The following is a 142,586-nucleotide window of genomic DNA, read 5'->3' as shown; positions in this document are numbered from 1 at the left end:
AAGGAAGCAATGCTCACTCCCGACGGAGGAATTGGCAGCCAGTTCTCTTGGCGGAACACAATGCTTCTCATCCATGGTGAGCAATCTGCAGGTCATAGAACAATAGAACCATAGAGTTGGAAGGGGCCATACAGGCCATCTAGTCCAACCCCCTGCTCAACGCAGGATCAGCCCTAAGCATCCTAAAGCATCCAAGAAAAGTGTGTATCCAACCTTTGCTTGAAGACTGCCAGTGAGGGGGAGCTCACCACCTCCTTAGGCAGCCTATTCCACTGCTGAACTACTCTGACTGTGAATTTTTCTTTCCTGATATCTAGCCTATATCGTTGTACTTGAAGTTTAAACCCATTACTGCGTGTCCTTTCCTCTGCAGCCAACAGAAACAGCATCCTGCCCTCCTCCAAGTGACAACCTTTCAAATACTTAAAGAGGGCTATCAACCTCCTTTTCTCCAGGCTGAACATTCCCAAGTCCCTCAACCTATCTTCATAGGGCTTGGTCCCTTGGCCCCAGATCATCTTCGTTGCTCTCCTCTGTACCCTTTCAATTTTATCTACGTCCTTCTTGAAGTGAGGCCTCCAGAACTGCACACAGTACTCCAGGTGTGGTCTGACCAGTGCCGTATACAATGGGACTATGACATCCTGTGATTTTGACATCCTGCTCACGTTTAGTTTACAATCCACAAGTACCCCAAGGTCTCGTTCACACACAGTGCTACCTAGAAGCGTATCCCCCATCCAGTAGGCATGCTTTTCATGGTCCAAACCTTTCCCTTCCCCGGCACCCTGCTGTCCACCCACTGGGCTGGCTGTTATGCACCCTCACATGGCCACATACAGAAGAGTGGAGACAGGGGGGCAACCCAGAGTGCTTTAAGGATTGGCAGGACCCTTAGTATCAGAACCAGTTGAAGGATTTGCGAGGCTCTGGCAGAGTACAATTGCGGCAGGACTGGGGGCAGAAGGTTGCTCTGAGAGCCCTTAAAGAAGGGAAAAGGGGAAGCAGAGAGGCTACGGCCCTGATCCATGCAGGGAAGGCCCCTGGAAGTGCAGGACCCATAGTATGTGCTGCACATGCTACATCAGGGATAGTCAAACTGCGGCCCTCCAGATGTCCATGGACTACAATTCCCAGGAGCCCCTGCCAGCGAACGCTGGCAGGGGGTCCTGGGAATTGTAGTCCATGGACATCTGGAGGGCCGCAGTTTGACTACCCCTGTGCTACATGGACATATCAGCCCTGGTGCCAACCTAGAGGTGGGGTCTGGAGATCTCACCCAATTGCAGCATTCCTCGAAAGCATGATAGGGCTTGGCCACCATGATCCGTGCTCTGCTCACCCCAGTGCCGATTACAGGATTGTGTTCTGCCCGGAATAGCCTGTTTAAACCCTTTCTGGAAACTTCAACAAGGCCACACAGAGTAGCCATGGCCTCAGGCCTGCCACCTTCAACCTGGAAGTTCCTGGAGACATTGGGGGACGTACCTGGGGAGAGCAGCCTTTGGACAAGGGCAGGAGATCTCCACTCTAGGATTTAATTTTTCCTAGGCTCCGTGGCACAGCTCTGAAGCGGCCGTTTCCTCCAGAGGAACTGCTCGCCGTAGTCTTTGGGTTGCTAATTGGATCTGCTTGAATAAATGTCAGTTTACCTTTATTGCAATTTACTTCTTGGGATTAGGTTTGTGTCCTGGCGCACGTTGAAGGCCAACAATGTTTCCTTTAAGGCACTAGGGGCAAAGCCGTTGCACCCAGGAACACAACGGCCGCGAGCACACACACCTGCACTGTGACCGTCCTGGATGCTGGCCCCACTCCCCACCCCCACTCGATCTTGAGATCCAGGGAGATGAAGGGGTTAAAGAGTAGCAGACTAATCTCGAGGATTGGGCTTGATTCCTGATTCCATCGCCATATACAGCCAGCTGGGTCGCCAACCTCCAGGTGGGGGCCTGGAAACCTTCACAAAGATGAAAGAGAGAGAGAGAGAAAGAAAGAAAGAAAGAAAGAAAGAAAGAAAGAAAGAAAGAAAGAAAGAAAGAAAGAAAGAAAGAAAGAAAGAAAGAAAGAAAGAAAGAAAGAGACAGAAAAAAGAGACAAAGAAAGAGGGAAGTGGGAAGTGGGAAGGCAGGCTGGAGTTCTCCTGGAGAAAAGAGCTGCTTGGGAGGGGCACTGGCCCTCCTACCCCCACCCCATACAACAGTGTCTACACAGGTCACCCCTGTTGTCACCTTCCCATCCACCCCCACATGCCAGGTTTCGCAGGCCATGGAGAGGTCGGCTGCCACCTTCCTGCCCCCCACCTCATCCAAATGCCAAGCCAGAAAGGCTGCAGGGGAGGGGGACTGACTCCTTCCTGCCCCCTTCCTCAACATCTCCCAAAGGCCAATTTAGATGGACAAGGCCAGGGGTTGGGGGGCTGCCTCTCTCCCACCCACCCCACCTCACCTCTCTGAAAGGCCAAACAGCTCTGGGAAGATCATAGGCTGACTTCTTGCCACCTGCCCCACATCTCCCAAAGGCTGGTTCAGGCAGGGGGGGAATGTGGGGGGAATGTGGGGGGAATGCCCCCTCCCCCTAATCTACCAAAGGACAGGCTGGACAAGTAAGGGTCTGGGCGGGGGGGGGGTCTGCCCCCTTCCCATCCCCATCCCCATCCCCCCACATCTCCCAAGGTCAGGCTGGGTCAGGAAGGCTGCTGGATTCCATCAGACCCCCTGAAGAGTTGGAGGGTGGGGGAAAGCAAAGAATGGCCCAGTAGCCAGCTGCAGGGCCTTGGGGAGGTGTTGTGAGGCCAGGTCCTGTTAGGGAGGTCTCCTTGGAGTAAGAGCCTTGCCAGGAGCTCTCAGCTTCACCTGAGCCTCAGCTGGGCTTTGCCCAGCCTTATGTTCAACAGACAGGAGGGATTGGAGCTGCAGACAAACCAGGTGAAGTTGTTACAAGATCCCAAAGTCCTTACAGGAGCTCCTCATTCTTCTGCCTAGTCTCCAGCTGTAGCTCCCTGTCTGGTCAGCCCACCTGGCTCACCTGAGCCAATTAAGCAATGCTGAGCTCCAGTTTTAAGGACACCACACCAGATTAGCAAGACAGCTGCTGCCGGCTGAAGGCTGTGAGTCATTGCAGAGTAAGAACAAATAGGCTGCTGACAATTCTATAATAATTTGGGACTAGGAGGCTTGGTTTGTGGACATAATTCTGGGACCTGCTTCTTTGCTGATGCCTTTGGACTGCCTGAAAGAACCGTTGCCTCCCTGGACTGAGTTAAGACCTTCATTGCACTTTCTCTGTTTCTTGGCATTCTGTTTTTGAAATACTGACTATCTCGGCCTCCTTGGCAGCTCATCTGCACTTCCTTCCATCAGAAACCTGTGACTAACACCGGAGGCAGCTGGCCTCCCTCCCTTGCTTGGGGGAGACGGCGGGTGGGCAGAGACTGAGAATAGAGCTACTTACCAGCAGCAGGGCTTTTCAGAAAGGCCAGAACCTCTTCCACCCAGCAAACGGCAGGAAGGGGAAGAAGAGGATAGATAAGCCCCACGATTGGCCCTCATTGGAAGAGTGTTCTCTCCCTATTGGTGGCACACCCCCAGGAAGGGCCAATCAGGGCATGGATTGTCTGCATGCAATTTGAACTAATTGGTCCTCATTGTCAGATTGCAATTTGAACTAATTAGCCTTCATTGGCAGAGTGTTCTCTCCTTATTGGCTGCACACTTCCAAGGAGATCCAATCAGGTAGGTATTGAGTTGTCTCCATGCGATTTGAACTGATTAACCCTCATTGGCAGAGTGCAATTTGAACAGGTTGGCCCTCATTGGCAGAGTAGTATCTCCCTGTTGGCAGCACACCCTCAGGGAGAGCCAATCAGCTAGGGAGTGCATTGGTGACTTTTGTGGGTAAGCAGCTTCTTCTGATATAATGAGACAGAGTTTCTACAGCCAGACATATAGGCAGGGAGAATGTGTTTGTGGGGATGAATAATTGCCAGGAAGGTTTAGCTGGAATCCAGATGCAGAATTAACTGTGCAATTATAGCTGAGAGAAGACTGAGGCCATTATCAGAGCCTTGCAAATCACCAAGAATTAATGGAAAGTTTGAGTTCTTGGGGACTACCAAACTCAAAAAACCCACCTCTATGCATCCCTTGCCTTGAAAAGCCCACGGAGGGGCTTTCTCCACGACAAGGAGCCTTCTCAGCAAAGCGTCTGGGAACGGGACCCCCCCACTGCACCCCACCCCACCCCACCCCACCCCCTGTTCACGGAGAAGTTGCATCAGATCCAATCCAGCTGCTTCAGGTCTTTGGGGCATGCATCAGAGACTCTTACAAAATGAATGGAGTTTTCTTGAACAGGTAGCAAGCAATAATCTTGTCATGACAGGGAGTAAATAAAGAGCCCTTGTTTTCTAGGGAGAGCAGTGCTTTTATTGCCTTTTGCTAAATGGTTTATTAGTATTGTTCGGGTAAGGGGTGGCAATCTGCTAATGCCTGGGGGGTCCTTTGAGGAGGGGGCTCCTGGCGACAATAAGTGGAGACAACCACTCAGGGATTCTCTGCTGGGGAATGGTTTGGAAAACAATGTTTGTGCAAATTGTGGAGTGTGCACAGGGGGTCCTTGGATGGAGACGCTTGAAAGAAGAATATTAAAATGTACCCTTTGATTTCAAAGGGAGATGCTGACTGTGACACATTTGATAAGGTTAAATGGGGGAGGTTTTATAGCTGTTGGCTGTGCAGTTTTACTAGAGATCGTGGCTCAGGGGCAGAGCATCTGCTGGGCAGGCAGAAGGTCCCCGGTGATGGGGTGAGGATAACAGCAGGTTGCTGAAAATATCGGGGTCAACAGGACAAAAACTTCTGGATCCCTTGGGCTCCTTGGGAAGGAGAATGAACTCTGCACAGTGTAAACCAGGGGGGGGGGGGGTTGAGTGAGTGCTGGCCCAGTGCTGGGATGGCCCTGGGGGTGACACTGAACGAGTGGAATTAAACTACAAGTACAATGATATAGGCTAGATATCAGGGGGAAAATTTCCCAGTCAGAGTAGTTCAGCAGTGGAATAGGCTGCCTAAGGAGGTGGTGAGCTCCCCCTCACTGGTAGTCTTCAAGCAAAGGTTGGATACACACTTTTCTTGGATGCTTTAGGATGCTTTGGGCTGATCCTGCATTGAGCAGGGGGTGGGACTAGATGGCCTGTATGGCCCCTTCCCACTCTAGGATTCTATGTTCTTTGACTGGGGCACACCTTTGAATTTATGTTTATTCTCACAGAGTGAAGCAAGGAAATACGACAAGACCCAAAATATCTACACTGCCATTGCAGAGATGCAAATGGTTAAATATATTATATATATGACCATCGAGTGATTCTGTGATTCTGTGAATTATTGTATATGTGCAGGCACCTGAGCCAGCCCTAAAGCCCTCTGTAAGCCTCTATTCTTTACGTGGGAGAAGGGGACACTGTGGGCATTTCCACACATTGGTAAAAATAGTGTTACGTTTAGCATATTTAATGCTAAATATAATCGTGCCTCCCGGCCCCTTCTCACCCTTCCTGCTTTCTTGCTCATTGATGCATTGCGCTTTTTGAACACTGCCCCTTAAGGAATCACTGCCTAAGGTCAGCATTTAACTACATTTAAAGGGTGTGGAAATGCCCCGTGACTTTTGCTCTTCACCACAGCCAAAATAAAAAAAAAACTCACCAAGAGGTTTTCCAGTCGGGCGTGTTTGGGGGCAATCTCACGCTAGGCACGAATGGGCCCCATCTTGGCCACAGGGCTGTCCAGGTTCCATCCCAGGCAGCATCTCCAGTTAAGCCAACTGGCAGGAGGGGGTGGGAAAGGCCTCCGCCTGAGGCCCTGGAGAGCTGCTGCCAGCGCAGTTAGCAAACTGGAAGCCCCTCGGCCCTCTCAAGGTCCCCTTTGGACCCCTTAGGAGGCTCTCCTTGGCCATGGAGGACTGGATCTTGGCAGCTCTCCTGCCAGCCACATGCTTCCTAGGCCCGTGTCTCTCATGGCTGGTGAAGAGGGCGGTGGGAAGATTCGGGTCCCTCTGCAGGAGATCGTCAACCTGCCCCTGGTTTCAGAGAGTCTCCCCGAAAATTTAAAGGAGGCCGTGGTGAGGCCACTTCTGGGAAAACCAGGCTGGAAGCAGCCAACCCAGCCGACTCCTGCCCAGTCTTCCGTGTATTGTTTCTGCGTAAGGGAGTTGAGCGTGAAGTTGCAGGACAACTTTGGAGTGTCCCGGGTGAAACGTTGGGTCCTGACCCAGTCCAGTCCAGGTTCTCACCTGGCCATGGGGAGGAGACAGCTCTGGTCACACTCAAAGTTGACCTCTGGAGACAGCTGGATCTAGGCAGATCTGTGCTGTGGTTTCCATTAGACTTAACAACACAGCTATTCGCTGACGTGGGGATCCAAGGCACAGGCTAAAGTGGCTGCGAACTTTTCTCCAAGGTCAGGACAGAAGATCACACTATGGGGGGAGAACCTGCCAGCGGCAAGACCTGGTACGTTGGACTGGGCGGGCCATTGGCCCGATCCAAGATTGCTTCTTCATGTTCATATAAGAGGCAGCGGCCTCTGATTGGAGGGCCGGGTTCAGTTCCCCGCTCCTCCTCCACATGCAACCAGGAGGGTGACCTTGGGACAGTGACAGTTCTTTCAGAGCCCTTTCAGCTTCACCTCCCACGCAGAGTGTCTGTTGTGGGGAGAGGAAGGGTAGGCGATCCTAAGTGACTTTGAGACTCCTCAAGGTTGGGAAAAGCAGGCTACAAAAAAAACCCAAACAGCTCTTCCTCTGTTCTTTTACTGGTCTGATTTTGTACAAGGCAACTTCATGTGTTTGTAGCTTCCTGCGACGATGTGGGAAGTTATTCTGTCTTCAAGCGTCCGCCTGCATTTTCTTCATCTGCAAACTGAAAAGGTGCAGGGCGATCTTAAAGCAATCCCACAGCACCTTTGGCCGTCCTCCTGCTCTCCCTTCCAGCGGGTGGCTGTTGTTGGGAGCCAGGGCCTTTCAGCATTAACGCAGCAGACTGAAAGGCTCAGCTTGCCCCACCTCCCAACAAAGGCCCCAGGGATGCTCTCAACACCTTCCCTCCCTGCTTGCAGCCGGGTGCGCAATTCAAGCAGGTAGCCTGGTTGGTCTGAAGCAGCAGGACAAAGTTCTGAGCTCGCTGCACAAAGTCCCTCTGTGCTCCTCATATCCAGAATTTAACTTAGTTGGTCTTGGAGTATCCCCTGAACTCAGACTCAGTTCTTCCAAAGGGGGCAAAGGGGCAAGATCTCAGCCAAGGGTGGACAGCAACTGGATGACTATTGGCCCCTTGTGCTCTTAATGGAGCCACTGACATTTCTATTGGGGCCAAAAGTTTCCCCCGCAATTCAGTCTCCGGCGAATACAAACCCATCAAAATGGTGGATTCCCCCCCCCCCCCCGTTCATATCTGGGACCCGTTAACCGTGTTCATTGTGCTGCAAGTTAATTTATTCTCGCAGTCTACCTATACGTTTGGACTGATTGCTTCCCTTCCCTGGCCTTGCATCGGAGGAAAGGGCCTGCGCACAAGAGCTCATGCCCTGAATGAAACTTGAAGGTGCCTGACTGGACTCTAAATTTGCTCTGCTGCTTCAGACCAGCACGGCTCCCCACTTGAATTCGTTCTTGCAACTCTTTGTTATCCTCCGTATGCCAATCCACGAGGCTTACCAAAGGCATTCCTCCAACCCTATCTGTATTTATCGCTTGAGCCTCTTGATTCTATTGCTGCCCTATTCCTGGCAAGGAACCCCACCCTCCTCTCATTGATATGTAATGTTTAAGGCAGGGGTAGTCAAACTGCGGGCATTCGCTGGCAGGAGCTCATGGGAATTATAGTCCATGGACATCTGGAGGGCCGCAGTTTGACTACCCCTGGTTTAGGGAAATTGGTTCCAGTAGAGATGTAGAAGTATCCCTCTGCACATGCTCAGGCTCTCAGTTCTTGCTTGTACCCAGAATTGCACTTTGTTAGTCTTGTAAAGGCTCTTACGTCTTTGGATGCTCGTTTGCTGCTCTCCACGGTTCTTACCGACCACTTCAGTGCCATCTCGGCTATCACTGGCCGGTTACTTCTGCATCTTGACCCTAACCGGCCCTTCCTGGCAATGACCCCTCCCTCACCTGCATGGGGTGGAGGAGGACCCCCGGCGTCACTGCATCTGGAGATGGGTGCCTGCTAAAACAGTCCCGCAGGGCCTGCAAAAAGGAGCTCTTCCGCCAGGCATTTGGTTGAGACCAGGCATCACCAACAGCGACTGAAGGGCCCCTGCTCCCCTCATCCCTCCCAGAAATCCATCCATGCCTTCTGCTCCTGGATCTGTTTGCACTCTTGGTTATCTATATGGTATGGATTGTTTCTTGTATTGTTTCCTGCATTTTATGTAAGCCTCCCTGAGCCCACCCTCCCAGACTCCATGAGGGCCCCCAGCAACACCTTTCCCGGTGCCTGCCCAGTTTTCGGAGGAAGTGGGTGGGGCTAAGTGGGCTTGTTGCCCATCATGGCCCCTGATTGGCCGCTGGGAATGTGATTGGCCGTGTAGGTTTTTTAAAGCTGTATGGGGGGGGGGCATCGTAACACAGCACATTGGTTGGTGTCTGACATCTGGGAGGGCTGCTATTCCTCCCCCCCCCCGCATCAAATCACAGCCTACCTATGGTGATCTCTTGTGGGATTTCCAAGGCAAGACATGCTCAGAGGTGGCTTTTCCTTTGCCTGCCTCCAGGAGGCAACTCCCAGCTCAGATGCAAAAATATTCCTTCCCCAAAGCAAAGGGGTAAAACTTCCTTTAACTCTCCAGGCCGTTCGCAGGGAAGTTTTCAGATCCTTTAAATAATATCATCCTTTCATCTGTCGGAGATGCTAACTCGGCTGCCGACAACATAAAACCCTGTTCTGATGATGCTTCCAGAAATAACAGTGCGCTGGGCCTGGGATTTTGAATATTACTTCTGCGTGTCTATTCTTATTTTCAGCTTTCTCATTATTTTAGGATAATGTAAAACGGAGCCAAGTCGATGAAGGGCTCCAATTGTCATGGAAATGAGCACAGGGACCCCCCTCCCTCCACCGCCTCTTGCCTGGGCATCCTTGTGGGAACGGAGAGCTCACGCAAGGGGTGGCTACAGGGTGGGGGCCCTGGGGGGACAGTGGCCAGGAGCCCCCGTCTGCCCACCACCATCCCCCCTCCACGTCCTCTTTCCCACCCCGACATCTACACATCAGTCAGCTCTGGATTGGGAAGGACCTGGGGATTTGGGGGGGAGGGGGACTGCTCAGTGGGGCACAGTGCCCAGCAATCTCCCCTCCAAAGCAGTCCTTTTCTCCCCGGAACTGATCCCTGCTGCCTGGAGGTCAGGGGTCATTCCTATGACCCAACACACCTAAAGAGGTGAATATTTTATTTATATGACACCCCTCCCTAGTTGTTGGCTCAAGGCAGTGGACAACAAACTTAAAAACAGCTATTTACAATAAAAGGCTTTGGCAGCGGAGTCCCTTTCCCCAGTGACAGGATTCAGTCACGGAAAGCTTTGGCTTTGGGAAGGAGAGGGGCCTGCTGCAGACTTGGTGCCATTCAGGGAGACAATGTAGACGGGTGAATAATCACTCCTTGTTAACACAGCGACATGCTGGGTGTTTTTGAGGGGTTTCTTTGGTGGAGAAGAGAAGCAAACTTGAAATGTGCAGACTTTTGACAGGCAGCTCCTTTGGGGGCCTGCCTCCTGTGCCAGCTGGGTGCTGAAGGGGCTCCCTCATTTCCGCCTCACTCCTCAGGCTACTCCTTGCAAAACGGCTTGCTGGAGGCCCTGCAGGTCCCATTGCCGTGATTGACAGGCAGGGCTGCCAGGTCTGGGTTGGAAAAGTGCTGCAGACGTGGGGTTAGGAGCCTGAGGAGGCAAGGCTGACCCCCCTGGGTGGAGAAATACCTGGAGGCTTGGGAGGGACCTGAGCAGCAGGTACAAGCGATAGAGGACAACTTCCAAGGCAGCCATTTCTCCCCCAGAACTGCTGTCTGGAGATCAGTTGTAAAAGTGGGAGATCTCCAGGTGCCACCTGCAAGTTGGCAACCCAATGGGGGTGTGTGGGGGTAGGGACCTCAGTGGGAGAGCCCATGTCCCAAGCAGACAAACCTCTCACCCTTCCTCTCCCCACAGCAGACACCTTATGAGGTAGGTGGGCTGAGAGAGCTCGGAGAGGACTGTGGGTGGCCCAAGGTCACCCAGCTGGCTGCATTTGGAGGAGGAGCAGGGAATCAAACCCAGTTCTCCAGATTAGAGGCTGCCACTCTCAACCTGGATCTTGTCAGTGGCAAAGGGGGACATGGCAGCTCTCATGGCCGGCTAGTTCCTCTGGAGGGCCAGCCACAGGGCACAGAGGCCGAGGCCTTCCCTTGATGCTGCCTTCTGGCTCGGAGTTTCTGGGGCTGACTGCCTCTGAATGTGGAGGCTTCCTCCTGTCACCCTGGCCGGTAGCCCTGATAGAGTGCATCTGTCTAATTCCCTTTTCAAGCTGTTTATGCTGTGGCCATCACTACACCTTCTGGCAGCGGACTCCAGATTTCAGTCCCTCTCTGTGTAAAGAAGCATTTCCTTTTGCTGTCCTGAATCTGTGGCCCAACCGCTGCACTGAAGTCTCATCTGCTGGGGGAAATAGGATTTTGCTCTGTTTGCCAAAAATCCCCCCCCCCCAGTACCTTTTCATTCTCATGAGCAGGGGTAGTCAACCTGTGGTCCTCCAGATGTTCATGGACTGCGATTCCCATGAGCCCCTGCCAGCAAATGCTGGCAGGGGCTCATGGGAATCGTAGTCCATGAACATCTGGAGGACCACAGGTTGACTACCCCTGCTCATGAGGACTAGTGCCTTTAGAGCTTGGGCTCTTTCCAGTTTTATGGTGAGGACCTCTGGCTGGGCTAGGCCTGCTTGGCTCCCATGCTATGTCCCACATCAGCTTGCTTCATGCTCAATTGAAATAAAGTTGCGACTGCTTTGCTACGATTAGCGCATTAAGAAGGTCTGACAAATCTTTGAAAAGGCTTTTTTTTAGGCTGTCAGGATGTTTGGAGAAATGACATGTTATCTCGCGTGCACCTTTTTGCAATGGACTATGATTGAAAATCCTGAACACGAGAAAAGAGAGAATTCTCTGCGCAGACCTAAGGCCTCCATCAAACTCACACACTTCTCTAAGGCTTGGGTGTTTGTGCTTCTCGTTTCTCTCAGAGACTCTGGAGAAGAGGCTGGATATAAATCCAAAAATAAATAAATAAGAGGCAACTTTGCCCAGAGTTTCATGAAAGATGCCCTCCCCAACATAAGGGAGTAGCCCTACCTGAAAGACAGGTGAGAGACACTGTCTCTTTTCGTGCCACCCAGGTCAAACCTCCCATGCATGAGTCGGCCAGGGAACAGAAGTCCCCCCTGAGCTGAAACCCCCTGGAGCTGTTGGACTGTCTCAACCAGGGTTTCTGGAGCGCTTTGGAAGGGTTTTCCAAATGGGTGGGTGTTCCTTAATTTGTATATATATATATATATATACAAATAAGTATCTTTCCAGCTGATGCTTACAGACCGCCAGTGAGAGAGGGGGAAGGGCCCATGCAGGCCATCTAGGCCCACCCCCTGCTCAATGCAGGGTCAGCCTCAAGCACCCAGGAGAAGGATCTGTCCAGCCACTGCTTGAAGACGGCCAGTGAGGGGGAGCTCCCCACCTCCTTAGGCAGCCCCTTCCACTGCTGAACTAGACCCATAGAATCCTAGAGTGGGAAGGGGCCACAAAGGCCATCTAGTCCCACCCCTTGCTCAGTGCAGGATCAGCCTCAAGCATCCAGGAGAAGGATCTGTCCAGTCGCTGCTTGAAGACGGCCAGTGAGGGGGAGCTCCCCACCTCCTCAGGCAGCCCCTTCCCCTGCTGAACTAGACTCCTAGAATCCTAGAGTGGGAAGGGGCCATGCAGGCCATCTAGTCCCACCCCCCGCTCAGTGCAGGATCAGCCTCAAGCATCCAGGAGACGGATCTGTCCAGCTGCTGCTTGAAGACGGCCAGTGAGGGGGAGCTCCCCACCTCCTTAGGTAGCCCCTTCCACGGCTGAACTAGACTCCTAGAATCCTAGAGAGGGAAGGGGCCATGGAGGCCATCTAGTCCCACCCCTTGCTCAATGCAGGGTCAGCCTCAAGCACCCAGGAGAAGGATCTGTCCAGCCGCTGCTTGAAGACGGCCAGTGAGGGGGAGCTCCCCACCTCCTCAGGCAGCCCCTTCCCCTGCTGAACTAGACTCCTAGAATCCTAGAGTGGGAAGGGGCCATGCAGGCCATCTAGTCCCACCCCCCGCTCAGTGCAGGATCAGCCTCAAGCATCCAGGAGACGGATCTGTCCAGCTGCTGCTTGAAGACCGCCAGTGAGGGGGAGCTCCCCACCTCCTCAGGCAGCCCATTCCACTGCTGAACTAGACTCCTAGAATCCTAAGTGGGAAGCGGCCATGGAGGCCATCTAGTCGCACCCCCTGCTCAGTGCAGGATCAGCCTCCAGCATCCAGGAGAAGGATCTGTCCAGTCGCTGCTTGAAGACGGCCAGTGAGGGGGAGCTCCCCACCTCCTTAGGCAGCCTGTTCCACTGCTGAACTAGACTCCTAGAATCCTAGAGTGGGAAGGGGCCATGCAGGCCATCTAGTCCCACCCCCTGCTCAGTGCAGGATCTGGCTCAAGCATCCATTGAAAGCTCTTGGAAAGTTTTTCTAGTAGCAGCAGAAATGTTTAGGAAGCCTGAAGTCCAACCGGCCAGACTAAAGGCAAATGTGCGGAGTTCGATTGGAAAGAAGGAAACGAGGAAAATCACTTTTTCTCAGGATGTCCGCCTATCTGGGGATCTTTAAGCTTTGCGGAACTTGAGGTAAAGCAATTCTGTAGAGGTCGCTGCTGATTGCTGGCTTCTATTTACTGGAGCGGACTCCAGAAAGAAAAGAAGAGATAAATAATGTTGAGATGGGACAACTGCTGATTATTCGTGACATGAACAAGGGGGCGGCTCTCCTGGCCCCAGGGCCTGCCAGCCTCCCTCTTTATTAATCAGAGATAAGTCCAAATTATCGGGCCTTCTGCGACAGTGTCCCAATCGATTCTTAATTGTCCCATTTGAAGATTATTTATCTCTCTCCCTCCAGATCACTAACCCCTTCCTCCCCCCTCCCTTTCTGCGCTCATCCATAAAATTGGAAATGAGGCTAATTTATCTTTAAGGGGGTCCTGTGCCTAAGAGGAGATGCTATCATTCAGGGTTATGGGCTGCCAGGAAGCCCGGGTCTGTGGCGTCAAGGTCTTTGTCCCTTTTCGTTTCAAGGGGACCCATTAAAGGTAAATTGAGGAGCTGAGAGAGAGGAAGGGGGGGGCAGCTCTTCCTGTTTGCATGGCCAATTCAACAAACACCTGTATGCAAAATGAAGATGCTGAGGGAGGAGCAGGAGGGTGGCCCCTTGGCTCAATCCCACCCTGCACATGTGCACCCATGGGGTCCCTACCTCCCTGCTGGGAGCCAAGAGTTTTGAGGTCCCCAAATCCCAGTTACTTAAACATTTAGGGTCTTATGTCACACCAGGGAAACAGAGGATGTGAAACATGATCAGGCAGGAATCTAAGAGGAAGCCACCCTGTGCCCAGGAAATGGCTGCTCATCATATTGCCTCTCAGACATTTCATTCATTCATTCATTCATTCATTCATTCATTCATTTTCTATACCGACCTTCTTGGTACCCTCTCTTGGGCCAGTGAGCAACAAGCATTCATTGTGTACAGTAAGGCAGTTTGGCAATAATATTTATAAACATGAAAATGACAAGTACAATTATTAAGAAGGATCAGAACTGTCCTCATCAGTAATACTTTCCAGAGGTGAAATTGAGTGACGGGTGTCAGAAGGCAGGAGGAACGGGAAAGGAGGGGTGGGAGAGAGGCCTGGTGGATTTTGGACACGCATCCAAGCCTTTGCCTTTTCTGTAGTGAAATTCCATGGCCGAATGGAAGATCTCAGGCGCTGGATGCAGGAGGCCCCAGGTTCAATCCCCAGCCCTTCCAGTTTGAAAGGTTCAGGTATAGGAATGGGCATGAACTACATTTTTGTGGTTCAGTTCAGTTAATGGTTTGTGACTGAACCATGAACCTAAACTGAACTGTTTTGTAAACTGAACTGGTTCTGAAGGAAAAGGCGCAGGAAGCAGGAGTTCCCAAAGAGCGGAGGGCAGGGACCACCGACAGGGAGCAGACAGCAGGGTTGAAATGCCCCGGACCCTACTGCTCAGTTATTTGGAAAACCCGGCTCTTGCTCCCTGCTACTTTGTGAGGGGTTTAAGTGGGGAACCATTTCAGGCGAACAGCTGAGTGCCGCTCAGTTGTTTTACATGAAGAGCAGAAAGCTGGGTTCAACCTTGTCAAAAGGGAGTCCCTTTTCAAGTTCATGGTGGATCTTCAGTTTGCTAAGATCACTTTGCAAACCACGGACCAGCCAAAATCTGCCCATCCCTAATCAGGTAATGCATTTTCAAGAGCCCTGACCTGGAGCCCCCAACCGAGCCTGCAGGGTTGGTCCCTGTTTGTAGTTGGAAGGGAAACCTGCAAGGAAATCCAGGGTCCACCTGCAGAGGCAGGACATGGCAGAAGGTCCACCTGCAGAGGCAGGACACGGCAGAAGGTCCACCTGCAGAGGCAGGACCTCTGAATGTCCCTTGACCTGAAAACCATGTGGAGTTACAAGAAGTCGGTTGTAACTCAATGGTCATATATATATAATATATTTAACCATTTGCATCTCTGCAATGGCAATGTAGATATTTTCATCACCTTCATTTAGGTCTTGTCCTATTTCCTTGCTTCAATCTGTGAGAATAAACATAAATTCAAAGGTGTGCCCCAGTCAAAGAACATGTATGCCTAGACCAGAGATGGCCAAACTTTGGCTTTCCAGATGTCCATGGACTACAATTCCCATGAGCCCCTTCCAGCAGCATGGTAATTGTAGTCCATAGACATCTGGAGAGCCACAGTTTGGCCACTCCTGGTCTAGAATCTCTTGACATCTCATTGCCCAAGCACAACAAATCTCTCTGGACCTTTTCTTTGGTGTTTGTGTCACTTTTTCAGAGATGAAGAACAAGGGGGGTGGGAGGAAGGTGGGTGAGTGGCAGCCCAAGCCCTGAGCCTGGCAGAGACCCCCACCTTGGTCCCCAGGGAATCCAAGGCGGAGCTTCAACTCTTCAGGTGTTCAGGCACCAAAGGATCAGGGACAGGGAGACCAAGAGGGCAGCAGGTGCTTTGGGTGCAGTGATGGTGCAGGACTGAGAAAGCAGTGGGTCCTGCATCCCCCTCTCCCCTCCCATCCCATCCAAGGCAAATGTCACAGCAATGACCCACATGGTCCTCCACCCCCCCAAACAACCCAAGAGCCATTTTCTCCTGGGCCTTCCATGGGTAGACCATGTCCATTTCAAAAGCTATTTTCTGGAGGGGGGGGACACCCACTGCCTGAATATGTACACCTGCATGAATATATTCATAGGGTTTGTTTGTATCCTGATTTCCACTGTAATCCGCTTTATTAATTGAGAGTTAAGAGCTGAATAAAGCAAATAGGCAGTTCAGCTCCGTTTGTTTTGGCAGAAGCTAAAAAGGAAACCATAACGTGACTAACATGCCTGAAGTTTATATCTTTGTGGTGGGGATGATGCAGTCTCAACTAAGGCATGTTATTTCTGGGTCGGTTGTTGGAGAGATCCAGGCCTTTTATTTGGAGGGGAAAGTTCTCTTTCACGGGTAGGGAAAAGCGGCATATAAGAACCAACTCTTCTTCTTCTTCTTCAGAATCATAGATCTGGAAGGGACCTCCTGGGTCATCTAGTGCAACCCCCTGCACTATGCAGGACACTCCCAACCATCTCGCTCACCCACTGTCACCTGCCACCCCCTTGAACCTCCACAGAATCAGCCTCTCCGTCAGATGGCTCTCCAGCCTCTGTTTAAACATTTACAAAGATGGAGAACCCACCACCTCCCGAGGAAGCCTGTTCCACTGAGTAACCACTCTGACTGTCAGGAACTTCTTCTGGATGTTTCGATGGAATTTCTGTTGAATTAATTTCATCCAATTCATTCTGGTCTGTCCCTCTGGGGCAAGAGAGAACAACTCTGCTCCATCCTCCATATGGCAGCCTTTTAAGTACTTGAAGAAGGTTATCAGATCCCCTCTCAGTTGTCTCCTCTCCAGGCTAAACAGACCAAGCTCCCCCAACCTTTCCTCCTACATCTTGTTCTCCAAACCCCTCACCATCTTTGTTGCCCTCCTAGGGACACATTCCAGTTTGTCTACATCCCTCTTCAGTTGTGGTGCCTGGGACTGAACACAGTACACAGTGAATCTGTTAAACATTTATTGCGTGATATCATCATATATGGTCATCAATCTACCCACCCCTCCCAAAATGGCTAATGATGGGCCTGGAGGGGGTGGGAAGGGGAGACTCACAGGTCGGCATGTTCTGCATAATCACACCACTTTTGGGGGTTCTCACAGCCTGAAAAATGTTTCAGGGGTTTCTCAATGGAAAAAAGTTGAGAAAGGTTGGGGTAAGGCCTTCTCTGCCCCGTGGCTGGCCCTGCAGAGGAACTGGCTGGCCCCTGGGTGAGACGGGAGGCTGGACTGGAGGGACCCTCCCTGGCCTGACCCTGCAGGGCTCTTCTGAGGGTCTTCTCAGGGGGAGGCCTCGACCTCCCTACCCTGTGGCTGGCCCTGCAGAGGAACTGGCTGGCTCCTGGGTGAGACGGGAGGCTGGACTGGATGGGCCCTTCCTGGCCTGACCCAGCAGGGCTCTTCTGAGGGACTTCTCAGGGGAAGGCCTCGGCCTCTCTGCCCTGTGGCTGGCCCTGCAGAGGAACTGGCTGGCCCCTGGGTGAGACGGGAGGCTGGACTGGAGGGACCCTCCCTGGCCTGACCCTGCAGGGCTCTTCTGAGGGTCTTCTCAGGGGAAGGCCTCGGCCCCTCTGCCCTGTGGCTGGCCCTGCAGAGGAACTGGCTGGCCCCTGGGTGAGACGGGAGGCTGGACTGGAGGGACCCTCCCTGGCCTGACCCAGCAGGGCTCTTCTGAGGGTCTTCTCAGGGGAAGGCCTCGGCCTCTCTGCCCTGTGGCTGGCCCTGCAGAGGAACTGGCTGGCCCCTGGGTGAGGCGGGAGGCTGGGCTGGAGGGACCTTCCCTGGCCTGACCCAGCAGGGCTCTTCTGAGGGTCTTCTCAGGGGAAGGCCTCGGCCTCTCTGCCCTGTGGCTGGCCCTGCAGAGGAACTGGCTGGCCCCTGGGTGAGACGGGAGGCTGGACTGGAGGGACCCTCCCTCCCTGGCCTGACCCAGCAGGGCTCTTCTGAGGGTCTTCTCAGGGGAAGGCCTCGGCCTCTCTGCCCTGTGGCTGGCCCTGCAGAGGAGCTGGCTGGCCCCTGTGAGACGGGAGGCTGGATTAGCTGGACCCTCCCTGGTCTGACCCAGCAGGGCTCTTCTGAGGATTTTCTCAGGGGAAGGCCTCGGCCTCTCTGCCCTGTGGCTGGCCCTGCAGAGGAACTGGCTGGCCCCTGGGTGAGAAGGGAGGCTGGGCTGGAGGGACCCTCCCTGGCCTGACCCAGCAGGGCTCTTCTGAGGGTCTTCTCAGGGGAAGGCCTCGGCCTCCCTGCCCTGTGGCTGGCCCTGCGGAGGAACTGGCTGGCCCCTGGGTGAGACGGGAGGCTGGACTGGAGGGACCCTCCCTGGCCTGACCCAGCAGGGCTCTTCTGAGGGTCTTCTCAGGGGAAGGCCTCGGCCTCTCTGCCCTGTGGCTGGCCCTGCAGAGGAACTGGCTGGCCCCTGGGTGAGACGGGAGGCTGGACTAGAGGGACCCTTCCTGGCCTGACCCAGCAGGGCTCTTCTGAGGGTCTTCTCAGGGGAAGGCCTCGGCCTCTCTGCCCTGTGGCTGGCCCTGCAGAGGAACTGGCTGGCCCCTGGGTGAGAAGGGAGGCTGGGCTGGAGGCACCCTCCCTGGTCTGGCCCAGCAGGGCTCTTCTGAGGGTCTTCTCAGGGGAAGGCCTCGGCCTCTCTGCCCTGTGGCTGGCCCTGCAGAGGAACTGGCTGGCCCCTGGGGGAGATGGGAGGCTGGACTGGAGGGACCCTCCCTGGCCTGACCCAGCAGGGCTCTTCTGAGGGTCTTCTCAGGGGAAGGCCTCGGCCTCTCTGCCCTGTGGCTGGCCCTGCAGAGGAACTGGCTGGCCCCTGGGTGAGACGGGAGGCTGGACTGGAGGGACCCTCCCTGGGCTGACCCAGCAGGGCTCTTCTGAGGGTCTTCTCAGGGGAAGGCCTCGGCCTCTCTGCCCTGTGGCTGGCCCTGCAGAGGAACTGGCTGGCCCCTGGGTGAGACGGGAGGCTGGACTGGAGGGACCTCCCTGGCCTGACCCAGCAGGGCTCTTCTGGTGTTTAATGTTTACAATTGAACCCTACTTAAAAAAATCTATTGATTTACCTATTGATTTATCTACCTTCCTTTTAAAATTCTTTACACACAAATAATATATCCAACAGAAAACACAATCTTTTGCTATCAATGCTGTATTTTAACTCTTTTTTTTTAGACGAGCAGCAGATAAATAGGCAACCCCATGGCGTCTTGCAGACTGACAAGATCTTGTTGCAGCAGAAGCTTTTGTGGATTAAACTGAAACTTGTCAGTCCACCAAAGCTCCTGCCAACACCAGCCCCTGCCAGTCTTCAAAATGCCACCCGACGCTTGCTTGTGCTCGCTGCCACCAACTGCCAGCCCCCCCTGACACTGTCAAACAGGGACTTGCACAGGTGTTGGCTGTCCAACCTGTTCAAAATGCTCCCCGAGTGGGGCCTGATTCTGTCAAGGACTAACCACCACTCCACAGCAGCTGTCAGTTCCCATCCGATGCACACCGCTAAATGTTGGGACCTTGTCCAGATCCCGACCGTTTCTGCATGGCAGCTGTCAATCTATCACCTGCCCCACAGTCTTCGGAAAGCAAATGCTAAGATGGAATACCAAGCATGGGCTGGGGAACAGCTGGGAAACGTTTGCCACCTGAATGAAGAGGAAAGGTTTCCTTTAACAAATTCATTTCTGTTCTTTGAAAGTGAGATTCAAGTCCAGTAGACCCTTAGGGACCTACGTGAGCTTGGGGGAGAAGCTTCTGGGAGTCAATGGCCTTTTCCAAACTGCATTCTGTTTTATTAACCAGTTGCTAATGGATATTTTTGGTCGTTTCACACAGAGACGTTTTAGTAACTGGCTGCTAGTTGCATTTATTTACTCGTTCCTACAAACTCACTTGTGGCAGGTTAGCAACGCGTGGTAGAGCCTCTTTTGCATGAAACGGCTGCCTTCTGTTTTCTACCCTTGGTGGGACTTCTGAATTGCTGAGCTGTGGTGCTGGAAAGATCCACAGCACTTCCTGCAAAATAAATGAATAATTATATTTGTAAGGTTCTTAATAAGAGCCTCTTGTGACACAGAGTGGTAAGGCAGCAGACATGCAGTCTGAAGCTCTGCCCAGGAGGCTGGGAGTTCGATCCCAGCAGCTGGCTCAAGGTTGACTCAGCCTTCCATCCTTCCGAGGTCGGTAAAATGAGGACCCAGCTTGCAAACAAGAAAGAATATCTGGTTTCGAATAGTAATGTGAAAATCTTCACAGACATGTCTGAATTTGGGAGTGCTGAATCCCGAAATCTATACTCTGCAATTCTTGTTGGCTTCTGAGATCCAAAGGGCTACCCTCTGAGAGACTTCTGCTGTAATTTCATTGGTATGTTTAGACCCTGGATGTTTCCCCATGCTTGTTCTCACTGTCTGACTTACTATCCAAGGACAGGCATGAAAACTTCAGTAAATATTTTAATACCAACATTCATTTGAATCCTGTTCCTCAGTGTGTTCTAGAGGCCGAATCATTAAGATGTTGTGATTTTGGGGGGCTTAACGGTCAAATTAAGTCCTCCTCATTCTGCGGTACTAGCAAAGTGTGAACCATGCGCATCCTCCAAAGTCTGCCGTTAGAAACGTTAGACGTGAGCTATCTACTTGCTCAGACATCACGTTCATCTTAATTAATTTGCAAAGGACCCGAGGTCTCTTATAAGCAGCTTTGATCTCTCAGTGGTGAGCTTCCGAAAGATTTATTAACATCCGAGAGCTGAGCCGGCAAGTTCTAAACAATCAACTTGCAAAGGAGGCGCCTCACAAAATGTTTGGCTTTGCTCCACCATCCATGGGTCTCGGTTGGTTAATTGTTCAGGGCACAGAGACACTGTTGAGAAGGTGACCAGCAAAGTCAGGCAGCTGGAGATCTAAGTGGGAGGGAGGGAGGGAAACCACTGCTCCAAGCAGGTATCACCTGCAGCCACGGAACTGGCAGCAGGTATTTTACCAAAGGGTTTTTTTTAACCCAATGGCAGAAGTTCCTGAGGGTTTGGAAGCAATGAAAGGATGAGATTTGTCAGGGGGGAAGTGTGTGTGTGTCTTATGCACCATCAAGGAAAAAACATCTACACCAATATAGGATGGGGGAGACGTCTTGGCAGTAGCATGTGCGAAAAGGATTTTGAGATGTTGCAAATGAGTATCGTGTCCAGATCACGAGAGGTGATGGTACCACTTTACTCTGCTCTGGTTCGGCCTCACTTGGAGTCCTGTGTTCAGTTTTGGGCACCCCAGTTGAAGAAGGGTGTAGACAAACTGGAGCGTGTCCAGAGGAGGGCAACAAAGATGGTGAGGGGTTTGGAGACCGACATATGAAGAAAGGTTGGGGGAGCTTGCTCTGTTTAGACTGGAGAGGAGGCGACTGAGAGGGGATCCGATAACCATCTTCAAGTATTTAAAAGGGTGCCATATGGAGGATGGAGCAGAATTGTTCTCTCTTGCCCCAGAGGGGCAGACCAGAACAAATGGGATGAAATTAATTAAAAAGAAATTCCATCTAAATATCCGGAAGAAGTTCCTGCCAGTCAGAGCGGTTTCTCAGCAGAACAGGCTTTGTTGGGAGGTGGTGGGCTCTCCATCTTTGGAGATTTATAAACAGAGACTGGAGAGCCATCTAACAGAGAGGCGGATTCTGTGAAGGCTCAAGGGGGTGGCAGGTGACGGGGGATGAGCGATTGGGATGTGAGTGTCCTACATAGTGCAGGGGGTTGGACTAGATGACCCAAGAGGTCCCTTCCGATGCTATGATTCTAAGCTGCTTTCGACTTATGGCAGCCCTATGAATTAGCATCCCCCAAACCATCCTTTAGTTGAAAGCCTTGCTCAGGTCTTGCAAGCTGAGAGCAATGCCCTCCTTGGCGGAGTCCACCCATCTCCTGTTGGGTCTTTCCTCATTTCGTCCTGCCTTCGTCTTCTCCTAGAATCATGGGCTTCATCATGTGCCCAAAGTGCATCTTCTCATAATGCGACCAAAGTACCTTCTAGGGAGAGTTCACACTTTACTTGAACACAGATCCCCCTTTTTTGTGGGGGGGGGGGTTGGCTGTCCACGGTAACCATAAAACTCTCCTCCGATACCAGGTTTCAAATATCAACAGTGCCCCATGTTAACAATACTAATAACCATGTCAACAGTATTATTAACCATCAATATATTAACAATAAGACTGCAGATAAATACAACAAAGAGAGAAAAAAAACAATTCTTACTAGGCTTACCAACCTCCAGGTGTTGGCTGGAGATTTTCTGGGATTACAATCAATGATTCTGTGACAGGTAATCTCCAGAGAACAGAGATCAGTCCGTCTGGAGAAAATGACTGCCTTGCTGGGGGTGGACATCATGCCCTGTTGACGCCCCTCCCTTCCTGAAACCACTCCCTGCTTCCCCAAGCTCCCCCTCCACAATCTCCAGCTAATTCCTGCCCCAGTGTTGGCAACCCTAACGCCTGCAGCAGCAGATAAGCACCGCCAAGACCCTTCGCTCAGAGGGGCCGGAGACGCCATTCCCTCCCTCTCTGGAACTGGACAGCAGACAGCAGTTCTCCTCTCTGGCTTCCCGTCTCCATCTTGCCTCCCCCCCCCCTTCCTTCCCATTCTCCTCCCTAGCTTGGCTCTGGGGCCTGGCTTCTCCCTGGCCTGGATGCCAGAGGAGGTCTTCCAGCTGTTCCTTCCTAATCAGCCCTGATTTGCTTCTGCAAGCTCCTCTGCTTGGGTGCCTCTTAAAGACCTATTTTCCGTGGCACTTGAGCTGAGGAAAGGCACGGGGGAGGACAGTGGCCCGCCCACAAGCCTCTCGGGCCAGCCGCCTGCCTTCCCGCTAAACTAGGCCAAGCCCTTGCATTCCAGGGGGGGCTCATTTCGGTGGCTCTTTCCCGTTTGAAGCGGCCAGGATTGCTTCTGGCGTCCCCCTTCCCATTCTCCGGTGCCTTCCCCAAGATCAGGAGGGCGCTGAGCACGGAGGCCAAAAATAGTCCCCAAGCCGGCTCAGGGTAGCTGGTGTGGGCTTCAAAGGCGGCCAGCCTTTCAAAGACTCTCGCCCTCGCCTGGCGCTCCAACGCCTCCCCTCCATTCAGACCGACAATCAGTGGCGGAAGCGCAGGGAGAGGCGAGGCCGGGCGGGAAGATCAAAAGCTGCCCAGACGGAAATTCAGCCTTTTGCAACGCGGCAATTTTTTTCAGGCCTTAAAACAGAAGCCCGAATCCTTATGTGTGTTCTCCCCAAAATAACATGTGCGTCAGCTGATTTTTGCCTGCGGTGATATCAGAAGGGTCTCTTGCCCAGCGACGCTCCTCTCTTGAGGCGGGCACAATGGCGGCCTTTGCGTTCTTCTTCTGGGGGTCTCAGGAGTCGCTTCCCGTGTGCGGAACTAGAGGTGCGTGCACATCACAGAGGGCGCTTTCGGCAGGTCAGCCGCTCAGGCGCCGTCTGTCAGCCGGAATTCTTTTGCCGTTTCTATGGCAATGGACATTAACAAGACATTAAAAATTCTCTCAGGTTCCCGAGGTGACTTTTGCTGGATTAAGGCCACAGCCTCCTGAGCAGTTAAAATTGCTCCCAGCGTTCTCTGGAGTCAGGGGACGGGGGGTTTCGACAAAGGCTGTGGCCGAATCCACAGCAAGCCCTCTTGCCCATGTCAGGGGACTGTGCCGGGTGCTTGTTCACGGCTGGGTGGGACGGGCAGACAGGTAGGCAGGGACGTAGATGATAGGACGTAGATCAGGGGTAGTCAAACTGCGGCCCTCCAGATGTCCATGGACTACAATTCCCAGGAGCCCCTGCCAGCGAATGCTGGCAGGGGCTTCTGGGAATTGTAGTCCATGGACATCTGGAGGGCCGCAGTTTGACTACCCCTGACGTAGATGATAGATGATAGATACTTAGGCAGGCAGGCAGACTGATTGACTGATCCCAGGATGGGCCAAACTCATCAGATCCTGGAAGCTAAGGAAGGTCGGCCAAGGTTAGCCAAGGTTAACATTGGGACGGGAGATCACCAAGGAAGTTGAGGCTCACCACACAAAGGTGGAGTTGGCCAACCAGCTCTGGATGCCCCTTGACTTGAAACCCTACGGGGTGTCCACAAGTCTGCTATGACACCCCCGCCCAGTAAAATCGTAGTGCCCAAGACCAACGGGCCTTAAGGTAGGAGATTGCTATGAGGACTATGTCCAGTATCGTCTCTTTTGAATCCTTGCCCTCTCCCTTAGGACATCTGATGTCGATTAGCGAAAAGAGTCACCCTGTCATTCCTCCAGGGCTGCTTGGGGCCTGTTTGGCTCTCTTAGTTCCCTCCTTCTTTACCTTCTCAACTCAGCGGTCCTCCGGGCCACGGCATGTGATTGGCTGAGTGATCCGTGTGGCTTTGTTCACAGCCATCCAGGACTTCCTCACGTAAGGCATCGCACGGGGATCCGATTAGCGCAGTTCCGTGGCGTGCTAAGATCCGCCGGGTCAGAGAGGGAGGGTGAACGAGAAAGACGGGCTCAAGACCGGCACGAAAGCAGCACAGCCGTGTCTGTCCTGAGCCCAGGAAGCAGAAGACACTCTGGACGCTCGTGGAAATGAACACAAAATGAGGCCATTATTCCCCCACTCTGAGGAGTCATGCTACAAATCTAATGCATAAATTAAATTATTTATGGTGGCTGTTTACGCTAGGGAACCGCCGGGATCTGTGACACGGTCAAGGAAAGACACCTCAAAGACTTGGAAAGGACAGCTCGGAAACAAAGAGGATCAATTTACATATGATTAGCTCGACATAAAACAAATGAGCGGCAACAGAAAATGCTCGCTTCAGAGCGGAGCTGTTGTCGGTCTACAGCAGAAGACGTGTATTTGAGTCCGGGAGCAACTGAGGGACCCACAAGATTTTGGGAGCCGGAGCCTGCAAGGGTCGAGACTCCCTTCATCAGATACAAGCAGGAAAGGGAATTCTGTTATCCTGGAACCACAGGAAGGTGCATAAGTATGGCCATTCGTACATCTGCCTCCAGCTGTGGGACTCCTGAGCCCTGAGCCTTCTTGGTGTCTGCAGGGAGCAGCCTGGTGTTGCATTGACTATAGAAGAATGAGACCACTCTTTTAAAGGATTAACACTTAGGAGCATAAGAGCCCTGATGGATCTAGCCCAGCCTCCTGACTTACACTGTGGCCAGCCAGTTCCCCTGGAGGGCCAGCCACAGGGCAGAGAGGCCAAGACCATCCCCTGATGTTGCCTCCTAGCTTGGAATTCTTCCTACAAGGTGCCCCATGAATTTTGTCCTTGAACTCTTGGCTTTACATTTCCAAGGGTTGGTGGGGCGAGGACATTTTGTAGTCAAACCGGAGCACTGGCCCCCATAGTGCGCAGTATGTGTGCATAGCCACAAGCACACGCTGGATGCAGCCCTGAGTCCAGCAGTGGGGAGCTCCCCTGTGCTCTGTCCAGGGTCCTGATTCCCAGCCTGACATTCGGGTTCCTGAGGAGAGACGGACAAATCTGCCCTTTTCATTGTCTTCTTTTAGAAAACTTGTGTTGTGAGGCTCTTGGTTCCCCTAATTTTTCTTTATACTACTAGGAAACCATGTAGACAAAAACCAAAAAGAGGGGAGTGTACAACATAAAGTCTATTGTAAGCTAGAAAATCATGCAGCTGATGACAGAACATCTTTGGGAAAATGTGTTAAGTTTAATCAGCAAAATAAATGGAAGAAACAGAAAATGGCAGGAAGAAAAATACTTATTGATTTATTTAGCCCACTTGGTGAAGTGGTTAAGAGCAGCGGCTTCTGATCTGGCGAGTCGGGTTTGATTCCCCGCTCCTCCACACGCAGCCAGCTGGGTGACCTTGGGCTCATCGCAGCCCTGATAGTGCTGTTCTTGCATAGCAGTTCTGTCAGAGCTCTCTCAGTCCCATCTACCTCTCAGGGTGTCTGTTCTGGGGAGAAGAAGGGTAGATGACTGTAAGCCACTTTGATATGCCTTCGGGTAGAGAAAAGCAGGGTTTAAAAAACAATCCTTATTTCATTCACCCATTTATTTTATTCATTTGGTTCCCCACTTTCCTCCATACAGGGGATCCAAGAAAGCTGAGTTTCCTATTGTTCCATTTTGTCCTCACAACAACCCTGTCAGGTGGGCCTGGCTGAGAGAATGAGGCTAGCCCATGGCTACCCAGTGAACTTCCAAGACTCTAGGCAGGAGTTGAGCCTGGGGTTTCCAGATGCCAGTCCTGCATTCTTAGCCAGTATTCCCCCCTTCACCTTCCCTTTCCTCTCCCCACAACACACACCCTGTGAGGGTGGTGGGACGGAGAGAGCCCTGAGATTACTGCTTGGTCAGAACAGCGCTATCAGGGCTGTGGCAACCCCAAGGTCACCCAGCTGGCTGCACATGGGGGAAGAGGGGGAACCAAACCCAGCTCAGATCAGAAGCCGCTGCTCTTAAACTCTACACGAGATCCACTTGCTTCCCCGGTCTTTATTTTCCTAATCTTTCCTCACAAGACTGCATTTCATAGGCTTCTCCTAGAACTGTTTGCCTTGTCTGGTTGATGCATATTTATTGAGGCCTATTGATGTTCCAGGTGTTTTTACATTGTCACATAAACAACAGTTCTTTGACTGGAGGAGAACAGTTAGATTGGAGTCTGGTAGACGGACACGGCTACCCTTTGAAGCTTCCCTGACCGGAGGAGCGCAAACCTTGACATTCTGCACAGGGCGAAGCCACAGGAAAAGGGGAAGAGGGTGGAAGGGAAATGAACCGGATGTCTGAGGTCTGACTCCATGCTGTCGAGTTGAGCTTAGCAGCCGTGAGGTTAGAAGACTGGTCATTTTATAGATTAAAGATTAGTTAAATGACAGGACGCAAACAGTAGGAATAAATGGGCAATTCTCCCAATGAAAGGAAGCAAGCAGTGGAGTCCACAAGGATGGGTATTCAAGAAGAAGAGTTGGTTTTTATTTCCCCACTTTTCCCCACTTGAAGGAGCCTCAAAGCGGCTTCTCCTCACCTTCTCTCCTCCTCCCACAACAGACACCTGGGAGGGAGGTGGGACTGAGAGAACTTGGGCAGAACTGCTCTGTGAGAACAGCTCTGTCAGGGGCTGCCTATGGGGTAGGAGTGTGGGGAAATCAAACCAGCTCTCCAGATTAGAAGCTGCCGTCGCTCTTTAACCACGACACCACGCTGGCCGGTGCTATTTAATTTGTTCCCAAATGATTTGAACTGGCGGTGAACAGCTTAGTGGCCCGTTCTGCAGATGGAGCCATTCAGGAGGGCGAAGAATAAATTGGATGAATAGACGGCCGCATGGTAAATGGAGTTCCACATGGATAAGTGTAACTGCTGGACACTGGACCATAACCTTCTACCGTCAGATATATGGCGATGAAGTCGAAGTGGCTGAGGCAGAAAGGGAATGCAGGGGTAGTCAAACTGCGGCCCTCCAGATGTCCATGGACTACAATTCCCATGAGCCCCTGCCAGCAGGGGCTCATGGGAATTGTAGTCCATGGACATCTGGAGGGCCGCAGTTTGACTACCCCTGCTGTAGTGGGTAGCTCAGGAGTTAGACAAATTCCTGGAGTTCAGGTTTATCAGAGGCTCCTAACCAGGGGAACCTCCACATTCAGAGGCACTCATCCTCTGAAGCCCAGAGTCAGAAAGCACCTCAGGGGAAGGCCTCAGCCTCTATGCCTTGTTGTTGACCCTTCAGAGGAACTGGTTAGGTGCTGAGTGAGAGAGGTTCCTGGACTGGATGGGCCCTCCCTGGTCTGACCCAGCAGGGCTCTTCTGATGTCCTTATGAGGCCTCGCTCTCTCTGCCCTGTTGTTGTCTCTCCAGAGGAACTGGTTGGCCCATGTATTCTGGACAATCGGAGATCTCCCTTCCCCCCACCCTCCATCCCTTCTGAAGGTCATGTCACTGGAAGTGTCGGGAGACATGTGGCCTTTCCCTCCAAAGTTGCTGAGACTGTGGCGGACAGATGCTCGCTCGGGGGCTGCCAGGGGGGATGAGCCAGTCTCTGCATGTGATGATGGATCGGTCAATTATGCATCTAAACAAATAGATTTCATATTGCCGTCGGCGTCCTCTCGCTCTCCCTGCTCCGGCAGGTGAGAATGTCAGCCGCTCGGAGACCCGTCGCTAATGCTGGAGGGAGGGGAGCGTGCCAAGGAGGTGCCTGGCGCCCGTGGCTAATGAGAGGGCAGCCACACGTGGAGAGACGGGGGTGGGGGGGGTCTGCGTTGGCTCATCAGGGAGACAGGCTGGTGACTGGCGGGGGAGCAAGAGCCGACTCATGAGGACGGGACAAGGAGGCAGGCGGGAGAAAGACGGGCTGCAGAGGTGGCTTTAGAGGCCTGGGTAAAGAGTGCGCCTTCTGCGGTCCTGATCCTCCTTGCACAGACCCTGAGCGAGACTCTTCATTTCCCCAGGCTGACCTTCATGGAGAAACCATCATCGTGAAGCAGCTCTGCTGGGAGACGAGCTTCTGGCAGGGGCCATCTTGGGCTTCAGATGGGGCAGGCCTGTCTGGGCGGCGGGTTGGCCCAGGACTCCCTGGGAGAGAGGCCCAGAGACCTGTGTGCAAAAGGGAGTCCGGTCGATTCCAACTTCTAGTGCCCCCCTGAATGTATGGCCTCCCAAAGGTCCTCTTTTTCATGTGAGATTCTCTCCTCGTAGGGTTTTGGAGCCCCGTACTAGCTAGAGTTAGATGAAGTGGCCCTGAATAAATGACAGGAAGCAAAGAGTAGGCTTCAGTGGGCCAGTCCCACCATGGAGGGAAGTCAGCCGCGGGGGGGTCCCTCAAAGATCGGTAAATTTTTAAGCAGAGGGCTGAGAGAGCCCTCTGACGGAGAGGCTGATTCTGTGAAGGCTCAAGGGGGTGGCAGGTGACAGTGGGTGTGAGCGAGATGGTTGTGAGTGTCCTGCACAGTTGCAGGGGGTTGGACTAGATGACCAGGAGATCCCTTCCAACTCTGTTATTCTAGGATGCCAATGGATGAAATTAATGTAAAAGAAATTCCATCTCAACATCCGGAAGAAGTTCCTGGCAGTCAGAGCGGTTTCTCAGTGGAACAGGCTTCCTCGGGAGGTGGTGGGCTTTCCATCTTTGCAGGTTTTTAAACTGAGGCTGGATAGCCATCTGACAGAGAGCGATAGGGATGATGAGTGTCCTGCACAGTGCAGGGGGTTGGACTAGATGACCCAGGAGGTCCCTTCCAACTCTGTTGTTCTAGGATTCTGTTGGGGTATTGGGGTCCTCTTTGCTTTGCTCATCACTGATCTGGAACTCGGCATGAGCCGTGTTGGAGGAGCCTGCGGTTGGCATCCCATTACGTGGGTTGGTGAAGACTAAGGCTGACCGTGAAGAGCTCCACGTGGACCTCCACCAACTGGGTGAGGGGGCAACATGATGGCAAAGGAAGTCCAGTGTTGGGAGGGTCGGGTGATGCTCAATGGGGCAAAACTACCCAAACTCCTGAGATGGAGGGGGGGGGATCTTGGGGTATGTAGTGGATAGCTCAAGGAAAGGGTCACCTCAGAGTGCTGCAGCTAGGGTGCAAAAGGCAAATTCTGTCTGGGGATCTTTCGAAAAAGGGACTGCAGATACATAACCAATATCCTAATGCCCTGCATAGATCTATGGTGTGAACTTACTTGGAACTGTGTGTACAGTTCTGGCCCCATGTCTCCAAAAGGACATCTGAAAAGCACAAAAAAAGTACAAACTCATGCCAAACATAGCTTAGGAAGGAGAGGTCATTGATGTTGTCATCCGTGTTTGACTCTTGGTGATCCCTTGGCACAGATGTCGCCGTGTCCCCTGATCCCACACCACCTCCCTCATCGGTTGCAACATTCTGGCTGGTGTCCACCTGATTGTGTCTCACCACCGTGTCCTTGGTTGGCCTGGTTTCCTTTTTCCACTGACCACCCTAGCACAATTGCTTTCTCCACGGCCAAAGGACGTGAGCCGGACTTTTGTGATTTCGCCTACGAGTGATGGACCGGGCTTTATGTGCCGTAGCGGTTCCTTGTTTGTGGCCTCTGCAGTGCATGCCTTCTCCAGCAGCAGAGATCCCTGAATGCCAAGCAGAAGATAAAAGGCCTCCCTTCGCCTCCATCCGCTCCGAATACTCCCTGAGCCACAGGCCACGGACTGCGGCATCCCTTGTTCTGGCAGCTCTGCCGGAGGAGTCTAATCGCGAGGAGCCAGGAGCCCTCTTGAGTTCTGACACCTCCTGAAATATAGACCCCCGAGGATCCCGATAAAAGGAGGCAGGGGCCCATACATCAGTCCCTCTGCGCACTGCTCTCCCTCCGTGTTATCTCTGCCAGCAAAGCGATTTCGAGTGGGAGAAGGGAAGTTTCTCAGGGTCGCGGGGCCACTCCGGTTCCAGCTTTGATGAAGTGGCTATGCCAAGCATTTCCGGAGGAATTAATTCCACTCAGAGGGATTCGGCTCCCCCTCCCGCCTCAGTTTGCAAGGCGAGTTAAGTCCAATTGACAGATCATGGCTGACAAATGGCCTCAAGTGGTGGGTTCTGGGGGGGGGGAGGGGGGCCTTTGGGTCCAATAGAAAAACAAAACCAGACTTTGTTCAACGCCTTTATTAATAGTGTAAATGGGGAAGCAAACAGACCATTAATAGAAGGAAAGCTGGGTGTTTTGTACCCTGATTTTACTACCCAAAGGAGTCTCAAAGCGGCTGACAATCTCCTGACCTTCCTCTCCCCACAGCACACACCCTACAAGGTAGGTGGGGCTGAGAGAGCTCTGAGAGAACTGGGACTGGCCCAAGGTCACCCAGCTGGCTGCATGTGGAGGAGGAGTGACAGCCGCTCTTAACCACGACACAAATCATAGAATCATAGAATCATAGAAGAGTTGGAAGGGGGCCAATACAGGCCATCTAGTCCAACCCCCTGCTCAACGCAGGGATCAGCCCTAAGCATCCTAAAGCATCCAAGAAAAGTGTGCATCCAACCTTTGCTTGAAGACTGCCAGTGAGGGGGGAGCTCACAACCTCCTTAGGCAGCCTATTCCACTGCTGAACTACTCTGACTGCGAAAAACTTTTTCCTGATATCTAGCCTATATCATTGTACTTGTAGTTTAAAGATGGCAATCAGGCCAGTGGATGATAGGCGAGTGGATCAGGGCTCTGGATGTCCTGGGAGGAGCAGCCAGGAGGAGCTGGCTGGGCGAGTGACCTCCTCTGGAAGAGAGAAGGAGGGACTTGGGGGAGGAGAATCCCTGCTGGTGAGGGAAGGACAGGAGGGGGAACCATGAAGCCGGGCATCTGCTTGGAAGGCTTGGAACCAAGGGCATCTAGTCTCCCCCACCCAGGGAGGAAGGACAAAACAAAACGAGCATTTTTATTAGTCGCTCCAAAACCAAGGTCCTGATGTGCTATGCACTGAATAACGATTGCATTGCGCTCCCCTGTGCTTCAAGCAAGTTTTATGCACAGTCGGCTGTCCCTAGTTCTGGCACCTAGAGGGAAAATGCCACGCTTAACAAGTCTCAAAGCTGTGAATCATGCCCCGTGGTCTGCAAGAATCAGCATCCAAAGGCCCTGATTTTGGCAGGAGCTGAAGGCCAGCGGTGGAGAAGGGCAGGGGAGCTGAGTTACAGTCTAGCGGCATCTTGGAGACAATTTCTTTCTTTTCTTTCTTTCTTTCTTTCTTTCTTTCTTTCTTTCTTTCTTTCTTTCTTTCTTTCTTTCTTTCTTCTTTCTTTCTCTCTTTCTTTCCTTTCTCTCTCTCTTTCTTCTCCTTTCTCTCTCTCTTCTTCTCTCTCCTCTCTCTCTCCCCTCCCTCTCCCCTCCCTCCCTCCCTCCCTCCCTCCCTCCCTCCCCTCCCTCCCTCCCTCCCTTCCTTCCCTTCCTTCCTTCCTTCCTTCTTCCTTCCTTCTTCCTTCCTCTCCTTCCTTCCTGACATGTTTAGCCTGTCTTTTCCAGATTCAGATACCTTATTTGGCACATGATTAGATCTACATATAGCAACAAATAATACAATTCCAGGCAAAGGCATATGTATAACAATAATAGTGCCTTATGTTGTGCAGCCAATCTGCATCGTTGGTAAATTGGTCCTTAAGGTAATCGACAGGATTTTTGCAAAGAGTCCAAAGGTTCCTTCCCACTCAACATTCATTCATTCATTCATTTGATTTCTATACCGCCGCTTGCCGTAGCCTCGCGGCAATTTACACATAAAAATCTAAAACAATAAAACCCCAATAAAATCCCCCATTAAAATAACCATCAGGATGGCGACCATACTCTCTCGTAATCCCTCCTTCTTCGGGTGGGGCACTCCTCTTCACCTGAAGAGTTTCTCATCAGCACACCTATACTTCAGTTGTCCTACAAGATAATGTTGTCCTATAAGTTGCCCTATAAGATAAGATGGTAGATCTGGAATTTGGGGTTTGGCCTGTCTTCTTTAAGACAAGAAAGATAGCTCAAAAACTATTAAGTGTCATGGGAGACGTGGGTTTCCATACGTTCATCAATGAAGCTGAAAAGCGTCTTCCCCATCACCTCCGCCTCAGGCAAAAGTCCTTCCCGTTACCTCCTGCCTGTTTTTTTTCCCCACTGGCATGCTGGGGATTGAACCGGGGACCTCTTGCATGCCGCGCAGAGGCTCTTCCCCTGAGCCAGAGCCTTCAAGTCCCACCCAGAGCGGGAGAGCTCTCCCTTCTGGTGAACGCAGAAAAGGCCCAACTCTCTTTCCCTGCTGTTCTTGCAAGCAGGTCATTGCCGGCCTGTTCCTCTGATAAGCATATCCAATTTCCCCCAATGAGCCTTTATTGGCACCCTGTCTTTTTATCTGCCTTCGAACAAAGTCAATATCTGTCGCCTCTGAGCCGGGAGATTTCGGTGTGTGTTTTCTATGGTGACAGGGCTCCTTTAAGAGGGGACCGTTCTCCCCCGCGCCGTGAGCGAGATTCCCGTGCTGCGCCCTGCACTCAGAACTGTCTCCCCACAAAAGTGCACTAATTGAGCGTGAAATAGGATGCTCCGAAGAGCTATTTTGGCAGGTTGGGACCCATCCCAGCTCCACCCCGGCTGAACTGGATGGAATGATCTTTCTGCCGTTTTTGCCTGACCCATATGGGGCCTTCTCCACGGTGATGGGGGGGGGGAGTCCTTGGGCAGGGAGCAGGGAGGTCTCCTTGGGGGCATCTACACCAGTGGTTCTCAATCTTCCTAATGCCACAGCCCTTTAATACGGTCCCTGCTGTTGTGGTGACCCCCAGCCATAAAATTAGGCCAGGGTTCTTTTGCAGAAATTAAACCGAAACCAACCATGGCGTGAAGATCCATGGTTCAGGATTGTATATAAATTGGGCTTTCCCCCGGGGTTTCTCAGTTCAGCTCTGCCTCTTTGAGAGCCAGTTTGGTGTAGTGGTTAGGAGTGTGGACTTCTAATCTGGCATGCCGGGTTCGATTCTGCGCTCCCCCACATGCAGCCAGCTGGGTGACCTTGGGCTCACCACAGCACTGATAAAGCTGTTCTGACCGGGCAGTGATATCAGCGCTCTCTCAGCCTCACCCGCCCCACAGGGTGTCTGTTGTGGGGAGAGGAAAGGGAAGGCGACTGTAGGCCGCTTGGAGCCTCCTTCGGGTAGGGAAAAGCGGCATATAAGAACCAACTCTTCTTCTTCTTCTTCTTGTCCCACCATGCTGATATATAAGCTGCTTTGGGTCCCAGTTGAGGAGAAAAGCAGGATATAAACAGAGTAGAGGAATGAAGGAGGTTGGCTTTTGTGCAGCGGGCAGGGCGGCTGGGCACCGATTCTGTGCATAGCTGTGCCAGGGACAAGGGATCGTTCCCTATTTATGGACCCTTCTGCACCCTGGTTTTTTGAAGTCTTCGACATGGTGTCATCTGACATGCAGGGAAAAGAAATGGGAAAACCTGCTCCTGGCCAGGCATCTGACATGATCCTGACCCCCTTCCCCCTCCCCAAAAGGAAGATCTCTAGCTGGAAAACAGTCAGAGGAGCTCGAGGCTGCAGTCGAAAGACGCAGGCCCCACAGAGCTCAGCCGGCTGGGAAAGAGGTGCTGCAGAAGGCCATTGACGAGAGGGACCCCTTCTGCAACATGGCAGAGGAGAAGCTAACAAAGAAAACCGAGAAGCCCATTGAAGGAACATGGAAGAACAAGGGAGCCGGAGGGGGCGGAATTCACGGACCTCTTCATGGAAATTCTCCCCTTTATTGAAACATCCAGTGACTGCCTGGACCAGTCTTTTCGTTAAGTCCCTGGAAAACTTATAATTAGGCCCCACTGTACATCTGCTTGGGGGGATGAAAGGGGGAATGCTCCCTCTTTTTCTACACTGTTGATCCAGTGTAGCTTTCTCGTTGCTTTTTGTCTGTCCTGGCGCATGGTGTTCCAGGGTTGTAGCCAGCTGACCCATGAACGGAATAGGCAATGTAATAATGCAGTGTAATGTTTGTGCTGAACCTGCTACACTTCAGAATCTGTCAGTCTTACAACTATTACTCTAACCAAGTTCTGTAACCCACTTTTCACCCCCCGAGGGAGTCTCCAAGCGGCTGACCATCACCTTCCCTCTCTCTCTCCACAACTGGCACCCTATGAGGTGGGTAGGACCGAGAGAGCTCTGAGAGAACTGTCACAGACACAAGGTCACCAGCTGGCAGAATCAAACCCAGTTCTCCGGATTAGAGTTGACCCCTCTTAACAGCTCGACCATGCTGGCTTGAGGCACATGGAATTAATTATGCAACTCGTCTCTGATAAACCAGACGTAAGGAGCAGTGAAACTCGTTGCCAAATCAATCTCCGGAACAATAAAAAGAATTCCAGAAAAGAATCCAACTGGGGAGAGCTGCTCTCGCTTGCTTGGAGCATGGCTGCAGCGTGGCAGAGATGTATGCAGCCTGACGGCTCTGTGGGACCGTGGCTGAAGGTTCCAGCAGGGCTGTGTTCTTTGAAGTCCCTTCAGTCCCAGCCAGCTCAGACCTGCATGCACCGGTCCCCCCCTCCCCCCCCCCAGCCTGCCCTTGGCCTGCCCTTCCTCCTTTCTCCCACCCTGAATGGCTGTGAGTGGAAGATGTCATGTGACTTCAGCTCACAGTGGTCATAGCTGGGCAAAGTCTCCTGCATCAGGTGAGAACAGGATGAGGAAGAAGGGGTGTATTAGAGGGGGGCCTGCGTGGCCAATTGCTTAGGGCAGGGATTCCCCACCAGGGGTCCGCGGGAGCTCTGCAGGGGGATCGTGGCCTTTCCCCTCCGGCCACAAGCTAGGGAAGGGTGCACTTCCGTTGCTCCCCCTCTCCCGAGCAGGAGTGCGATCTCTCATGGTTTTTGCTCCTGGGAGGGGGCAGAACCTGCACACCTGGTCCTGCCTTTACCGCCTCTTGCCACCCCCTCCTCAGTCCTCCTCCAGCCTGCTGGTTGATGTCATTGGTGACAATTCGGGGGGGGGTGCATGGCAGAGAGGCGTGGCCAGCTGACATCTCTTCCGGGGCGCCTTGAAAGCTGAGAAATTATTTCAGGTGCTCCTCTGTGGCCAAAAGGTTGAAAAAGGCGGGGTTGGAGTTTCAGTGTTGGATTTGGGCGACTTGGGTTTGAATCCTGACTTCTCCCATGGACGTTTACTGGGTTTTCCTGGGCCCAACTCTTCCAAGCCTGTTTGCTTGTTTATTTTTAGACTTCTATACCACCGCTAAATATTGCCGCCCTCAAAGACTCACAATGAAATAATACAAACAATATAACCCCTATAAAGATCCCCTGGCACATTAAAAGACGGCCGTTCCTTAGAGGTAACTCCCTACCCCCTGTCCAGCTTACGGTCAGGAGCTCTTCCATTAGGAGCGAGGACGGGAGGACAGGAGGGGAGAACAAGGTGGCTCTGGAGGGTGGACCATGGCATTACACCCCCTCCCCCGAGACCCCTTCCCAAATCTCCCCCTCTCAAAGCCTGCTGTCTAAAACGCCAGGAGTTTTCAGCTCTGAGCTTGGCAACCTTACCATCTCTCCAGAGGCCTCCTCTGGGCAACTTGCAGCTATGATCATAGAATAAATGAAAAGCTATCAATTAAAGCACACACACACACACACGCAGAAGAGAGGGGCAGTGTTGGGTGTGGCTAAAACTTCTCCCCTCCCCTGGCATTGGACAGCTGAGTGACCCCTTGGGGGGGGGATGCTCTGAGAACAGCCAGGCCCCTCTGCTGCCCCCAACAGCCCCTCCAAGGTCTGGGAGGGGGAAAGGGTTTTCTCTCTGTTGCAGAGCGGGTGGGTGGACTTGGGGAAGGTCTGCATCTTTCCATCCCTGCAGCCTGGGGTCTTCAGCTTGTGCAAATATACACAAGGGTAAACACTGCCAGGAGAGATGACAGGGCGAGATTAACAGAGCAGATTTCTTCAGGGTTTTGCCACCAAGCGTAAAATTTCTCTAGGTTTCCATCAGGAGTTTTCCCCGTGCAACAGCTAATCGCCTGGGATTAATCGCCTCCTCCTAGGCCCTTCTCCGTAAAGTCGGCACTAAAGCTGCCCCGTCTGGAAGAACTCAGGAGAAGGGGCGAAGAGGGAGGGGCTGTGCACGGTTAGCCCTCCCGCCTCCCCATTCCCCTCCTCTCTGGCTTCCCAGCCAAACCCTCCAAGAATTGCTACCATGTGTCTCCGTCACCTCCCGGAGATTGGCCCCAGATGGGAAGAAAAGAGCCCCCTTCCCATCCATTTGCCATGTGCGTTTGATCTAAATTTATAGCAGGCCTCTTGAAAATATATGTGACAAGCTGAGAGATAGACTTCAAACATCACACCCACCGGCTACTTCGCATGTTCTTTAAATATATGGCCCAGCTCATTAGGCTGTAAATAGAGAGAGAGAGGGAGAGGGAGAGAGCGCATGCAGAAATAAATGTTTCCCGTGTGTTCTGACCAGCCCTGGCTGGAATGGGCAAGTGGCCGCCGGCAGAAGGTTTTAGGCAGTTGTGGCCAGTGGGTAGATGGGAGGCCAGCAGCAGGGAAGGGACCGAGAATAGCTGGGCTCGGTCTAGGCCTTGGGCAAATCCAGGGTGTCGTCTGCACAGGGCTTTTACCCACTCCCAGCTCAAATAAATTCCTCCCGTCATCATTGAATTCGATTTCCATCTTGATGTGGGGTACTTTACATTTCCCCTCTGCAACATGCATGATTGAGCCTGAGCGACCCTACCTTTCCCCCGCAATATCCAGGATCGGATTTAACCCGCGATATTTGAAAAACCACTATCAGTGAGTGTACGGATTTTTGCTTTTTGCAAAAAAAACAAACAAAAAAAAACAACCTCCCTTCTCTGTGCCTTGTAGCAAAGCAGCCTTCCCTGATTGGCCAATGCATCAGTTCAAAGACTTCCTGTTTCCCCGGATGCAAAGCTTCCCTTAAAGTGACTAATCCCTCATCCAAATCATTTATAAGTATGTTGAACAACACAGGCCCCAGGACAGATCCTTGGGGTACTCCACTTGTCACTCTTCTCCAAGAGGATGCCGAACCATTAACAAGTACCCTTTGGGTACAATCTGTCAACCAGATCTTGAACTTTCCCCCAGGGGTCAGACTAGATTGCCTGTATGGACCCTCCCAACGCAAGGACTCTGAGACCCACAGGTTAATCACAGCTTTTGCCATGTATTGTAATCCCTGCTTGGTTGGCATTTTGATCCCCTTGTTTATGTGTCATCCTATCAATGCCGTGACAGCCGCCGCCATAGGGTTGCCAGTCTCCAGGTGGGGCCTGGGGATCCCCTGGAATGATAGCGCATCTCCAGACTGCAGAGATCTGTTCCCCTGGAGAAAAGGGCTGCTTTGGAGGGTTGGCGTTTTGGCCTTGTACCCCACTGAAGTCCCCGTCCTCTCCAGACACCACCCCGACCCTCCAGCTTGGATCTGGCAGCCCTGCCCCTTATCCCCCAATGGCGGCCAGGGGGAACCTGACACCCGTATGCTACCATCGTGTGGATTTTATTCTCAGCAAGCTTTAAGAACAAAGGAACATAAGAGAAGCCCTGTTGGATCAGGCCAATGGCCCCTCCACTCCAGCACTTGGTGTCCCACAGGGGCCCGAACCCAGGGGCCCTCAGGAGGTCCACCAGTGGGGCCAGAACTCTAGAAGCCCTCCCTTTCTCGTCCCCCAAGCACCCAGGAGACAGAGCATGACCACCCTGGGCTGGGTGTTCCATCTCTACCTTGTGGCTCAGAGCCCGGCTGGACTCCTGCTCCAGATGTTCACCCCCCTCCCTCTTGAGGCTGTCTGTTTTTTGTAGCCGCCGCCACCTCCTCCTTCAGCCCCCCCCCAGCCCCCATCCACCACTTGTTCTCAGATAAAGCCAAAAAGGTTTTAGCATCATCAAAGAGCTCGGGCTGGACCTGGTGTAACCTTGGCGATAGGCTTTTGCTATCATGAGATCTGTAATATATCAAACACTCTGAAATATATTCTTTTCCTTGAAGCCCTGCGCCTCCCCTCCGAGATGGATGATGGGGGAAACTCTTTTCCCAGGTGACTTTTATCTGGCTGAGAGAGACACGGAAAAGGGTTTCCATCTTCTGCGCTTTAGCAAGAAGGCTCTTCCCAGTCCCTTATCCTCTCCACCCGAAGGCGACCCAAGCAGATTTGCCAACTCCGGGTCAGGATATTCCTGGAGGTTAGGGGGACTGAGCCCTTGGTCAGGGAAGAGTTTTGTGGATTTGGCATCAGGTAAAATATTTCTAATGATTTGTATGCCTTTTTAGAATTATCACTCGAGAAAAGCCGTATTGACAGAAACGATAGTCGTGCTTTTTTGTGAACTCTTCAAGCAATAAATTGAAGGGAAAGACTTTGGACAACAACGCATATTGTTTATTATATGTCAAGCTGCTATTTGCATAGGCTTTTCGTTTGGTGCCCTCAAATCCAGCCTGGACGCTCCCGAGGCGCTCAAGTGACTGAACGGGGGCTGTCATTTTTGGCTCCTCTTATGAGTAGGCAAAAGTCTCTGGAAAATACAATCCTGCTTGGAAGGCTTGAAGGGAGGAGAAAAATAAGAAGAGGAAGACCCAACAGGAGATGGAGGGGCTCAGAAAGAAGCCATGGCCCTCATTTGCAAAGCGGACAAATCAAGGACAGGTAGGTTGCTAATACAGAAGAAGAAGAAGAGGAAGAGGAAGAGGAAGAGGAGGAGGAGCAGGAGTTGGTTCTTATATGCCACTTTTCTCTACCCTAAGGAGTCTCAAAGCGGCTTACAGTCGCCTTCTCTTTCCTCTCAACAGACACCCTGTGAGGTGGGTGAGGCTGAGAGATCCCTGATATCACTGCTCAGTCAGAACAGTTTTATCAGTGCCGTGGTGAGCCCAAGGTCACCCAGCTGGCTGCATGTGGGGGAGCGCAGAATCAAACCCAGCATGCCAAATTAGAAGTCTGCACTCCTAACCACAACACCAAACTGGAAGAGCCTTGGTTGGGCATAGGGACAAACCCATCCTCCCAAGGAGCCCTTTTCTCCAGGGGAACCGGTCTCTGCAGTCTGGAGATGAGTTGGGACCTGTGAAGTCGGCACCCAGCTCCTGGAGTCATGCAGCCCAGAAGCATTGAGGGTGGACCCTGGGAAGGACAAGGCTGCAGAGTCTCCCCCCACAGCATCCATTTCTCCAGAGGAACTGTAGTCATAGAATCATAGAATCATAGAGTTGGAAGGGGCCGTACAGGCCATCTAGTCCAACCCCCTGCTCGACGCAGGATTAGCCCTAAGCATCCTAAAGCATCCAAGAAAAGTGTGTATCCAACCTTTGCTTGAAGACTTCCAGTGAGGGGGAGCTCACCACTTCCTTAGGCAGCCTATTCCACTGCTGAACTACTCTGACTGTGAAAAACTTTTTCCTGATATCTAGCCTATATCATTGTACTTGAAGTTTAAACCCATTACTGCGTGTCCTCTCCTCTGCAGCCAACAGAAACAGCATCCTGCCCTCCTCCAAGTGACAACCTTTCAAATACTTAAAGAGGGCTATCATGTCCCCTCTCAACCTCCTTTTCTCCAGGCTGAACATTCCCAAGTCCCTCAACCTATCTTCATAGGGCTTGGTCCCTTGGCCCCAGATCATCCTCGTCGTTCTCCTCTGTACCCTTTCAATTTTATCTACGTCCTTCTTGAAGTGAGGCCTCCAGAACTGCACACAGTACTCCGTGTGGTCTGACCAGTGCCGTATACAATGGGACTATGACATCTTGTGATTTTGATGTGATGCCTCTGTTGATACAGCCCAAAATGGCATTTGCCTTTTTTACCGCTGCATCACACTGCCTGCTCATGTTTAGTTTACAATCCACAAGTACCCCAAGGTCTCGTTCACACACAGTGTTACCTAGAAGCGTATCCCCCATCCAGTAGGCATGCTTTTCATTTTTCTGACCCAGATGCAGAACTTTACACTTATCTTTATTAAATTGCATCTTGTTCTCATTTGCCCATTTTTCCATTGTGTTCAGATCTCGTTGAACTCTGTCTCTATCTTCCGGAGTATTTGCCAGTCCTCCCAATTTGGTGTCATCTGCAAACTTGATGAGTAGTCCCTCCACCCCTTCATCTAGATCATTAATAAATATGTTAAAAAGTACCGGGCCGAGCACCGAGCCCTGAGGTACCCCGCTACTCACCTCTCTCCAGTCTGATGAAACACCATTGACAACAACTCTTTGAGTGCGGTTCTCTAACCAATTCCCTATCCACCTGACTATCTGAAAATCCAGATTGCAGTCCTTCAATTTATCCAACAGAACATCATGGGGAACCTTGTCAAAAGCTTTACTAAAATCCAAGTAAATGACATCAACTGAATTTCCCCGATCCAGCAAACCTGTTACTTGGTCAAAAAAGGAAACCAGGTTGGTCTGGCAGGACCTGTTGGAGACAAATCCATGCTGACTTCCTTGGATCACCAAATTGTCCTCCAGATGTTTGCAGATCGCTCCCTTTAATATCTGCTCCATTATCTTCCCCACAACAGAGGTCAGACTCACTGGTCTGAAGTTTCCCGGGTCATCCTTCCTCCCTTTTTTGAAGATCGGAATAACACTTGCTCTCTTCCAGTCCTCCGGGACATCTCCAGTCCTTAAAGAGGTCCCGAAGATGATGGACAAGGGCTGTGCAAGTTCCCTGGAAAGTTCTTTGAGTACTCTCGGGTGCATTTCATCTGGACCAGGGGATTTGAACTCATCCAGTGCAGCTAAATGCCTCTCGACAACCTCTCTATCCATGTTAACCTGCCACCCAGACACTGTCCTTTGGCTATGGCCATCTCTAGATGTGCCTAAACACTTTGACCTGTGGGAAAAAACAGATGTAAAATAGGCACTAAGCCTTTCTGCTTTCTCTGCATCTTCCGTTAGAGTTTGTCCATCCGCACCCAACAGTGGGCCTATTGCCTCCTTTACTTTACGTTTGCTCCTCACATAACTGAAAAATCTTTTCTTGTTACAATGGGCTTCCCTGGCCAATCTTAGCTCACTCTCAGCTTTGGCCTTTCTGATGATTGATCTACAGTGCCTAGTAACCTCTAGGTACTCTTCTTTAGAGCTCTGTCCTTCCCTCCATTTCCTGAACATTTCCCTTTTCTTTCTTAGTTCCTCTTGAAGTTCTCTGTTCATCCAAATAGGCTTCTTAGAGCTCCTGCAGTGTTTTCATCTTTCTGGGATAGTCATTGATTGAGCATGCAACAGCTCCTGTTTGAGTAGCGCCCACCCTTCACATGCTCCCTTCCCTTCCAGCATTCTCGTCCATGGTATGACACTCATCATGTCTCTGAGTTTATTAAAGTTTGCCCTACGAAAATCCAACATCCGCGTCTGACTACAAGCTTCCTTGGCTCCCCATCTCAAAAGGAATTCTATGAGGACATGGTCACTTCCCCCTAGGGTCCCCACCTCCTTGACCTCATCCACCAACTCTTGCCTGTTGGTCAGTATTAAGTCCAGTATGGCTGAACCTCTTGTGGGTTCATCTACCATTTGATAAATGAAATTGTCAGCCAGGCAGGTCAGAAAGTTGCATGACTGAGGACGCTTCGCAGAGTTTGTTTCCCAGCACACATCTGGGAAATTGAAGTCACCTATGATGACAAGGTCCTGCCGCTTGGATATTTTATCAAGCTGCTCACAAAGTGCAGCATCCACATCCTCTCGTTGGTCAGGCGGTCGGTAGCAGACACCAACCACCGCACTGTTTGTTTTCCCCTCGCTAATTTTCACCCAGATGCTTTCCACTGTAGATATGCTCTCCTCCACTAGAATTTCCTGACAGGTAAGCCCTTTCCTCACATACAGTGCCACTCCTCCACCTCTTCGATCTATTCTGTTTTTTCTGAACAGTTCATATCCATCCACCATTACATTCCAGTCATGAGAATCATTCCACCAAGTTTCTGTGATGCCTACTAGATCATACCTTTCCATCAGCATGAGAAGTTCCAGCTCTTCCTTTTTATTGCCCATGCTTCGGGCGTTAGTATAAAGACATCTGAATCCTTTTACTTTTGGTTCCCTATGAGCTGGCCTTGCCGGTTGGGCTGCCTCCGATCGTTTTCCTTCCATACACTCCCTATGTTGATCGTCTCCTTCCCCTAGTGGCTTTAGTTTAAAGCTCTCCTGATGAATCTCCCCAGGTTCCTGCCAAACACATTCTTCCCCAGTTTCGATAAGTGCAGTCCATCAGGTGCTAGTAGGCCTTCCTCAAGAAAGCCTATCCCATGGTCCCAGAAACCAAATCTCTCCTGCCGGCACCAACTACGCAGCCAGTGATTCACCTCCATTATCTTCCTCTCCCGACGTATTCCTCTTCCCTTGACAGGCAAGATTGAAGAGAATACCACTTGTGCCCCCATTTGCTTGAGCTTCCTCCCCAGATCTTGATAGTCTTTTTTAATAGGAGCGATGGTATTCAGGGACATGTCATTTGTTCCCACATGGACCATCACAAATGGGTAGCGATCCGTAGATTTGAGGAGTTTGGGCAGCCGTTCTGAAACATCTTTAATTTTCGCCCCTGGCAAGCAACACACCTCTCGGGTTAGGGGGTCGGGCCCAGCCACATGGCGATCCATTCCTCTTAGCAGGGAGTCTCCAATTACCAGTACTCTCCTTTTTTTTTTCTTCTCAACTCCATTTCCTTCTGTCCCCGTGGCCTCTTCCCTTTGTCTTGGACTTTGTTTTGGGACCTCTTCCCTTGTTGACCCTTGCACCTCCTCTGCAAGGGCCTGAAATCTATTCTGGAGCTCCAAAGGCCCCGAGAACTGTCTCGCCCTTCGCCGTTCAGTCTTTTTCCGAACTGCCTGCAGAGGCTCCCTATCGTGGTCAATCTCTTTATCCTCTTCAGGACTGGTTGTATTCCAAATTGCAGAACTCTGGACCAGTGGTCCCCAACCTGCGGGCCGCGGCCCGGCGCCGGGCCGCAAAGGCCATGGCGCCGGGCCGCGGCTCCCTCTCCCCGCCCCCCCGCAGTAAAAATCTTCCCAGGCCGCAAGCTTGCGGCCCGGGAAGCTTCTTACTGCGGGAGGGCGGGGAGAGGGAATCAGGGCCGGGACGCGCCCGCGCAGCCCGATCCGCGGGTGCGGGCCGATCCACGGGTGCGGCCCGCGGGCGCGGCCGGGTGCGGCTCGCGGGTGCAGCCCGATTCGCGGGTGCGGCCTGCGGGCGCGGCCGGGCGCGGCCCGATCCGCGGGCACGGCCGGGCGCGGCTCGTGGGCGTGGCCCGCGCGGTCCCTGCGGGCGCGGCCCGATGCCCTGCCGGTCCCCAGCCAAATAAAGGTTGGGGACCACTGCTCTGGACTATGAACTCCTCCCCTTTCTTACTTTGGGTCAGAGTAATAATTCTGTTTTCTAATCCCCTAATCTTTTCCTCCAAAAGTCTTACCAGCTTACACTTGGGGCAGCTGTAATCCATCTTGTCTTCTGGGAGGAAGGCAATCATGTCACACTCACTGCAGATGATGGGATGAGTGTCCTGGAGGTCCATTGTAATGTCTAGGCAGTGGAAGTACTAGGGAAATATAATCTACTGATATAATCTACTGATTCTAATTGCTCGGCCAAGAACTGGGGAGGAGCTGTGATTCCTGGAGATCCCCAGGTCCCACCTGGAGGCTGGCATCCCTTGTCCCAGGCATAATGCATCATATAAAAATAAACGTCCCAATGGATTGGTGGGGGATGTAAAATAGAACCGATCTCTACATATATTTCTCTCCTGTGCTTTTACTCAGCTGCTGAACTGAGCGGACAACGGGACCATTTTACCCGCTTAGCCCACAAGGAACCAAACTCTCCGAATCTGTCGAGCCTCTTTTCTGAGTAGCACTTCCGTCGTTGCCTCGTTCATCTCTGTATGGCCCCAAAGGCCCGGTCTATGGGATGGGATTATGCTAAAGGGATTAAGAAGTCATTAACCTGCTTTTTAAAAAGGTGCCTGTGATTTTACATTCTGCACGACGTGCTTTTCCCAGCGTACAACACGTGACAAGGACCCTTGATCACAAGAATGCACTTCACGGTGACTTCTGGTTTAAGGGGGAACGTGGCCAAAGAAAGGACGGAGAAGATTAGAGGAGGGCTGGACCGAAGGGAGTGAGTGGCCGGTTGAAAGGAAGTGGCCCTTTGTGAGGAATGCAGACAACAGGAAGCAGCCAGGGCTGGAGGGGAGCGAACTTTGAACTCCCCCGAGCAAATGAGCCCGATGCAATTGAGTCCTTCTCGGCAAGGGCTCCGGTCTCGATTGAAAGGACCCCAATGAAAGGCTGCGATCAGAAAGGGAGCCCAGCGAAGAGGCCGGGCAGCGGAGGACAGCGGCAAAGCCAGGAAACAAACGAGGAAGAAGGAGCAGATGAAAGGAGGAGAGGAAGAAACGGGCCCGGCTGCAAAGGAGCGACCCAGCTGCCCTCTCTCCCTTGGAATACCCGTCTCCTAATGACGAGTGATGGGACGACTCTGCCTTCAAACGGGGGAGCCTCAAGGAGAGGCGGCAGGCACCCCGGCAGAGGCAGGTGAATCATAGAATCACAGAATCCCAGAGTTGGAAGGGGCCACACAGGCCATCTAGTCCAACCCCCTGCTCAACGCAGGATCAGCCCTGAGCATCCTAAAGCATCCAAGAAAAGTGTGTATCCAACCTTTGCTTGAAGACTGCCAGTGAGGGGGAGCAGACATCACCCCATTGACCACTGGCCTTTCCGTTGAGATCACTCTGCAAAGGCCAGCTTGTGCCACTGTCACCCTCTGCCCGTCTTACTTCCTATTTCTGGGGCACCACCCACCATCGGCTTCCTTAAAACAGGGGCTCCCAACCCACCAGCATGTCCCCACCATGTCCCCAGAGAGTAGGTCTTTTCAGATTGACTGCAATAAATGTCCCTTCGAGGACAGCCCTCCCCATGGGAGGTGTGCTGTGGCTGTAGGGGGCCAGCCCTGGGTAGCCCCATTTGTGGGTGGAGCCAGGGGAGGGCAGGGATTGGGAAGGCAGGATCAAATGCCAGAGACTCCACCAGAGACCCCCTTTCTCAATCGCAATAGCAGGAGCTCTGAGAACCCCACCTGGAGGCTGGCAACCCTTCGTGCGCACCGTTCACCCCCACCACACCATGCCGGAATAATTTGGTAAACCTCTATCAGGGACCACTATAATTGTCTCTTTTCTCCCCCACTTGAGAGCGTTTTCTCCCAGGGCAGCGGCTCCGGCCCCCTCCTCCTCTGGGTTGCCCTCCTCTCCCCTTTGACCAGCTCTGCCGTGTCCCTTTCGACATGCAGGGACCAGAACGGCACACAAACGAAGCTGCACCACAGCTCTACATGGAGCATTCCAATACTGGCGGTTTTATTCTCAGTGCCTTTCTTAATCATCCCTAACACGGAGTTTGCCTTTTTGACCTCTTTTTCACCACCTGCTGCTCTAAGTAGATTCCTGCTGTGTGATGTTTGCATTCCTTAACACATCATATTAATGACAACACTTTGCTTCGCCTCTCGTCACATCCCGATTTCTGCCACCCCACCCCCATTGTGTGTCGGTTGCCCTGACTTGTTCTGCTTAGTGGGTCTCCGACCAAATTCAAAGCTCTCTCGACTGCACGGTGCTGCCCCCTGTCTCTGCGCAGTCTATCTGAGCGGAACAAACTCTCCCTAGCAAACACTGGCATAGTGGAGTCGTTATCCTGGACCTGCCTTCCCAGCTGGGTGCAGTGGTTAGGAGCAGAGGCTTCCAGTCTGGTGAATTGGGTTTGATTCCCCACTCCTCCTCCACGTGCAGCCCGTGCGTGACCTTGGTGCGGTGGTTAGGAGGAGCACGAGCTTCTTACCTGGTGAGCCGGGTTTGATTCTCTACTTCTCCTCCCCATGCAGCTAGTTGGGTGTCTTGGGCTCCCCACAGCACTGAGAAAGCTCTTCTGACCGAGCAGTGATATCAGGGCTCTCTCAGCCTCACCCACCCCACAGGGTGTCTGTTGTGGGGAGAGGAAAGGGAAGGCGAATGTCAGCTGCTTTGAGCCTCCTTAGGGTAGAGAAAAGCGGCATATAAGAACCAACTCTTCTTCTTCTTCAGTAATCTCAGGGCTCTCTCAGCCTCACCTCCCTCACAGGGTATCTGTTGTGGGGAGAGGAAAGGGAAGGCGAATGTCAGCTGCTTTGAGCCTCCTTAGGGTAGAGAAAAGCGGCATATAAGAACCAACTCTTCTTCTTCTTCAGTAATCTCAGGGCTCTCTCAGCCTCACCTCCCTCACAGGGTGTCTGTTGTGGGGAGAGGAAAGGGAAGGCCACTTTGAGCCTCCTTCGGGTAGAGAACCAACTCTTCTTCTTCTTCTTCTTCTTCTTCTTCTTCTTCTTCTTCTTCTTCTTCTTCTTCTTCTTCTTCAGTGATATCAGGGCTCTCTCAGCCTCACCCACCTCACAGGGTGTCTGTTGCTAGGAGAGGAAAAGGAAGGCGAATGGAAGCCACTTTGAGACTCCTTTGGGTAGAGAAAAGCGGGGTATGAAAACCAACTCTTTATCTTCTTCTTCACTTCTTCTGAATGTGGCAAAAGTGGGCGTCCTGGGTGGGGGGGGGGCTGTGAAAGGAGCCAGACATGTCCACAGGAGGGGCATTAGGTGCCCCCACCTTCCCCCAGTTGCACAACCAAAGCTGTGCTGTACACACAGAGGGACCTTGTGTTAAGGTTAATAGCTCATCAGCAATGAACTAATTTCATGTTTAAAAAATCATAATCCTTCAATATTTATAAGGCACTTAAATTAGACTTTAAGAGTGGAACGGAATGGCCCATGATGAAAGAACGCCGCAGTAGCTCCCAAGACCAGGAGCCAAGAGCTTCCAGGGCAGAAGGAGGAGGAAAGAGAGAGAGAGCATGCGAGAGCAGTCCCACCTCCTTGGGTGCCATAACCCCTGGCTTCATCCCCAAAGAAACAGGCCCAGGAGAGGTGGGATCCTGGGAAGCACAAAACTCAGGGCCAGTGACAAGGCCTTGGGCTCTCCAGGGGGCATGGCAGCCAGATGCCAGCAAGGGCCCCGAAGGATGAGCAAACAGAGAAATAAAAAGTAACACCACTAGTTTTTCCACAGTGCACATAACTATCTGATTAAAAATGACATGCCAAGATACCTTTAAAAACTCAAATCCAGGCGTACAAGATGAGGCTGCACATCCAGTCCAAAGAATCACAAGATGGTTACACATTTATAAGCCCCAACGGCCCCTCAGTGTTCAAAATTACATTAACGCACACACACAAACTATAACTGCCTTGACATAAAGTATCTTTTTAAGGCCAAGCAGGTTATTTATGGGTCAAGAAAGCGAAGCCCCCAATAACGGTTGTAAATCAATTCTGCACAGACCGAGGAGGCCCCATTTGTCAGGCATGGTAACGAAGGACCCTATTCTGTCCTGGCCCACAGCTACACTCCCAGGGAGTGCTCACGTGCAAACCCAAGATCATGCCTAGGTCCTTGGGTCGTTTGGTACATGCGCAATCATTCTTGTGGTCCTTGGAACTGGACGTGCCACTTCATCTTGTTAATGTCGACTAGGGTGTGAGTGTTTGAGGGTATCTTGGCATGCCGTTTTCAATCGGGTAGTTATGCGCACTGAGTAATAAATAATTGTGATATAGTTTATTTTTCCATTTCCTCATTCTTTAGGTGCCTGGCTTGATTTTCAGACTGGGTCTCTCTCTCTCTCTCTCTCTCTCTTCCCCCCTCCTTGGGTTTTCTCTCACCATGTGCCACAGTCAGGCCTGGTAGAGAAAGGTCTCTAAAAGTGCCACAGGGGTCCTGAATTTGCCAGGGGCTGCCAGCTTCCCTTCACCCCTGGAGGATGCATGACCAATGTTACTGTTAGTTTGGCCCCTAAGGATTGGCAACTTCAGAACTGAAAATTTCTGGATTTTTTTTGTGGGGGGGAGTGAAGCATGGGGAAGAAGAAGATGAAGAGCTGGTTTCTTGTACCCTTCTTTTTATCACCCAAAGGAGTCCTAAACTGGTTTACAATTGCCTACCATTCCACTTTCTACAACAGTCACCCTGTAAGGTCGGTGAGGCTGAGAGAGCCCTGAGAGAACTGCGACTGGCCCAAGGTCACCCAGCTGGCTGCATGGGAAGGAAGAGTGGGGAATTGAACCTGGTTCACCAGCTTAGAGGGAACTGCTCTTAAGCACAAGACCAAGCTGGCTCTCACTAGACTGGAGTTTATATAGAGGAGGGACCTTGGTGGGGTCAAGGGAACCTCCATGGTCCAAGGCAGCAAACCTCTGGAGACCAGGGCCAGGAGGCAACCTCAGAGCTCTTCTAACCTCAGATCTCCTCTGACCTTTCTGTGCGACTGGATGGCCACAGTGAGAACCAAGAGCCAGGGCAAGATGGAGCCCAGGTCTCGTGAAACAGGCCTCCTCTGATGTTCTTGCTGCCATGGAATTAATTACTGCCGTGGAATTAATGAGCATAGAACAGATCAAAGGAAGTCCTTCTTCACTCACAGAGTCATTAACACATGGAGTTCATGGCTGCAGGAAGTGGTGGCTGCTACAGGCATAGACAGCTTCAAGAGGGGAGTGGAGAAACATCTGGAGTAGAGGTCCATCAGCGCAGGGGTAGTCAAACTGCAGCCCTCCAGATGTCCATGGACATCTGGAGGGTCTCAGTTTGACTACCCCTGCATCAGTGGCTCTTAGCTGTGAGGGAGAGATGGAATTCTTGGACTGGGGCAGGGATGCTCTGTCTTCTGGGTGCTTGGGGGGCCACAGTGGGAGGACTTCTGGAGTTCTGGCCCCGCTGATGCCTCCTGATGCCTCCTGATGCCTCCTGGGTTTTGTGTGACACAGATGGTTGGACCAGATTTGCCATTGGCCAGATCCAGCATGGCTTCCCTCATGTTCTTAAGAGCTCAGCATGGTTTTCCACTTGTGGGGGTGCTTCCACGCTTGGCTGGAGACGGGTGGGGCTAGCAGCAGGTCTCTTTTAATTACTTCTGTTCACAACTGGGGAAGCATCTGCCATTAATCACTTATGTTTTTGTGAACTGTAGGTGAACCCACAGGACTGATAACTCTGTTATTCTAGCAAGATATTATGCTGCATATTGGTGGGGTATCTGCATGATGCTGTTGACTAATTTCCTGCTAATTTGTCCTTATAGCTGCACATGACAGCTCACACCTAGACTAAAACTGTTGGTCTTAAAGGTGCCTGATTGAACTCACATTTGGTTCTGCTACTTTAGCCCAACACGGCTCCCCACCTGAATGTGCTCTTAAGAGTCATAGAATCCTAGAATCATAGAGTGGGAAGGGACCTCCAGGGTCATCTAGTCCAATCCACTGCACTGTGCAGGACATTCACAACCCTCTCACTCACCCACTGTCACCTGCCACCCCCTTGAACCTTCACAGAATCAGCCTCTCAATTTTAAAATTTCCAAAGATGGAGAGACCCCCCCCCCACCTCCCGGGGAAGCCTGTTCCACTGAGAAAACGCTCTCACTGTCAGGAACTTCTTCTGAAAGTTTAGACAGAATTTAGAATCATAGAATCGTAGAGTTGGAAGGGACCTCCTGGGTCATCTAGCCCAACCCCCTGCACTATGCAGTTAAGGTCCATGAGTGGCTATTAACCACAAGGTGGGGAAGGACCCCTCTGTCTGGGGCAGAACGAAGGCCGGGTTTCCCAAGGTGGGCATTCTAGAAAGGAGGTCCCAGCTAGATGTGGCAGTGAGAGAGAAAAGTTAGAGCTGAGGAGGGAGTACAGAGCTTGAGGTGGCTGCAGGAAGCACCACTGGGAGATCCCCCCCCCAGGACCTTGCAGTTGGTCAGTGGTGAGGCAAAGGCGTAATGTGTTGGGCTAGGACCGAAGAGACCAAGGCTATTTGAACACATGTCCCAGGGTAAGGGAACAATAGCTGGTCCTAAAGGTCCCCATGAATTCCCTCTTCCCTTGCAAAAAGCAGAGGATTAAAAGACCAGATTTGAGAAAATGCCATAAAGAGAAGGTAGTTTCTGTTTTGCTTTTTGGCAATCCTTGTCACGCTTGTCGGATGGGCACATTTCAGTGTGCAAATTGACCCTTGCAAACCACCAACCCAGCATGGATTCCTGGAGGGTCAGTGGCCAGACTGCAACTCTTCACTATGGAGAGGCAGCCTGTGTGATGGATATACCTGCGGAGTTATCACCTGGCCCAGGTTGCCTGAGGGCAGAGGAGAGGAGAAGTGAAGGGCATCCTTCCTGCTATCTCCATCGGACAAAACGGAAGGAGCTCCTCAGCAGCAAGGGATTTCCTCTCCTGCCTGACATTTCTCTAGCCTAGGGCATCTCTGTGCCGCCTCTGCAGGCCACTGCTCGAGATGAGATCCACCAGGCAGCTGGCTTTACAAACGCTTCTCCCTTCCAGCTAAACGGAGACAGTCCTGGAGCCCCCCGGAACACCAGCAGCTCCCCTCCTTCCCCACAAAGCTCACTCAGTGCTTGTTGAAAGACCCCCCTTGGATTCCTGACATGGCCACCGAAATGCTCTGAGCTTGCGGAGCGGAGAAGGAGTCCCGCGTGGGGCTGGATGGAGCTGCCGTCTGACCTGGGATGAAGGAACATCTGCAGGATGCCTGATTGACACCTGCCAAAAACTGAAGCGGGGACCAAACCAGTAGAACTACGGTGTCCAGCTCGGCCTGTATCACTAGAGATGCTGGGTGCTAAGCCCGGGGGTTTGGCAAGAGACAGACTCAGTTTCTTCAGAAATAATCAGCTCTTTATTCAACCCCAACTAGAACTGCAAACAGCAAACATCGGAACTCATAGACATTTGAGCTGGCCTGCCAAGGGACCTGATTGGCGCTTAAATATGAGTACAATGAATGAATTAATTAACAGAGCCGTCTGATTGGTGCCTATAATGGGGTCCTAATGCAAGCCGGTCGTTGGTCACGCTAGGATCCTTCATCTGCACACTGCCTGCTTACACAGCCCTGGGGACCGAACCCGGGACCTTCCGCCCGTCCAGCAGATGTTCCGTCACTGAGCCAGAGTTTTGACAAGGCTTGAGGTCCAACAACGACCAGAAAACGTGGATCGAGAGCAACCTTTGGGTCCCTGGGGGCTCAATGCTGAAATAGCATGGCGGGCCCAGACACACAACGGCTGCCCCAGCTCGCCCTCCGCCACACAGTGGAAATCCTTGTGCTGCACTGACAGCTGCGGCCAAAGCAGCATTTAAAAACCCAGTCCAGTCACCAAGGGCCAGCTAGAAGCTCTGCTGGCAAAAGCCCCACCAGGCCTCACCCAGGAGCACATGCGAGGGGCCAGGAAGGGTGGGGACAGGCACTATCCGGGGCCTAGGTAAAGGTAAAGGTCTCCCCTCCTGTGCAAGCACTGGGTCATGTCTGACCCTTGGGGTGACGCCCTCTAGCGTTTTCATGGCAGACTCAATACGGGGTGGTTTGCCAGTGCCTTCCCCAGTCATTACCGTTTACCCCCCAGCAAGCTGGGTACTCATTTTACCGACCTCGGAAGGATGGAAGGCTGAGTCAACCTTGAGCCGGCTGCTGGGATTGAACTCCCAGCCTCATGGGCTTTCAGAAGGCTGCCTTACCACTCTGCGCCACAAGAGGCCCTTATCCGGGGCCTACAGCAATCCAAATTCCGCAAAGAGGGAGCGGGAGGCTGTGAGCTGCAGCTCCCTAAACAGTTTTGTGGTGGTCCGGGGACATCTGGAGAGCCACAGTTTGGCCAGCCCTGCCCTAGATGAAGGCAGGCTGATCTTGCCCTCAGCCTCCATGGGCTGGAGCCCAGACCCCAAAATCTTGCCAGTTCTGATCTGTAGCAGAGCTGCTTATTTTGACACAGCACTTGGACTGCTCTCCCTTTCACCTCCGACGGCCGTCCCTCTTATAACTGCAAAATTTAGTACAAATTTCAGAACAGGGGGAAGGCTGAAAACGATAGAATTGTCAGCAAATTTCCCCGCAAGCAAGGTTTTTGATGTGAATTGGGAACACTCAGGTGAAATGTCTATAAAGATGTCAAGGGAAGTTAAAAGTTTCATTACGTTCAGTGAAAATTCTCATGGGGCATTTCTTTGCACATTTCTAGTTGCCGGGGAAGAACCTCTCCTCGCTGAAGAAATGACTTGTGTGAGTATTTGAATTCCCATTTCTGAGAGATTTGCATTCATTTCTCAGCCTAAAATAAAAAACCCGGGTTGTTGTCGCTATTTAAAACCAACAGTCTGTGTCAAGGCATAAATCTGAAATGACATTTCTAGTTAAGAAGCGCTGGGCAGTTTCCTTTGGATGGTATTTCCATTGTCTACGCCAGGAAAATGAGTCTGGAATTTCCCCTTGGAAAGAAACGCCGTCCTTTTTGGCAAATTGCTTCTGAAAGCAGAGCCTGGGGTTTCGGCCTGGATCCTACCCGGATTGTCCCCATCCCCAAAGCACGGCTCCCCAGAGCTCAGACTCAGCCAAGGTGTATGTGTGTGACTGTCGCCTCTCATGCAGAGCACAATATGGACACGGAGACCCCTGGATCTGACTGGGTCCCACTGAAACCCAAGGACGGCTCCCCCAAACCAGGGCTGGTTCGGGTGAACCTTAGGCAAGGAGACCTGTGCAGTTCCTGTGTGCCAGAGGAGCCCCTGCAGTAGCATGACGTCCATCCCCAAAGAGAAAGAAGACCACAAATGGCTGGGTCTCTCTGCACACATCCAAGGTAGTAAATCCATGGGAGCAGGAAAACACAGAGACGGCTCCAACAACCAACAACTTTACTGGAACCAGAAATACTGAACAACAACCACCACCAGCAGGGAGGGCCTTATATACATGCTTGAGATTCCCACCAAGACACGTGACTGGCCCTTAACGGAGGCCCATGATAGGTCCAGAATTCCACTTGCTGATTGGCTGTGAACTGGGATCCAGCATATCCCTAACGTGGTGCAGTGGTTGGGAGCGCCGACTTTGAATCTAGCAAGCCGGGTTTGATTTTGTGCTCCTCCATATGCAGCCGGCTGGGTGACCTTGGGCCAGTCACAGTCCTGATAGTACTGCACTGAGCAGGAATATCAGGGCTCATCTCCCTCACAGGCTGTCTGTTGTGGGGAGAGGAAAGGGAAGGCGATTGAAAGATTATTTGAGCCTCCTCTGGGTAGAGAAAAGCGGCATCTAAGAACCAACTCCTTCTTCTAACAAGATTCCAGTCCTTGCTATGAGCTTGGTTTTCTGAATGTCCATGGGCACAACACAAGTGGACATGCAGCTTGAAATAAAACCTGATGTGTTCAGAATCAGGCTGAGATCTGACAGAATCCATCTAGACAGACCTACCATCGAGACATGGCATTTAAAAAAAACGTTTGTGGACTATTTTAGTATTATTATTGTTCTCTTTATGATGGTTTTTGAAAGGTTATGACTTAGAGGAGGGCAGGGCAAGTTCCTGTTGACAGCAGAGGAGAGGACCCACAGTAAGGGGTTTAAAGTACATGGAGAACAGTACTGGCTGGATAGAAGGGGGAGGATTTTCACAGAGAGTAGCAGTGGAAGGGGCTTCCTCAGGAAGTGGGGACCCCCCCCCCAGGACTTCAAGCAGCGGCTGGACAGATCCTTCTCCTGGATGCTTGAGGCTGATCCTGCACTGAGCAGGGGGTGGGACTAGATGGCCTGCATGGCCCCTTCCCACTCTAGGATTCTATGAGTCTAGTTCAGCAGTGGAAGGGGCTGCCTCAGGAGGTGGGGGGCTCCCCCTCACTGGCCGTCTTCAAGCAGCGGCTGGACAGATCCTTCTCCTGGATGCTTGAGGCTGACCCTGCACTGAGCATGGGGGTGGGACTAGATGGCCTTTATGGCCCCTTCCCACTCTAGGATTCTAGGAGTCTAGTTCAGCAGGGGAATGGGCTGCCTAAGGAGGTGGGGAGCTCCCCCTCACTGGCGGTCTTCAAGCAGCGGCTGGACAGATACTTCTCCTGGATGCTTGAGGCTGACCCTGCACTGAGCATGGGGGTGGGACTAGATGGCCTTTATGGCCCCTTCCCACTCTAGGATTCTAGGAGTCTAGTTCAGCAGTGGAATGGGCTGCCTAAGGAGGTGGGGAGCTCCCCCTCACTGGCCGTCTTCAAGCAGTGGCTGGACAGATCCTTCTCCTGGATGCTGGAGGCTGATCCTGCCCTGAGCAGGGGGTGGGACTAGATGGCCTGCATGGCCCCTTCCCACTCTAGGATTCTAGGAGTCCAGTTCAGCAGTGGAAGGGGCTGCCTAAGGAGGTGGGGAGCTCCCCCTCACTGGCCGTCTTCAAGCAGCGGCTGGACAGATCCTTCTCCTGGATGCTGGAGGCTGATCCTGCCCTCAACAGGGGGTGGGTCTAGATGTCCTGGAAGGTCCCTTCCCACTTTAGGATTCCATGATTCTGTTCCAGAGATCTTCTTCCCCTCGGCCTGTATCTACAATCCTGCACAAGCTCATATCTGTGTGCATCGATCTCATCTTCAGTTCTGCTTTGAGCTGTAAAGGACAAGTGGGATAGAAATGGACATTTGGACCTACGAAGCCTGCCTTCTCTGGAATGAGATCCATGGTTCATCAGGGGGAGTATTGCCTACTCAGATGGGCAGGAGTTCTCCAAGGTCCCAGGCAGGTCTCTCCCATCCCCTCCTGCGTGGCCCTTTCAACTGGAGATGCTGCCGGGGATTGAACGTGGAACTGGCTGCAGACTCCAGCAGAGGCTCTGCCCCTGAGACAAGCCCCCTCCCCCACAGGCACATAAAACTTTCCAGACTTCAGTCAAATATCTGGGAATTGCTTAGACCTTCGCACTTATTTAACCTAAATTATCAATTCTTGTCGACAAGCCCCAGGAAATTCAGGATACCTTTGTTATATCCTCCAGGTTAGAGTTTCTGAGCACTGCGCTCATGACCCCACACTGCGAATCCCCACTCCTGATTTGGTGCATTCATGGTAATAAGCTTGCTATTTTCTTCACATGGTCAGATGTCCCCAAATTCTAAAGGAGCTAATTATAGCTAGGCAGGCAAAACTTATTTATCTGCCAAACAAATTAACTCCAGGTAATTGCAGGTCACAGAGTTCACCTGAGATCCAGCCCAAGAACGGCTGGATGTACAGGGGGGGGGGGGAGGCTGTTTAAATTTCTTTCCCTTTTTGCTAATTATCCTAGTTCTAGCTAATTTACACATTTCAGGTCCATGTGGTTAAAATAATTTGCAAGCCAGGAACTTCCAATTATATCAGGGAAGGTTCAATTTACTCATTTTTCAATAAATTATCCCCAGCTAATGTAGATATTGTGGGCACGTGCAGTTCTTGGGCCTCCGGTCTGTGAGCAGACGGCTGGGGGTGGGGGTGGGGTGCTGCCAGCTCTGAGCTGGGCAATTCGGGGGGGGGCATAGTTTGGCGAGGAAAGGGGCCTGGGTGGGGTACGATGCTACAATTCCTACCCTCCAAAGTAGTCCTTCTGTCCAGGCAGGGGAACTGATCTCTGTCATCCAGAAATTAGTCATTAGTCATCTGGGAGAGCTCCAGGCCCCACCTGGAAATTGGTGACCCTAAGCTTAGCTTAAGAGTTTGTCAGCCTTTGGCTTTCAATGGGATTTTTTTGCACAAGGCAGTACGGATTGGATTGCAGCCTTAGACATGATTTTAGGTTTGACAACTCCAAGCTGGCAAATTCCAGGAGGTTTGTAGGCAGGGCGAGGGATTCTCAGGTCTGGCCCCAAATCCTGCCACTCCTGGCTCTGCCCCCACAGTCCCAACCCAGAGCTGGCCACCCTAGACAGGAAGGTGCAGTGCCACAGAGGCAAATCTAAAGGGGTCATTATCTCCAGGGGACCTGATCTGGGTAGACCAGAGACAACTTTTAATTCCAGGGGGCCTCCAGGCTCTCCACTTCCTTCACAGCTCCCCTGCTAGGTAGGCTGGGCTGAGACAGAGATGTGTAGTGTAGCAGTTAGAAGGGGGTGAGCCAGTACTGTGTCAGGGTTAGATTCGAGAGGCCCAGGGTTGAATCCCCCCACGGCAGTGAAGCTCACTGGGGATCGTAGGCCATTTGCTCTCAGGCAGCCTAACCTACCTCCTAGGGTTGTTGTGAGGGTACGGGGAACAGCATAGTCCACCTCCTGGGAGGGATCAGGGGATAAAACTGCAGTAGATACATTAAGGGGGAGCAAAACACCACAGGATAGGGTTGCCAGTTCTGGGTTGGGAAATACCTGGAAACTTTGGTGGTAGAGCCAGGAGCGGGCAGGATTTGGGGCAGGGAGAGACCTAGGTGTTGTAGAATGCTATGGAGTTGTCCCCCCCCCCTCCCGAAGCAGCCATTTACTCCAGGGCAAGGGATCTCTTTAGTCTGGAGAGGAGCTATAAGCCCAGGGGATCCCCAGGCCCCACCTGGAGGCTGGCATCCCTGCCACAGGAAGCTCCACATCTGAGTGGGCCTTTGGACCCCCCTCCCCCATTCCACTAGAGCAGGGGTAGTCAACCTGTGGTCCTCCAGATGTCCATGGACTACAATTCCCATGAGCCCCTGCCAGCGTTTGCTGGCAGGGGCTCATGGGAATTGTAGTCCATGGACATCTGGAGGACCACAGGTTGACCACCCCTGCACTAGAGCACACCGACTGACGTTCCCGTTCGTCTTTCTGTTCCTGTGCCTGGCTGACTGACCTCAGCCATGCTGTGCTGGAGGGAGGGTGGGCTGTGGACGGAGATGCTCCTGCATAGAAAGTCCTGGAAGTTCTCCCGGTTAACATCCCACTGACCCCAGGAGCAGAACTCTTTTCCCCAGCCCCGGTGTCTTCTTGACTCCCTCAAAGCGTTCATTCTTTGGGCATTGCGTCTAGAAACTCTTAAAATCTCAGGATGCTGATGCTGCCGGGTGGGGTGGGGGGTCCTCCTTGCCCTTCTCTTGCAGGAGTCCTCTCTGTCTTCCCATTCCATTTTCTTGTGTTCTTGAGACCCCCTCCGGCCACAGGGCTTGTCGCGCTCCCTCCCCCCTCCCTCTCCCCAGTACATCCACCTGAGAACAATTTCTCCGATGTGCAGATGGGGTTTGTGAGGCGATAAATCAAAACGGGGGTCATTAATGTAACAAATTTGTCCTTATCAAAGCAGTTGTAAATCACCTGCCTGCGTGGCTGCTGGTGTGCGGAGAGGCTATAAAGATGGGCCGGGCCGGGCTGGGCGGGAGGAGGAATCCGCTGGAGCCAGGCAGGCAGGAGAGCTGGGGGAGGATCCCAAGGAGAGCTGGGCTGGCCTCACAGCAGTTTCATGGGAACTTCATGGAACCCAGGCTGACAAAAGAGCAAGGGTAACGCCCCACAGAGAACACCCTACAGCAAACCCTTGAGGAGCAGAAGGGAAAAGACATGCGAAGCCCAGCTTGGAGCGGGGCCTGCAAGACGGAGCTCTTCCCTTGGCATTTCGTTGAGGCCGGGCTACAAGGAACATCTTGCAGACCCCCCCCCCCAATTGGACTGGGCCTGGGAATCAAGAGGACATTGATAGACAACTATTCTGTCATATTTTTAAGCCCGTTTGCTCCTTGTTTTAGAATAACAGAATAACAGAGTTGGAAGGGGTGTCCTGGGTCATCCAGTCCAACCACCTGCACTATGCAGGACACTCACATCCCTCTCGCTCCTCCACTGTCACCTGCCACTCCCTTGAACCTCCACAGAATCAGCTTCTCTGTCAGATAGCTATCCAGCCTCTGTTTAGAAATCTCCAAAGAGGGAGAACCCGCCACCTCCCAAGGAAGCCTGTTGGGAAAGGCCTCAGTGGCAAAACCTCTGCTTGGCATGCAGAAGGTCCCAGGCTCAATCCCTGGCATTACCTCCAGTTAAAAAGGATCAGGCAGCAGGTGACATGAGAGACCTCAACAAGAGACCCCGGAGAGCTGCTGCCAGCCAGAGAACAAGGCTCATAGGCCAGGACTTTGATTCAGTTTAAGGCAGTTTCCGGGCTGTTCGACCTTCCAGGACACGTTAGTCCTCTGTCGCCTCCCACAAACTGCACTTCTAACAGCAACTTTGCATGGTTTCCGCTTTCCATTTTTCTCAGGGCCTGCTCCTTTTCTGCACCGTAATCCCCGCCGAGACCCAAGGAATGGTGCTTTTTCCCACCCACAACCGCTGGCGCAGAACGATCTTGGAAGGGAAGCCTGACACCCAAAACCCGATGGGGCAGTTCGGAGAGCACAGATGGAGCGATGTTGTTGCATTCCTCGAGAGACATTCGATCTCCTCGGCCCAAAAGCAGGCGAGGGGAGCTTGTGCTCTTGTTTCTGGTGCTCTTTGCCAGAAAAAACGAACCATAATTCAATTAGCAAAGTCTGTTCATCATGACATCAGCTTCCAGCCTGCGCCGTGACCTCGAGGATCCTCTGGCTGGCTGGATACACAAGAGAACGGCTTTAAGAAGAGCCAGAGAGGATTAATTTTCTTTTTAGAAACAATTTATCCTGCAGGATCCAAGGGAAGGCTTTGGAAATCACACACCGAGACTGTAGGACTGCGGTTTTGGACTCACACTGGGCAGGGATTGTTGGGAATTGGGACAGGGACTGGGTCAGGTTGTTCTTCCTGTTCAGGATAGTTTTCGTGTTCAGTTCTGCACAAGGCTTCATTCCTGATGTTATTCTACAGAGCCCTGGAATGTGCCAGAACTGAAGGAATTCGGATCCCTCATGAAGTCTGAGATCTTCTGCAGAGGGCTCCTCCGGAGGTCCTTCCTTCACAGAAGGTCTACTGGTCACATCCAGATTAAATTAGGGTTATGCAATCCTGTGGGACTCCTCGTGAAAGCAGACTGGCAGCATCAGTCCATCAAAAGTGCAGCAGCCCGCCTATTGAATTGTAATTGCCAACCTCCAGGTGGTGGCTGGAGACCTCCAGGGATTACAACTGATCAGTTCCCCTGGAGAAAATGGGTGTTTTGGAGGGGGGACTCTATGGCATTAGACACCAACCATTGCATCATGCAGTGTGGGCCTGTATCAACAGAGACATCATATCAAAAAGGCAAGCTGTCCTAGACCCGCTTTGGATCCCACCTGGAGCCCTGGGTGTAGGTCTGGAGGCCTCACTTGAAAAAGGACGTGGACAAAATGGAGAGGGGGCAGAAGAGAGCAACAAGGATGATCTGGGGCCAAGGGACCAAGCCCTATGATAGGTTGAGTGACTTGGGGATGTTCAGCCTGGAGAAGAGGAGGCTGAGAGGAGACAGGAGGGCTCTCTTGAAGTATTTGGAAAGCTGTCTCTTGGAGGAGGACAGGTCAAGGTTCCTGTTGGCAGCAGAGGAGAGGACCCACAATCATGGGTTTAAACTACGTGGAGAACGATATTGGCTAGACATCAGGTAAAAAATGTTTCACAAGTCCAAGTAGTTCAGCAGTGGAAGGGGCTGCCTGAGGAGGTGGGGAGCTCCCCCTCACTGGCCGTCTTCAAGCAGTGGCTGGACAGATCCTTCTCCTGGATGCTGGAGGCTGATCCTGCATTGAGCAGGGGGTGGGACTAGATGGCCTGCATGGCCCCTTCCCACTCTAGGATTCTAGGAGTCTAGTTCAGCAGTGGAAGGGGCTGCCTAAGGAGGTGGGGAGCTCCCCCTCACTGGTGGTCTTCAAGCAGGGGCTGGACAGATCCTTCTCCTGGATGCTGGAGGCTGATCCTGCACTGAGCAGGGGGTGGGACTAGATGTCCTGCATGGCCCCTTCCCACTCTAGGATTCTAGGAGTCTAGTTCAGCAATGGAAGGGGCTGCCTAAGGAGGTGGGGAGCTCCCCCTCACTGGCCGTCTTCAAGCAGCGGCTGGACAGATCCTTCTCCTGGATGCTGGAGGCTGATCCTGCCCTGAGCAGGGGGTGGGACTGGATGGCCTTCATGGCCCCTTCCCACTCTAGGATTCTAGGAGTCTAGTTCAGCAGTGGAAGGGGCTGCCTAAGGAGGTGGGGAGCTCCCCCTCACTGGCAGTCCTGAAACAGCGGCTGGACAGATCCTTATCCTGGATGCTTGGGGTGGGACTAGATGACCTGTGTGGGAATAAAAGATGACCAAAATCTCACATGATTTCTTGCTAGATCTTGGCAGCCATTTTAAGATTGCTCAGGCAATCCAAAATGGGAGTTAGGCTCTCACAAGATGAGATCTCAGCACTTCCAAACTGTTTTGAGTTTTATCCCGCCCATGAACACGAGAAGAAGAGTAGGTTTTTGTGCCCCACTTTTCTCTACCTGAAGGAGGCTCAAAGCAGCTTCCAATCATCTCCCTTTTCCTCTCCCCACAACAGACACCCTGTGAGGGAGATGAGGCTGAGAGAGCCCTGAGATTACTGAAGAAGAAGAAGAAGAAGAGTTGGTTCTTAGATGCCGCTTTTCTCTACCTGAAGGAGTCTCAAAGTGGCTTCCAATCGCCTTCCCTTTCCTCTCCCCACAACAGACACCCTGTGAGGGAGGGGAGGCTGAGAGAGCCCTGAGATTACTGAAGAAGAAGAAGAGTTGGTTCTTATATGCTGCTTTCCTCTACTCGAAGGAGGCTCAAAGCGGCTTCCAGTCGCCTTCCCTTTCCTCTCCCCACAACAGACACCCTGTGAGGTGGGTGAGGCTGAGGGAGCCCTGAGGTTACTGAAGAAGAAGAAGAGTTGGTTCTTATCTGCCGCTTTTCTCTACCCGAAGGAGGCTCAAAGTGGCTTACAATCACCCTCCCTTCCTCTCTCCACAGCAGGCACCTTTTGAGGAAGATGTTATTAATGGAAAGGGTCTCCAGAACTCATAAGCAATTTGATGGCATTTGATTGATTGATTGATTGATTGATTGATTGATTGATTGATTGGGCACCCCGCTTCTCATAGTCTCAGGGCGGCTTACAGAATAAGTTAAAACCAATCTCTGTCTTTTTTTTCTTTTCTTTTTTTGGTACATCTGTCATTTTGATGATTGGTGACGGCACCTGTCCCCTCTTAGATGTGGCTTTGGGTGGAAAGGTGTCGGGGTCCTACGGAATCGGCCCTTTGAGCTGCCCAGCCTGGCTTTTGGGGAGTCTGCAACATAACTGGAACAAGACGTATCCCGCCTGTCGCTTCTGAGCCTTTCCGCGCGGGTGTTATTTTAACATTTCAGTCTCTTGATACTTGAACTGAGAAAGCTGGATAAAGACATATGGAATACTTATAATTTAAGAGACTGAGTTAAGCTCCTGAGAAAGACAGATTAAGACAAGAGAGCGCTATATAATTGAGCTTGGTAAGTGAAGACAGCCAAACACACTCTCTCTCACAAACACACACACACACACACACACATTAATTCTGCATGTGTTCTGCTTCTATGGAGGAGGAATACTAAATAGTATATATATATCTAAATATATGGATTGGGTATACTGATCAGGGGTGTGTGGAACGGTACAGGGTGGCCTGATATTTTCAGATTTGGGAAGCTAAGCAGGGTCAGTCCCTGGATGGGAGACCACCCTGGAAGCCCCTGCAGATGTCAAACCAGCTCTGCTCAATGATCGCCTGCCTAGAAAACCCCTGTAGGGTTTCCATAAATCCGCTGTGCCTTCATGCCACTTACATGCCCATACTGATTATTATGCAAAGGGGAAGGAATTACAAGCTGTTAACAGGCTGATTAGAACATATTTAGGCTCCGAGATGCAAATATGAGAAGTTTTTTTTTTTTAAAGCTAGGCAAAGTTTTATGCCTTTTAAAAGAAGGCATACAGAATAATTTTTTAAAAGGATAATGAATTATTAATTTAAACCAGAAATGGTAAAGACTTTAGAATTACCAAAAGATTTGATAATAATTGGGCTATTTTGGAAGCTCAAGCAGAATTCTGCATAATAAAGGAACAAATTATGAAAAAAAAGAGATTAAATCAGAAAAGCGTTTCAAATTGTTGGGGAAGGGCTTTGATGAATGAGAAGGGTCAGGAGATGAGATGTATGATGTTATGTTGACAAGAGATCCAGGAAAAATAACATCTACAGGAGAACTTTATTTTTTTTGGGGGGGGGGATTAAAACAGTGAAGAGTTCTTTGTGTGTGTGGGATCTGACAAGTAAGGGTCTCTCTATTAAGACAGAAACATTATGTTGTTTTAAAATAACAGCGACCATAAGAACAGGTGATGTTTTGATTAAATTTGGGGACCGGAACTGAAATCAGCTGATAAGAGACACGCATTTAGTCCTGGCACTCTATAAAACTCAGGATCGACAGCGAAATTTCTGTTTTTCCCCAACTTAACCCCAGTTATGGTTAAAAAGAGAGTTTGATTTTTTGGCAGGCAGATTCAACAGACAGAAAAATTACCATCCACTTGGGAATTCCCTCTCAAACTGATTAGGGGTTTTCAAAAAGAACATGCACTGAAGATGAAACGGATTTCTAAACAGTGGCTTGGAACGAAGCCGGCCAAACTCCAGGAGCAGGAGGTGGTGCTAGAAACTGGCCAGTTTTCAGAGTAATCTGGTCTTTCCTCCCATTTGTGCTCAGCCCTGCATCGCATTCATGTGTGCTCTGCATGAAGGTGTGCCACTCATCTGGGTCTGGCTCACTGCCTTTACTTTGCAAGACTTTTGGGAGGCCCTCCGTTCAGAGAGAAGAGCAGGAGTCCCGTATCTGAAGAACTGAAAGCTCCTCCCCCTGCCCCAAAAGGTTGCCGGTCTTTAAGATGCTCCTGGCCTCTGGCTCTTTTCTGCGGCTACAGACAGACTGACAAGGTGACCCTTCTTAATGTACCCGCCTTCCCTCCCGGTTGGCTGCTTGGATTGAGGGCAGCACAGGAGACAGACAAGTCAGTGCCACCCCGTGCCTTTGGACTGGGCCCTCCAAGTCTTCAGCAGCCTGACTGCAAAACACCCTCCCTGTTTTTTTCGTATTGAATTTATTTCTCTCATCGGTGATCCACCAGATCTCATCCTCCGATTGCTGCACAGGCCAATAACTCTTTCGATCTCCATTGAAGCATACCTCGTAATCTTCCTGCCCGTCAGGAGGGTGGGCAGAAGCCCGGCTCCCTCCTCCGGCCCCATTTCTGTCAACCCCGGGGCTCGCTGGGGGCTGGAATGGCACAGAAACCTCGCAAAGGGCTCAATTAAGCTGGCAAAGGCTTCCCAAGTCTTCCTACTCACCTTGACAGCATCACGGGAGGGTGCCGATTTCCATGTCTGCGAGTTGACACTTTGAGGCTTGGGGCTTGCCAGATCTGACTCCTCCCTGGCAGGAGTACGAGGCCGGCCGGCCCCCACGCAGCCCATAAAGCGGGGCTCTTGACTTGAGCTGAGGCTCGAAAGATGGCGCTTGTGTCTGCCGAGTGTCCGAGGGAGACGAGAATTAATAACCATCTTGGGGCTACAACAATTACCCCCCAACACAATTAGGTTTGCAATATTGCTTTGTGAAGGCAAACGTACAGCCGGCTTGCGCACTCGGGGCGGACTCTGCCAGGAAATTCTCCTCTGCAAGGCACGGCAGGCGGGAGAATTTCCACAGGGCCAGACTCCGGGTGCGTTCCCTTGCCTGAAAACCTTCCAGCTACTGTGAAATGTTTTTCATTTTATCCAGATAAAATCCTCAGATTTGGAGCCAATTTGAAGACAAGACGCCAACTCTTGTTTCCCTTCAAAGTGTCACATGGATTTTTTTTTTTCCAAAACAGAACATTTATTTGAAGGTTTCTTTTTTTTTTAATCACTTAATGTTTTGGATGTGTTTAAGACGAATTCTTTAACTCCTGGCTTCCACTAAAAGATAGTTTAAAAAGAAAACTATTTTTGACTCAAATCATAACCGACAAGCTCTCCTGAAGGCCATATTCGGTTGGAGGTTTTAATCAGCCAAATGCAGGCAAATTGCGAGGCCGGGTGCTGGGAGAACCTTCACCTTGGGGTGTCTACAGCCTCCAGCGCCTCCAGACAGCCGAGAGTCCCTGCAGGAGGGAGCCACAGCGATGGCAATATGAAAGGGGCATAGATGGAAGAGCCTGATATGCCGTAGCAGCAATTAAATGCAACAGCTGCAGATTAATTCAGGTGGGTTGCCAGGTTGCTGAGAAGCAGCAGAACAAAGTCTGAGTCCAGGGGCACCCTGAAGACCGAGGAGATTTTATTCTGGGTTTCAGCTTTCATGTGCATGCCCACTTCAAGTATATTCAGCTGGGTAGCCATGTTGGTCAGAAGCAGCAGAATAAAGTCTGACTCCAGGGGCACCACTCCGGCTCCGCAGGCACTGCAAAACTGCACCATGGCTCCAGGCACAGGGTTGAGGCCACAGCAAGCACCTAAGGTCACCTGGGCCTCCCTCTTTCCCTCTCCAGAACAAAATCCCAGCACTGGACTCATGGGGAAAAAGTGGGGAAGCAACGCATGACCAAGCATTTATTGTTGCATTGCACTGACTGTTTTTTGAACTGAATTTCAATATGTTGTAAACTGGCTCCCACCTGATCACAAGAGGGGTGTAAACAAATAAATGATAAATAGGACCAACCAATTTTTATTCTGGGTCTCGGCTTTCGTGTGCACACTTCTTAGTTTTATTCACGGTATAAGCCCTGGTTTCGTGCACTTTTCTTACTGTGTGCGTGCACATGAAAGCTTGTCTGTCCCTCATCACATATTTCTGGTAAGGCCTAGGAGGTTATTTATGGGTCAAAAAAGCGAAGCCCCCAATAACGGTTGTAAATCAATTCTCCACAAACCGAGGAGGCCCCATTTGTCAGGCATGGTAAGGAAGGACCATATTCTGGAGGAGGAGCTAGTCTCATGGCTTGTGCCACTCAGCACTTAACACCCACTCAGGGCAGATGTCCCGCCTCTGGGTGCCTTCTCCTCCAACCAGGGAGGGAGGGGGAGGCCGTCTGCAGAGTTCTTCCACCGCAGCCCCCCAATCTAGCACCCACTGTGTTCCTGAAGGCAACGGGCTTGGCCCCTAGTGCCCAAAATAAAACCTTGCTGTTCTTAAATGTGCCCCTGGACTCATTCATCTAAAGCAGGGGTAGTCAAACTGCGGCCCTCCAGATGTCCATGGACAACAATTCCCAGGAGCCCCTGCCAGCATTCGCTGGCAGGGGCTCCTGGGAATTGTAGTCCATGGACATCTGGAGGGCCGCAGTTTGACTACCCCTGATCTAAAGAGTAAGCAAAGCAAGGAAAAAAAGAAAGGGGTGGGGGTGGGGGACTTACACCACTGTCTCTGAACAAACCAAAACATTCTTAACTCCTCTTCCTTCTTTCCACTACGCCAAAAAAAACCCCTTCTCTGTAATTCCGGATTCTCTTCTTAGTCTCTCTCTCTCTCTCTTCAGTGCCTTCTTCTCTCCTGGGGGCCTTTTCCTTGGTCTTCCCGGCTACAGGCCTGCAGACTGAGACCGCCTTCGAGCAAACGTCTTCTTGTACGATGCCTAGAGGTTACGACGTGCTTAATGGTATTGCCATTTGGATTATTGCTATTTTATTGTTTATTCAAATTGCAAACATACAGCACAAAGGAGCGCCATAGTGGCTAAATGCCTGTAACACCTGGGAGCATGTCAAGTGAAGACTCAGGTCCGTCCTTCGCCTTACCTTTCTTCCTCACGGACCTACTTTTTGAGAAAATATATACCAATTTGGCTTCACCTCTCACCTCCCGTGCATCCAGGGCAGGACTCCCGCTGGAACGTAAATTGGATTTTTAGACAAATGGATTCCAATCCATTGTTAGGAGGAATTGGAGCCCTCTGATTCCGTTTCCCCTTTAAGTGCAATTTTCTCTCTCCGGAGGTGTCCAAAGTAGACCTCTGGGAGGGCAGAAAATTGGAATGGATATTGTCTCCCCAACACACGCTCACACACAGAGGTCACCCTTCCCCATTAGAGAATTAAAGCCAGCCGCCAGCTCTCTGCGGAAGACAACGACTGCCTTATCTGGGTGCCAGGCCTGCTAGGAAGGAGGTCCGCCTCATAGGGAGGACATTCCTGGGGGAGGCGTCTCTTGTCAATGAACTTGCAGGGTGATTAGAGGGGAACCTTTATTAGCAGCCCCCTACCCCCCTATCTCTGCTAGCTCTTGCCCTCCAGCACTGGATTAAGACATGCTGAGGCCCAAAGCAGTCAAGTTGCAGAGCCTTATATCAAGACCAGAATTGGGAACTCATTTAGGGAGGGGAAGGGGTCATAGAATCATAGAATCATAGAATCATAGAGTTGGAAGGGACCATAAAGGCCATCTAGTCCAACCCCCTGCTCAACGCAGGATTAGCTCTAAGCATCCTAAAGCATCCAAGAAAAGTGTGTATCCAACCTTTGCTTGAAGACTGCCAGTGAGGGGGAGCTCACCACCTCCTTAGGCAGCCTATTCCACTGCTGAACTACTCTGACTGTGAAATTTTTTTTCCTGATACCTAGCCTCTAGAAGCCCCTCATGATCAGAGGTCCCAGACTGTAGCTTTGCTTGTGCAAACCCTCTTGCAGGAGTGGTTAATCTGGCGAGCCAGGTTTGATTCCCCTCTCCTCCTCTGCATGTACCCAGCTGGGTGACTTTGGGCCCGTCTCTGTCCTGTCAGAGCTGTTCTCACAGAGCAGTTCTGGCAGAGCTCTCTCAGCCTCACCTCCCTCACAGGCCAGTATTGTGTACTCAGACTAGCAGCCGCTCTCCAGGGTCTCAAGCGGAGGTCTGTCCCATCCCCTCCTGCCTGGTCCTTTCTGACTAGAGACGGCAGGAACTGAACCAGGGACCTTCTGCATCGTAAACAGAGGTTTTCCGACTGTGCCACAGTCCCTCCGCTAGTCCTGCTGAGTTCAACGGGATGCAGGGGAAATGCCTCAGCCCTGCATTTTCAGTTCCAGCTTCCCAGGGCCATCAGAAGGGGAAATAACACCAAACACCCAGGCACTAAAGTTTGTCCTTCAGCCGCACAAGAGGCACGGATCAAGAAGGTCAAGTTTTAGTAAAATGCGGGCAGCAAACTCACGCAGATTGTCAACGTTATCTTCCTTCTTAATTATGCACGTGTGCCTGGAGGCCCTGGGGACCCTGCGCACGTTTTGAGAAGCCCAACTGATCGCTGATGGAGGAAGCTCCTTGCAGGGACGGCCCAAGGAGAAACAGCCCTTTCCCCACCTCTGTTGAGGGGAGGGGAGGGGAGGAAGAAGAAAGCGGGTGCAGAGGAATGGGGGGGGGGGATTCATTCGTGGCCTGGTAACACGAGAGGGAAGATCTAGGTCCAGATCCTGGCCTGGCCTTGGGCCACTTTCTTAATTTGATTCGTTTTATTCTGAGGCTTCTATACCGTTTCCTTGTGACTGGTTGCCTATGGGCATTTTTCAACAGTAGGCTTGGAACAATTTGTATCAAACCAAGACATAAATTATCAATGGATGTAGTCTTAAAACATTGCAATTATACAGATGATTAAAAGTAATTGCTTAAAACTACTAGCCCTGCAGGGGGCGAGGGGGGAGGGAGGGATTCCCTTTCTGGCAGGTCCAGGCAAATGCGGATTCTCACTTTGGGGTTGGAAGGGCATTTCTTTCAGGCCAGACTGGCCTGGGAATGCTAGGGTTTTTTTTGGGGGGGGGCTGGCATCATCTGCGCATGGAATTGGGGCCACTGTGGGTGGGCAAGTAGTTGTGAGTTTCCTACATTGGGCAGGGGGTTGGACTAGATGACCCTGGGGATCCCTTCCACCTCGAGATTCTCTGATTCTCTCTGATTCTATGAAAGACCCGTGAACACTGATTCCAGTCCCAGCAGCTGTCATTCCACTCTGAGGCAGTCAGAAGCGGAACCGTGGACACGCCCACCCGAGGCCCCTCCCATTCCCAACCCTTCCAGGCCCATCATTGGCTATTGGAGGAGGGGGCGTGTCAACATGACCATATATGGTCATATAACCCGAGAAATGTTTAACATTTTTAAAAGCAAACATATTAAAAAATACTTTATTCCCTTCCATTTGGGAAACCTTTCCAGGGCCGTCCAGAGACCTCAAGGTTTTAAAAACCCTGGTGGAGAACGCCTGGCCTAGGCTTTGCAGGGTCAAAGTTCCCTTTATCAGGGAAATCTGGGCAGCTCCCTTTGGAGGGCCCTCTCTATGGAACCGGATCCCTCCTGAGGAACTCTGCCCTTCTCTGTCTCCTCCCCAAAGCCCCAGGGTCTTCTCCAGCCAGAGTTGGCAGTCCTGGCCCCAGGGCATCTTCAAAACTCCCTTCCTCTCCTTTTCCAGGATGCCCACCCACCCACCTTGGCCTGGACAGCTGCCTGCCCTGTGAATGAAAGCAAATTCAGCATGGAGTTCAGAAGTGGCCGGGGGGGGGGGGGGGAAGGAGCCTGGATCCAGCCAAGCAAGCTGTTGAAGGCTCCAGAAATCAGAGGAAGCAAAACAAGCAGAGATTTTCGCCCCAACATCCAGAAGGGAAAGGCGGGGTGGGGTGGGGGGGAAGCAAGAGGCCATTAATACCTGGAGAGGAGGTGGGGGGAGAAGACCAAGACTAAAAGGCTGAAGAGCAATAAAAAATCCATTACGTGTTCACATCCCCCCCTCCCCACAAGCGGGGGCCTTAAGTGCTTTCTTTACCCCTGTTGCACGCACGCACACACAGAGCGAGCCTGCCCACCCCCTGCCGCCACAAGGCCACGAGGGCCCGCTCCAGCGCATCTTGCAAATGTGCACAAGCAACAGGCCGACTTCATTAAGGCCTTCGATTAACGCCAGGATGGGCCCCCTCGGCGGGCCGCAATTGTCACTGGGGGGGCAAAGGCAGATTTAGCGGGAGGCCGTTAGCATAATCCGAATGGAGGACGCCCCCTCGGGGAGAGGAGAGGCGGCTTTTAAGAGACCCAAAGTGCTGGCGGGATGAATATTTATGGCCCACTTCCTTGTGGAGAAAGGGACTAGGATGAAATATTCAGCTGGAGGCAGCGGGGGGGGGGGGGGAGTGGCAGGAGGAAGGAGTCTCTTGTTTCTCCGCTGGCTGTCTCTCCACCATGTGCAAAAGGGATGTGGTTCTGGGGAAGAGCCTCTCCAGTGATGGATCAGGTCATAGGTGATGTGAAGGCCCTCTGCCGAGAGGCTGGACAACAGCTGCCAGTTTGAGTCAGTAAAACGGGGCTTGATGGACCAAGGGTGTGAATCCTGTGTGTTCTCCACAGAAAGGACCAAGAAGTCCCCTCAACAGCAGAGCAGAGCAGAGCTAGTCCCAACTCAACTGGCCTTCAAGGTAGCTCTAGGAATCAGGCTCTGGGTCTTTCAATATCAGTCTTGTCTGCTCAGGCTGGCAGCTGCTCTCCAGGGTCACAGGTTGGGGACTTCCACATCCCCTCCTGCCTGGAGATGCTGCCGTGGATGGAACCTCAGGGGACCTTCTGCAGGCCAAGTAGAGGCTCCACCACTGAGCCCAGCCCACCCCAACCTGCACATGAAACTACCTTCTGTGGAATCAGAACCTCGGTCCAGCCAGGTCAGTCTTGTCCGCAGCTGCTCTACGGGATCTCAGAGATCTTTCCTATCATCGACCCACTGCTCTCCTGGAGATCAGGGATGAACCTGGAACCTGGGGAGATGTCAGATGGCCAGGGAGTCCTTTCTCCCTGTGGAGGCAAGGTGATGGGAGGGGTCCCAGAGAAGGGGGTAATATCATTGCCCTGGGAGGGTGCTTACTTTGACGGGAGCGCTCATTGAGACGATCCCGTTGGGCACAAACAGAGGCTCAGTATCCCGGATGCCCATGGTGCTTGTCACCACGACCACCGCATGTCTGCGTAGTCACCTTCTGCCCTTTGCTGCCCCTCTTCCTCTGTCAGGAAAGGGAACGATAAAAGCTGCACCAGGTATCAGAAACGGAAAGGGCAGGCTGTCCAGGTGGCATCCAGGGAGGTCTGTTTGGTCCCTGGCTGGATGTTGGAGGTGATTTCACTGGAGGTGAAGAGGAGAGGTTCTCGGGATCAGACCCTGAACAGAGGCAGTCTGACTGCAGGAGGAACGGGGCAGGAGGGCATCCGGTACCCCCAGAGCACCCCTGCCAATGCGATAGTGACAGGTGAAGCCAGGAGAGGAGAGCTGGCACAGGCAAGACTGTGAGGAGCGGAGGGAGGAGAGTGGAGCTCTGAGAGAGATGAGAAAAAGGAGAGAAAGGAGGGGGACCGGCAGCAAGCATGCAAATTAGGACCCGGGCGCATTGTTCTTGAAACCTCATTCTGCAATTGTGGCAGGAAGCTGAAAGAAGAGAGCTAGCCTCGACTTTGGTTCCCGGTCTGTTGTTGGCGGCTGCCACCCCCCCCCCCCCCCCCCGCTGCTGGAGCCATTGTCAGTCCTCCTTTGAAGTGCCAAGGGGGGCTTGTCAAGACAGCTCCGTACCTGCCTGCAGGAGGCTGGAGATATTTGCATGGCTAATGAATGCTTAGACCAGAAAAGTCCCTTCCCCAGCCCTCCTTCACGGGGCTTTTGTCTGTTCCCGCTCTCCTGCAAAGGTCGGTCCCGCATTTGGGCTGTGTTGTGCACTGAGCAGCAGGGGTGATTGCTTCACGGCTTCACGTATGTAATCTGGAAGTGGAATTTAGAGAAACACAAAACGGGACCACCCCCTGGAGCAAAAGGATTGCTGTTCACTCCATTCCTGCTGCAGCCTTCACCTGCATGGGCCTTCCCCTGAGAAGACCCTCAGAAGAGCCCTGCTGGGTCACACCTATGAGGATCCATGTGCTAGATGGGCCCCTGGTCTGACCCAGCTGGGCTCTTCTGATGCTCTTGTGAAGCCTTGGTCTCTCTTCCATGTTGCTGGCCCTGCAGAGGAACTGGCTGGCCCCTGGGTGAGACGGGAGGCTGGACTGGAGGGACCCTCCCTGGCCTGACCCAGCAGGGCTCTTCTTAGGGTCCTCTCAGGGGCTCGCCTTTTATGTTCTGTTGCTGGACCTCTGGAGGACCTGGCTGGCCATGGTGTGAGGCAGGAGGCTGGACTGGATGGACCCTCCCTGGTCTGTTCCAGCAGGGCTCTTCCAATGTTCTTATGAAGGCCATGGCCTCTGGGTCCTGTTGTTAGCTCTCTAGAGGAACTGGTTGGCCGCTGCGTGAGACTGGATGCTGGACTACTTGCAGTATGGGCCTAATCCAGCAGTGCTCTTCTGATGTTCTTCAGAAGCCCTGTTGTTGGCCCTCCAGAGGGACTCTTTGGCCACAGTGTGTGTCAGTGTGGTGAACTGCGTGGCTTTTCCTTAGTTTAACCCAGCAGGGCTCTTTTCCTGGCCTTATATTGGCTCTCTGGAGAAACTGGCTGGCCATGTGTGAAACAGGATACTGGACCAGATTTGGGGGGGGGGGTCAGTGGGGTGTCTCAAGTTACTCTAGAGGTGTTCGCACAATATACTCTGGCCTTAATTAGGTTTGCAGGTGCTTTGGTTGCCTGCAGTGTTGAGATCAATCAGAGGACAATGGGAGGAGGGGAACAGCTGGCCCCTCCCAGGCCCTGAAAGCCTGCAAAAGGTTCGAGGGAGGGGTTGCCAGGGTTAGTATTGCCACGACCAAGGAAACGCACTGATGCCCTCCGGCCTGCCCTTCCATCTAGTTTTGCATCTGATATCTCCGGGTCCTCTCCCCTTGCGGTCATCCCAAGAGATGCAGAACGAGGCCGTATCAGGCAGTTTGATGCCTGCCTGTCTCCAGAGCCGTCCTCCTGATGTGTCACTTCCTTTCTTGCTGTTTGTACACAATTGATGAGAACCCCCACAAAGAACAGTGCTGATGCTTGTATGCATTTCTTTGGGAAAAGTGGGCAGGAAGAAACAGAGAGGAGAACAAAAAGAAATGCCTCGGGCGCAATTAACACAGCACAGAAAGAGAATCATAATGAGACTTTTTGTCCTGAGATGGGAATTGTCAAAATGAGGATTTGTTTTGGTTCCTGAGTCATGATGGGGGGGGGGTGAACTTTAGGAGCAACCCCCCCCCCAACTGAGAAGCTTTCCTAGCAATTCCCACAAAGGAAGGAGGCAAGCCACCTGGGTTGCCAAACACATGATGGGACTGGGGGCTGCAGGATTCATTTGCCAACTCTGTGAATTTAGGCATATTGTGAGTGGGTGGGCAGGAAGGGTTGTTCTTGTGGCCCCTTCTTACTGGCCAAGGAAAGTGCCGATCACCACTTCGGGGTCAGGAGGTGAATTTCCTCCAGGCCAGACTGGCCAGGGATTCTGAGGGTTTTTTTTTGGGGGGGGAGGCATAATGTGGGCAAGAAATTGGAGTCACTAGGGGTAGGTAGGTAGTTATGAATTTCCTGCATTCTGCAAAGGGTTGGACTAGATGACCCTGGAGGTCCTTTCTGACTCTATGATTCTATGAGTCAAAGTGCAGCTGTGTTTAGAGGGCAGAACACAGATCGGGGAGAGCCATGTTAATATCCTCACTCTGTCCAGGATGCTTGCTGGGTGATGCACTCTCAGCATAACCTACCTACCTCACAGAGTTGTTGTGACGGGTAAACAGGAGGAGAGGGGAAAGGAGGGGACAGTGATGTAAGCTGCTAGGGGTTTACACTGGGCAGAAAGATGTGGTCTAAATTGGTGATCCCCAACCTGTGGTCTGCGGACCACATGTGGTCCTTTGACTAATGGGAGGTGGGCCGCGATGGACGCCTTCTCCCCCCCCCTTCCCCAGCCCTTTACTTCATCCCCCCCGGCCCTTTACAACACACTTCGGGTGTCCTTGTCTCCCATCCCTCCCAGATGGGACTATCTCGTTGCAGAGAAACAATCTCAGGGTTCCCGTTGATTTGTCATTGTCATGAGTTAAAATTTCCATGAACATAAAATGTTCCTTATGTTCATTGTTGTGGCATGTCTCTTATTTTGAAGGGATGTTTAAACATTACCATAGCGGTCAGAGAGCGTTAGGGCAGTGGTTGAGAGTAAACTACCCCCCCCCACCGGGCCTCAGTAAAAGGCGTTGAGTGGTCCCTGGTGAATGGTCCCCAGCATTGAGTGGTCCCCGGTGATAAAAAGGTTGGGGACCGCTGGTCTAAATGATGGAAATAACACATTCTCCAGATTTCCAGGTTTGTTTGTAGAACTGCCCATCCCTCAGGAAAGGGGGAAGAAAATTTTTTTTCTAGCAGTGATTCAACCAGGGTTAATATGATCCTGGACCAAGGATACACACTGCTGGCCATTTGGGCAATCTGGCTTCAGTCTACAGGATGGCTGAAGACATCTCAATAAGCCTCCCTGGTCCCCCAACTTACACACACAGACACAGACACAGAGAGAGAGAGAGAGAAGTCTCCGTGACCCTTTCATAAGCAGAAGGGACCCCTGGACCATGGGCCTTTTGAAAAGCCCCCGGAACCTCTAGCCGGATGAATGTTTTAGTCCATTTCATTTCCGCCTGCTTTCGCCGAGGAGCTGTGTGTGGGTAACTGACTAAAGACGGTAATTTGGAAAGGCAATTTTCCTGAATTGCAGGTACGGCAGGACGGGGAGAGGGGGAACTGCTGGCTCAGGCAGTCAGACAGAGAATAAACACCAAAGAGATTTAATGGCTTCCTTTCATTCTGGCTTCTTTTTTCCACCCACCCACCCACCCCCTCGCCTCCACGAATGAAGCAAAATAATTATAACCACCAAGTGTCACCTCATTGGGCATAATCGGTCCTCTCTTGCCTCGCTTCCATCGCGCCTGTTTTTCCGGGTGGAAAATAAACACCTTGCAGGAGGAGAGTGGGAGAGATCTCGGGGGCTCGGAAGGAAGGGGTGGCGTTGGAGATAGGAAGCTGGGAACTTTTCCTCCCTCGGCCATAAGAGAAATCCGAGTACTGAATATTTAGACCAAGAGTTTTACAGCGTGGCCAGTGGAGCATGTGCCTTTTCATGTGAGCAGATAGAACCCATCCAGTTCCTCGGCAGGGCCAGCCACAGGGCAGAGAGGCCGAGGGCTTCCCCTGAGAAGACCCTCAGAAGAGCCCTGCTGGGTCAGGCCAGAGAGGGTCCCTCCAGTCCAGCCTCCCGTCTCACCCAGGGGCCAGCCAGTTCCTCTGCAGGGCCAGCCACAGGGCAGAGAGGCCGAGGCCTTCCCCTGAGAAGACCCTCAGAAGAGCCCTGCTGGGTCAGGCCAGAGAGGGTCCCTCCAGTCCAGCCTCCCGTCTCACCCAGGGGCCAGCCAGTTCCTCGGCAGGGCCAGCCACAGGGCAGAGAGGCCGAGGGCTTCCCCTGAGAAGACCCTCAGAAGAGCCCTGCTGGGTCAGGCCAGAGAGGGTCCCTCCAGTCCAGCCTCCCGTCTCACCCAGGGGCCAGCCAGTTCCTCTGCAGGGCCAGCCACAGGGCAGAGAGGCCGAGGCCTTCCCCTGAGAAGACCCTCAGAAGAGCCCTGCTGGGTCAGGCCAGAGAGGGTCCCTCCAGTCCAGCCCCCCATCTCACTCAGGGGCCAGCCAGTTCCTCTGCAGGGCCAGCCATAGGGCAGAGAGGCCGAGGCCTTCCCCTGAGAAGACCCTCAGAAGAGCCCTGCTGGGTCAGGCCAGAGAGGGTCCCTCCAGTCCAGCCTCCCGTCTCACCCAGGGGCCAGCCAGTTCCTCTGCAGGGCCAGCCCAGGGCAGAGAGGCCACGGCCTTCCCCTGAGAAGACCCTCAGAAGAGCCCTGCTGGGTCAGGCCAGGGAGGGTCCCTCCAGTCCAGCCTCCCATCTCACCCAGGGGCCAGCCAGTTCCTCTGCAGGGCCAGCCATAGGGCAGAGAGGTCGAGGCCTTCCCCTGAGAAGACCCTCAGAAGAGCCCTGCTGGGTCAGGCCAGAGAGGGTCCCTCCAGTCCAGCCTCCCATCTCACCCAGGGGCCAGCCAGTTCCTCTGCAGGGCCAGCCACAGGGCAGAGAGGTCGAGGCCTTCCCCTGAGAAGACCCTCAGAAGAGCCCTGCTGGGTCAGGCCAGAGAGGGTCCCTCCAGTCCAGCCTCCCGTCTCACCCAGGGGCCAGCCAGTTCCTCTGCAGGGCCAGCCCAGGGCAGAGAGGCCACGGCCTTCCCCTGAGAAGACCCTCAGAAGAGCCCTGCTGGGTCAGGCCAGGGAGGGTCCCTCCAGTCCAGCCTCCCATCTCACCCAGGGGCCAGCCAGTTCCTCTGCAGGGCCAGCCACAGGGCAGAGAGGCCGAGGCCTTCCCCTGAGAAGACCCTCAGAAGAGCCCTGCTGGGTCAGGCCAGAGAGGGTCCCTCCAGTCCAGCCTCCCGTCTCACCCAGGGGCCAGCCAGTTCCTCTGCAGGGCCAGCCACAGGGCAGAGAGGCCGAGGCCTTCCCCTGAGAAGACCCTCAGAAGAGCCCTGCTGGGTCAGGCCAGGGAGGGTCCCTCCAGTCCAGCCTCCCGTCTCACCCAGGGGCCAGCCAGTTCCTCTGCAGGGCCAGCCTCAGGGCAGAGAGGCCGAGGCCTTCCCCTGAGAAGACCCTCAGAAGAGCCCTGCTGGGTCAGGCCAGGGAGTGTCCCTCCAGTCCAGCCTCCCGTCTCACCCAGGGGCCAGCCAGTTCCTCTGCAGGGCCAGCCTCAGGGCAGAGAGGCCGAGGCATTCCCCTGAGAAGACCCTCAGAAGAGCCCTGCAGGGTCAGGCCAGGGAGGGCCCCTCCAGTCCAGCCTCCCGTCTCACCCAGGGGCCAGCCAGTTCCTCTGCAGGGCCAGCCACAGGGCAGGGAGGCCGAGGCCTTCCCCTGAGAAGACCCTCAGAAGAGCCCTGCAGGGTCAGGCCAGGGAGGGTCCCTCCAGTCCAGCCTCCCGTCTCACCCAGGGGCCAGCCAGTTCCTCTGCAGGGCCAGCCACAGGGCAGGGAGGCCGAGGCCTTCCCCTGAGAAGACCCTCCGAAGAGCCCTGCTGGGTCAGGCCAGGGAGTGTCCCTCCAGTCCAGCCTCCCGTCTCACCCAGGGGCCAGCCAGTTCCTCTGCAGGGCGAGCCTCAGGGCAGAGAGGCCGAGGCATTCCCCTGAGAAGACCCTCAGAAGAGCCCTGCAGGGTCAGGCCAGGGAGGGTCCCTCCAGTCCAGCCTCCCGTCTCACCCAGGGGCCAGCCGGTTCCTCTGCAGGGCCAGCCACAGGGCAGAGAGGCCGAGGCCTTCCCCTGAGAAGACCCTCAGAAGAGCCCTGCTGGGTCAGGTCAGGGAGGGACCCTCCAGTCCAGCCTCCCGTCTCCCCCAGGTGCCAGCCAGTTCCTCTGCAGGGCCAGCCACAGGGCAGAGAGGCCGAGGCCTTCCCCTGAGAAGACCCTCAGGAGAGCCCTGCTGGGTCAGGCCACGGAGGGTCCCTCCAGTCCAGCCTCCCGTCCCACACAGGGGCCAGCCAGGTCCCCTGCAGGGCCAGCCACAGGGCAGAGAGGCCGAGGCCTTCCCCTGAGAAGACCCTCAGAAGAGCCCTGCTGGGTCAGGCCAGAGAGGGTCCCTCCAGTCCAGCCTCCCGTCTCACCCAGGGGCCAGCCAGTTCCTCTGCAGGGCCAGCCACAGGGCAGAGAGGCCGAGGCCTCCCCCTGAGAAGACCCTCAGAAGAGCCCTGCTGGGTCAGACCAGGGGTCCATCCAATCCAGCCTCCCGTCTCACCCAGGGACCAGCCAGTTCCTCTGCAGGGCCAGCCATAGGGCAGAGAGGCCGAGGCCTTCCCCTGAGAAGACCCTCAGAAGAGCCCTGCTGGGTCAGGCCAGAGAGGGTCCCTCCAGTCCAGCCTCCCGTCTCACCCAGGGGCCAGCCAGTTCCTCTGCAGGGCCAGCCACAGGGCAGAGAGGCCGAGGCCTTCCCCTGAGAAGACCCTCAGAAGAGCCCTGCTGGGTCAGGCCAGGGAGGGTCCCTCCAGTCCAGCCTCCCGTCTCACCCAGGGGCCAGCCAGTTCCTCTGCAGGGCCAGCCTCAGGGCAGAGAGGCCGAGGCCTTCCCCTGAGAAGACCCTCAGAAGAGCCCTGCTGGGTCAGGCCAGGGAGTGTCCCTCCAGTCCAGCCTCCCGTCTCACCCAGGGGCCAGCCAGTTCCTCTGCAGGGCCAGCCTCAGGGCAGAGAGGCCGCGGCCTTCCCCTGAGAAGACCCTCAGAAGAGCCCTGCTGGGTCAGGCCAGGGAGGGTCCCTCCAGTCCAGCCTCCCGTCTCACCCAGGGGCCAGCCAGTTCCTCTGCAGGGCCAGCCACAGGGCAGGGAGGCCGAGGCCTTCCCCTGAGAAGACCCTCAGAAGAGCCCTGCAGGGTCAGGCCAGGGAGGGTCCCTCCAGTCCAGCCTCCCGTCTCACCCAGGGGCCAGCCAGTTCCTCTGCAGGGCCAGCCACAGGGCAGGGAGGCCGAGGCCTTCCCCTGAGAAGACCCTCAGAAGAGCCCTGCAGGGTCAGGCCAGGGAGGGTCCCTCCAGTCCAGCCTCCCGTCTCACCCAGGGGCCAGCCAGTTCCTCTGCAGGGCCAGCCACAGGGCAGGGAGGCCGAGGCCTTCCCCTGAGAAGACCCTCAGAAGAGCCCTGCTGGGTCAGGCCAGGGAGTGTCCCTCCAGTCCAGCCTCCCGTCTCACCCAGGGGCCAGCCAGTTCCTCTGCAGGGCCAGCCTCAGGGCAGAGAGGCCGAGGCATTCCCCTGAGAAGACCCTCAGAAGAGCCCTGCAGGGTCAGGCCAGGGAGGGTCCCTCCAGTCCAGCCTCCCGTCTCACCCAGGGGCCAGCCGGTTCCTCTGCAGGGCCAGCCACAGGGCAGAGAGGCCGAGGCCTTCCCCTGAGAAGACCCTCAGAAGAGCCCTGCTGGGTCAGGTCAGGGAGGGACCCTCCAGTCCAGCCTCCCGTCTCCCCCAGGTGCCAGCCAGTTCCTCTGCAGGGCCAGCCACAGGGCAGAGAGGCCGAGGCCTTCCCCTGAGAAGACCCTCAGGAGAGCCCTGCTGGGTCAGGCCACGGAGGGTCCCTCCAGTCCAGCCTCCCGTCCCACACAGGGGCCAGCCAGGTCCCCTGCAGGGCCAGCCACAGGGCAGAGAGGCCAAGGAAGAGTGGCCCTGAATGCAGAGGTTCCCCTCTGTCACCATGGCTCATAGCCATAGATAGATTCATCCTCCATGAATCTAATCTCCTTTTAAAGCTGTTTATTCCTTTGGCCATCACTACATCCTCTGGCAGCGAAGGCTACATTTTAATCACACGCTGTGTCAAGTAGTATTTCTTGATACCCTTCAAGGAAAGAAAGAATCTGAAACCTCCTCGTAATGAAACACCTTGAACACGGCCGGGATATCCTCTTATCACCTAACTCCTTCTTCCATCTGTCTGCTTGCGTTCCCCACAACCGGAGACACTCGGAAGGAAGTGCTTCACCCGGACAAATCCCAAGGTAAACAGCCTCAGGGACGCAACTCCTTCTGGCTCGTTCCTGCTCAGCCCCGAAGCACAGACCTTGAAATGCCTTCCCCACCTGGGTCCTGCCAGCTGGTGTGGGGTGCAAACCCTCTAGAGCTGGACAGGCAGGGAGCCCCAGAGGCCCAGAGGCACCTTGCGACACCTGGAGGGGAATGCAGCAGGTATGGTCCGGCTGCGTAAACTGAGCCGCTAGCAGGCTGCAGGGAAAGGGTTCACATTTTGGGCAGCAAATCAGGTCAAAGGCTGCAGGACCTTGGAGAGCTCCCTGAAGAAAGCCCAGCCCCAACACAGCCCAACGTTTCACTAATTTCATATTTCTCCAGGAGAGCAAAGTTGGAAGAAGAGTTGGTCTTTATATGCCACTTTTCTCTACCCGAAGGAGTCTCAAAGCAGCTTCCAGTCGCCTTCCCTTTCCTCTCCCCACAACAGACACCCTGTGAGGGAGGGGAGGCTGAGAGAGCCCTGAGATTCCTGCTTGGTCAGAACAGTTTTATCAGGGCTGTGACTAGCCCAAGGTCACCCAGCTGGCTGCACGTGGGGGAGTGTAGAATTGGACCTGGCATGCCAGATTAGAAGTCCGCACTCCCAACCACTACACCAAACTGGAATTCATATGTCTGGTGCCCCGGCATTGAACGGCCATATTCATTTACTTATTCTGGGATTCATATTCTGCCCTTTCTTTGGGAACTCAGGGCGGAGAATGTATCGCGCCGTAAATACAGTCCCTATCAAAGTCTAACATTAATTCGGTTATTAACAATAATAGCAAGAAAACATTGACATTCATATTCTATGCAGTAAAATAATAAGGTGGCAATATATACGACGCACTAAAAGTTAGTGCAGTGATTCCTCTATGGGAGGCGTGGCCAAACGGTGGCTCTCCAGATGTCCCTGGACTGCAATTCCCATGAGCCCCTGCTCTATGGGAGTGCAGAAGGTCATTCGGAAACTGAAGTCCTTTGTCTTCACCACTGGGCCATGCAAAGAAAGCAAACAGCCAAGAATAGCAGACCGGGAGGAGCTGATATTCCCCAAAGGCCACCCGCAGAATCTGCCTCAGCCTTCCGGCTGCCTCCCATTTGATGCATCAGGGATGCCTCCGTGCTCTCTCTCCATAAGAGTCTCCAGCTCTTACCAGAAAAGAGCGGGGGGGGGGGTGAAGGAGGGGAGGGGTCGTGGCTCAACGTTAGAGCCTCTTCTTGGGATGTAGAAGGTCCCAGGTTCAATTCCCGATACTTCCAGTCGAAGGATGCAAAAGACCCCCGACTGAGCAGCTGGAGAGCTGCAGCCATTCTGGGGAGACCCCCTGACTTTGCTGGATCGATGGCCTGATTCAGTACCTGGAAGTTTCACGCATGTGTGTGTGTGTGTGTTCAAAGCAGCCATTCCGAAATGGGCACTTAGGTCTTCCACAAGCCTTGCTTTGCTCGTGGCCCAGTCGATTGTATGAGATCGTTTCAGCATTTTGCTCACAGTTCAAAAATAGCAGGACTCCAAGTAGCTTTGCATGGGCACCATGGCAACAGTCACCATGGTGACTGCCCAGTTCCATTCTCCTGAAGGAAGGTTGTTCTGGGGGGTGGGCTTGATGGCATGATGCCCTTCAGGGGTCCCTCCCCCCTCCCCCGTCCCCAGGCTCCACCCCAAACACCAGGAATTTCCCTGCCTGGAGTTGGCAACTGGGAGGTGCTGTGGCTCAGTGGAAGATCTTCTGCTTGGCATGCAGATGGTCCCTTGTTCAAGCCCTGGCAGCATCTTCAGCCAAAAGGTCCAGGCAGGAGGGGACGGAGAAGACCTCAGCCCAAGAACCCCGGAGAGCGGCTGCCAGTCTGAGTAGGCAATACTGACCTTGAGGGACCTGGTGGCAGATTCAGTAGAGGGCAACTCAGTATTGGTCCAGTTGTGATAGCAGCAAATCATTTCCCACATTGTCCAGCAGAGCCCCAGAGAAAAGGGAGTCCCCTTGCAGGGACACAGCAAAGCAGAACAAATAGCCCCTGGGCCTAGCTGGCCACCACAGGAAGGCATGAATCTCAGCCGGGCTTCTTGGGGGGCCTTATCAGGACCCCCTCCCCTTGCTTGCCTGATGGATGGAGCAAAATAGGAATTCAATGTTCATTTCAAGCCACCGGGTCCCTTGCATCCTCCTTGGTTGTGGAGCCTCACGAAGGGCTCCATTTAATAGAATCATAGAATCACAGAGTTGGGAGGGACCTCATTGGTCATCTAGTCCAACCCCCTGCACTATGCAGGACACTCACAACCCTAGAATCATAGAATCATAGAATTGGAAGGAGCCACACAGGCCATCTAGTCCAACCCCCTGCTCAACGCAGGATCAGCCCTAAGCATCCTAAAGCATCCAAGAAAAGCATGTATCCAACCTCTCACTCATCCAGTCACCTGCCACCCCTTTGCCTTCACAGAACCAGCCTCTCTGTCAGACAGCTCTCCAGCCTCTGTTTATAAATCTCCAAAGATGGAGAACCCACCACCTCCCAAGGAAGCTTGTTTCAGGGAGATATTTCCCAGTCAAGACAAAGTCAGTCAAGACAATCAACATGCGATTAGAATTAGGGTTGTGGGGGCAGTCAGAAGTCTAAAATCGGAACTGAAGCAATGCATAAGTCTTAAGATGACACATGAAATTATGTGAAAAATTACATAGTACTGATCTCCTCCTTCCTTCCTTCCTTCCTTCCTTCCTTCCTTCCTTCCTTCCTTCCTTCCTTCCTTCCTTCCTTCCTTCCTTCCTTCCTTCCTTCCTTCTGTCCTGAGTCCAATCCTTCCTCCCTCCCTCCCTCCCTCACCAGCTTATATCACTGCCTTCTCCTTTGTTTAGCCTCACACCAACCCTGTGAGGTGGGTAAGTCTGAGAGTGTGTGACCGGCACAAGGTCATGCAGCCAGCTTCCATGGCAGAGTAGGGGTTCAAACGCTGCCAGCACAACGCTGCCCCTGCTCTCTGAAGCTTCAGAACAAGACGGAGTTTTGCTAACCTTCCAGCCAGAGAGCTCTGTAGCAGCCCCTGGGTCTTTCTACATGCAAAGCATGCACTCTGCCACGGAGACACGGGTCCCTGCCCAGCACCAGATGCCAGCCAGAGCTGCATTAAAACCCCATTCCTTTCAAAGAGCCTTGTGCAGAGACCTTCTCCGTGAGTTGAGCCCCCGCGGCTTTCAACTGTGATCTTTTGCTTTCATTCTTTCCGTTTCTTGAAATGTTACTCCTGCCCCCCCCTCCTCATGCAGGCAGAGAATCATGGGAGCGCATTTTGATTTCCTACCCAACAAGGAGGGCCTCGAAATTGCTGCCCTTTCTGTTTGGAACCCCCCAATGGAACAGCAGGAAATAATTACCCTCCTATCTGTGCCGCGTGCCCACTGGGGCGATGCCAGGGCTCGGGTAGGTGGGCGCCTGGCGCTTTATCAATCGCAGCAGAAGTGGGCCTGGGAGATTATTTGGCAGTGGGTAACTTAGGTCTTTATCACAGCACATTTTGGGAAAGCAATTCCTGGCGCTTTTCTTCCCCCCCCCCCCATTGCAAAAAAAGAAGAAAAGAAATTAAATTAACCAGAAGGGTTTGTTTAGTCTCAGGAATGCAGATGATTAATCTCTTTGCACAGGCTTCATTATGGAGTGGAATCTATCAGGGGCCAACAAGTTTGATAGAAACCAAATGGAACACAAAGCCAAATATTGCCCCCCAAGGATGTTCTTTACACTCAGAGTCTACCCAGCCTCCCCCCCCCTGCCCGCCCGCCAAAGGAGACCCAGAGCGGCTTAGAGCATTCTTCTCTGCCTCATTTTATCTTCACAACAACCCTGTAAAACCGATGAGGCTGGGAGGGCGTGTTCGGCCCAAGGTCCCCCGGGGAGTTTCCATGGCAGAGCAGGGATTCAAACCCGAGTCTTCCAGATCCGGCCCTGACAGTCCTCCCACCCTCCCCCCAGCAGTTCACTGGCTGTGCAGAGAAGGAGCGGAGGGCTGCCGTCTCACTTTGGCTGTACGGCTGTGCGGGCTACACTGACAGGCGGTGTCTTGTACTGGCCAAGTGCTATAACGCCTAACTTTCGAGGAAGAGCGCTGGGGGAAAGGGTGCGGGGGAACAGGGCACTGTTGGAAAGGAGTACTTGAACTTGTGAGAAGAAGAAGAAGAAGAAGAAGAAGAAGAAGAAGAAGAAGAAGAAGAAGAAGAAGAAGAAGAAGAAGAAGAAGAAGAAGAAGAAGAAGAAGAAGAAGAAGAAGAAGAAGAAGAAGAAGAAGAAGAAGAAGAAGAAGAAGAAGAAGAAGAAGAAGAAGAAAGAGCTGGTCTTTATACCCCTCCCTCGTGTTCCTTGGGGTCTCCCATCCAAACATAGCCAGGGCCAGCCCTGCTTGGCTTCTGAGATCTGGCGAGATCAGCTCTTCCAGAGGCAGCGCCAGGCAGGCCTGTGGGCTCATGAGCCGGCAGGGTCTTTCAAGGGGGGAGGGGGAGAGATTTGCTTTTGGGTTTTCACTGAAAAGGTTTCTAGCTCTTTCTGTGAGCTGCCTTGAACCACGAGGAGAGGGGAGTTATAAATATTTGAGCAGGTAAATACATGACGGGTGCTGGAAGGCCAGAAGGGGAATGAAGGAGAATAAGGAAGCCACGGGGTCAGGGAGAAGGCGAGTTGATTCCGATTCATCTGCCGGGTCTTTGGTTGCTCGGGATGCCGGCTCACCTCCAGACGGCTGAAACGATTCCTGTGCTTGGAGGGCGGCCTCTCTGGCACTGCGCCCCCCCCCCCGAGACCCCTGCGTTCCCTGCTGAAATCTCCAGGACTATCCCAAACAGGAGTCGACAATCAATGATTGCAGGTCTCCAAGGAGAGTGGCAGCTCTCCTGACACCACTGTAAGGAAGACCCTGCCTTTACCCAGCCCGAAGTCATGCAGGTGCTCATGAGAGGGAGATGAAGCCAGAGGAATTTGAGAGGCAGGGATGGGGTAATCAAACTGTGGCCCTCCAGATGTCCGTGGACTACAATTCCCATTAGCCCCTGCCAGCATTCGCTCATGGGAATTGTAGTCCATGGGCTTCTGGAGGGCCGCAGTTCGACTACCCCTGGATTAAAGGAAGCACAAAACCTAATTCAATTAAGGGAAATTAACCAGAATAATTTTGTTGAAACAGTTTTCTTTAGGGAGGCTGTTTCTGACATGAGCTTTGCCTCTGATCGGGGGGGGGGGGGGGCTGCTGGAGGCCAAGCAGATTCAGTGCCCGGGGGCTGTGGGGTGGGCATGGGGGGGGGCGCTCCTTTGTTAGGCTGCCAGCTAGAAAGGCTGCTCTGAGTGCGAGGAAAGGCAATTAGGGCCAGAGCAGGCAGGCCCAGAGGAGTCAGCTTTTTTCTTGGGATTTCAAGATAGAAACAGAAGTTTAAAGCAAGAAGCCGTGTTTGAGTCAGTTGTTCTCCTCGGGTTTTAGAAAACCCTCATAAAGGTTTTGGCCAGGCCAGGTAGAAACATGAGCAGGAGGGAAGCTCATGTTTTTGGCCAGCAGAGAGCGGAGGCCAGCCAAACAGCTCCTCTCTCCTTTACCTCTTGACCGTCGGGTGGCAGGACAGCTCAACATCGGAGCAGAGTCCAGCGGACAAAATGGGCTGGGCTGGGATCGGAGGGACATTCTGCACAGTGCACAGGGAAGGAGAATCGCCAGGTTGGGCTCAGGATGCGGCTAGAACTTCTCACCACACAGAAAAGAAGCATAGAAAAAAGGGAAATTTTTTCAAGAGCCAGAGTGGTGTCGCGATTAAGAGCAGCAGCTACTAATCTGGCAAGCTGGGTTTAATTCCCCACTCTTCCTCATGCAGCTAGCTGGGTCACCCTGGATTAGTCACAGTCCTGATCGTACTGTTTTCACATATCAGTTCTGTCAGCTCTCTCACTCCCCTCCCTCACAGGGTGTCTGTTGTGGGGAGAGGAAGGGAAGGCAAATGGAAGCTGCTTTGAGACTCCTTCAGGGAGAGAAAAGCAGCATATAAGTACCAAGTCTTCTTCTTCTTCCGTTATATCAGGACTCTCTCAGCCTCACCCACCTCACAGGGTGTCTGTTGTGCGGAGAGGAAAGGGAAAGCTATTGGAAGCCGCTTTGAGACTCCTTTGGGTAGAGAAAACCAACTCCTCCTCCTCCTCCTCCTCCTCCTCCTCCTCCTCCACAGCCTTGAAATAAATGCTTTTTGCCTCCCTCCCTGGATCAGTGGAAGTCCGGCTCCAGAGCGGCTCTTGCTGGAGTCTCTTTTCTCCAGAGGAAATGGCTCCAACGGCACCTTCATTAAAGTGTTTATTTACCAATGTGCAGACTGCCCCAATTTGATTAACTGTCATTAATTATCGTTACCAAGCTGCCCACGCATCAATCATCCAAGGAATTCGCTGGCGATAGGAAGACGGGAGAAAAGGCAGCTGTCTGGGCTGTCTTGATAAAACACAGACTTAATTTTCTTCCTAATAGCTAAACTGCAGCTTTTTCATTATGATTTCCAAAATAACATCTCTTATTTATTTATTTTCCAAAATAACATCTCTTGGCTGGACCTGGATGGGCCAGTCTACTCTGATCTCATCAGACCTCAGGAAACACGCCGGGTCAGCCCTGCTGAGTCCTCGGATGGGAGACCACCAAGAAAGGTGTGCCCCTTTCAGGGGAGGGCGTGATTAGAGAGCAACTCACACCCTCCCACAGGAGACCTTTCAGGATTGGCAGGGCCCCAGCAGAAGACAATTGCAGAGGGAGAAGCCAGGCCAGGGGCAGAAGCACCGCCCACAATGGAAAGGGCTGTCACTCTCAGTGTCCTTAAACAGGGGAAAGAGAGGAGAAGAGAGGCTACAGCCCTGATTCATGGGGGGAACGCGCCGTGTGGGGCCTTGGAAGCGCAGGACCCATGACACGTGCTACATGGATAAACCAGCCCTGCCCTCTCCACCTCTAAATGATTGGCCCCCACTGGGGAGAAAGGCTGGACAGAGATTAAAAAATCTGGCACAAGTCCTCTTTCTAGAATCTGAGAGGCTGGCCTTAGCAAATATGGAGTTCTACGGATGGCTTTCATCTGCTTGACATGCTTTCTTCCCAAGGCTTCCTTCCTCCCTTCCTTCTTTTTCTAGCGCTCTCTCAGAATAACGCGTGAACGGCATTGTAACACCTGCCCTAGCCCCATGTCTCTGTTTTCCCGCCTCCCAATTATCCCCAGCTTAATTTAATCTATTGTTTTTCTCTGTTACAGCTGATTTGTCCCAGATCAAGGTGGAATTATTATTCTCCAGAACTGGGTCACGACTAAATATGCACTCAGGGGGGCGGGGTGGTCCCAGCTAATTAGCCGGCATGGCACACCCAGCTGCCTATTAACCCTGTTTGCCACCTGTGAAAACGTTGTGGGATAACCCAGAGTCTGCTTGTCCTCTTTTTTTCTGATGGGTGTTTGCATTTTCGACACACATCCCACGGCACTGTCTTGATTCCCTATTGTGGCATTTATTTATTGACTGTCGCCATTCTGCAGTCTCAAATAATGGCGCTGAAACCATTGGTTACCCTGCCTTGATCCACTCCGGGTGAGGCGTCGTCCAGATTTCCCCTTGGAAAGTGTGCTGGGCCTTGGATTTCCACGTGTCGTCCCTTCCTCCTACTGACGCCGAAGGTGGCTCCTCATCCATGAGGTTTAGAGCAAGGATTGATGGACTTCCGTCTCTGCCAGGAAAACCGGCTCATCGAGTCTCCTGGAGTGAGTTGTCAAAGGCTTTCACAGCTGGAGTCAACTGCTTCTGGTGGGTTTTCTGGCCCTGGTCTGGTAGCTCTAGCCACTGACGTTTTGCCAGTGATTGTGACGGGCATCTTCAGAGGCAGGATAAGGCAAAGCACACTTTGTTATGGAGAGATTCCCATCTTGCCATGTCTTACCTCTGAAAAGGGCAGCCACATTTACTGGTGAGGCTAAAACTACTGGTGAGGCTAAAACTGGCCATGCAGCCCAGAAAACTCACAACAACCAGTCTCCCGAAATAGTTTTGACATTTGGGAATTGGATTTTTGCACTGCCATGGTCAGAACCTCCGCTGATGGATCTTAATTATCAAAATGTTACGTAGTTATGTAATTATCAAAATGCTACATGTAGCAGGGCACATTTTGTTTTGCAAGGTAGAAAGATTGCAAACAAAGAAATAAGACAAGACAAGACAGTACCCAGCCCCAGGAAGCTTACAGTCCATGTTGATGGATACTGGTGGATTGTAATGGGTGGATTGATTGAGCTAAAACAATCGAAAGCTTGCTTGGGCAGCCACTTTGGCTACAAAATGGGACGGGATGCCTCTTATGTCAGTGGCTGGTAGGGTGGTCCAGCTCTCGGATTGGGAATACCTGGAGATATGGGGGAGCAGGCTAGGGAGAGTGGGGTTTGTGCAGGGAAGGGACTCGGTCCACCCCCCAAAGCAGCCATTTCCTCCAGAGGAATGAACCTCTCGAGATCAGCTGCCATACCAGGAGATCTCCAGGTCCCACCTGGAGGCTGGTAACCCTAGTTGCAGAGGTGCCTGGGGTGGGGGTGGGGAGAATGCAGCTGCTGTCATCCTGCTCGTGGACTTCCTAGGGGCAACTGGTTGGCCACCTTGTGAACAGAACGCTGGACTTGATGCACCTTTGGCCTGATCCAGCAGGGCTATTCTTACGTCCTTATGTGATACTGTATTTAAAAAAAAATAAATCTTGAAATTGTAGAAACAAACCGGGTTGCATATTGAATTACAGTCAGTCACATATGCCAGTAATGCTTGTTCCAAAGAAAGTAGCTGTTCAACTCCATAAAAGCATAAGAAGAGCCCTGCTGGATCAGACCAATGGTCCGTTTAGCCCAAAATCCTGTCTCACACAATGGTGAGCCAGTTCCTCCGGAGGGCCAATACCAGGGCAGAGAAGCCAAGACTCTCAGCACTAAACATTATAAAATTCCAGTTGTGTGCAGGCAATTCACTCCCTACCTGATTAGAATCCTAGAGTTGGAAGTGACCTCCAGGGTCATCTAGTCCAATCCCTTGCAAAATGCAGGAACTCACAACTACCTGCCCACGCATGGTGACCCCAATTTCATGCCCAAGTGGCCCTCCCTTGGGTTGTGCTGCCAATGGGGAGATACCACTTTGCCAATTAGGGCCAAGCAGTACCAATTGCACTCTGTAAATGAGGGTCAGTCAGTTCAAATTGCACTCTGCCAGTGAGAGCCAATTAGTTCAAATTGCATGCAGACAATCACTGCCTACCTGATTGGCCCTGCCTGGGGGTGTGACACCAATAGGAGAGAGCACTTCCAATAAGGGCCAGTCATGGAACTTATCTGTCTTCTTCTTCCTCTTCTTCCTGCTTGCTGGCTGGAAAAAGTGCTGGCCTCTCTGAAAGGTCCTGCTGCTAGTAAGTTGCTCCATCCTCAGCCTCTCCCCACACTTCCCCCAGGCAAGGGAGGGAAGCCAGCTGCTTCCTTTGCCTCCTGTGTTGGTCTCAGGTTTCAGCTCTCTGCTGGAAGGAAGCACAGACGAGGAAGGCAGAGATAATCAGTATTTCAAAACAGCATGGCAAGGGACAGGCAGAATGTAATGAATGTCTTAACTCAGTCCAGTGATCCAAGGGGTTAATTCAGGTAGTCCAAGGGCAACAGCAGACAGAGCAGGTCACAGGTTGTGTCCACAACCCAGGCCGCCCAACCTCCAGTTAATATAAGCTGTCATCAGCCTCTCAGTCGTTACTCTGTGATGATTCAGTCTTCTCCAGTCAGCAACTATTTTGCTAACATGGTGTGGTGCCTTTTAGAGTGGAGCTCTGTTCCAGGACATAGCTGGAAGAGAGCTCCATTAATTGGCTCAGGCAGGCTGCCAAGGCAGCGAGCTGCAGCTGGAGGCTAGGCAGCAAATTAGGAGCTCCTGCAACAACTTTGGAATCTAAGCCCTGGTTTATCTGCTACTTCATTCCTTCCTGCTTGGCAACGTAATGTGTCACCCAATGTTGGTACATTCCATGTTAAGTCTACCTTTAATCCATTTATAGAGGTCCCAGAAATTACTACTTTTGAAAGAATAGTCCTGAGGAACATTAAACAAATGTTAAGTAAACCGACTGATAACGTCTTGAATGAACCCACACATTTTTTAAATTTATTTATGATGATGCCAGCAGCCTGGGTGATATAAATTGTGGCTTAACCATCAGCACGAAACTATTAAGTTCACTATGAAGATGGACTCCAAGTCTATTAATTTTTTGGATACGAGTATTTCTTTAAATGGTAGCCAAACATTAGACATCTGCACTTATCAAAAAGATACAGGTAGAAATACTCTCCTACACTTTAATAGTTTTCATCCAAATCATCTGAAGACCAGCTTATCAGTGGGACAATTTCTTAGATTTAAAAGAATCCATGCAGGGGAGAATGAATCTCGCAAAGCCAGAAAACGCCTCTCTTTACATTTAGAGCAATGTGGGTATTCTTAGGGGTAAGTCACAAGGCTCCAGGTAGAGTAAAGTACACCAAGCGGGAAGATCTGCTCAAGGACAAAGAGTAGTTGCCTCTTGACAGAACAGTATGCTCCTTTGAACATCCGATTAGAACTAACAATCAGGCAGATCATTAATAAGCATTAGCACATTGCTTTGGGCATTAATGGCTGCAAGAAATGCCCACTTCTTGCATGGTTCTGTGGCACGAACATCAAGGAAATTTTGGAGCACTCTGCAGTATCACAATTAGGAACAGGGAGTACTTTACCAAAAGGACATTTCACTTGTGGGTCTTTCCGAGCATGTGAATACATGTTAAAAATTAGGGAGTTTGAAAATGCCTTCAGTGGACATAAAAATCACTATTAATGGCTTTATTAATTGTGAAACCAAATGCTTAATTTATGGGATCTTCTGCCCGTGTCAATTTCTATACGTGGCCATGGCATCTAGGCTCCTTGTGATGCGAATCCTTGAGCGTTTGTCCCATTTAAAACTTCGTACAAGAGACACGCCGCTGCGAGGACAAATCACGTGACCCGGAGGGCTTTTGCTTTTTCGGGATTGAAGCCATAAGCACATCTTTGAATATTGAAATGGACATTAACAACCTGTTGTTGCAGCGTGAAAGTGTCTATATTTTCACTTTGGATATACAGGGACTCCATGGCTTGAATACTAACTGGGATCTTTCTTGTCATCTGTAACTTTATTCCTTTAAATGATTCATTGTCGGCACAGTTGCCGTTTAGTGCTGCGATTAAATGTCAGATCTTATGGAGAAGAAGGACACGGACAAGGAGCCTTGGAGAAGCCGTCTTGAAGATAGTGAGATTATGCTGGGATTAGACTGAGATTGTGAAAAGACGGTATCGTTATTAAGCAGGGTGCTGGATGCAACACTTTAATGCAACGGTCTTTAATAGTTATCTGCGCATTTTGCTCTGCAGAAATACTTGAAGAACATACGAATGGGCCTCTTAACTGAACAGTAGATGGTATTTAAATTTTTATAATACCTCAATTAGCATTGTGATTTTTCAGGAAATTATTAATTGGCATTTGCACTGTTGTATTGTAGGTTGGCTACTGAGGAAGAGAGAGAACGGGAAACTGAAATATTGAAAAATTGTCTATATCCTGACCCCGTTTTGGTTTTTGTTTCTGTTTAGTGAAGAATGACGAATCACGCAAAATTATTTTTCTATTATATTTAATGAGGTGGAACGAGTTTTCCTGCACATTGGGAATCAAGAGGAGTATCGTTTAAGCTGTCAAGTTGAACTTTTCTTCTTATGCGTCAGCGCAGTCTGCCTGTTGAATGTGTGGCTGCCCTAAGCTGAGGCTTGGGTAAAGCTGTGAGGCTTTTCCTCTGAGGACGCCTCCCTGACAGGGCCAGGCTGACAACCCTTCTCTACGGCCCTGCAGATGGTCACTGGAGAGCTCTTTGACAGCTTGGTGTGGTGGTCAGGAGTGCGGACTTCTAGTCTGGCAGGCCAGGTTTGATTCCCTGCTTCTCCCCCACAGGAAGCCAGCTGGGAGACCTTGGGGCCAGTCACAGCACTGATAAAGCTGTTCTGACCGAGCAGTGATATCAGGGCTCTCTCAGCCTCACCCACCCCACAGGGTGTCTGTTGTGGGGAGAGGAAAGGGAAGGCGACTGTAAGCCGCTTTGAGGCTCCTTCGGGTAGGGAAAAGCGGCATATAAGAACCAACTCTTCTTCTTCTTCTTCAGTAATATCAGGGGTCTCTCAGCCTCCCTCCCTCCCTCACAGGGTGCCTGTTGTGGGGAGAGGAAGGGGAAGCGATTGGAAGCCACTTTGGGACCCTTCGGGTAGAGAAAAGCGGCATATAAGAACCAGCTGTTCTGCTTCTTCTCTCTCAGACTCATCTCCCTCACAGGGTGTCTGTTGTGGGGAGAAGAAGGAGGCATGTCTAGCCTATCCTTTGGGAGATGTAAAGGGTGGGAAGGAGGCAGCCCATCCCCTATTGTCTTCCTGGAACAGCCTGGCCTTTTGAGCAGATGGGAACATGTTGGGGCAGACGGGTAAAGGGGCAAACCCCCATGGCCTTGCCCACTGAGATTGGCCTTTGGGAGATGTTGAGGAAGGGGCAGGAAGGAGGCAGCCCACCCGTCCATAGCCTGCCCAACTCTTTCTTTCTTTCTTTCTTTCTTTCTTTCTTTCTTTCTTTCTTTCTTTCTTTCTTTCTTTCTTTCTTTCTTTCTTTCTTTCTTTCTTTCTTTCTTTCTTTAATTGCAAGAAAGACCCGGAAAGACCACTTCACTGCACCAGATCTCAAGATCAATCAGGGAGGGGCAGGGGAGGGCCAAACCCAGGAAGATCACATTGTAGGTGCATTTGCTAGTGCCTAATAAGAATATCAGCCCTGCGGGATCAGGTCAGTCAAGCATCCTGTACCAGGCAGTGGCCAGCCAGTTCCTCTGGAGGGTCAACAAAACTGCAGAACTGAGCTAAAGTGAATAAAATGAATTTTAATAGGGAAAACTGTAAAGTTTGGCATTTAGGTTGGAAAAATCAAATGCATCAGTATAGGATAGGCAAGACTTAGAATCATAGAATCATAGAGTTGGAAGGAGCCATACAGGCCATCTAGTCCAACCCCCTGCCATACGCAGGATCAGCCCTAAGCATCCTAAAGCATCCAAGAAAAGTGTGCATCCAACCTTTGCTTGAAGACTGCCAGTGAGGGGGAGCTCACCACCTCCTTAGGCAGCCTATTCCACTGCTGAACTACTCTGACTGTGAAAAACTTTTTCCTGATATCTAGCCTATATCGTTGTACTTGAAGTTTAAACCCATTACTGCGTGTCCTCTCCTCTGCAGCCAGCAGAAACAGCATCCTGCCCTCCTCCAAGTGACAACCTTTCAAATACTTAAAGAGGGCTATCATGTCCCCTCTCAACCTCCTTTTCTCCAGGCTGAACATTCCCAAGTCCCTCAACCTATCTTCATAGGGCTTGGTCCCTTGGCCCCAGATCATCTTCGTCGCTCTCCTCTGTACCCTTTCAATTTTATCGATGTCCTTCTTGAAGTGAGGCCTCCAGAACTGCACACAGTACTCCAGGTGTGGTCTGACAGAAGTGGTCTGACTTGTCTTGGCAGAAGTACGTGTGAGAAGGATCTTACTAGCAGGCACTGAACATGAGTCAACAGTGTGACTAAAAAGGTAAATGAGATTTTATTTATTTATTTATTTTGAGATATATTGAAAGAAGGACAGTGTCCAGATCACGGGAAGTGATGGTACCGCTTTACTCTGCTCTGGTTCGGCCTCACTTGGAGTCCTGTGTTCAGTTTTGGGCATCCCAGTTGAAGACGGATGTTGACAAACTGGAGCGTGTCCAGAGGAGGGCAACAAAAATGGTGAGGGATTTGGAGACCAAGACGTAGGAGGAAAGGTTGGGGGAGCTTGGTCTGTTTAGCCTGGAGCGGAGGCGACTGAGAGGGGATCAAGTATTTAAAAGGGTGCCATATAGAGCATGGAGCAGAGTTGTTCTCTCTTGCCCCAGAGGGGCAAATTCAAAAGAATTTTTGCTAAACATCAGGAAGAGGTTCCTGACAGTCAGAGTGGTTTCTCAGTGGATCAAGCTTCCTCAGGAGGTGGTGGATTCTCCTTCTTTGGAAGTTTTTAAGCAGAGGCTGGAGAGCCATCTGACAGAAATGCTGATCTTATGATCTTGGGCAGAGTGTGAGTGGGTGGGCAGGAAGGGATGTGCCAATGTTTGTCTCTTGTGGCCCTTCCTTGCATCCCCAGGGAATTGCCACTGAGGGATGGTAGGTGAATTCCCTCCAGGCCAGGCTGGATTCTGGAGATCTTTGGTGGGGGGGATCGCTTAGGCATGAAATTGGAGTCACCCTAGGTGCCCAGGTAAGTTGGGAGTTCCTGCACTGTGCAGGGGGTTGGACTAGATGACCGTGGAGGTCCCTTCCATGTCTACGATTCTAACAACAGGGCAGAGAGACCAAGGCCTACCCTTGATGTTGCCTGCTGGCTCTGCGATTCAGAGGCTTAGTGCCTCTGAATGTGGAGGTTCCCCTCTGTCACCATAACTAGCAGCTATTAATAGGCCTCTCCTCCATGAATCCCTCTAATCCCCCTGCAAAGCTGTGGTCATCCCTCCAGCCGCTCCAGATCAGATAATGGCCTCTCCCTCCCAGCACCAGACTTCCAGGCTCTTCTGATACTATTACGGTCTGCTTACAAGATCAGTCTTTCCTGGTCCAACAACTCCTGACCTCCCTCGAAGGTCTCTTTTGTTTACGAGGGTAAGGAGCCGAATCAGCAGCTTTGCAGTACTGGCAAAAAGTCGGCTCTCCCCCGCCCAGATCGGCCGCTGCTGATGTCCGCTCCCACCCTGAGACGAAGCGCTCGTTGTTATCTCTGGCAAGCGGAATGGATTGCAGCTCCCCGGAGGATCCGGGGCCTGATGGACACATGCACGGCCATCACTCACCAAGAGCCAAAGGGGATGGCTCCCAGCTGTGCCGGAACTGACACGGATTCAACCGGCAGAGACAGATGTTTCAGGCAGCCACTGAACCCCAAAGACCACCTCATGAGTGCTGGGCAGGCAAGGAAATTAAGGAATCATTGGCATGTCAGACTCCTTGCGGAAGGGAGTGCTGGTGGCTACAAGCACAGGCAGCTTTCAGATAAGCATGTGGGATAAGCATGTGGGGCAGCCGCCCATCAGTGGACACAACTGCGTCGGCCTGGAATGGCTGATTTGGACACCGCCATGCACTACCCTAGCTACAAGCCCCCAGGTAGGCAAGGAGCACACAGTCTGGGGCAGGGGTGCTCTTTTATTGGGGGGGGGAGTGTCAAAAGACCTGTTTCTGCCATGTGCCGCTAACTGGACAAATAGTTGGACTGAGTGTAATTGCTGGGCCAGTTCAACAAGGAAGAGGGGGCCTGTCTGATGGGTGGGATCTAGGCTGGTTGAGAATCAGCTCTTGGAACCGATTCTGGGTGAATTCCATGGACTCAGGAAATAGTGGAGTCTACAAGCACAGGCAGCTTCAAGCGAGGACTGGACGGACATCTGGAGCAGAGGTCATAGACTCCTAGAATCCTAGAGTTGGAAAGGGCCATACAGGCCATCTAGTCCAACCCCCTGCTCAACACAGGATCAGCCCGAAGCATCCTAAAGGTCCATCAGGGGCTATCAGTCACAAGGTACAGGAGGGGCACCCTCTCTTGGGCAGTGGTGCTTTCTGTTCTTGGTGCTTGGGGGGTAACAGTGGGAGGGCTTCTGGAGTTCTGGCCCTGCTGGTTGCTGGAAACAGCTTCCTGAGCAATGCCTCCTGACATGTGATAGGGTCAACAGGCACTCTCTTAACCATAGAGATAGTGGGATAGACAGGAACACTGACCACCCACCTTTGCTCTCACTGACCTGTCCCTAGAGGGTCATGTCCTGCCCCCCTCCCCCCGTCTCTCTGTTCTCCATCCCTCAAGCCAGCCACATGGTGGCAGGGAGAGGCCTCAAGCACCTCTTTCCATCCTGCTATTTAGACTAGAACAGGGACCTTCTCTTTCCCTCCAAGTGTGCAAGGATCCTCTAACAAACAGTTCTCATATGGATCAAGCACCATGTTGGAGAGCGTGCCTTTCTTTGTGGGTTGCCTTCTGACGGCATGCACTCTGCCCACGCTGCGCTGACCTGCCATCCTAAGGCCTTCTGCTAACTTTCAGGATTCACTGGGGGACCTCCGGATGGCCCAAGGTTTTGGCCCCTGTGTGACACAGAGTGTTGGACTGGATGGACCCCTGGCCTGATTCAGTGTGGTGTCTCTTATGATCTTATGCCTGGGGCAGGGATGCTATGTATTCTTGGTGCTTGTAGGGGGGTCATCAGTGGGAGGGCTTCTGGAGCTCTGGCCCCACAGGTGGACCTCCTGAGGGCTCTGGGTTTTGGCCGCTGTGTGAGAGAGTGTTGTACTAGAGGGGCCACTGGCTGGATCCAACGAGGCTTCTCTTCTGTTCTTAGATACCAAAGAGCGATGGCTGGAGCATAGAGCCCTGAGACATCATCTCTTGTCCTACGATGATGGTTCCACCTTTCCAGTGAAAACTATTTGCTATCATCATTCCGTATATAATATAACAGACCTTAAGATGACTACGCAGGCTGACCCAGTTTGTGTCAACTTTGGGTACTGCTTTTTGGGTAATGTGATCCCAGAGTGTCTCTGACTTTCACACTCCACGGTCGACCCCTCAGGGGGAAGCCCCTGTGATTCACTCTCCCCTCTCAAGATGCTCCAGTAAAATCTCATGGCCTGTGGTGTCGGGTAACACTGACGCTTCCAACCAGATCAGCAAAGAGGTGTTGCTGGATACCCTCCCCTCGGCCAACCCAAAGTGCCTCCTTCCCCCACCCGAAACCTGACTGAAGTGGGTCAAGGACAGATGAATCATCCAGGAATGACGAAAATAGACCCAGGTGGGCGTTGATCTAAAGTTTGAGTCCAAGGGCACCTTGAAGCCCAGCACAGCTGGACTCAAAGCATAAGTTTTCATCAGAAACCGAGGGATGGGTGATTCAGTTCAGATAAGCTGAAAAGGACCCAAATCAATGCCCATTAATGCTGACGGAGATGCCAGTAAAAAAGTGCATTTGTGTGTGTGGGGGGGGATCCAAGGAAGAGGAGATGGGGGGAGCCCTGAAAAGCTCCAGCCAGCACTGGCCTGACCAGGGGCCCATGGGGACATTGCTGTTTTACAGGCCCCGTGGAACTGTAAGGGCCCAGATCTCAGCTGCAACTCATTCCACCCAGTTGGAGCCGGGGCTGGTGCTGAGAACAGGTGAGCATCTTTGGGGCCAGGGTTGACCAGGCAATTGGCGTTCATGGAATGCAATGCTCTCTGGGGAGCAGTGGGAGAGACAGTCCCTCAGATACGCAGGACCCACACCACATAGGGCCTTAAGGGCAGAACCAACACCTTGAATCTGATCTGTAATGCAACTCCACTGGCAACCCATGCAGATGTTGGAGGGCAGGTGGAATATGAGATCCCCCCATGGGCTCCCCTGAAGGACCTGAACCGCTGTATTTTGTACCAGCTGTAATCTATGGATCAGGGCCAAGGGTAGCCCTGAATAGAGCGAGTTACAGAAATCCAGTCCGGAGGTGCCTGTCGCATGGACTTCTGCCTTGGTCCTGGGCTCCAGCTGGCAACCACCAGTTAGCTTAGAGTCCCCGTCCCCCACCAAGGGCACATGCTTTTGTTCTTCCCCGCAAAAGTCTTTCCTCCAGGTTTTGTAGCACAGAAACCTCTGACCCCCTTACAGTGTGTGGCTAATCCGGGGCACCCATCAGGCAGCTTGATCTGGACAGCTCTTCTCCTTCATCGGAGATTATCTGGATCTCTTTGGCAGTCCATTTGCAACGTCTTCTGCTCATCCGGACGCTTTCCACTGGGCCTCCTTTCTGCTTCAGTAGTTCAGTGCTGCCCGTCAAAGCAGCGGAAGAAATCCATGCCGTTAAGACCGCATGTCATGGAATAGCAACACTTGCCAGAGAATGCTGAGCTGAAATGTCAGAAGGTTCTATAAGGGAAAGTAAAAAATGACAGTCTGGATTCCCTGGTGGTGAATGCGGGCAGATCTGGGCTGCATGCAGACATGGGAAACTTGGAGCTGCCGAAAACCCAAGCTCTGTTGCGTTCTGCAAAGAAAACACAGTTTAGTGGAGGGGCTAAATTTGGGCTCTACTGAACTGAGTTTCCAGCCAGGATGTGTACCATTTTGATGGCTGGCATCAGGATTTAGGGCTTTTGCTCAAGGAGGATGGGAAGGAAACTGAGAACATCTCATTTCATCTGCAACAAGAACAGACAGCGCAGGCAGTGCCCTGACAAATGAAAGAGACCTGTTTAGACCTGTCAGAACAAACCGCGGTCCTTGTCTGTTATCAAGATGCCAATGTGGAATCCTTTGTAAAAAAACAAGCAAAGGTGAGCCTTCTGCATCAACGGCTAGAGCTCTGTTGGCCAAGCATGGGGCTGTGGGGGGGGGGATGCTTTTTTTCAGACAAAATTGAAAGATAGATAAGAAAATCAGGGAGTGGAACTGAAAGGAATTCTCTCTTGGCAGGGGGAAGAATCAGATACAATTTTGTTAATTCCAATGGCACTCGAGGAAACTTGAATTGATATTCCTCTAAAATGAATTCCTAGGCTCGCCTTTAAAAACAACGTTCCTAATTATAGCAGCTGTTGAAATTACAGGTTTCAAAAGAGCAAGTTGATTATTCTGCCTCATTCAGAGCCTCTGAAGTGGGCACGGATCCAGGCAGGATACTTGGATGCTCCGTTGTGGGGTTTCCAGAGTGAATAGGGGTGCGAAGCATCCATGCAGCTCCTCCGGCACTTCCCCATCCCCCTGGGTGCCAGGCCAGGATCTGAGAGATGCAGGTTCAGATTCTCCCCATGGAAGCCTGGAGCAGACATGGGCCAACCCCACAGCCTGACCTGACCTCCAGGAATATTGTGAGGATATGAGAACAAAGGCCTTTGGGTCCCCACAGGAGGGAAAGGCGAGGTACACAGTCAATAAAATTAGTAAACCCACAAGCCACCATTTCAGGCTTTCATCCTCCAATGACCGGGTGGGGGGGGGGTTGCTGACATCCTTAAATATTTAAAATGCCTGTTGCGTGTCTGGATGGTTTGTGCGGCTCCTCCTCACAGTCTCTTTGGGCTTGCCTCCTCCTTGACTTTGATGTGCTTCACTGTGGGCTCCTTTCTGTTCCTCTTGTTCAAGCGGGCCTTTCCCTTTCTAAAGGAAGCCTTTTATGGCTCGTTTGAACTGGATCGTTAACCAGGCAGTGCTTTTTCCTCCTCTGAAATGGGCTTTACATCAGGGCCTCAAAATAGTTTCCAAGCATCGTGGAAGGACTCCGCTCCCTCCGTGTCTCCCAGAGAGCCATCAACACTCACACCCACTTGCCGTCATCCAAAAGAGAGAGTGTCCTGGGAGCTATCCTTGGAGCTGGAGAGACCTTGGGGTTCCAGCTGGATTCCAGACAACCGAGCTCAGTCCCCCCTGGAGAATGTGGCTGCTTTGGAGAGAGAACAGGCCATTATTATTATTATTATTATTATTATTATTATTATTATTATTATTATTATTATTATTATTATTATTATTAAACTTTTATGCCGCCGTTCCCTTAGGCTCACGGCGGTTTACAAGATAAAAATTACAATAAAACCCATAGTTAAAACCATTAAAATCAGTCCATTATACCTGCAAACCCTCCCCTCCCCAGACTCCACCCCTGAGTCTTCACCTATTTCCCAGGATGGGGATCCTAGAGCTCTCCCAGCTAGCAAAGCTGCACATGCAATAACAGAAGGCCTGCTCATCTTGTCTGATCTCAGAAGCTAAGCAGGAGACCACCAAGGAAGTTGTGGTTGCTACGGAGAGGCAGGGGGTGTCTCTTGCCTTGGAAACTCCTGAGCAGTTTTCTCAGAGCTCTCTCAGCCTCACCTCCCTCACAAGGTGCCTGTGGTGGGGAGAGGAAGGGAAGGTGATTGTAATCCACTTTAATTCTCTTTCCGGTCAAGAAAAACTGGGTATAAAAAGCAACTCTTCTTTTGACCGGACTGCTCTGTGAGAACAGCTCCAACAGGACTATGACTAACCCAAGGTCCTGCAGCTGGCTGAATGTGGAAGAGGAGTGGGGAATCCAACCCAGTTCTCCAGATTAGAGGCCACCTCTAAGACACCATGCTGGCTCTCTGACCACTGCCCCACACAGACCATGGGGTAGTGCAGAGCATCCTCTTGGCATGCAGAAGATCCTCGGTCCATCTCCAGTTAGAAGAAACCGGTGGTAGGCGAAGTGATAGTCCTCTTTGCCTGAGACCCTGGAGAGCCACTGCCAGCACAGCACAGAATACTGATGGACCAAGAGTCTGACAGAAACAAATGTGTTTATTGGAGAGAAGAGAGAGCACCTGCTAACAGTCTAACTGTCCTGCAGTGTTCATTCAGTCTGTTCTCTTGGCAAGCGGGCGGGGGGAGTAGGCTCAAAGGAGCAGGAAGTCTCCAGCTGAGACAATCAGGATGCCGGATCTTTGAAAAACATCAGGAAGTTCCTATCCTAACTATGCTAAATACATGTCTCCTCCGCTGCCCCCTGGCGGATGTTCCTCAGGGGCTCTCAAACCAGGCGTTTTCTGAGAGATGGTGCCAAGGCAGGAAATCACAGTTGCCTGCAAGGAGCCTAAAGGCCTCTCCTGTTTGGGAGGCTGCTGGGGGAAGGAGAAGATTGCACTAAATCTCGTTTGTCTTTAAACAAAGTGTTCTAATTGCTAACAGAGGAATTTCTAGCAAATTGGAAGGAAGGAAGAAAAAAACACAAGAAGTGGCAGTTTCGAAGCCAAGCAAATTACGGCAGGGAGTTGAATGGTCGGCCAGAGGAAGATGTGTGGGGAAAGAACTGGCAATTTGAGGGAAGGAAATTGCTCCCTACCAGGGAGAATTCAGACGCACAAGACTGGAATTGCCTCCCAAAGGCAGGTCCTGCTTGTCTGAGTGTCAATTCTGGGGAGGAAAGGAATACGGGGGGGGGGGGGGGGGAGTTCAGAAAACCAGAACTTCCCACACCAGGGAACGAAGGGTGCCTTGGCTGGCTGTCATAGACCTTACATTCACATTCGAAATGCTTTCTTATTGTTTTCAAACGTTGCGTCTCACACCCAGGCCTTTGTATAAGGGGATTAAAGGTATCTAATGAGACAAAAATAGCGTTCATGCATATTATATAATTATTTATGACCCGTGGGGGAGGGGAGGGCTTGGAGTTTTATTTTAACTCCACCCCTCCTTGGGCATTAATTCAGCACCAACTCTGTGCCGGGCGCATCACAGAATATGGAACCACCTAGCAGGAGAGAGATCTGGGATTTGCTAATGAACCATGGGGAGGTTTTCTCGAGGTTCAGGAACTAGGATGAGAGGGAGATGAGAAGAGACTAGAGGCCTTCATCCTGCCCTAGATGTCCCAGGCATCAGAGTCTGAGCAGTCACTGGCAGTCTTCAAGCAAAGGTTGGACACACACTTTTCTTGGATGCTTTAGGATGCTCTGGGCTGATCCTGCGTTGAGCAGGGGGTTGGACTAGATGGCCTCTATGGCCCCTTCCCACTCTATGATTCTGTGATTCTGTGCTTCTGAGCAGGCTCAGCCCTGGCTCGTTCTGGGATGGGAGACAACCAAGGAAGTCCCAGGTTTCTCAGCAGGAGAAGGCAATGGCCAACCACCTCTGAATGCTTCTTGCCTTGAAGACTTGATGGAGCCGCCATACGTTGGTTGTGTCTTTGTGGCCCTTCCCACTTCCTGCCCCGCCCTGGATGGCTTACGGTCGTATTGCATCAGCCTAGCACAGGGGTGGGCAAACTGTGGCCCTCCAGATGTCCATGGACTACAATTCTCATGAGCCTCTGCCAGAGAATGCTGGCAGGGACTCATGGGAATTGTAGTCCATGGACATCTGGAGGGCCATAGTTTGCTCACCGCTGGCCTAGCAGGTCAGCATAAAATATCCCCCCCCCCTTCTTTTTGCAATGACAAAGCTTTTTTCTGACACATGTGGGAATGCACTTTTGATTTAGAGCTGGGCAAAAGCAGAGGTATGTATGGAGATATTTTTATTGAAATACGGGCATTGTGTTTTTGAATTGTATAATGTAATCTCCATCTAACTTACAGAGTGGGGGCCTCTGGAAGCGCATGTTTCGGAAGGTGGGCTCCAAAACAGATACCTTTACATTGGAAAGACTAGTTGGGGCAGCACCTAGCAGTAAGTTACCACCTTGTTTACATAAATTAAATATCTAAAGAAATATATTACATCAGACACTTTTTAAACATATGCTAATTCTAACATGTTTAACATTTTTTCCCAGGATATTTCTTTGCCCCTCAGGCAGCCTTTTCATGTTGATTGTATAAAGGTAAAGGTATCCCTTGTGCAAGCACCAGGTCATGTCTGACCCTTGGGGTGACGCCCTCCAGCGTTTTATTCCCTCCAGGAGGGTTGGCAAACTATTGGGAAACCAGAGGGGTTGGGTGGAACATTCTGCCAAATTGCAGCCGGCTTAGAGAAACCACTCAGGGGGGATTCAGGCCAACAGTTGAAGTTGGTTGACCATTTCTGCATGACGATGATGATGATGAAGCTCCAAGCTCCCCCAACCTTTCTTCATATGTCTTGGTCTCCAAACCCCTCACCATCTTTGTTGCCCTCCTCTGGACACGCTCCAGTTTCTCTACATCCCTCTTCAATTAAAGGTAAAGGTAATCTCCTATGCAAGCACCGAGTCATGTCTGACCCTTGGGGTGACGCCCTCCAGCGTTTTCATGGCAGACTCAATACGGGGTGGTTTGCCAGTGCCTTCCCCAGTCATTACCGTTTACCCCCCAGCAAGCAAGCTGGGTACTCATTTTACCAACCTCGGAAGGATGGAAGGCTGAGTCGACCTTGAGCCGGCTGCTGGGATCGAACTCCCATCCCTATGGGCAGAGCTTCAGACTTGCCTGTCTGCTGCCTTACCACTCTGCGCCACAAGAGGCTCATTGATTGTATACCTGGGTGCATTCCTCCCAATAATTTGACCACTGAGGAAGACCCCTCGGGGTCGAAACAGATTTGGTCCATTCTGTGCTGCCTTTAAATTATGGCTATGTTTTTAATATGTTGAATTAGTGCACTTTATGTAATAAACTAGGGGCCAAGTCTGTTGCATTCAGTGGGTGCTAGACTGAGGGGTGGAGTGGAAGAACTTTGTGGATGGCCTCTCCCTTCCCCCAGGTCATGGAAAGGCTGCAGGCAGCTCTTAGGGAACTCACTAGCAGGGGCAGCTCTCACGTGCCATGGATCTGCAGCCTCCGAGCCTCAGAGGGAAGTGGAAAGAGGAAGCGGCGTTGAGGGGTGGGGGATGGAAGGCGATTGGCTGGCCACTGGATGACAGGCAAGCCGGCTGGAGGAGGAGGCACCCAGGGGCGGGACAGCTGCCCTGAGTGGGTGTTAATTTCTGAGTGGCATTTAAGCCATGAGACCAGCTCCTCCTCCAAGCTCTTACCAGAAATATATAGTGGAACAGATATTTGAAAAAATCTTAAACATTACTTTTGCAGCTCAACCTTTGGTTGGGTTTCGGTTTCCCTTTTTGGTTTCGCATCAACTCTATGGGGCTGCCGGAGCTTGGCTGTGCCTTGGTGGCATTGCCCACGTCTGCCGCCAGAGGCTTCCAGGAGTGGAGATGCCTCTGCTCAAGGGGTCCTTCCCCGGTTGCTTTTCACAGCATGAGAACAGCTCGGGCGATCTCCTTCCTGCTGCCAGGCACCGTGTGAAGCCGGCCAGCTCAGAAGAGAACACTCTGAAGTGAGCCAGGGTCTGGTAGCCAAGGGGTCTAACCCAGGAAGCTCATTTACACTCTGGAGGTAGGCCGGTTCCAAAGAGAAGGGGTCCGAGACTGGGTGGAAGCAAGCTGAGGTCAAGCATGCGGTCTGCGGTTCTGGAGGCAGCCCAGAGCCAAAAGAACCCACAAAACGGATGGTCTCCTTTGCAGACAAGTAGCTCTGACAGAAGGCCCCTTGGGAATCCGCCTTCTTCTGAATCAGACCCTTGCTTCACCAAGGTCAAGCTTGTCTACACTGGTCGGCAGCAGCTCTCCAAGGTCTCAGACAGAGGTCTTTCATTGCTGGATCCTTTTCTTGGGAATGCTGAGGATTAAAACTGGGACCTTCTGCATGCCATGCACATGCTCTACTGCAGCCCCTCTCCCCAACAGATACGAAGCTGCCTAACACTGAGCTAGACCCTTGCTCTGTTGAGGTCAGTATTGCCGTCTCTGACAGGCAGGGCCTTGCCAGGGCCTCAGGCGGAGGAGGAAGTCTTCCCTATCCCCTTCTGCCTGGTCCTTCCAACTGGAGGTGCCAGAGACGGAGCCGGGGACCGTCTGCATGCCCTGCGCTACTATCACAGCTGAGGTGCCTCTGATGCGTGCTCTCCTCTTCCACTCTTGCAGGGCAGAGGGCAAACTCTCCAAGTCAGGCCCATACTTTTCAAGCAGATACGCTTGGCCAGCCTCCCATAACAGGGATTTGGATTGGCAGCTTTGGTGTCCCTCCCTGTTCTAAAGTCCTGTAAAACAAAATTTCAGGGGACCAAACGAACTCTTCCAGAGCAGGTGGGCTGCTGGCGCAATGTCTTTTCTTCCATTTTCATTTGGCTTGCGCTGAGTGTGCAGGGCACTGCAGCCTGGGTGTCAGGGATAACATCTGAAGAACACGTTGCATTCACAATGAGACTATCAGACCCCATTACATAAATTAAAGGCAGAGTTCTCCTTAGGTAGTAGTGGTTTTAATGCTGTTGAAGTGATAAAAAGCCCAGACAGGCTACAAAATGTGAACTGAAATGGCAGTTTAGGTACCCGTTGACAAGCTTATAGGGATGTTGCTGGGAAAGGAGCTAGATCTCTTCATTTTAATATACTTAGGCCCATTCCGCACAAGTAAAATGTAGTAGGAGTGTGGCAAATTGTAAATGCTACTAATTTGCAGTTATGCACGTCGCACACAATCTGCCACACTCCTGAAAACGATCAGCAAAAAGCGCTTCGTTGTAGTGCTTAAAGGGAAATCCAGAAAAGTGGATTCACCCTCCAAAAAGTGCTACACTCTTGCAAACAATCTGCAACAGTTCTGAAAAAGACCTGTGCATTCCCATTGTTGCGGTCCCTCCCCCTGGCTCTCTCCTCTGAACTTCTGGCGAAGCAATCGCCATTTTTTTTTCTCGGAGCGAGCGGACAGCAACGAACCGGCGAGCCTTCATTCACCCAGCAAGGCTTCTCCGGCTGCAGTCCCTCCACAGAGCTGCTTTAAAGCTCGCCTTAAGTCACCAAGCACAACACAGCCCCGTTTGCAAGTTCCCTTTATTTTTGGCCGAAAATCACGCCCTTGCACGGGGGGGGGGGGATTTTTGTTTCACTCGGGGGGGTGTGGCAACAATGAATCGCCATCCCATACACCACCTGCCAGCTAGATGGGTCTCTCCATTGCAACGAATCAACGCAGATTCATTGCAACGTGTTTTTTTTTTTTTAACCTGTCTTAAAAGGAAAGGGGCTTTTCGGGAGCATGATAACGGCCGCCCGTTGGCTGTTCATTTTAGTGATGGCCAGGGGCGGGACAAAGCACAGAAAAAATCGCTTCCTTTCTAGCAATTTTTGGTGAGACCGGAAACCTGTGGGAAACGATTGCAACGCTACTGAATCCAACTACAAAGGCAGGTATGCATAACGCCGAATTCCACTATTTTAAATTCCGGGATTGCTTAATGTAAGCAATTGGCCACATTGATTCTTGTGCGGAATGGGCCTTACTATTTCACAGCCAACACTGAAAATAAAGATGATCAGTAACAACTGTTGGAAATGCATGTGTAACTTCGGATCTGTGCTGTTCAATCGCACAATATAGCAACAGGAGAGGCATTGAGGGGAGAGAGTGATTCACTGTACCTAATAGGGGTGTCTTCCAACTGTAAGAGCAGGTGTTCCCACCAAAGAAAAGCACCAAAGCACAGACATTTCTTTGCACATCATTTCTCATTTTCACGAATCCTTGCCTGTCCTCCACTGGCCTGGGGAGCACATTCTGGATCCACTTGAGTAGAAGTGGGCTCTGCTTGTCCAATGTTCAGTTAGGGTTGCCAAGTCCTGCGTGGCCCTTGTCAGGGGGTAGGGGTAGGGGTGTCAGTTCCAGGCTGGGAAACTGCTGGAGATTTGGGGATGGAGCCCAGGGAGAACAGGAACCTCAGTGGAGTACAATGCCATAGAGTCTACCCTTCACAACATTCATTTCCTCCAAGGGAACTGATCTCTGTAGTTGGGAGATAAGTTATCATTCTTGGAGGCTTGTCATCCTTCTGGTCAGTTCTGCTTGAAAGTCTCATATGACACCTTTCTACTTGCAGAGCCAAACCTTTTGTTTGAAGGCAGAAATGTCAGACCCAGAGAGGCACTGGAATATCAAGATCTGTGCGTGATTCAACATATGAAGAATATCCTGCAGGGGGCATTAGAGGAGATGTGTATTGAGCATAGTTAGATTAGGAACTTCCTGATATTTTTCAAATATCCCCTCCTACGTCCTGATTAGCTCATTTGGAGACTTCCTGCTCTTTGAACGTACTTCCTTCCTGCTTGCCCCCAAAACCAACAAAACAAATGAATGAATGCAGGACACCAGTGAGACAGTTAGAAAGGGCTCTCTCTTTCTATACAAAGTTTGTTTTTCTTTTGCTTGCACTCCCCACAAGCAGGATGCTGCCAGCTGGGCCCAGGTCACCATCCCCCTTCTCTGGGACATGCATGGTGTCTGCAGTGAGAGGCAAATGTTTTGCTTGCACCCTTTGGGAGGCAGGCAGGCAGGCAGGCTGCTGCAGAGGACGAGGGATGCAGCCAAATCCTCCCACTGCTCTTGAAAGGCAGGGCAAGGCCAAAAAAGAGAGGAGAGATCTGTGACAAGGAAGGGGGATTCCTGGAGATTTTTTTTGGGGGGGAGGGAGGAGTGGGACCTCCTCAGATTACAGCACCATGGAGTTCACCCACCCGAGCAGTCATTTTCTTAAAAAAAAAATGGGGAGACCCCCAGGCCCCACATGGAGGCCTCTGAATTTCCCTTATCTTGAACACCCTGCAGGGTCTCCACAAATCAGCTGTGACTTGACAGCTGTAGCCATCACCACCCCACACCCCAAACACATTTTACACCCACCAGCCCCTCTCCCTTTTGGCACGATCCAAGCCTTCCCTCTTTGTTTCAGATTTGTATGCTGAGGATACAATATCTTGCATTTTCTGGGTATTTAGACGACGGTTCTTGATTGCCTGGCTGCTCTGAATATCTCACAGTCGGTCTCCCTTGATCGTATTTGTTGGGTAGCCACAGTGTGATGGTGTAATTCTTGTCCACTCAAATCACAGTCGGTTCACAGTGGGGACTGCGAATGCTGGAATAAGGCATGTTCTCTACTGAGGATGCTAAATTGGATCCCTGCTTAACTGCATCAGTTGCATTTCCTGTGCTGTTACTTGGGAACTGCAGTGTGAGGTGTGGGAAGGCAACTGTGCAACACTCCCACCCGCTCCCCGGATCTTTCAAGGGATCTGTGACTTTGTTATTCGTGATCCAAGTTATTCTTTCGCAGATGGCTGGCTCTTAATTTCCACCTGCATGTTGGAATCTTCTTGATCTGCAGTGTGCATGAATCAAAAGGATATGATGAATGTCCTGCAGGGGGCGTCAGAGGAGACGTGCATTTAGCATAGTTAGAACAGGAACGTCATGATATTTTTCAAATACTCTCCTCCAGCATCCTGACAGGCTCAGTTTGAGAGTTCCTGCTCCTTGAACGTACTTCCTCCCTTCTTGCCTTCAGAATAGGCAAAACAAAGAAGTTAATTGCTCTGGTTCGGCCTCACTTGGAGTCCTGGGTTCAGTTTTGGGCACCCCAATTGAAGAGGGATGTTGACAAACTGGAGCATGTCCAGAGGAGGGCAACAAAGATGGGGAGGGGTTTGGAGACCAAGATGTATGAAGAAAGGCTGGGGGAGCTTGGTCTGTTTAGCCTGGAGAGGAGATGACTGGGAGGGGATCTGATAACCATCTTCAAGTATTTAAAAGGCTGCCATACAGAGGATGGAGCAGAGTTGTTCTCTCTTGCCCCAGAGGGTCAGACCAAAACCGATGGGATGAAATTAATTCAAAAGAAATTCCGTCTAAACCTCCGGAAGAAGTTCCTGACAGTCAGAGCAGTTTCTCAGTGGAACAGGCTTCCTCGGGAGGTGGTGGGTTCCCCATCTTTGGAGATTGTTAAACAGAGGCTGGAGAGCCATCTGACGGAGAGGCTGATTTTGTGAAGGCTCAAGGGGGTGGCCGGTTACAGTGGAAGAGCGATTGGGATGTGAATGTCCTGCATAGTGCAGGGGGTTGGACTAGATGACCCAGGAGGTCCCTTCCCACTCTAGGATTCTATGATTCTAATCAGTTAGGCAGTCAAGGACTCTCTCTCCCCTCTCCTTGTATACAAAGTTTGTTTCTCTTCTTAATCAAACCATTTTATTCTTTTAGGCAGCTTGTTGCTCCGGCCTCTGCCTATTCAGACTCTGCCAACACTGCAAAGGTCACGTTTACAGGACGCCAGCCCTGCCCAAGGCTGTGTGAGAAATTCCCCGGCTCCCTTGATTGCTTGAGTCACAGACGCCAGGCTATTGTTCGGGAAATTAAAGACCCATTTTTAAAAGTCCTAGCCAATTCCAGCAATCAGTGGATGTGCGTCAACACAGCAGCTGCCTCTTCTGACGGCCCAGGGGAAGGCAGGCCACACAGGGCCCAAATCAGTGCTCGGGGGGGGGGGGGGGAGGGAGGATCGGGAGCAGAATGTCGTCTCCAGGGGCAGGGAGAGCGGCTCTAAGAAGGCCGATGATTGCCAGGAGAAGAGGCGCTTCTATGGAGCCTGTGATTCCAACGGTTCGGCCTCGTGAAGCGGCTGCGGGGGGGGGGGGGGGAGGGGAGATTCAAAGCACAGAATCCTAGAATCACTGAGCTGGAAGGGACCCCCAGGCCCTCAATACGGGATCAGCCTCCAGCATCCAGGAGAAGGATCTGTCCAGCCGCTGCTTGAAGAGGGCCAGTGAGGGGAGCTCCCCACCTCCTTAGGCAGCCCATTCCTCTGCTGAACTAGACTCCTAGAATCCTAGAGTGGGAAGGGGTCATGCAGGCCATCTAGTCCCACCCCCTGCTCAGTGCAGGATCAGCCTCCAGCATCCAGGAGAAGGATCTGTCCAGCCGCTGCTTGAAGAGGGCCAGTGAGGGGAGCTCCCCACCTCCTTAGGCAGCCCATTCCTCTGCTGAACTAGACTCCTAGAATCCTAGAGTGGGAGGGGGCCATGCAGGCCATCTAGTCTAACCCCCTGCTCAGTGCAGGATCAGCCTCCAGCATCCAGGAGAAGGATCTGTCCAGCCGCTGCTTGAAGACGGCCAGTGAGGGGGAGCTCCCCACCTCCTTAGGCAGCCCATTCCCCTGCTGAACTAGACTCCTAGAATCCTAGAGTGGGAAGGGGTCATGCAGGCCATCTAGTCCCACCCCCTGCTCAGTGCAGGATCAGCCTCAAGCACCTAGGAGAAGGATCTGTCCAGCCGCTGCTTGAAGAGGGCCAGTGAGGGGGAGCTCCCCACCTCCTTAGGCAGCCCCTTCCACAGCTGAACTAGACTCCTAGAATCCTAGAGTGGGAAGGGGTCATGCAGGCCATCTAGTCCCACCCCCTGCTCAGTGCAGGATCAGCCTCAAGCACCCAGGAGAAGGATCTGTCCAGCCACTGTTTGAAGACCACCAGTGAGGGGGAGCTCCCCACCTCCTTAGGCAGCCCCTTCCACTGCTGAACTAGACTCATGGAATCCTAGAGTGGGATGGGGTCATGCAGGCCATCTAGTCCCACCCCCTGCTCAATGCAGGATCAGCCTCAAGCATCCAGGAGAAGGATCTGTCCACCCGCTGCTTGGAGACGGCCAGTGAGGGGGAGCTCCCCACCTCCTTAGGCAGCCCATTCCTCTGCTAAACTAGACTCCTAGAATCCTAGAGTGGGAAGGGGCCATGCAGGCCATCTAGTCTAACCCCCTGCTCAGTGCAGGATCAGCCTCCAGCATCCAGGAGAAGGATCTGTCCAGCCGCTGCTTGAAGACGGCCAGTGAGGGGGAGCTCCCCACCTCCTTAGGCAGCCCATTCCCCTGCTGAACTAGACTCCTAGAATCCTAGAGTGGGAAGGGGTCATGCAGGCCATCTAGTCCCACCCCCTGCTCAGTGCAGGATCAGCCTCAAGCACCCAGGAGAAGGATCTGTCCAGCCGCTGCTTGAAGAGGGCCAGTGAGGGGGAGCTCCCCACCTCCTTAGGCAGCCCCTTCCACAGCTGAACTATACTCCTAGAATCCTAGAGTGGGAAGGGGTCATGCAGGCCATCTAGTCCCACCCCCTGCTCAGTGCAGGATCAGCCTCAAGCACCCAGGAGAAGGATCTGTCCAGCCACTGTTTGAAGACCACCAGTGAGGGGGAGCTCCCCACCTCCTTAGGCAGCCCCTTCCACTGCTGAACTAGACTCATGGAATCCTAGAGTGGGATGGGGTCATGCAGGCCATCTAGTCCCACCCCCTGCTCAATGCAGGATCAGCCTCAAGCATCCAGGAGAAGGATCTGTCCACCCGCTGCTTGGAGACCACCAGTAAGGGGGAGCCCCTTCCACTGCTGAACTAGACTCCTAGAATCCTAGAGTGGGATGGGGCCATGAAGGCCATCTAGGCCCACCCCCTGCTCAGGCTCTCCCCCTTTGCCCACAGGCTGGTCTGTTCCACTGGAGATGCTGCCTGGGATCAAACCAGGGACCTTCTGTGGGCTCTTCCATTGAGCCACAGCTGCAAAGAGGCTTGACCAGAAAACCATCACCGGTCCAGGTTGGCATTGCATGGCCAGCTGCATCGCTGTGCTCATTTGGCAGGTGAAGTGGGGGAGACCCAATCTGGATTCCCACCAGGTGTAAATCAGGAGGAGGGTTTGGGGTTGCCTCCATTCTCCCTCTCTCCGAGTCTGGTTGGCTCATTTCTAATCCGTTTGGCCTCCTGAATCCACTCCTGCCCCTGAGCCTGAAAATGAAGATGGCGACGGAGAAAGTGGGTATTTATTGCGGCAGGAGAGTTCATACGTCCTGCATTTTTAATGCCTGCTAAGCACTTGGGAGACGACAGATACCGGCACGGGAGGAATTAACAGCAGCCATCGACTGAGATGAGGTAGGGAACGAGAGAGAGAGAGACAGAGAGAGAGAGAGAGAGAGAGAGAGAGAGAGAGAGAGAGAGAGAGAGAGAGAGTGAGAGAGGTTGGTGTGCATTGATCTAGTAGCCCTTTGCAAAGCCTCACCCAATCATTGCACCAGTCCACAGGTAGCCAACCATCAGGTGCAGACCCAGGCGATTCAGGCTGTGGCAGGTGGGTGCCACCTTTAGGGATGTGCAGGCAAGACAGCTGCAACTGACTCCTGGAAATGGCTCCAGAAACCCAATATCATCTCCCACGTGCCCCAAAAGGCCCCGTTTGTCTGGCATGAATCTCTGGCAAATGGTCTGGCCTCAGTTCTCCTCCTGCAAAATGAGAGGGCAGGTCTCCTCAGCACTGCTGGCTGCCATGAAGACCACCGCCTCTCTCTCTCTCTCTCAGGCCAGGCAGGGAAGGGAGGAGGGCTTTAACCCTTCCACGGCCACTAGGTTTTGCTTCTGGAAGTTGGGCATCCTACTTTTTCATAGCATATTATTTTAACAGGAAAATATGTCTTTTTAAAGGCCTGGTTTTCTCTCTCTCTCTCTCTCCCCCTCCCTCTCCCTCGCTCCCTCCCTCCCTCCCTTCCTGCACAACCCCAAGACAAACTGAGGCTGAAGGAATCTGCCATTTGCATTCATCATGGAAGAAGGTCTGTGATCTTCATCACATCTCATAAAATCATAGAATCATAGAGTTGGAAGGGGCCATACAGGCCATCTAGTCCAACCCCCTGCTCAATGCAGGATTAGCCCTAAGCATCCTAAAGCATCCAAGAAAAGTGTGCATCCAACCTTTGCTTGAAGACTGCCAGTGAGGGGGAGCTCACCACCTCCTTAGGCAGCCTATTCCACTGCTGAACTACTCTGACTGTGAAAAACTTTTTCCTGATATCTAGCCTATATCGTTGTACTTGAAGTTTAAACCCATTACTGCGTGTCCTCTCCTCTGCAGCTAACACAAACAGCATCCTGCCCTCCTCCAAGTGACAACCCTTCAAATACTTAAAGAGGGCTATCATGTCCCCTCTCAACCTCCTTTTCTCCAGGCTGAACATTCCCAAGTCCCTCAACCTATCTTCATAGGGCTTGGTCCCTTGGCCCCAGATCATCCTCGTCGCTCTCCTCTATACCCTTTCAATTTTATCGACGTCCTTCTTGAAGTGAGGCCTCCAGAACTGCACACAGTACTCCAGGTGTGGTGTGACCAGTGCCGTATACAATGGGACTATGACATCTTGTGATTTTGATGCGATGCCCCTGTTGATACAGCCCAAAATGGCATTTGCCTTTTTTACCGCTGCATCACACTGCCTGCTCATGTTTAGTTTACAATCCACAAGTACCCCAAGGTCTCGTTCGCACACAGTGCTACCTAGAAGCGTATCCCCCATCTCGATCAGGCCAGGTCCACAGCACCGGGGGCATAATGCGGTCTGTTGGCCTTTGGGGTGGCGCATCAGCAGCCCCTGGTCCAAACCCCGTTCAGTCTCCCCACACCCGCAGAGTGAGTGTTGTTGTGAGCTACCTCGCTCTGAGGGGGGAATCAACAATGGCGACACCCTGCAGGGAAAGCGCCTTCTCTCCCGCTGCCTCCGCAGGACTCCAGCTTCCAGACTGCTGTTTACTGTCCACCATCCCTCCGGCGCTCGGAGTGTTTCAGTGCTCAAATATTTGCCAGTTATTACCATCTGCCTCATGAGACGGCACTTAGGCAAGGGAGAGGCAGGCCGCTGATCTCTTTTCATCGCCCATAAAGCAAATAGACGCTGCCTCCTGCCAGGCGCCCAAATCTGCTCACGACTCTTTCCCTTCTGCACGGCTGTCAAGCTGGGGAGGAACCGTCAGCCCTGCAAGAGCAGAGACTCAGGGGCCCCACCGCCATGTCTCAGTGCCCCAGCTCCTCCTTCTTGCAGCCGCCTGGATCCTGGGTGGTTCATCAACACACACATGCATGGAAGACGGGTTATGTTTTCAAAATTCACTTCTAAGGGGCTTTGTTGGCAATCTTCATTTTTGGGGGGGGGGGGCAAGACACCCAAAAGTGGTCATTACAAGGTTAGTATCTGTCGGGACTTTCAGACTAGACTTGGTCCTAGTTCCCTCCAGGAAATTAGAGCTGCAGAGTGACAGAAAATTTTGAAAGTATGTAGTTATTAGTTACCTTTGTGGATGAGGCACAGATCCAGGCTTACAGTACTTTGGGGTTTAAAAGAGAGAACCTTTACTAGGAAAGATTATTTCCAAATAAATATAATATTCATCTGCTTCTGCCTCTTTACTGAAGCAAAGTACAAAAGCTTAAAAAAATTGTTACATAGAAAACATATTGCAAGCCTTCTGTGACTAGGCTGCTGACAGACTACATGCCACATATCAGCAGAGAGCCTAACGGAGTCTGCTCCTTGCTTCAGCCCACATGCTGAACTTTCTTTTCCACCTTAAACAAAGGAATCCCTGTTCTTGGTGTTTTTTCCATTGCATTCTCAACTGTGACCACTTAATTCACTAGAGAGCACATAGATACAGCTCAGCTGCTTAACCATCTTAACAACAACCCTCCAAGGCTGACTTCACCAAATTACTTGCTGATTGCAATTCCAACAGTATCCCTTAGAAAAGACAATATTGCAGACAGATATTGGCATGAGTTCCGCAAGAGACATTTTTAGCTTCATGTAAGTCCCAGAGGCAGCCAGATGCAAAATCCCCCTTTCTGTAGTCTAGTCCCAAATTGCTGAGTTTTTGTTACTACTACATCTAAGCAAGAACTGCCCTGAGCTGTAGTTTGATGTAGGGAAGTTGGACATGTGGTTGTCAGGCATCTGGCTGGAGAGTTTTGGGTGGGGCCATGGAGGGGCTGTGATGCTTGCTGCTCTCATGAATCATGAATCAGGCTGAGCCAAGCCTGCAGAGTCCTTGATAAAGACACATCCGAGATCCAACAGTCAGTTGAAAATCCTAAGAGGGTTTTATTAAACAGAGTCCACAGAATGCTAAAGCAAGCCAGGATCTTCCTAAGCAAAGATCTTGATAATAACAAAGAGCAATGGGAAACCCAGGGCAGATATAGAGCCCTATTCATAAGGGAGGGGTGCAAAGGCATTTTGGCGGGAGAGCAAAAGGGCACCAAAGGTGTCTAGGTTCACAGGATGCCAGATGGCTAGGAATATAATCTAAGTTGTTACCATGTTGTTGAGACTGAGCTGTCTCCACAAGGACACTTATAGTGAGACTGATACATCAACAACAGAAAACTCCCACTGGGAAAAGAAGGGAGGCTTGGAGCCTGAAGACAGATTTACGGGTTTATGGCCTCGAGTCTGCCAGGTAGATGAGAAACGAAACTTAGCTGGCATGTATTGGGGTTCATGAGAGCTGCAACACTTCATCACTTTGGGTGAAAGCTAGAAGTGACATAGGTTAGCTCAAGGAATGGCCAGAAATTCTGTGATTTAACCACAGAGTTTCCAATGATTCCTAGAGATGTAGTGCTACATGCCATACTACCTTTTGAGCCAGTTTGGTGTCGTGGTCAGGAGTGCGGACTTCTAATCTGGCATGCCGGGTTCAAATCTGCACTCCCCCACATGCAGCCAGCTGGGTGACCTTGGGTTCGTCACGGCACTGATGAAGCTGTTCTGACCGGGCAGTTCTCTCAGGGCTCTCTCAGCCTCACCCACCTCACAGGGTGTCTGTTGTGGGGAGAGGAATGGGAAGGCGACTGTAAGCCACTTTGAGCCTCCTTTGGGTAGAGAAAAGCGGCATCTAAGAACCAACTCTTCTTCAGTAATCTCAGGGCTCTCTCAGCCTCCCCTCCCTCACAGGATGTCTGTAGTGGGGAGAGGAAAGGGAAGGGGACTGTAAGCCGCTTTGAGACTCCTTTGTTTAGAGAGAAGCAGCATATAAGGACCAACTCTTCTTCTTCTTCAGTAGTCTCAGGGCTCTCTCAGCCTCCCTCCCTCACAGGGTGTCTGTTGTGGGGAGAGGAAGAAAAGGCAATCGGAAGCCGCTTTGAGCCTCCTTCGGGTAGGGCAAAGTGGGGAACAAAAAATCAGCTCTTCTTCACCTTCCCGAGGAAGATCTCCCTGAAGCCTTGCCTGAAAAACAGCAAGGAGTCTGCATAGCAACAGCCAGCTCCAGCCGCCGATGCTTCCACGTGGGGATTTCTCAGTGCCTTCCATGTGCTCCACGAAGCAAGCCTGGTGCCTCCCGGGCCTCACCTGCCTTTTCTTTGAGGCTGAACCAGCAAGAGCTGATTGTTCCCAGCATCGCTCTGTGGGCAGCCGAACATCTCTGGCCTGGGCTTCTCTGGCTGCTTCCTGAGGATCTCTCCGAGGCTCCTGCCTCCGTGAGTCGCCAGGCGGGTGCCATTAACAAGCTGTTTACTTCCACTTCCACATCATTAATAGAGGCGATGAACAAGAACCCGGCACCGCTGGGCACAGCAAAAGCCCTTCTTGCCGGCTCCTGCTCTTCCTCCGGACTTCTCCCGGCAGCCCCAGCAGAGCTGCCTCGTCTTCCAGAGCCGCCAACTGAACGGCCCTCCTTCTCTCTTGCCCGCTCCTCTCCTCTTCGCCAGCAGGCACAGGCTACCTCGACGGCTGTAATGAGCGGGATGCCGGGACGGGGGTGTTGCTGGAAGCAGAGACAGAAACGGGGCTGACTAGAAGCCGGAGGCTCTGGATGAAGAACCCAGCGGAGATGGTTCCTCCCCTTATGCTCTCCTGCTGCCTTTCCTCTGAGCTGGGGGGGAAGTTCAAAGCGGCCTCGGAGGGCCAGTTGCCTTTGGAAGAGCCTGGAAGACAGAGTTTGTCCGGGAGCCTTAGAGTTCTTTTGTGGAGCTGCTGGGGGAGGCCTCCCCCCCCCCACTTTCATAGATGGATCCGTAGCTGCCCTGCAGCGAGCTGAGGCCCCAGGCAGAGAGCGCACGGCCCCACAGGTGGGCAGGGGCAGCCCAGGGCCCTCCGGAGTGCTGATGACAAAGCGCTCCTCCCAGCAGCCCATCTCGGAAGTCCAAAAGCAGCCGGAGGTGGCTGTTTTCTCCACTCAGGCCTTTTCCAGCACTTGGGTGGCAGGTGGTCCCTAAGAAAGTGTGCTGCTGCTTCTTTCTGCTGCCAGCTTGTAGCTGACTTATGGAGAATCCCGAGGGCGTCCGAGGCAGGGGTCTTTTATAGGCCATTGTCTGCCTCTGTGTACACACAGGAAGCATAGTGGTAGTTGTGAGTTTCCTGTATGCAGAAAGGGGTTTGACTAGATGACCCTGGCGGTCCCTTCCAGCTCTAGGATTCTATAATATAAAATACGTAGCCCAGTTGATACAACGGGTATGCAGACTGATTGGGCAATCCCCTAAAGCCTGGTTTTCAATCCACTCCATTCCAGTTGGAGAGAGTTCAAAGAGCTCCATCACATCTCCCTGGAAAGCACGATGCTCACATTCCTGCGATGGAGAAGAGTCTTGCAACAATCACATCTGTGTCCTGGTGTTTGGCCCCACTCAAACAACAGGTCTACACTTCCATACTTTACGTGGCAAGTCAAATCCTGCCCGCCTCTCATCGGTGTTTACCAGGATATGGATATCAGGTGGATATTGGGCCCTCCACCAGGAATGCCCGATGCAAACAGCTGGACGGAGCCAGAGTTAAGGACTGGACAGCTGTGAATTGTGGTGTAAATCTTTTAATGATTGGTATAATGTAGAGATTTTTAAGGAGAATAATTTTTAGTATCGTCTATATTTTAGTATTACATATATGATGATGCTCATTGCCCTGAGCCATGTGGGAGGCATAATTACGACAATAACCACCTGCATCCATGTTGGCATCCACTCATTCCCTAGGCTGGAATTTGGTGACTGCAGGACGGGTGCAGATCTTCTCGTCTGCTGGTGTCGGGATTTTAGTTTGGATAGGCCCGTGTCGGCCAGGTCTTTGGGGAGGGGCAGCCGTCTCGTTTTTGCCCTCGCAGAGGGAGGGGGCAACGGGGCACAGCGCAGACAGCCAACCGGCCAGAGTGGGATTACTACGTCCAGGAGGGTTCTCATGGGGCCGGACGCCCAGGGTGTGGACCTGTGGGCTGTTGAACCCCATTGACGCACGCACCATTCTCCACAGTGCTAAACACCGACCACAAAGCTGAGCATCCAAGTGCTGTGGCAGGTTACCCTGAAGTGTGCCACACAACTTTTGGAGGATATTCTTTTGCATGCATATCTTCAATGATAGATTGGTAAGAGGGTATTTATAGATCAAGGCCCTGACTGGGGTCATGCCGGGGGATTTAGGTGCATAAGCCGGGTGCCATTCAGGTAGACTTTCAGCTCACGGTTGGCAGGCTGAAAAAGAAAAAGAAGAAGCAGAGTTGGTTCTTAGATGCCGCTTTTCTCTACCCGAAGGAGGCTCAAAGCGGCTTCCAGTCGCATTCCCTTTCCTCTCCCCACAAGAGACACCCAGTGAGGGAGGGAGGCTGAGAGAGCCCTGAGATTACTGAAGAAGAAGAAGAGTTGGTTCTTATATGCCACTTTTCCCTACCCAAAGGAGGCTCAAAGCGGCTTCCAGTCGCCTTCCCATTCCTCTCCCCACAACAGACACCCTGTGGGCTGGGTGAGGCTGAGAGAGCCCTGATATCACTGCTTGGTCAGAACAGCTCTATCAGTGCCGTGGTGAGCCCAAGGCCACCCAGCTGGCCACATATGGCCCCCCAGATTAGAAGCTCACCAAGCTGCGTCGGGGCTTGTGCTACAGGGAAGGGCTGTGGCTCAGAGGCAGGATATCAGTTTGATGCTCGAAAGGCCCCAAGTTCAATCCCAAGCACCTCCAGTTCACAGGATAAGCGAGGAGGTCACGTGAATGACCTCTCTGCCTGATAAGCAGGAGAGCAAATGCCAATCTGGGCAGGCTGTACTGACCCTGCTGGATGAGTGGTCTGGTGCAGGAGAAGTGGCCCTCTGTGCGTGCTCATGAGGACACTTTGACCAAGCTCAGTGCTCCTGCAGGAGGTCTCTCTCCTCACAGGCCGGAGGGAGGGAGGGAGGGAGGGAGGGAGGCTCCATCTAACGAGGGCTGCTTCCTTCCCTGATCTTTGTTCCCATTAGCAAACCTGCCAATTAAGGACCGGCCAAGGGAATGGAGGGGGGAGGGGGGGATCTGGTTTCTTGCAATCCCCTCCCGCCTTGGTGCTGGAGAGAGGCAGGATGCTGAGGCTCCCGCAGGTGGCTTTCAAAGGCAGGTCACCTTGGGGGGGTGGGAGGCCACCTGCTTGCCCGCTGCCTAATGGGTAATTAGCACAGCAGGCGAGATGCGACCCAGGAGGAGCGCAGCAAAAGAAGATGCTCCCCGTGGGGCTGGCGGCCTGCCTTGGCGGGGGGGGGGGGAGGAAAAGTGTTCACCTTGGCCAAAGGAGAGGCGGGGAAGGTCTTTCCAGTGACTTTGGCTGTTCTGCTGATGCCAGCGATGCTCTCGGCCTTGGGGGGCGCGGCCCAGCCCCCCCTCATTAAGGGATGATTAGCAAGAGCTCTCTGGCTCATCCGCCGGCCCGGGGGGGGGGGGGTTTAACGCCACCCGCAGTTTTATTGCCGGCATTCTCACGGAGCCTGGCTTCCAGCCACGACTGATTTAAAACCTCAGCTGAACTACCGGGTGGCTAATCCTATTACTTTGTCTGTTGGCAGCTTCGGCCCCCGAAGGCTCCCCAAAGCTCGGGCCCCGAACCTCTTCGGAATGCCCAGCACGGCTCTGGGACTGGCGAAGGGCAGAGGGAGGCAGCAGAACATGTGCAGGGTGCCTTTGCGACCCTCTGAGGACTGGGGGATAATCGTATGGATGATTTACGTTTTTGTGTCCACGAGTGGTTGTGCAGATAGGGCCCCGGAGCACTGCTTTGCCCTAGAATGCTGTGAAGACGGTATGTTCAGTCCTCAGCATCTTTAGTATAAGCATGACATGAAACCTTTCTCTGCCCGAGACCCAGGAGAACCACTGCCAGGCTGAGTAGGCAGGGTCAGACCCCACCGGGCCCCTGGGTGCAGTTCTGGAGGCCCCACTTCAAAAAGGATGGGGACAAAATGGAGAGGGGGCAGAGGAGAGTGGTGAGGATGATCTGGGGGTGCCTGGGGACCAAGCCCTGTGAGGCTGAGGGACCTGGGAATGTCCAGCCTGGAGAAAAGGAGGCTGAGAGGGGAAAGGACTGCTCCCTTTAAGGATTCATTCATTCATTCATTCACTCAGCTTTTAGGCCCCCCTCTCCAAAAATGTCTCGGGGTGGCTTACAACTGTTTTGAAGAAGACTGATCCTGTGTTGAGCAGTGGGTGGACTAGATGACCTGTGTAGCCCCTTCCCACTCTAGGATTCTAGGAGTCTTGTTCAGCAGTGGAAAAGTGCAAAATGCCAAGTGGGGAATGGAAAGACCTTTGGCTTGAAAGACCTTCTGGGCCCCCGGAAGAGGTGAATCCACACCCCCTCCCCCCCCCCCGGTTCCTGTCCCCAAATGTGAGCTGCTTTCCCATCAGTATAACAAGAGGCCCCACCTGCCGGCAACTTCTCCTGCCACAGGCTCCGTTGGAACCGAGAAACCTGACTTCTGAAGAGATCCAGCTTGGTTCGGTGAGGTTGGGACCCAGCCCCGCATGGCTCGGCATGCCCTTCCTCTCCCACCATCTCATCACCCCCTCTGCACCCCGGGCTGCTGCTAATAAATACACTGCACCCCCCCCCCCCAGTCCTGATTAGAGGGGTCACTTCACTATTAACCTTGGCCTCTCCCTGGAGAATCACCCATTTGTTCCTTCGCTTCTCTCCTTTAGTGCTTATCTCATTTTAAATCCGTGACTTGGCTTTCCCTCCCATCCTGTGGTTACCGCATGCTTCCTTAATAGCCTCCTGTGAGGGTTCTTTTTTTTTTCATCAAGAGCTTTTGGAAAGCTTAAATAAATTATAGCCCCCGGTTCTCATCTCTTCGCTATCTTGTTAACCCTCGTGGCGGAGTCTGACCTCATTGCTCTCTTGCCTGGGCCTCATTCTGCTCCCCTCTAGGCAGCATGCGGGTGCTCACCTCTGCAACCTTTTGCTGCCTTTAAGCCCCCCCCCCCCAATATCCTCCGATCCCACTCAGGAAGGCTTCTGTCCCCTTTCTTTCCCTCAGTTCCTCAGGGGCTGGATGAGTCTCCACTGCCTGCAAAATATTAGAAATGCAAATTAGGTTTATAATGACACAAAAAAAAGTGATTTGGTCTGTCCTCTGAAGAGCTTCAAACGCATCGAGCCAATTTTGCATCCCTGCTGTATGAGTGGTAATGAGATTAAAGCACAGTGTTCAATATTCCGAATCAAAGTTCTTCTCCCTTGGCCCCTGTGTGGTCAGCTGCATGGCTGAGACCACCAGGCACCCTCTGTGACATCACAGCAGGCAGGCCTATCATCCCATCTAAGAGCGGCACAGGGCCACTGTGACATCAGAGCAGATTGGCCAATGGCATCAGGGGATTTTCAATGGGGGTGAAACATCAAAGGCGGCAGAACAAAGGTTTTCGAAACAGCAAAATATCCCCCGGGAGGGAGACATTGGTCTGCTCCAATATCTAATGAATACATCCCTGCTCTCAAAACAATATGACATCTCATCTGTTCCCTCCTTTTTCTCTCTGAAAATTACCAGGTGAGCTCATTTGATCGGAAACAAAGCTTTCCCAAGCCTTTCATGCCACGCTTTGACGGAAAGGCTGTCGATGGGTTTCCATGGCTTGGCCGCTTCCAGCCGAGCTGGGCTGGGGCAGGTTTCCACATAGCTGCAAAGTTTTGCATGAAATCCTGTTTCCCTGCGCATGGGAACCGAGGACGGGGAAGGCACTCAACGACTCTTTCCATGTGTTGCTTCAGGGCTGCATCTGGGGTGGGGGTGTAGCATGCAGCTGCCAACTTGCAGGCAGGCCCTGGAGATCTCCCGGAATGATATCTGACCTCCAGATGGCAGAGATCAGTCCCCCCAGAGAAAACAGCTTCCTTGGTTGGCAGAGGGGCCCTGTGTGACCTCTCTTGCCTCAGCCTGCAGCAGGGGAAGATTTCTTACCATAGAGTCAATAAGATCAGGGTCCAGTCAGGCACCTTTAAGACCAACAAAGATTTATTCAGGGTGTGAGCCTTTGAGTGCAAGCACTCTTCCTCAGACTATGAACTTTTCCAGGGCTGGCCCCAACCTGGTGGAATGAGCTCCCGGAAGAGCTGTGGGCCCTGTTGGAGTTGCCAGCTTTCCGCAGGGCCTGCAAGACGGAGCTCTTCCGCCAGGCATACGGGTGAGGCCAGAGCGGTCCCCGGTGTTACCATCTGAGGATCTCTGAATTGAGGTCAACTAGGTTCCTCGCTCCCAGGGGGGGAAAGAGAGTGATTGACCCACGCTGAATGGGGAGAGGCTTCTTGTTAAATTGTTTGCCATCTTGCTCTGCTATTACATTTTGTATTAAGAGGGGTAGTTTAGGGCAGGGGTCGTCAACCTGTGGTCCTCCAGATGTACATGGACTACAATTCCCATGAGCCCCTGGGGCTCATGGGAATTGTAATCCATGAACATCTGGAGGACCACAGGTTGACGACCCCTGGTTTAGGGGATTTTATTGTATTTTATTGAACCTGTAAACCGCCACGAGACATTTGAGAGTGTTGGTCTATAAACATAAACATAAATAAATCAGTTGTTATAACAGGTTGGCAAGCCCTAAGGACGAGGCCACTGGCCCAGGGCTTGGGCAGGACTTCTCTGCTCTTTCTGCTGCACCCCATTCCCCTCCAGCCTCAGCTGGCTCTTTCCCACACGTTCCTTTGGCCCATTGTGGTGCCACTCCGAGGTCTTTTCCTCGCTCTCTTCAGCAGCTTCCAAACCCAATTTTGCGTAATTAACAGTATACACTTATAATGGCCTCCCGATGCATGCGTGCTTTAATGTCTCAGGTAGCTGGAGACGGAGTCTCTAATCCACACGATTATTGTTATGCTCTGGATTCGTTGGGTTTTTTTATAACCTCTCTAGTTAAGAAGCAGAGAGAGAGAGAGAGAGAGAGAGAGAGACTGTTTAATTTCAGGCCATTATCGGCCCGTAATTGCTGGAAGGATTTCATTTTGTGGGGGAGCAACGGACACAAATCAATTACCCCCCCTCCCCTCCCCATTTGTGGTGAGGGGAGAGGAGGGTGGGGGGGAGGAAAGTCCTTTATTTTTGCAGAACGGCCTAATTTTCAGGCTGTAGCTTGGGAGGGCAGCGGAGGCAGCTTTATCATCTTTGCCTTTCACTGGGAGAGAGGGAGAGAGAGGAGAGGAGTCGGCATTGCAATATGGAAATAGGTAATGAGAACATGGGAAGGAAATGCAGAGAGAAAAAGACAGAGAGGGGGTGAGATGGGAAGGGAGGACAATGAAATCAAATGGGCTGCCGCTTTCCAAAGGCAGGCAGAGGGAACAGCAGCTGGTCTGGCTGCAGGGACAGGCGCAGAGACGCCAAGATGGTGGTCAAGAGAGGAGAGCTTAGAGCAGAGAATGAAGCTGAAAGTCTCCAGGATCTGGTCCCTGGACACATATCAGTGGGATGCCAGCCTCCAGGTGGGACCTAGCTCATCTCCAGAACAAAGTTTGAGTCCAGTGGCACCTTTATGGCCAACAAAATTTTATTCAAAATATGTTTTCATGTCCGTGCACATTTCTTTGTATCTAAAGTGTGCATTCCCACGAAAGTTTCTACCTTGACTAAAACTCGGTTTGTCTTAAAGGTGCCACTGGACTCAAACTTTGTTCTGGAGATGAGCTAGGTCCCACCTGGAGACTGGCATCCCACTGTCAAAATTTGCTGATCTGTGGCATGTAGTCTGCCTGCAGCCTAGCCACTAGAGGCTTGCAATGTGTTTTCTTTGTAACAATCTTTTAAGCTTTTGTACTCAGCTTCAGTAAGGAGACTGAATATGATATATTTCTATAAATACTCTTTCCAGTACCAATTTATTCTTTCTTTAAACCTCAAAACATCATGAGTCTGGCTCTGTGCCTCATCCACAAAGGTAACTACTAACTGCCTACTTTCAAAATGCTCTGTTACTCTGCAGCTCTAATTTTCTGGAGGGGCCTGGGACTGAGTCTAAAAGTTCCAACTGCTGCCGCCATGCAGTTGAGGCCTGGAGATCTCCCTGGATTACGGTGTCTCTCCACATGACAGTTATCAGTTCCCCTGGAGAAGACGAATCACATCTATGCTCATGCGAGGGATAAAGAAGAAGAGTCCGTTTTTATACCCCACCTCTCACTGCCTGAAGGAGTCTCAAAGCAGCTTCCAATCGCCTTCCCTTTCTCTCCCCACAACAGACCCATGTGAGGTAGGTGGGCCTGATAGAACTCTGACAGAACTGCTAGAACAGCTCTAACAGGACTGCCAACTAGCGAATCAAACCCGGCTCTCCACGACACCAAAGCAACCTTACATGAACTGAAGCCATGTGGGAGGTGGGTGCAGATATGCCTGGACTAAGCAGAGAAGTGGGCTGGATCCAGCCCCCACTGTCCCAACCTTCCTCTAAGGGGCTGGTGGCTTTTAATCTTCAGTTGTTATTACTCTTACTATACTGGATTTATTGCCTGCCCCTCCCAGGCTGGCTGGCTCATGGCGGGTTACTGAATAAAAACCTCACCGTAAAACCCACCATAAAACACATTAATCCTAACATTACTAACCTCGGCAGTGAAAGTATATTCTAACCCAACCCCCACGTCCCTCCTGTTTAAACTTCACAATAGCCCTGTGAGGTAGGTTAGGCTGAGGGAAAATGGCTACCCAGGCATCACTGAGAACCCAATTCCAGTCTCCCCAGGGCTGGAGCAACAGTCTGGCTAAGGGATCCTCAAACCTTTTGATCCTGTGGGCACTTCTGAGATCCAACCCCACAGTGGCCCCCGCACAGCAAGCTCCAATTCCGTGAAGGGACCGAGGACCCAGTCCAGTCCAAGAGTCCCAGCCGTTGCCAGGGTGCAGGTGGGGCAGGGGAAACGGGGATCAGTCGTAAAAATAGCCTGGGAAGGAGTGGGAGAGTACATGAATCCAGCACTGGGGTTGTTTTATAATCCTCCCGCCCCCCATCAGATCTCCAGGCAGAAGTTCCACCGGGCAGGAGCCCCCTGCAGCCCCTGCCTCTTTCGGATCACGCTTGGCGGGGGCCACGCCAGGGAGCCCTGCTTGAACAACTCCGCCACGCTTTGTCTCGCAGCATGAAAGATGCGGAGGAAGTTTTGCACGCTTGTGTAAAGCCAAAAAATGAGAGAAAACGAATCAGTGGAAGGAACAGAAACACGGCCTCCTTTGTTCTGCTATCGAATTGGGGTGGGGGGGGGGAATGAGGTCTAACGTTGTCCTGAAGCGGATCTTTCCCCAGCGTCTAAAAGACAGACCTTCTCCCTAAAAGCCAGCCCTGCATACCCATGGCAACCGTGTCAGAGCTAGGAGAGTAGCAGCCCAGTGGTGGGGCAGGTCCCTCCCCACAGTAAAAAACCTTGTCACCTTGGCGGCAGCCGGCATATTAATTGCCACGGCCCCCTCGATGTCACCGTAGATAATTCAACAATGTTCCAAACAGGGCAGTGGGGATTTCATATCCTGCCATTTGTTTAACAGACAACAAAGCTTCTCTCCGAAAACCATCAGATCTTTATGCTGTTCCCAAAAAAGATGTGTGGAGAAATCTGCATACGACTCTCCGCACTGTTTGTGTGACCTTCACACCTCTCTGCTCTCGAAGCCCCTCTTTAATTCCCCGGCTTGGCGATCAGCATATCTGAGGGTCCCTGGGGCGCCCGTCCCTTGACTCAGGGCTTTCCTTCACAGCAGACTTTGAAAGTGGCTTTTGAAGCCATCTGGTTTGTCCTCTGGAAGCAAAAGCTCCATTGACCAGAATGCTCATTTACATTACAAATTCCACTTTGTGTTCTGCATGAACAATGATCGCAGGAGACAGGCACAATGGTGATCTCAGCTCTGCGCATGAAAAGGACCCTCCGGATAGATGCAGGCAGATTTCAGACTGTTCATCTCAAGAAGCAGGAGCGTTTTCCTGCAGTCACTTAGCAATAAGGAACTCTTTAAGCACCGAGAAGTGCAAGCTCATAGTGGCCAGTGCCCATGCACAAAGGAGGAGGAGAAGAAGGAGAAGAAGAGGAAGAAGAAGAAGAAGAAGAAGAGTTGGTTCTTATATGCCGCTTTTCCCTACCCGAAGGAGGCTCAAAGCGGCTTACAATCGCCTTCCCATTCCTCTCCCCACAACAGACACCCTGTGGGGTGGGTGAGGCTGAGAAAGCCCTGAGATCACTGCCCGGTCAGAACAGTTTTATCAGTGGCCATGGCGAGCCCAAGGTCACCCAGCTGGCTGCATGTGGGAGAGCGCAGAATCGAACCCGGCATGCCAGATTAGAAGTCCGCACTCCTAACCACTACACCAAACTGGCTGTTCCAGCTGATGACTCAGAATCAGGGGATTAAAGAGCTGGAAGGCCACAGATCTTTTTAAAAATTGTATTTTAACTTTTTATTCTGTGAACCGCTGCGGGTCCATGGGAAGAGCAGCAGCATATAAATTGAAAAATAAGTAAATAAAATAAATAATAAACGCACAGCCCATCCAGTCCAACCTCCTGCTCGGTCTACAGCATCCCTGAGAAAGGTTGGTTTGGCAGCTGCTTGAAGAGGGCCAGTGAGGGGGAGATCGCCACCTTCCAAGGCAACCCATTCCACTGCTGACATATTCTTACTGGGAACATTTCTCCCAACATCCAGGTGGTATCGTTCCCTGCACTCTGCAGCTACCCTCCTCCAAATGGCAACCTTTTGAAGCCTTCAAGAGAGCTATCATGTTCCTGTCCCTCCAAAGTCTCCTCTTCTCCAGAAGATATCCCCCAGTCCCTCAGCCTTTCCTCACAGGTCTTGGTCCCCAGGCACCCCCGGATTACCTTCGTTGCCTTCTCCTGCACCCACTCCATCCTGTCCGCATCCTTTTTGAAGTGAGGCCTCCCGAATTCCACATAGTGCTCCAGATGCCATTCTGTGATCTGGCTGTTAATGCCCCTGCTGAGATACCCCAAGAGTGCCTTAGCCTGTCAGGTCCCGTTGAGTAGACTATTTGCTGCAAAATAAGTCTCTCTGTTGAAGGCATTAGGCAAACAGGAGCAAGGAGTTCCTTGCCTAAACTGATTTGCAATTAAGCTAGCATACCTATACGGCCAAACGCAGCTCCTCCTTCGGGATCAAATCCTGGTGCACAAAATAAAATCCTCGCAGCCACGTTCCCACACCGAAGGCCCTGCAAGCAGAGCTCGATGGAGGAACATTCCAAGCAGCCCCCCCCCAACCACCCAGGGGCAGGGCAGGGGGATATCATGGGGGAACTGACTACACAGTTAATTGGGGTCAGCAACAGAAAAGAGCCAAAGGTCATTACATGACAAGACCAAAGAAACGAGCAAAGGCCTACCGGTTAATAAAGCAACAAAACAATACATGATAACCATTACATGGCAAGGACTTGTGAACCTGTGAACAGTTTAATGCAGGGGTAGTCAAACTGCGGCCCTCCAGATGTCCATGGACTACAATTCCCAGGAGCCCCCTGCCAGCGAATGCTGGCAGGGGGCTCCTGGGAATTGTAGTCCATGGACATCTGGAGGGCCGCAGTTTGACTACCCATGAACTCTAATACTTAGCCTGCAGTCCAAGATCTCGTTTGCACACCCAGCTCCCCAGAACTCCCCCATCCAGTGTGCCTCCTTCTCATTTGTGTGGCCCAGATGTGGAGCTCACCCCTTCTCCATATGGAATTGCACCTTGTTCTCATTGGCCCACTTTTCCAGAGTGTTTCAGATCTCAATGAGCTCTCTATCTTCCGGGGTGTTTGCTACTCCTCCCAATTTGGTGCCATCCTCCGATTTAATGAATACTCCCCATCCCTCTCATCCAGATCATTGGTCTAAATGTTGAGAAGTACCAGACCCAGTCCCAAGCCCTGTGGCCCCCCACGGCTCACCTCCCCCCACTCTGATGAAACACCCTTGACGACCACTCTTTGGGTGCAGTTTCCTAGCCAGTTCCCCCCCCCCCTCCACCCAACCCTCCAAAAATCCAGTCTGCGTCCTCCAGTTTACCAATCAGAACACCATGGTCAAAAGCATGACTGAAATCACTTATCCTTGTTGAACTACATACTAGCATATTTGTCCAATTTCCCCAGTATATCCCGATCTCCTTGAATTCTCCCCCAATGGATACCTCCCTCCAACCAGATATGGTTCTCCAACCAACAAACATGTCCCCTTAACTATCCTTGAGTGCAGTCTGCAGCCCTCCAGTTTACCCATCAGAACATCAAAAGCTTTACTGGAATCCTGGAAAACAATATCAGCGAGATCCCCAAAATCCAATCCCTCAATCAGAGAAGGGGCCCACATTCCAGGGGCCTTGCACAGATTACCCAGTTGTCCTTCAGCGACTGATCCAGTATCTTCCCTGGGAGAGAAGTGTGGCCAGCTCGCTTGTGGTTGTCTTTTGTGAAAATTGGCACCACGTTCAGCCTCCTCCATTCTCATGGCACATCTCCCATCCCCCACAAGGATTTGAGGATGGGGGACGGATGTTCTCAAGCTCTTTAGAAGAAGAGATGGCTTTTATACCCTGCTTTCCACTGCTCGAAGAAGCAGCTTACAATCGTGTTCCCTTCCTCTCCCCACAACAGACACCCTTTGAGGTGGGTGAGGCTGAGAGAGCCCTGAGATTCCTGCTCGGTCAGAATAGCTCTATCAGGGCAGTGAGGAGCTCAAGGTCACCCAGCTGGCTGCATGTGGAGGAGGAGCAGGGAGTCAAACCCGACTCACCAGATTAGAAGCCGCCCTTCTTAACCACGACATCACGCTAGAACAGCCTGGTGCCAACTGAAATGTGGAACTCGCTGCCAGATGATGTAGTGATGGCCACAGGCATAAAGGGCTTTCATAAAAGGGGGATTAGACGGATTAATGGAGAGGCCCATCAAGGGATACTAGCACCGGTGACTTAAGGGAATTCCCACATTCAGAGACAGCAAACCTCTGAATCCAAGTGCCAGGAGGCCTCTCTGCCCTGTTATTGGCTCTCCAAAGAAACTGGCTGGCCCCAGAAGGCTGGACTGGCGGGACCCTCCCTGGTCTGATCCAGCAGGGCTCTTCTGATGTTCTTTTAAAGGCCTCAGCCTCTCTGCCTTGTTCTGGCTCTCCAAGAGGACCTGGTTGGCCATTGTGTAAGACCAGGTGGACCATTGGTCCAATTCAGCAGGGCTCTTTCGCATTCTTATGAAGGCCTTGCCCTCTGTGCTCTATTGTTGACTCTCCCAAGGAACTGGCTGGCCACGATGTGAGACAGGATGTTGGACTAGATGGACCAGTGGGCTCTTCTGATGTTCTTATCAAATCCTTGGCCTCTCTGCCCTTTTGTTGGCCCTCCAGAGGAATTGGTTGGCCCCTGTGTGAGGCAGGAGGCTGGACTGCATGGACCTTTGGTCTGATCCAGCAGGGCTCTTCTTGCATCCTTAGGATTTATTTATTCAGAGCCGGTGTTTGCCGCTCCTCCAGAGACTGTCTCCGTGTTTCATTGAGCCCTGTCTTTCGTTGATTCTGTGGAGCAGGCCCTCCTGGGCAGATTATTGGCTTCTTGAAAACGCTCCGGCTTTGCCTGTCTCAGCATTACGATGGTCCCAGGCCAGGTGGGCTTTCTGAGCCAGACACGGCACCTTGGATTCGGTCCAAAAGACCAACCGTGCGCGCGTCATGTGTTTTCAGCAATCGATCCCGCCAGGAGCCCTGCGCATCTGGATGTGAGCGAAGCCTGTCAGGAGGGCCTGAAGATTTTTTATGGTCCCGACTCCGGGAGAAAAGGAGAGCCAGGGAGAAAAGAGGGGGGAGGGCTTGAGCCAAGATTGATTCTTACCTCATATCATTAAAAAATAAATTGCAGGAGCACTATAATGTAAAGTACAAATCAATCTTATTTTTTAACACCAGAAATAACCTAATGAAATACAAGATTGATTCTGAATACGGGGTTCTTGGTGAGGACCCAGCGGGAATTGATTACGGAATTGAATGTCTGGGAGCCGATAAGATGAATTTGGAATAAATCTTACTTTTAACTACTCCCTTTTTCTACCCATAAAAAAATAAGATTGATTCCAATCAAAACGTCTCCTCCGGAAAAAAGAGGAGAAAAAAGAAGAAGGAGAAGGAGAAGGGGGAAAGCCAGAAGAGAGGAGAGGATCTCTGGTGCTTTGTCAAGCCCATTTTTCAGTGGAATGGCGCTGAACCTCTGAGTCTATCGCCGCCTCGGCTGCACCATCCCCGGGGAGGAAAAATATGAGGCGCTATATTTCTGATTTACGGCTCGGAATGAGACAGTAATGATCATAATAATCAGGATGAGAAGAGGGAGTGAACCACCAGTGACGGTCTCTCCCTTGACTGATTATGCTAAAAAATGCCTTAAAATGCCAGCTGGAAGGGCAGGCCTCTCCATTCCCCACTCCGCCTTCCGGCTCCATGGGGCGGCTGCGTCAGAGGCCTCTCCAGTCACCGGCCCGGAGGGAGGCCTTCTTCCGTTGTCACTCCAGCACAAAAGGAGGTGTGGAAAACCAGAGTGCACCAAGACTCTCTGAGTAGTGGAAGTTCTGACCCTGATGGGGGGACCTCCTGAGGGCTCCTGGGTTTGGCCCACTGTTTGTTGGCTAGATGGGCCACTGGCCTCATCCAGCAGGACTTCCCTTATGCTTTTATAAGTCTGGGGCAGGGACACTCTGTCTTCTCGGTGCTTGGGGGCAACAATGGGAGGGCTTCTGGAGTTCTGGCCCCACTGGTGGACCTTCTTATTACTCCTGGATTTTGGCCACTGGGTGATACAGAGTGTTGGTTTGGATGGGCCACTGGCCTGACCCAACATGGCTTCTCTTAGGGTCTTAGGTCTGAGTCGTGGGTGCTCTGTCTCCTTGGTGTTTAGGGGGGCCACAGTGGGAGTGCTTCTGGAGTTCTGGCCCCACTGGTGGACCTCCTGAGGGCTCTGGGTTTTGGCCACTGTGTGATACAGAGTGTTGGATTGGATGGGCCACTGGCCTGACCCAACATGGCTTCTCTTAGGGTCTTATGTCTGAGGCACGGGTGCTCTGTCTTCTTGGTGCTTAGGGGGCCACAGTGGGAGGGCTTCTGGAGTTCTGGCCCCACTGGTGGACCTCCTGAGGGCTCTGGGTTTTGGCCCCTGTGTCACACTGGACTGGATGGGCCTCTGATCTTATCCAACATGGCTTCTCTCATGTTCTTAGTTACCCTCTTGCTAGTTACCCAGCTACAGGGGAGGACAGCAGAAAGAGAGGAGGAAGAGCTAGGGTACCGTGAAGTCCTTCATGTCTCAAGTTTGAGGACTATTGAGGCCTCAGTGAGGGACTCTGAAGGGCGTCTTGGCCCTGGCCAACCCTAAGACTGTGGCAGACACACCTGTGTCAGTTTGGGCTCCTCAGAAGAGCCCTGTGAAGGAGGTTGGGTTGAGAGACAGTGAAAGCTTCCATGTCAGTGACGGGATTTGAACTTGGCTCTCTGTTTCCACTCCATCACGCCAGCCATTAACCACCCAAGTGACCCAAGGTTTTCTGCAAATTTTTTCTGGGCAGGTTGCCTAAGAATGATTTAGAAACACTGAATTAGTCCACTCTTTTTTGTTGCTGTTGGAAAGGATGGAGGTGTGGATTTCCTGCACTGCAGAAAGGAAGGCATTCAGGGCTCCCCTTGCTAATTGATGGGGCAGGGCTTGTGGGAAACAGCAGGCCAAGGAGAGGGACCGGCCAGGCTAACACCGGACGACTGCTGGCAAAGGACAGTGCAGGGGGAGATGGGACAAGGCCTTGCTGGGAAAACCACCTTTCTGAGCTCCCCCCCCCCTTCTGAACCAAAATGAAAAAAGGATGCCGTTCTTCATTTTCCAGGCTTGCTCTGAGGGGGGAAAAGGTGATTTCTGTTAATTGAATAACAGTTAATTTGGTCTTGAAATACCTTTGGGAGAAAGAACCGAAGGAAATATAATAAGCCTGGGTTTGATATAAGATCGTTTTTTTAAAAAAAAAATTAAAAAATTTTTTTCCTGCGAGCGGTTGATTGTATGAGTGGCCCATTTAATGAAGTTGAATTAAATGTCGTCAAATCGCACTAAAGTCATATTCAACAAAGTTCAGAAAGGAAATTGCAATTTCAAATCTTGGATTATTAAAATTATAATATTGAAAGGGAGGCAGAGCGCCTTGATTTTCTCTATGCACTTCTTGAGATATTGTGGGGAAGTCGGGGGGGGGGGCTGCCCAAGGAGGATCAGCTGGTCTTGTGGACTCAGCCAGAGACGATTCATAGAGGAATCCTCACACCCTGCAGAGGAGAGTGACCCAGAGGCCCAGGGGCTGGAGCCCCTTCCCTATGAAGAACGCCTGAAGAGTCTGGGATGGTTCCGTTTGGAGAAGAGGGCTGAGAGAGGTACGTAAAATTAGGCATGAAGTGGAGAGAGCTGACAGTGCTGAATTGTTCTTCCTCTCGCCAAACACTAGAATTCGGGGACAGCCAATGAAGCTGATGGGCAGTAGTTTAGAACGGACAACAGGAAAGACTACTTTATATAGAAGGTGATTAAAGTGTGGAATTCTTTGCCAGAGGATGTAGTGGCAGGAATAAAGAGCTCGAAAGGGGTACTGGATAGATCCTTGAAGGAGACGCATATCAGTGGCTGCTGGCCATGATGACCAAGAGCATCTCTGGACGCAACATCAGGGGAAGGCCTTGGCCTCTATGCCCTGTGGCTGGCCACGGTGTGAGGCAGGATGCTGGACTAGATGGGCCCTCACTGCTCTGATCCAGCAGGGCTCTTCTTGTGCCCCATTGTTGGTCTTCCAGAGAACCTGGTTGGCCACATGGACCTTCACTGGTCTGATCCAGCAGGGCTCTTTTGATGTTCTCATGGAGGCCTCAGCCTCTCTGCCCTGTTGCTGGCCCTCTGGAGTAACTGGCTGGCCCCTGTGTGAGATGGGATGTTGGACTAGATGGACTGTTTCTCTGTCCTGAATCTACTGCCCATCAGCTTCACCTGTGAGAAGGGTGGCAGCCAGGCTGGGAAGGAAAACAACGAAGAGCTAAGAAGGAATGGAATGCAGTGACCAGAAGCACTATTTTAAAGGCCAAAAACCCCTTCGCTAGTTACAGTGAATGCATGGACAAACTAACCCCATTCACGACTTACAGCCAATCCATGGACAATCTGTGTGTTATTTATTTATTTATTAATTTTCACAGAATCATAGAGTTGGAAGGGGCCACGCAGGCCATCTAGTCCAACCCCCCGCTCAACGCAGGATCAGCTCAAAGCATCCTAAAGCATCCAAGCAAAATGTGTATCCAACCTTTGCTTTTTAAAATTTTTAATTTTATGAATTTGATTTCTAGGCTTCCAGTCCTGGTCAGCTAGTTCATGGCGGCTAATAACACTCATTTAAAATACAATACAACAATTCAGTAAAACATTCCAGTAAAAAACCCTCCCACCCTTCCAACCACCCTCCAAACCCCCCTACCAAGCCACTACCTGCTAAACGTATCCAAGGATGAAGTAACTCCTAGCAGAGCACCTGAGTAGGGGCAAGATCTCCCTCAGGCTTACAGGCCCTGCAGAACTGTGTGAGTTCCACCAGGCAGGGGCCAGGGCCGAAAAGACCCTGTTCGTGGATGAGGCCAGGCACCTCTCCCAAGAGCCAGGGCTCTCCAACCTGTTTGTACCCACAGAGGGCAAGGCTCTATGGGGGGCCCAGGGGGTTAGACAATCCCTTGAAGGTTGAAGCCAGAACTTTGACCTTGATCCAGTGATTTGCTGGACGGCCTCGTGCCCTGCAGAGCATTTAGGATTCCATCCGGATCCGTACGTTTCCGCAGGCAATATAGTGTGGAATTCACTTTTCTTTATATGTGGGTTAAATGCTTCTCCTGTTCTATTCATTGTACGGACAGCTCAGTGTGGGCGGTTTAGACGTCGTCCCGATATTGCCTTCTGTGGTGCCCGGACAGCTGCAGAGGGTGGCAGCGGAGGACTTATTGCTTAGCCCCTGCCAGAGGCGGCAAATTATCCCTCCGAACCTGTTTCCAGCCCCCAGCAGGGTCAGCTCTTAAGGGATTACAGCACGGTTCCCAGACGGGTCTTTCTGCCGGAAGATTGCTTTTCTTCAGCTGCCTTGGCAGAAGAGGCTCTCTTAAACAGCGCGGAAAAGTCTTCCGCTTGCCGTGCAGAAATGATGAGAAAGGCCCGACGTCAGGCCCTGGGCTCCCTCCACCTCCCCCTGCAATAATACGAACCCTCTCCTCCGCGGGGCAGAGACGCAAGGGAGGAGGGAGAAACGCATTCACAACGTGTGCCGGACCATTGACCCCCGTTTCTCTCTCCTGTACTTGTTGGCAAACTGTGATCTCCCACCTGCGGCTCGACCTACAGGCATGGTGGTGGGGGAATGTTCTGTCACAACCGAGTTATGGTTTCACGTCCCCTACTGTAGGGAAACCCTTTGACCACTGCAAAAAACAGACATGCCACAAGAACAACCGAGGGGGAAGGGATCGAACGCGCTCAAGAATTCACTATCCTTGGATCCCAAATTGACGGGGGTGGCAACTGCAGTATGGAAAGAAAACATCGAATTGCTCTGGGCCGCTCAGCAAGGACGAGCTTGAACTGAACATGGAGGAGCAAGGACGGAAGGCAGACGGCCAAGTGTAGCTTAGTCCCATCTATCGTATTTCCAGTGGCACTCATGGCTGTGAAAGTTGGAAGGTGAAGGTTTGTTTGATCTCTGGTGCTGGAGAAGGCTTCTGCGCATTCTCTGGACAGCCAAAGTCACAAACAAGGAAATGCTGCAGCGCATAAGCCCTGATCCATCACTGGGAGGCAAAATCACGAAACCGGCTCACTTCCTTTGGCCGTATCCTGTGATCCAAGTCAACGGAGAGAGGAATTATGCTAGGATTGGTCAGTGGAAAAAGGAAACCAGGCCGACAAAGGGCGTGGTGGTTGGACGTGGTCAGGATGGACACCAGCCAGTGAAAGATCAGAAATCGTGGGGACAGTTGAGCCATAGGATCGCCAAGAGTCGGACTCGACTGAATGGTTAACCACAACAGCTACACCGCAGTGGTTCTCGACCAGGACTTCAGGGAACCCTGGGGTCACGCAAGAGTCCCTGGGGTTACATGAGCTTCCCCAGAAGTTTGGATGGCTGCAGACATCACTAGAACCCACTTCCCTGCTGCTCTTCAGGCCTTGACTCTTTCTCCACCATGGGAATGGTAAATGATTGACTGATTGACTAATTGATTGATTGATGAAGAGTTGGTTTTATACCCTGTCTTTCACTGCCCAAAAGGGTCTCAAAGTAGCTTCCAATCACCTTCCCTTCCTCTCCCCATAGCAGGCACTTGGTGAGGGAGGTGGGGCTGAGAGAGTTCTGACAGAACTGCTCTGTGAGAACAGCTCTAAGAGGACTGTGACCAGCCTGAGATCACCCACTGGCTGCATGTGGAGGAGTAAGTAACCAGGAGGTGGTTACCATCTAATGCTCCCTCTTCTATACAATAGCACCCCGTTATAAAAATCAGATGACCTGCTGCCTGGCCCTTTTAATTGGAAATGCCAGGGATTGAACCCGTGACCTTCTGCATGCAACGCAGAGGCCCTTCCCCTGAGGGCTCGGAGTTTTATCTGCATGTCCTGCTGCCTCTGACCAGCGATCGATGCTGACTGCCGGAAGCCCCTGCAAGCAGAGTCCTCTGGACAGGCACATCTGAGGAGTCCACCACGGATGGGATGCCGGCCCACCCCTCTTCCAGGCTGAGCTCAGGCTCCTCTCATCTTCTCCAGCTCTGAAGTTCCATGCGCGCCCCCCCCCCCCCGCACTGCCTGTTTCTCTCTGTTACCCTCAAGCGCCATCCCGCCCCCACCCAGCCCTGCTCCTGCACACCACACGTTTTCCATAATCATTTATGGTCGGTGCTTTTCCCCACTATAATTTACATGGCAATTATATTTAACACAAACGGCAATAAAAGCAAGAGTTACTGCCGTGTTGCTATCAAGCCGTAATTATCCCTTGAACAATTCGGTGATTACAGTTTGCTCGGAAGGTAGTCGATTGGCACCGGCCCGCTCTGCAGAGTCGGATGGAGCAGCCGAGGAAACCTTGGGCCCCGATCCAGAGGGAAAGGCAGCAGGCAGCAAGAGGAGGAGGAGGAGGAGGCAGAGCCGGACAAGTGGCCCCTTTGGACTGGGCAGCAAAGTAAAGAAGATCCGGAGAGAGAGGGGGAGGGAGGGAGCTCAAACACACCTTGAAAAAGGCTCCGAGGGGGAGGCAGTTGGGCCTGCCTTTCTGTCAAGTTGCTAAGACAACGACCCTGCGAGGGGCAAGAGTCCTGATCAGAGCAGTGGGGTCCTCACCGTATTAGTGTCAATCATCGCAAAATAGCTCAGTCCTCCAAACCTACTTTCTGAGTCAAGCTGGGAGTTGCAAAGTGCTCCATGCCGGGTTCTGTTCCGTGGAACAGGATCTCTCTTGGGGGTCGCTGGGACAGACAGTGGGGCTGGGCCCTGCACGGGAGGCCCCCAATTGCCTGGGGTCCCGCTAGGGTTGCTAAGGACTGGCACAAGGCTAGGGGAGGGGGCTCACTTCCCCCAGGGAGGACCCATCTTCGGCCTGGCTGAGGAACAGACAGCTACACATGACTATATAAAAGGCAGCTGTGTTGGTCTGAAGCAGAAGAACAGATTTAAAGTCCAGGGACACCTTTAAGACCAACAATTTTTACTCAAGGTATGAGCTTTTGTGTGCACGCATGCTTCCTCAGAGACAATGCCATGGAAGTGTCTGAGGAGGTGTGCATTCACACAAAACCTCGTAGCTTGAATTAAAATGTGTTGGTCTTAAAGGTGCCCCCGGACTCTAAATTTGTTACGTAAAAGGTAGACATGTTGAAGAGGGGGGCAGGAAAGACAATACTAAACTGGGAGGGGTCGCAAACACAACTGAAGACAGCGACAGAATACAGGACGATCTTGACAGGCTCGAGAAGTGGGCTAAAATGAATAAAATGAAGTTCAATAGGGACAAATGTAATGTTCGGCATTTAGGTAGGAAAAACCAAACACACCAATATAGGATGGGGAGACTTGTCTTGGCAGTAGCATGTGCGAAAAGGATCTAGGAGTCTTAGTAGACCATATATTGAACATGAGTCAGCAGTGTGACTCAGTGGCTAAAAAGGCAAATGGGATTTTGGGCTGTATCAAACGGAGTATCGTGTCCAGATCACGGGAGGTGATGGTACCACTTTACTCTGCTCTGGTTCGGCCTCACTTGGAGTCCTGTGTTCAGTTTTGGGCACCCCAGTTGAAGAGGGATGTTGAAGAGGGATGACCAAGATAAAATATTTTAAGGACTACTGTCTGTGACCAAAGGCGAAGGCATTAATTCGACTTTGCTCCCCTGGGCAGGTACACTTTCCTACAGCCACGGTTGGTTCAGCTGTGCCTCTTGCTTGGTCAGAAGAATCCGATGCAGACAGGAATTTTGGAATAGTTGCTGGGGACTTGTTGAAAGAAGAGGATCAATGGGACACTTAAAAGCTTTGAGAGCAACTGTGGCCCAGCGGCGGTTCAGTCCCCGGCAGCACCTCCAGCTCAAAGGATCAGGCAGGAGGGGAGGGGAAAGACCTTTCTCTGCCAGAGGTCCTGTCTGAGGAGGCAAATCTGGCTTTGACGGAGCAAGGGCCTGATTCACTAGAAGGCAGCTTTGTGTGAAAACCTTTGGAACATGCAAGATCTGTATTATGCATTATTCAATATCCTCCAGGGGCCATTGGAGGAGATGTGTAGGTGGCATGTTCAGATTAGGAACTTTCTGGCGTTTTTCAAACCCTCTCCTCCAGTTTCCTGATTGGCTGCAGAGGAGACTTCCTCCCTGCTTGTCTCCAGAATAGACAGAATGAGGCAACAGAACAGTTAGACAGTTATGTCTCCCTCCCCCTCTCTCCCTCCCCCCCTCTCCTTTTTCTCCACAGTTTTGTTTCTCTTCTTTAAAAAAAATATTATTATTTTATTAATTATATCTCTATACCGCCGCTGTCAACATTTGCTGGCTTGCGGCGGTTCACCAATATATTATAAATACAATATCCCAAATAAAAAAACATTCTTAGTTAAAAATTCCCCTAAAAGACTAACTTATAACAACAATGCTAAAATGGTGGTACAAATGGCGGTATTTATAAATGGCGGTACAAATCTATTTCATTATTTTAAGCATTTTAAGCATTTTGGTGCTTTGCCTCTCTTTGCATATTTAAACTGGGCATCCAGAACTGGGTCTGGAAACTGTCTGGCAACCAGCACAGATGGGGCAGGAAACATCCAGGCAGCTCACCGGGCCCAAGACATGGCCGATCGGTTTGGACTAACACCTGCGCCACCTATGGAACATTTAGACCAGAGGTAGTCAACCCGTGGTCCTCCAGATGTCCATGGACTACAATTCCCATGAGCCCCTGCCAGCAAACACTGGCAGGGGCTCATGGGAATTGTAGACCATGGACATCTGGAGGACCACGGGTTGACTCCCCCTGATTTAGACCACTCAGACTGGCTGGTCTGACTTCCTTGAGGATCCCTTCCTGGTGAGCGGCAGGTGAACATTCCTGCCTCGCTTCTGCTGCTCTCTTGTGTCTGAGTTGAACAGCTCTTGAACAACATTGTGGCTGCACAATAACAGCAGCGGTAGATTAAAGTGGGTAGCCACGTTGGGTCTGAAGTAGCACAACACAAAGAGAGTCCATGAGCACCTTTAAGACCGACAAAGATTGATTCAAGGCGGGAGCTTTGGAGTGCACGCACATTCACACCTTGAATACGTCTTTGTTGGTCTCTATTTTGGCAGTGGTAGGGCTTCACTTCCTTGCCCAGTAGGGAGTAGGGCTTCTGCATCTTCATTGTAGAAAATTTGGGAGGGCAGGAGTCGGTAATTAAAGAGGATTGCCAGTTGGTAGGGTTGCCAGCTGCAGGCCGAGATACTCCCGAGATCTGGGGGGGTGGAGCCTGGAAAGGACTGGGACCCCAATGGGGTACGATGCCACAGTCCCCCCTCCAAAGCAGCCCTTTCCTCCAGGGGAACTGATCTCTGTAGTCTGGAAATGAGCTATAATTCTGGGGGATCCCCAGGTCCCACCTGGAGTCTGGCACCCCTATGATGAAACGATGTGCCTCTCAGAAGGCTGTGTGGAAACTGTCATGTATGAAATAGCCTGGAAAACACAAAGTCGAACAAACACCCCCAAAGCACAACAAAAATTAACTCCAATGGCATCTTTAAGCCCAATCAAGATTGATTCAAGGTGGGAGCTCTCGAGTGCAGGCACAGAGTGGTCTTAAAGGACTCTATTTTTGTTGTGCTCCTTCAGACCCACACAGAGACCCACTTGAAACACTCCAAAGGTGTTTGTTCTCTTGTTTCAAGAGAGAAAGAGCGCTTGTTTATAAGCAGAAGGGACAGCAGCACAGACGGGGCCTCAACAGATCTCGGAATCTGCACTTGGATGGGAGGCCACCAAAGCAGGCTCTGCAGAGGAAGGCCATGGCAAACCAGTTCTCCCTGCTTGTCTCGAACGCTCCTTGCTGAGGTCGCTGTAGGTCAGCAGTGACTTGGCCGCACTTATGTGGGAACTTGTTAGCACTGGTTTACTGATGGATTTGATTGCTATTTGTACAATTGCCTGCCGAGCACTGCCTAGTGACAGCCACTTTGTGTGTGTGTGTGTGTGTGGGGGGGGGGGATGGAGACCTCTCATCCAGCAGAGGGAGGATGCCCAGGCGCAGAATGTTGCCGACTTTATGATACTCTTTGACTATTTTATTCTTATTGTTTTGGTTTTATTTTCGTGATTTATCGTTGGCCCTTCCCACAGAGATGCCAGAGGGTGGATTGCGCCATGCAGGATGGTGGGATCAACTGGATGAGGCGCCCAATAAGCAGCGCAAGAGGAACAGCGCTACCGAAAACTGAAACGAGGCAGAAAACATTAGACACGGCACGGGAAGCAGTGCAAAATGGATTCAAGTCCAGGAGCGCCTTAAAGAGTAACGAGATTTTCCAGAGTATAACTTTTTGAGAGTCAAATCTCCCTTCATCAAATACTTATAAAGGGACTGTCGATTCGGAGAAATTTGTGTGCTGAAATCTTGCTCCCGTTAAGGCGTTAGATCTGTGTGGCTTCAGAGACCTGGACGCTGGGAGTTCATTTCAGCTCTTGATTGTGACCCCAGCAAGATGGGAAAAGAACCATAACTGATCCAAAGAAACCCCAACTTCTAGACACAAGCCGCCTCGAGCCTTCGGGGGGAGGTGGGGTATAAATATAACAACAACAACAACAACAACAACAACAACAGATCTTCTGGCCAGGGCGAGCTATTGGTCCATTTTGCATTAAACTGAATGGATCCTGCCGATGGGATCTAGCTGTGCTTCGGTCAATAGCAGTGCAGGGTTACAATCCTGCCTCCAGCCTTCAGCAACAAGGAGTAAGAGAAAGATAATGTTGGAATAGACGAAATCTAATGCGCATAAATGCAGAACTGGAAAACCTTGCAGGGGCAGTAAAGGGGACTGCTAGCTGGCTTAGCAAGGTTAGGGAGCTCTCTCTGTTCCAAATGTTCCCCTTCTTGTCTCTAATTGGCTTATTGAGGTTTTCCTGTTTCTTCCGAGAAAAGTTAGCCTTCTCTCCTGGCCAGCGTGGGCAGACAGGCTTCTCTCTCTCTTCTCTTTCCTACAATGTTTGTTCTTTTCTACAATAACTCTCTGTTTTGTTCTTAAGCAGCTCCTGATCAGCTTTTCTGCACCTCTGAACTCTGCCAACGGATAATGCATTCAGGACAGAGACAATGCAAGAAGAATATGAGAACAGCAGCTCTGTGGACTGGCTCAAATTACTCAGAAACAGCACAGATAAAATTACTCAGATAAAAATCAGCCTCAGTCTGCAACCAGCAAACAGAAGGAAAAAGACTTCCTCCATCTGAGACCCTGGAGAGCAGCTGCCAGTCAGAACAGGCAATACTGACCTTGATGGACATCTGAGTAGAGTTGCTCGCTGGGAAATTCCTGGAGGATTTGGGGGGTGGAGCCTGGGGAGGGTTCATTCTCCACTACTCACCAAATTTGAATTCTGACTGTGGGAAGTTCTTCCTGAGATCAGGGCCACCAGGATGGGCCGTGGCTCAGTGGAAAAACCTGCTTGCCATGCAGAAGGTCCTAGGTTCAACCCCCAGCAGCATCTCCAGCTAAAAGGACCAGGCAAAAGGTGATGTGGAAGACACAGGAGCAGAGTGCCAACTGCTTAAAGAATAAATAGGTTTATTGAGAAGAGAAACAACTTTGTTTAGAGAAGAGAGTCTCCTAGCAGTCTGACTAGCTGTTCTTCGCCTGATTTTATTTATTTGTTTGTTTGTTTGTTTGGATTTCTATACCGCCCATTCTTTGCAGCTCTGGGCGGTTTACAATGAACAATCAGGACACAGGAGAGAATTATTTGGAAAATGCCAGAAGGTTCCTAATATGACCATGCTAATGACACATCTCCTCCGATGGCCCCTGGAAGGCATTCTCCAAAAGCTGCTGAGTCAGGCCCAGTACTGATCTTGCCTAGTCCCACACAGCCTGTGAAGTCCTGGAACATGCAGGCCCTGGATTCACTGCAGCTCTTTATTGACACACGAGGTTTGAACTGATTGGATCCCTGGAGAATCCTGCCACGGGCTGCCAACCACCTCCCATGGGTGCAAGTGGAGTTTCTCTTGGAAGCACCTCTGCGGAGACGGGCTGAGCAGTTGGAAAGGAAGAAGCAGCCCGAGGACGAGCTGCTGGTGCAGGAGGAGTGAAAACCGCCCTCTGCTTCACAGGGAGTGCCTGGCCTGGGCCAGCCGGAGGTTTGGTGTGTGTTTGTGCCTTTGACACATAATAAAAAGCATCTTGGATGCTTTAGGATGCTCTGGGCTGATCCTGCGTTGAGCAGGGGGTTGGACTAGATGGCCTGTGTGGCCCCTTCCAACTCTAGGATTCTATGAATCTAGGATTCTGTGAGTCTATGATTCTAAAAAAGAACCCCAGTGATGGACGCTGCCAGATGCACCTCCGTCATTCGGAGGCTCAGCTGCACTCCTGTCCTTGAAGCCCTGCCTAAAAGACAGCCACCATCCTGGCCTCAAAATTTTCATCTTACCCCAGAGAAAAACACAGGGCAGAGGAACGGCCATGGCTGCCGCCTCCTCTCTCCGCCTTGGCGCCCCTCCTGAGCGGAAAGCCAGCGGCCGTGTGCAAACGGCACCTTAAGGGACAGCGCCCAGGTAGTGTCACCTTCACGACCTTCGAAACATCCACAGCAGTCAGGGGAGGGGCCGCGGGGGGGGGCCATGAATGTCAGCCATTTTTGCACTTCAGATTGCTCCCCTCCAGCAGCATTTCCCAAGTGGGGTCCAGTGGCGTTTATGGGAAAGGGTTCCTTTGGAGCAGAAACAATTGCGGGTGCAAAAAGCAGGCCTCCTGCTCCCAGCTGCCTCCCAGGCCACCAGCCCAAAGGCCAGGGATCAGGGGGCTGGACTAGACGGCCGCCCAGCTCTGTGCTTCTAGTGTCGTGCATAAGAGCGGCAGCTTCTAAAATGGAAAGCTGGGTTTGATTCCCCGCTCCTCCACATGCAGCCAGCTGGTGACCTTGGGCTCATCATAGTTCCGTTAGAGCTGTTGTCACAGAGCAGCTCTGTCAGAGCTCTCTCAGCCTCCCCTCCCTCACAGGGTGCCTGTTGTGGGGAGAGGAAAGGAAAGGTGATTAGAAGCCGTTTTTGAGACTCCTTCGGGTAGTGAAAAGCGGTTTTAAAAACCAACTCTACTTCTGTGGTTCTAATTGCCTTGAAAACCACCTACTTTTTCTGAACCAAACACATTGTGATTTCTCCGAAGGATTCACATCTCCCCAGTGGGTGGGTGTTCCGAGCATCTGCCACCACTCTAGGGAAGCAGCACGGCAGGAGCCATGCGCAAGGGGGAGAGAAGCAATGAAAGGGCATCTCTGCAAAACTACAGATGGGTGCAATCGAGAATCACAGGGGAGTCAGACGATCCTTCCTTTCCTTCCAAACAGCCGGAAGCACAAATGTGGGCTCACCCATCTCAGCTGGCAATGGCGCACTCGTCTCTGTCACCTTCCCACAGAAGAACAAAGTTGGAGTCCAGGGGCACCTTTGAGACCACCAATAATTTGTAGGTGTGCACAAAACAACTTTGAATAAAACTTTGTTGACATGAAAGGTGCCCCTGGACTCCTGCTTCGTTCTGCTGCCTCTGAGCCACACAGCCGTCCCCCTGATTCTAGCCCCAGAAGGCGTTTTAAGAATTAAGCAGGCATAATACTACAAAGCCCATGGAGCATTCCGACTGTTCAGGCCGACGGAACAGGGGTGTTACTTACCTAACAAAGAGGCCGGGTTGTGTAGAAGGAATTAACAAGCAAGCAGAACTCTGCGAAAATTAGATTTGGCTGTTGGGTTTTCCACGGAAGATTAGAACAGAGAATGTGGGGCTGAATTCCTCCAGGAGGTTCTTCCAGGTCCTGCCTGGTGAGTGTTTCTTCCCCTGATCCTAAGGCCTCGGCGTTCCCAAGTAAGCCTGAGATAAGCACGTCCTCCTGGCTGTGTTTGGTGTGCTGCTGTGAGTAATTGTGTTTGTTCCAAGATCTCAAGCTCCCCCCCCCCTTCCATCATATCTATCCACATTACTTTTTAAACGTCTGACACAAACAGCGACAATGACTGCTACTTAATCTTCTCCAGATCACCTGAATTCTCTCCCGTGCTTCTGATCTTTGTGAGAGGATGTTTCCTGCAGGATTATGAAAAATTGGTAGTTTAGCACAAGTGCTGGCCCCTTAGTAAAATAAAAGGCGCTTTTGTGCAAAATTGATTTCATTCCCAGTAGGAACAAGGTTCAGTCTGGCTCACTTGACACACATGCAAAAGGAGGGAAGGGGGGGGGGTAATTGGATGCCTTCTTAGAGAGGGGGCAGCTCCGGAGGCTCTCTGGACCGCACCACTTCCATCCCATAATATGCAAAGTGACCGAAAGGGCACCTTCATGCACATGCCCCTTTCCTGTTTCCATGGTGGCATTCAGTGGCGGGCAGGGGGTGAGTGGGGGACCCTCTTCTTGGCACGCAGGAGGTCTCTGGTTCAATCCCCGGCATCTGCAGTCAAAAATGTTGGGCTCCTTGGTTCATACCGCAGAGTTTGCTCCTCCGTCCTAGAACTGTGATTCTGAGTGTTGCAGAGGAGGAATGCTGCAAATTAAAAGGGGCACGCCTCCACGTAGATTCCGCTCCCATCCGGGTTGCAGTCGAAAAGGGAGGCGGGGCTGTGCTTGGCATGCAGAAGGCCTGGGGGGGCACCTCCTTAGCATCTCGGCAAAACCAGCCAGGCAGAAGGCGATTGAAAGCCCTCAGCCTGAGACCCCGGAAAGCGTCTGGCAGCCTGAGTAGGCAAAACTGACCCCCAAGCCTCAAAAGTCGCTTCATGTGTGCATCACAACCAGCTGGCAAGGTTGTGTTGGAAATGAAGCCCCCTCCTCACACTCACCCACCGTGTTGCTCCCTTCACTCACTGGGCT

The sequence above is a fragment of the Paroedura picta genome, chromosome 7, assembly GCF_049243985.1.
Source record: "Paroedura picta isolate Pp20150507F chromosome 7, Ppicta_v3.0, whole genome shotgun sequence".
Taxonomy (NCBI): domain Eukaryota; kingdom Metazoa; phylum Chordata; class Lepidosauria; order Squamata; family Gekkonidae; genus Paroedura; species Paroedura picta.
Note: the sequence above shows the minus strand (reverse complement) of the source record.